This window comes from Rhinatrema bivittatum, chromosome 3 (assembly GCF_901001135.1).
Source record: "Rhinatrema bivittatum chromosome 3, aRhiBiv1.1, whole genome shotgun sequence".
NCBI lineage: Eukaryota > Metazoa > Chordata > Amphibia > Gymnophiona > Rhinatrematidae > Rhinatrema > Rhinatrema bivittatum.
The window spans coordinates 532,545,612-532,684,715 of NC_042617.1; the positions used below are offsets into that span (position 1 = coordinate 532,545,612).

Here is a 139,104-nt window from a genome sequence, read left to right on the forward strand (position 1 = left end):
CCAGCTCCCAATCTCTCACACTCATAAACACTCCTTCACAATATCCTCATATAGGCTCCCTCTCTCTGGCACCCACATTCAAGCACCGCCTTTGCTCTTTCTCACACACCCCTGCTTACCCTCCCTGGTCTCTCTCATATACTCCTGCTCTCTCTCACACCCTCCTGCTCTCTCTCACACCCTCCTGCTCTCACCCCCCTCCCCCTGCTCTCTGTCTCACACCCCTCCCCCTGCTCTCTCTCACATTCCCTCCCCCTCTCTCTCTCATAACCCCTCCCCCTCCTCTCACACACATGCACACTTCTCTACACACATTCACTCTCACCAGGGCCTTCATCTTCGCTGCAAGCAGAGCACGTCCCGCGGCAGCAATTTGCTCAATAGTGGGGATGCTCAAGCAACCATGGCATGCACAGAACTGGCACCTAGGAAGGTACTAGCTGTTGCAGACCTTTGCAGACAATCCAAATTTTCTGCATTTCACAGGAGAAGAAAATATCTGCAAATTGCCTGAGACCTCCATACTGTGTGGTGAAGATGGGCATACTGAAAAGAGAAGTGTATGTGCTAGCTCAGATGCAGCAGTCAGCTAGATCAGAGAGGAGGATAGGCAATTTGTGCTGGCCACAACAAAATCATTCTAGGGCAAACAGCACTATGAAGAGAGGACTGACAGAATAACAGCAAACAGGTAGACAGTCCTTTTGGGAAAAGGGCACAGAGAAGGGAGGTAGGGCAACTTGGACAAATTAGACTGGAACATAACAATATGAAATCTCCCTTAATCCCCTTTGTCCCCATTCACAGAATCACACAATCTGTCACAACAACCCATACATACCCCTCCCCTTGCATATGTACTAAAACAATCCTCCTTCACAAGCCCCTTTCTCCCATACGTATTCTTCCCCCATGCTACCCTGGGTCCATTTCTCTCATCCACGTAACACGCCAGCATCTGAAGAATACTGATGAAATAAAACACCACGACACATGGAATATTTGAGAAGTCAGGTCGGTCTTGACTCTGGATCACTTGACAAAAGTCTAAACATGAAAATGGTTTTAGCATGGCCTTTTGCTAGTGATTCTTCTAGCTAGCCTCAATGTGCCTGGCCACAGTATCAAATAAGTCCGAAACACAGGTATTACTTGATGGATCCTGCCAAGGCTGGGGGTGCGGGGAAAGAGGTGTGTTGAAATATTGTCCACTGTGAACCATTCTTTCTACTCTTCATTAAAAGAAGTCTCTCAGTTTCTGTCATGGGACATTCTTTCATCTCTTTCAAAACAGAATTAAAATAAAGGTTTTATATGGAAATCTACAGGAGCTGTTCTGCTGTATTGTAATCTTTCTGGTTAATTCTTTTCTGGTACAATAGTTATTTTTCTGTTTTGTTTCTTTCTTTTTTTTTTTTTTATCTTGTACTGTTATGACCTGTTTTTCACATTCTTCTTAATCTGTCCAGAAGTGGTATATTACTGTAAGGCTCTGAGCTCCTAAGGATGGCATGGTCATACTGCAGTACCTCTATCGGAGTGACCCTGAGCTGTTTGTATTTTTCTACCTAAGAATTCAAGTCCACATTATATCTCAATATCTACCACCATTATTTATTCTTCTTCATGAATATTAAAAGCTATTTCAATATTTTCAATTTGTTCAAGTATAGGCTCGTCATCCCCCTTCACTGAAGGATTCTGGGGTATACCTTCTGGCTTATTTGCATTTTCTTCAAGGTTCTCTGGGATATCTGATCCCTGCTGATCTAAAAGTGCACCTGCTGCAACCTGTGATGCCTCATGACCTTGGAGACCTTCATTGATTGTAGTAGTTTCCGTCAATAGATCTTTGCCCTCTTCTTCATTTACCAGGGCAACATGTGGTGGCTCAATGACAACTGGAGGGCCTTGATGCTGAGTCTCACCAGCTGCCTCTGGAAGGTGTATGCCTACAGGGGGAGCCAAGAGCTCTGAAGGGTTCAGTAACCCATCCCTGTTCAGGTCTTGCTTGTCCAGGAGTTCATCCACAAGTGGAATTACCTGTAAAAGAAAAACAGCAGCTGTACTGAAGGAGACATGGTAAAGTGCTAGGGAAGGGGGAGCCTATGCCAATGGGATGGGGCTCCACCTTAACCAGAGTGGAACCAGGCTGCTGGCACTAATCTTTAAAAAGGAGAGAGAGCAGCTTTTAAACTTTTTAAGCCAATAGTCGCTCAGAAACTATTGGATCAGAATGTTGTATCTTTGACGATTACTAGCAAAACAGGGAAGTTAGGGCATCCAGACAGAAAGATTGCAATAAATGCTAAAGTAGCCTAGGAGTTCTTAAGTAAAGAACTGACAGAGTAGAAAGATTCCAAATTACCTCTCTCAACTGAGAAGCAAGTTGTTAATAGAAATGCTAGAAGTCTAAAAAATAAGATGAGAGAGTTAGAATGTGTAGTACTGAATGAAGAGGTAGATATAATTGGCATTTCAAAGACCTGATGGAAGAAGGATAATCAATGGGGCACTGTAATTCCAGGGTACAAATTATATTCCATTGATAGGATGGATCAAATTGGTGGAGGGATGGAGCTATATGTTAAAGAGGGCACAGAGTCAAACGGGATAAAAGCTGTGTATGAATCAAAATGCATTTTAGAATCTTTATGGATAGAAATTCCATGTGAGTGTAACCTACCATTGACCACGTACTCCTGCCTCACAATCCAGGTCTTGCAGCTGAATCCTGTGGCCTGTTGACATCCTCTAGCATGGCTCCCAGCATCGGGCTTCTTCTCTAAATTCCACTATATCCGAGACACTCAACTACTTCTGAGTTTTATAGGCCTGACTTCCTGCACTTCCTGTAGCACTGGCATATGATGTCAGCACTACTCTGGTATACACAGAAGCAACAGGTCTTGCTTCCTGCTCCTGAATCTCTTTGCTGTTCCTGCTTCTGACTACTCCTTATGTTCCTCAGTTGTGCTGCTCGCTGCCTGCCCTGATCTCGGATAGATTCTCCCCTGTGTATGAACACTGACTGCCCTGACCTTGGCTCGACCCTTGCCTAAGTATGAAAGCTGCCTGTCCCGAACTTAGCTTACCTGTCCATACCTCCACCTCCTGCTTCTACATAGTATTTCAAGTCCCATCCATCATCTACTATCTGTGAGGGCCTACCCAACTCCATCAGAGGTCATTTTGAGACCAGGATCTTTACTGCAGCCTTAGGCCCCCTCCAAACTGTGACAGTGAGAAGGGGAATAGAATAGCTGTGAGGATGTACTTCAGTCCACTCAGCCAGAATGAACTGACAGACAATAAAATGGTAACAGAAATTAAGAAATCTAACAAAATTAGCAACACAGTAATAATGGGTGATTTCAATTTAGGACACGCTAAGGAGGTAAAGTTTCTATATGAAAATGATTAGGAAAAAATGGAAAGGATCAACTGCAAAGATTAATGGGTAGATATTCAAAAGCTATTTAGATGGATAACTGAAAATTCGGAGGCATTCCAGGGAGGAGTGGAGTTAGCCAGATAGGTTGTTAGCCAGTGGCACTGCCATTGAATAACCTAGTTAAGTTAGCAGCATAAGTGGCTAGGTAAGTTAGCTGGATACAATCTGGCTGAATATGCAGCCCTAAGAGTTTACACCAGGCATGGATGTAGTTTAAAAATATCATCTTGGAAGCCCAGATCAGATGTATTCCATGCATTAAAAAAGGTGGAAAGCCAAATGACTGCCAAAATGGTTAAAAGGGAGATGAGAGAGGCTATTCTAGCCAAACAAAATCTTTAAAAAAAATGGAAAAGGGATCCAAATGAAGAAAAGAGGAAACAGCATAAGCACTGGTAGCTTATATGCAAAGCTTTGATAAGGAAGGCAATGAGAGATTTTGAAAATAAACTTGCTGTGGAAGCAAAAAACTAGGCACTCCCGGTAAACAATACCTTCATTTGCCTTATATATAATCATCAGTCCATAAGACTTCACTCTTTTTTTTTTTTTTTTTTTTACTTTTTATCTGCAAATAAAACGTATCTGATTCCCAAGTAGAACAAAACTCCCTGACATGGGTCCATGTTTCGTTCACTGCACCAGGGGGAATTTTCTCAAGCAACAGCCATTTTATTATTGATTTAGGGGTGGATTTTAAAACCCCTGCGTGCCGGCGCGCCTATTTTGCATAGGCCACCGGCGCGCGTAAAGCCCCGGGATGCGCGTAAGTCCCGGGGCTTTCGAAATGGGGAGGGAGGGGGCGTGTCCGGGGGCGTTCCCGAAACGACGTGGCGTTTCGGGGGCATGCCGTGGCATTTCGGGGGCGGACCCGGGGGTGTGGCGCCGGCCTGGGGGCGTGGTCGAGGCCTCTGGACCACGCCCCCGGGACCGGAGGATGGAGTGGGGCTGCCGGCGACGCGCGCAAAGTTACGCCTGCTTTCAGCAGGAGTAACTTTGCCAACAAAGGTAAGGGGGGGTTTAGATAGGGCCGGGGGGGTGGGTTAGGTAGGGGAAGTTGGGGGGAGGGCGAAGAAAAGTTCCCTCCGAGGCCGCTCCGAAATCGGAGCGGCCTCGGAGGGAACAGGCAGGCTGCGCTGGGCTCGGCACGCGCAGGTTGCACAAATGTGCACCCCCTTGCGCGCGCCGACCCCGGATTTTATAAGATACGCGCGTATCTTATAAAATCTGGTGTACTTTTGTTCGTGCCGATGGTGCGAACAAAAGTACCTGCGCGCGTAGTGTTTGAAAATCCGCCCCTTAGATTTCAGATTGTGGCTATAACAGAAACAAAATATTAGGTCTTGAATTATACAGGCATACAGTAACCATCACTAAATTAATGCCGAGAACACAACACAAAAATAATAATACAAACACCAGTCACTTGTTAAGCAATTTCAGAGTGAATGAAAGATTATGTAGCAATTTTAATAGCTTGTATAGCACAGGTAATGGCGTTACTTAGCGTCACCATAGTGTGTTTCTTGGCACCAAATTAAACAGACCAGAAGCTACAACCCAAAGGGTCCCAGTCAAGATATTTATATAGGTATTCAGTTAACGGAATACCACTCCACCTCCATATTTAAACCGCGGGGAGTTACAGTATCAAAATGGTAAATCCAAAACTGCTCCTTTAAAGTTAACCGGTTGAGCCGACCGCTTTTTCTGAATGTATCAGTTACTTGTTCGAGGATGTCCCATTGAAAATCCTCAAAGCAATGTGTCTATTCCAGGCACTAAGAAACGATCAGAGCCTGGATCTTGTATTCACATAACTTTTATGTTCTTTCAGTCGTACTCTTATGCTTCATTAAGTATGACCAATATACACTTTTTTACAAGGGCATTGTAAAAAATACATGACGTACATAGACGAGCAATTCGTATTACTGCAAAAATTGATAGTTTTACCAGAGGTCGGATTAGTCCAGTAAGAGCCCGAAACCAACTGTTTACAAAAAGTGCACTTGCTGCACGGATTATGCTGATTACTGCTGGCAGTAGGGACAGAAATTTCTGTAGGGCTAAAAGAATGTACAATTAAATCCATAATGTTCCTTCCCCTTTTATATGCAAAAATAGAAGGTGATCTAAAAACAGAGTGCAATGTTAAAATTACCCAGTGTTTACGGATAATCTGAGAAATAGTTCTTGCCAAATTTGATACTGTAATACACAGACCAACAGTGATTCAGTAGGGCTCTCTCTTTCAATTAAGAGCCAAGAGCGCCCTGCTTATTTGGCTCTTTTGAAGGCTCTCTTGACTATATAGTAGGGGTAGCCTTGATTCAACAGGCATATGCTGAGTTCCCATGCTGGTCTCAAAAAATCTGCCTCACTGGAACAAACGCGTCGAATTCTCAGAAACTGACCTACCAGCAAGTTGTCTTTTAATTTACCTGGATGAAAACTAGAGTAGTGTAACAAGTTATTTCTCTCAGCAGGTTTACGATATAGAGAAGTTTCTCATCTAGTTCTGTATTTATAAATCCAGATGTACAAAAAGGATATTTTTTCAGAATCACATGTCAACGTGAACTGCAGGTTCAAATCTTGTGAATTAAGCCACAGGATAAACTGTTGGAGGTGATCTTCTGATGATGTCCAGAAAAAAGGAAAAATAATGGAGAAAAAAGTCTACAATACCCAATTTAACATCTTATAGAACTCTATTGGCTCAATATAAAAAAATAATCAATAACCTCAAAAAAGAATTCTTCACCAAAAGAATTCAGAACTTTTTACATAACCCGAGGACCTTCTTTTCAACAGTCCAGAAACTTATTAAGGATCCAACTGAGACCAGTAGTGTTTCGACAGAATTAGATTGTTCCGACCGAGCAAACCTTTTCAATATCAAGATAAAAAACTTACTAACCGGTATAGAATCTGAAAACATTCAAACTATTAAGCTAAGCATGAAAGAATTCCCCCATTGGGAAACATTTGAAGAGATATTGGCTGTTGAAGTTGAAAAATTGATAAAAAACCTGAATCCTGCATCACACCCATTAGATAAAATACCTATCACTGCTCTGAAAGCCACTGCCCATCTAATTTCAAATACCATAGCATCGATAATTAATTTATCATTAACACATGGTCACTTCCCTCAAACCCTTAAAACCGCTACCATAAAACCTTTATTAAAGAAACCGTCACTTAACCCAAATATACTTATTAATTTTCGTTCTATTTCCAACTTATCCTTCCTAGCCAAAATGATTGAAAAAGTGTTGCGCGCCCCGTCTGCGCCTGGCCCACGCACGGGCCTGCTCACCTCGCTAGCTCCTCTGCAGGTCACAGGTCGGCCTCCCCAGCGGCAACCGTGAGCACATCCAGCCTCGGCGTCCTGCGGCAGCGGTCGCCGGGCCTTCCACTGCACACCAGGCCTTACTCTGGAGTTTGGTGTCCTCAGTGGCGTTGGCCACACCCCTACGCGCGCGTGTGTGGACCGCCCAGCCTCTTGTAAGGCCAGGGGCGGATCCTAGCTCGACGGCGCACCATGATTGAACATACGATATAAGGAAGTCCCTGCCTGCACTTCCTTGCCTTGGCAATCGGGTCGGCATTGTAAATGTACTAGTTTGCCTCCACTTTCACAGTCTTGTTCCAGTCTTGTCCAACCTTGTTCCAGCGTTCTACTGTTCCAACCTTGTCCAGCATCCTTCTGTTCCAGCATGTCTCCTGTCTCCCCAGGTAGTATTTATTTTTATTTATTTATTTATTTATTTAGAGATTTTTATATACCGCGGCACGTACAGGACATCACCTCGGTTTACAGCAAACAATAATTCAGCAACAGGCTTTACAATAAGATATTAAATGGAGCAGTACATGCAGCAAGTTTAACAATCAACTTAGCAACTGGAACCTTTTTTTTTTTTTTTTAACTCAGATAGTACCCTTGTACTGTCTCTCTGGTACTGACCTCGGCCTGTTCCTTGACCATTCTGCTTGTTGCCTGGATCCCGACCTCTGCCTACCTTGTGACCTCATCTGACCTCTGGAACCTGACCCTTGTTTCGTTGACTACTCCTCGGACTGACCCTCAGATTCTGACCCCGGCTGCCACTGACCATGTCTCCTGATTCTGGCTTTGTTCCTTGCCTTGTCATCGCCTACGCTGTACTGGCCTTCCTTGGTTCTCCAGACCTACAGCCTAGTGACCGACCACACTCCCTTACTGCTCATGGGCACGCCTCTCTACTACTTCTCCAGGAGACCCTACGAGGCCCACCTAAGTCCAAGCGGCCCGGGTCCCTACGGGCTCTACCGGGGGGACCGCAGGCTTCCAGTGATGAGGCTCATCCTAGCCTCTGTCTCCTCCAGTGCTCTGCCCCCTGGGGGCAGGAACTTCCTGGTCCCTAGCAAGGTGCCGTTCTCCACTGCTCCAGGACAAGGGTCCACCTCCAAGTGCAACAAAAAGTTGTCCAAATTCAACTAACTAATCATTTAGAATCAAAAAATATATTGTTCCCCTCGCAACATGGCTTTAGAAAACATCATAGTACGGAAACTCTGCTAATAGCATTAACCAATACCATCATGAAAGGCTTTAACAATGGCCAAAGTTTCTTATTAGTCCTGTTAGACCTATCAGCGGTGTTTGACACTGTCGACCACCCAATTCTATTAGATCGATTAATGGAAATAGGGCTATCAAATAACACATTAAAATGGTTCTCCTCCTACTTAAAAAATAGACATTTCCAAGTCAAAATCAAAAATAAGATTTCAGATAAAATTGAATTAAACACTGGAGTCCCACAAGGATCCTTGTTATCGGCTATATTATTTAATATATATATATATGATACCAATTTGACATTTTTAAGTGGTCTTGGTTTAATCCATTTTATATATGCCAATGACATTCAAATTCTCATTCCAATTATGTCATCTATTGAATCCACCATTAAACTCACAGCAATGTATCTATCCCTCATTAAAAAACTTGTTACAAACATGAAATTAATACTAAACGTGGAAAAAACAGAAATTATATTACTGGACAGGAGACATGGATACACTGAACCTGCATTCATAACGCTGGATGACAACACTACTAAGCTTCAAATTTCCAATAACACCAGAGATTTAGGAGTAATCATAGACTCCTAGTTATCTTTAAAGAATCATATCAAATAAACTTAAAGATGGATATAATAAATTGCATACTTTAAAACGACTGAAACCTTTACTCGATGAAAATAGCTTCAGGACAGTACTGCAACACCCTACTTCTTGGTCTTCCTCAAACCACAATACGTCCCCCTCCAGGTCTTTCAGAATGCGGCAGCCCGGATTCTTACAAACACTAGAAAGTATGACCATATCACACCACTTTTAATTAAACTATACTGGCTACCTATTGAACAACGCAGAGGGGTAGATTTTATAAATTTACGCGCGCGCGTACTTTTGTTCGTGCACCAGGCGCGAACAAAAGTACGCTGGATTTTATAAGATACGCGCATAGCCGTGCGTATCTTATAAAATCTGGGGTCGGCGCGCACAAGGGGGTGCACATTTGTGCAACCTGCGCGCCGAGCCGGGCGCGCGCTGCCTATTCCCTCCGAGGCCGCTCCGAAATCGGAGCGGCCTCGGAGGGAACTTTCCTTCCACCTCCCCTCACCTTCCCCTCCCTTCCCCTACCTAACCGACCCCCCCCGGCCCTATCTAATGATAGAAACATGCTCAACAAGTTAAAATTATGCCTAAACATGAATAAAACTGAATGTATCCTCATTGGAAGAAACGTCTCAGACCAAACCATTGCCCACAACTCTCTTCTAATCAACAACATATCCATACCTCTAAAAAGCTCAACAAAGGACCTCGGCGTATGGATCGATAAAGATCTCAACCTAAAAACACACATAGCAGCCAAAACCAAGGAAGGTTTCTATAAACTTCATGTACTAAAACACCTAAAGCCGCTCCTCCACCATCAGGAATTCCGAACAGTTCTACAATCCCTGATCTTCAGCAGCTTAGACCACTGCAACTCAATGTTATTAGGTCTCCCCAAATCCACCTTAAAACCGCTGCAGTTACTGCAGAATGCCGCTGCAAGAGTACTGACCGGAAATAAAAAATCGGATCACATCACCCCAATACTAAAAAGCCTACACTGGCTACCAATCATTCAGAGAATTGAATACAAAACCCTGACGATCATCCATGACGCTTTACACAATTCAGTTAACTCCGCAGTCAGTAAAATGTTCCACCCCCACAAACCTCAACGGAACACCAGAACTTCTGAAAAACGTCTACTCGAAATACCCACATATCCCATGGCTAAGCTTACTAACACCAGAAATAGAGCTCTCTCCATAGCGGGGCCTAAACTCTGGAACGCCCTACCATGCTACCTCACCACTATCATCGAAAATAAATCATTCAAAAAAGAACTGAAAACCTGGATCTTCAGCCAGACTTTCAATGATGATTTAAGCAATCCACAATTGTGATGCCTTAAGCTTCCCATCCTTCTCCCCTCTTCTCTTCTCCGCATACCTACCCCTTCCTCCTTCCATTACCTACCCCATCCCCCCCTCATTTCCTTCTTTTCCCATTCAGACTTTCTTGTATTCAGAGCACGAGTTTGTATATACCTTCCTCGTTTTTCGTTTCTATTTTCTTTTTCGTTATTTGAATTAAATTATTTTTTAGTTATTTCCTGTTACTTCCTTCTCCATATGCTAGTTGCATATACTTTTGTTTCTCAAATTGTTCTATGTATCATTGTTTCGTTCCAATGTAAACCGGGGTGAAGGCATGTGCTAAACCTCGGTATATAAAAGCTTCAAATAAATAAATAAATAAATAATGCTCCCCCTTACCTTTGTTGGCAGATTTACGCCTGCCGAAAGCAGGCGTAAATCTGCGCGTGCCAGCAGGCTGCTGGTGTGCCATCACCCGACCCGGGGGCTGGTCCGGAGGCTTCGACCATGCCCCCAGGCCGGCGTCACGCCCCCGACACGCCTCCCGCCCCACGCCGAAATTTGTGCCGCCCACCCAACACGCCCCCGACCGCCTCCTTTGCAAAGCCCCGGGACTTACACACGTCCCGGGGCTTGCGTGTGCCGCCGAGCCTATGCAAAATAGGCTCGGCGTGCGCAGGGGGGGTTTGGGGTAGGTTTTCGGGGGGTACGCACGTATCCCTCTGAAAATCTACCCCATAGAGTACAAAATTCTATGCATTATTCATAAAATTCTATATGGAGAAGCCACTGAATGGCTGAATGCCTCAATTAGACTCCATACTCCTCTAAGAAACCTGTGTTCTAGCAATAAAACCCTGCTTACTGTTCCAACCATACAATCGGCACATCTAACACAAGTGAGAAATAGAGCAATCTCCATAGCTGGTCCTAAAATATGGAACGAATTACCTGAAAACCTAAGACTTCGGCATAATATCCGAGATTTATAAAAGAGTTTAAAACATGGCTCTTTCACAAAGCATATAGTGATTATATTACACAACAGTGAGCAAGAAATACCATAACAATAAAGGAAAAGCAGAGACACTTTACCCCCTTATTCTTATTCAGGCTCTTAGTTTATTTATTTTAATTATTATTTTAGATTTAATTAATGTATGTGATCATTTTATATTTCTTCCTCTCTTATACTTTAACTTTTACATTTGTAATATTTTATGAAGTAATATTGTTATTATAATGTATTTATAATTTTATTTACTGTATTTTATTTTTTATTTATTTTATTTTTTGAATATTGTGTAAACTGTTGTGATGGATTATTTATTTTATTTATTTATTTATTTATTTATTTGATTTTATATACAGACAACCGTTTGCACATCGTGCCGGTTTACAGATAACTTATAACAAATAATATATAGGCAAAGCCTTTACAAGGAACAGTTTGTAACATAAATGCAGTAACATGGCAATTAACTAGATAAATAAGTAGGGGAGGGAAGGGTAGGGATATACGAGACAAAAGGAGGGGGGAGGGGGAGGGGTGAAAATGGAAAACATAAAGAAAAGATATGTACAGGGGTTCGAGGAACAATTAATATGTACATAGGTTATATACAAAGTTTTTGTTTAGGTTTGAAGCTCCTTGGAGGGGGTGGGTGTCGGGTGTAGGTCCTGAGGGGGAGTGTTGGTGAGAGGTGGTGGTCGGGTTAGGGTGTTAGTAAGAGATGAAGATGATTGGGGGTATGCTTGGAGGAAGAGCCAGGTTTTGAGTTTCTTTTTGAAAGTGGGTGTGGAGGTTTCGGTACGTAGGTCAGGAGGCATGGAGTTCCAGAGGGAAGGGCCTGCGAGAGAGAGGGCCCTATTGGTGGTGGAGATGAGTCTTGTGGATTTTATGGAAGGGGGGATAAGGGTTCCACGGAGAGAGGAGCGGGTGGGTCTTGTGGAGATACGAGGGAGGAAAGGTGGGTTTAGCCAATTGTAATGTTCGTTAGCAATACTTTTGTGGATGAGGGTAAGGGTCTTGTAAATAATTCGTGAGTGAATGGGAAGCCAATGGAGATTAATGAGGGTGGGAGTAATATGGTCTTTCTTATTGGCATTGGTTAGGATGCGTGCAGTAGCGTTTTGAAGGAGTTGTAGAGGTTTGATGTGGGTAGCAGGGAGACCAAGTAGGAGTGCATTACAGTAATCAATTTTTGAGAAGATTATAGATTGAAGTACTGTGCGGAAATCAGAGAAGTAGAGAAGGGGTTTGAGTTTTTTGAGGGTTTGTAGTTTGAAGTAACAGCTGCTAAGGATAGATTTGATGTATGGTTTGAAGGTTAGTTGGTTATCAAGAATAACCCCCAGGTTTCTTGTGTCAGAGAGAAAATTGGGGGGGGTGGGGGGTGGAGGGTGGAGGGAAAGGGTATGGATGCATGTTTTGAGGAGATGAGGAGGAGTTCTGTTTTTTGCGGATTAAGGGCTAGGTGCATGTCAGTGAGGAGTTGGTTTATGGAGGTGAGGATGGTGTTCCATTTTTGGAGAGCAGTGAGTACAGAATTTGTGAAGGGTATGAGGATTTGCACATCATTGGCATAGATGAAGTGTGTAATACCAAGGTTGGAGAGGAGGTTTGTGAGGGGGAGCATGTAGATGTTAAATAGGGTGGAAGAAAGGGAGGATCCTTGGGGGACGCCACAGTCGAGATTAACAGGGGGGGATGTAAAATTGTCGGTGAGGACTGTGTAAGTTCGGTTTTGGAGGAAGGACTTTATCCATGAAAGAGCGGTACCTGTGATTCCTATGCTGATGAGAGTGTTAATGAGGATGCTATGATTTACGGTATCGAAGGCGGCGGAAATATCTAGCATGGCGATAAGGTAGGAGTTACCGGCATCCATACCTTTGATGATAGTGTCTGTGAGGGAGAGGAGAAGGGATTCTGTACTGAGGTGTTTTCGGAAACCATATTGTGTTGGAAGGAGTATGTTGGCTTGTTCTAGGTGGTCAGAGAGACGGGAGTTAACTAGTTTCTCCATGATTTTGGACAGGAAGGGGAGGTTGGAAATGGGACGGAGGTTAGATAGGTTGGAGGGATCGAGGGAGGGTTTTTTTAGAATGGGTTTGACCACGGCTTGTTTCAGGGGGATAGGGACAAGGCCGTGTTCCAGGGAAGAGTTCACGATTTTGGAGAGTGAAGAGGCTATTGTTTTAGGAATAGCGAGTAGTAATTTAGTAGGGATAGTTTCTGAGGGGTGGGAAGAGGGTCTCATCTTTTTTAAAATGTTTTCTATTTCTAGGGTAGAGGAGGGTTCAAATGAGGAAAGAGAGGTGAGAGTGTGTGGGGTGGGCGGGGTTATACTGTTGGTGTTAGAAGAATTTTTGGTGTTAGGGTTAAACTTGGCGGTGATATTTGATATTTTGTTCTTAAAGAAGAGGGCAATTTCATTGCATCGTGTCTGTGAGGAGGTGACTTGGGGTGTAGACACGATGGGTTTAGTAAGATTGGAGACTAGGGTAAATAGAGCCTTTGGGTTGAATTGGAGGTGGTGAATTTTTTTGGCATAGTATTCTTTTTTTGTTGTTTGAATGGCATTTCTGTATGCATGCATGAGTTGGTAATAGATGGTTTTTGAGGCAGGAGTGGGATGTTTGCGCCAAAATCTTTCTGCTGCTCTAAGCTTGGTTTTTTGGGTTTTGAGTGTCTGGGTGTACCAGGGTTTTTTGGATGATTTGGGTTGTGTGATTGTTTTTCGGATGACTGGGCATAGTTTGTTAGCGATTTCTTGGGTAGTTTCAGTCCAGGAGGATATGGCACTATCTGCTGTCTCCAGGTCAATGTAATTTGGGATGTTGGAGCAAGCCGTGGCAAGGGTTTCTAGGGGACAGGTTTTACGAAATTGAAAGGATTTAGGCTGAGAGGGAGAGGGTGTAGATGGGGTTTGTAGAGAGAGAGTTGTGTTGATGATGGAGTGGTCGGACCAGGGGACGGGGAGGCATGTGGGGGAGTGGATGACGTTGATGAGTGAGTTGGTGAAGATAAGGTCGAGGGTGTGACCGGCTTTATGGGTTGGGGAGTGGATAAGTTGGGTGAGGCCCATTGCGTCTAAGGAAGAGATGAAGGCTTCGCATGGTGGGGATTGTGGAACGGAATCAACATGGAGGTTAAAGTCGCCGAGGAGTATCGTGGGGATGTCGGGAGAGAGGGAAATGGTGAGGAATTCAATGAGGGGGGAGGGGTCTTTTTCTAGAAGGCCAGGAGGGGTATAGATAAGGCAGATTTGTAGAGATTGCGATTTGAAAAGGCCTACTTCGTATTGATTGGGAATATTGCAGGTTTGTGAGGTAAGCTTGAATTCTTTTTTAGCTATGAGGAGTAGGCCCCCTCCTCTTTTCTTTTTGCGGGGGATGGAAAAAATGTCATAGGTTTCAGAAGGAAGTTGGTTAATAAGGGGGGTGTCACAGGGTTTGAACCAGGTTTCGGTAACAGCAAGAATTTCTGGTTTGGAGTCAGTTAAAATATCATGGAGAAGATGTGTTTTTTGTCTTAGGGATTGGGCATTAATGAGTAGAAGGGAAATGAGGGAGATGGTGAGGGCTTGCGGGGTGAGAGAAATGGGGATGGAGGTCAGACGCCTTTTTAGAGTGTTGTGGCGGGAGAAAGGGGGGAGGGAAAGTTTTGAGGGGTGTCCGATTAGATAGTTGGGGGGACAGGGGTGAGCGTGTGGGGGCATTATTGGGTAGAGGGCTAGCAGGGGAGTATTGTGGAGAAGGACAATTGTGAGCTGCAGGCACAGTAAAACAATTGAACAGAATAATGCAATTGTAGCAGATTGATACAGATGTAGGCTCTATGGTGCAAATGAATAGGTTAATGCAGTTTAACAACATTAGAGTACTTGAGCGGAATAATGCAATTGAAACGGAAGATGTACAATTTAACAGAGTACAGGGTACAGCAATTTACCAGAGGAATGCAGTAGAAAAGATTAATGCAGTTTATTATATCTTAATGACGGTATATAAAACCTGGAAATAAATAAAATAAAATAAATAAATGTCCGCGCAAAACATACATCATCTATATACCTGTTTCATGACTGGATATGATTAAAATATTCAGATGGATATAGATAATGTTGTTCAAATTGCGCTACATATAAATTAGCAACTCTTGGGGCCATGGTTGTACCCATTAAAGACCCATGCTGCTGGATATAAAACATGCCCAAGGCAAAAAAATAGTTTTGGCAGAGGGCTAACTCTCCTTAAACTTAGAGAGCAACAATGGATTTTTAATTTGAATAGCATGCAACCGAATGTTTTAAATGTATCAGTGGAGTGGTACTCTATCATTTAAAGGGCTTTCTTTGACAGTAGCAACTGCTGACGTCACCTTCCACCTACGTGTCATTGTTTCATTGGTTTTCCTTTCTTTAAAAATTGGCGCAAGTGCGGCCCCTCTGGCTGAGGAAACGCACTACTGGCAGGTCGGCAAGAAAAGCCACTTACAACAAGTCAGTACTACATCGTTGAGAATCGTTCACAAGTATTGAAAAGAATGCATTTCTGTTTCATAAACTATTGTTATCATTTGCAGTGAATTTCGGCCCCTTGATGAAGGCATCGCCGAAACACGGTCCATGTCTACAACAATGAATTTCGGCCCCTTGATAAAGGCATCGCCGAAACACGATCCACATAAAAGGGCTTCTATATTCTGAGCCTCCCCTACAATGGAAACATGGCGTTTCTTCGCTAAACACAAGTTAAGTACATACCTGTAATTACAGAAGAATATACATGCAACGGCACGTTATGAACTTGATTTTGACCATTGAGCTTCACTACTGATTTTCACCATTTGATCTTATTTCCAAAATTGGATTGTTTTCACGTAGCAAAGAAAATTCATTTAAGACCTATGATTAAATTGATTGGTGCATACATGCTCATGCTATCTAGCATTATTATTTATGCCCATGTATGATGTCTACTAAATGAGAAAAAAATCTCTTTCACCTAAGGTGTGCAGATTTGGGTTATAAAATTGTGGTTTATTAGCCTTTATTGTTGTGGTCATTTTGAGACAGCTGATACCACAGCCTGAATATCTTGAGACGTTTTGTTGCTGAGAGGGCTAACTCTGCCATCCTTATTATAAATCATGAGGGTATCCAATCAGGACGCATTTCTATGATGTTTTTGTTGGATAAGTTCTTGGAGGAGAAGTCCATTACCTGCTATTAAGTTCACTTGGAGAATGGCCACTGCCATTGGCAATGGTTGCATGGAGTGGACTTGGTTTTTGGGTGCTTGCCGGGTTCTTGTGGCCTGGATTGGCCACTGTTGGGGGCGGGATGCTGGGCTTGATGGACCCTTGGTCTGACCCAGTGTGGCATTTTCTTATGGCATTTTCTTATGTTAATAGCTAAGGCAGTGGACTGTGGAATGTTGGTATAGAGCGACTTGATATCCAGGGTCACCAAGAAAGATGATGCAACATCCAGTGTCATTTTCATGATATTTAACATATGTTTTGTATCTCTCACGTAAAATTGCATTTTCGGGAGTTCTTCTTTTAAGAACATATCTATGAACTGTGATAGTGGCTCTAAAATAGAGTCAATAGATGCGCAATTGGTCATCCCGGTGGATTCTGTAATTGTTTATGGACTTTCAGCAATGTGTAAAACACAGGAATCGTAGGATCTTGCAGAGTTAAAAATTTAATTTCGCGCTTTGTCAAAAAACAACTACTAGTAGACAAATCTAGTTCAAGACATATGAGATTTTTTTAGTGCCAGGCCAGGATCTTCATCTACTAGTCTGTAATACATTGCGTTATCGATCACGTACGGCTGACAGAACATAAAAGTTGTGTGAATACATGTAAGATCCAGGCTCCGGTTGTTTCTGAAACAAAGACATTGCTTTGAGGATTTTCAATGGGGCATCCTCGAACAACTGATACATTCAAAAAAAGCAATTGGCTCAACTGATTAGCTTTAAGGGAGTAGTTTTGGATTTACGATCTTGATATTGTAACTCCCTGTGGCTTAAATATGGAGGTGGAGGGGTACTCCGTTATCTGAATACCTATATAAATATCTTGACGGAACCCTTCATGTTGTAGCTTCTGGTCTGTTTAATTTGATGCCAAGAGAGATGCTAATGCGACACTAATTAACGCCATTACTTGTGCTATACAAGTTATTAAAATTGCTACATAAGTAATTTCAGAATGAATGAAAGCTTAACAAGTGACTGGTGTTTGTATTATTTTTATTTTTGTGTTGCATTCTCGGTGTTAATTTAGTGATGGTTACTGTATGCCTGTACAATTCAAGATCTAATAATATTTTGTTTCTGTTACAGCCACAATCTGAAAAATAAATGAATAATAAAATGGCTATTGCTAGAGAAAATTCCTCCTGTTGCAGTGTACGAAACATGGACCTGTATCGGGGAGTTTAGTTCTATTTGGGAATCAGATAAGTTTTATTTGCATATAAAAAGTAAAAAAAAAAAAAAGAGTGAAGTCTTATGGGCTGATGATTATATATAAGGTAAATGAAAGTATTTTATACCGGGAGTGCCTAGTATGATGGCCACATAGATGGTATACATTTCTTTTGGGGAAGTTTGTTGTATGTTTGTGAACATTTTTATTGTGCCATCTGCAATTATTTTATCAGTAAAGAATTTAATTTCACACACTAACCCAGTGGGTCCAGGTCTTTATTTGTGCATGCAGCACTCACAAAGAAGAGAGATTACCTCTCTTCCAGGGATAACCAGAATGATGTCAGCCACCCCTGCACTGGGACCCGAAAGGAAGCCTTCCGCCCCCCCCCCCCCCCCCCCCGAGCCAAAAGATCCACACCCTGGAAAAATGGGCACAGAATCCGGTGTGCCATGTGACAGGGTATCCGTGCCATTGGCCAGGCCCTGTCACATGGTAGGAGTAATGGACGGCCGGCGCCATCTTTAAAAATGGCATGGGCCATCCAGTGCTCCTACCATGTGACAGGGGCCAGCCAATGACACGGACACCCTGTCACATGGTAAGGGCAAAGAGCCATCGTCGCCATTTTGATTAGTGGTAGCCGACGGCCCGAGAGCGGGAGATGGCTCCCCGGGACCCCCACTGGACCACCAGGTACTTGTAAAAAGTTTTGGGGGGGTTCGGGAGGGTGGGGGAAGTTAAGGGAACAGTTTTAAAGGGTCGGGGTGGGTTTAGGGATTGTTTTAGTGTGCCGTTTTTCCCGCCCTCCCCCAAAACGATAAGAGAACCCCAGGAACAAAATTGTGGGTTTCTCTTATCGGGAGCCCCCGATTTCTGATGATTTTGAAAATATCGTCCAATATTTTCAATCGTCCGAAGCCCGATTCACATCCCTAGAAATTACTACTTACTTGATAATTTTGTTTTCCTTAGTGTAGACAGATGGACTCAATACCAGTAGGCTGTGCACCTGTTGCGATCCCCCCTGTTGCTGCGCTACAGGAGGTATCTTACCTTCCTCCAGAGGCCGCTCTGAAGCCAGGGCCTCGCCTACGCACCGTCCGGGACTTGCTCCAGGGCCTGAGAGGCCTAGCTGTTCCTGTGGCTTCGTGCCTGTGTTTGGACTTCCTGTTTCCAGCCACGCCCGTTTCTCTAGGGGCTGGCCCGCAGCTCTCTTCCCCAGTTATAGGGCCAGCAAGGGGCGGTCCTGTCTAACTCCTCCCAGGGAGTTGCCTACAACCTCCAGTATATAAGGACTTGCTTGTTAGTTCCTGTTTGCCTTCGGATTGGGTTACACAGTTGTCTGTGGCCTCTCCTGATCCTCCGTGGTCTGCCGTGTCTAGATGGTACCTTGTCTTGATGTCTGTTTCTGACCGTGCCTAGATGTCTGTTCCTGTTCCTGCCAGCCGTAAGGGCTTCGGATGTCAGTATCCCAGCATCGGAGTTCCTGTTCGCCTGGAGTTTCCCTGCACCCTCCTTTCCTCAGCGTGGTCCGCGACCAGCCTTCCTGGGCTGTGTAGGGCGCGTCTGGGACGGGGTGGTCCGTGACCAGTCTAGCTGTGCTGGCTGAGTAGGGCGCCCTGTTGGACAGTGCCATGTTTCCGTCCTGCCTTCTCTACAATGTCTTGCTTCAGCCCTTGCCCTGATGTCTTCGTGTCTCTGCCTTGACCTACGTCCTCGTCTGGTTCCTGAGCCTTCTGTCCTGTTGGGCCCTGGAGTGGCCAACAGGAGGGATTCGTCCCACGGGCTCTTGAGCTTCTGTTCCTGCCAGCCGAGGGGCTTCGGATGTCAGTATCCCAGCATCGGAGTTCCTGCTCGCCTGGATCTTTCCTATGTCTCGCTTCAGCCCTTGCCCTGATGTCTCCAACGTCTTGCTTCAGCCTCTCTTGGATGTCTGCTTCAGCCCTCGTCTCACGTCCTCAGTGTAAGGACTCTGTCTGCCCTCGCCTCTGTCCGGCCTGCTGCCCATTGCCGTTCCCAGCGGCAGGTCCGAAAGGGCTGGGAACAGTCGGAGGACCGTTCATTAGTCAACTTCCCCGTGTTGGCTACCATGGGCATGCAGATCCGGCTGAGGGTCGGACTCCCTGCTTCTGTTCCTGCCTGTCTGGCTCACCATGCCTGCTCAGCTCACCTCCCACGGTGTGGCTTGGGGCTCCTCCTTGAGTCCTGCCATGGCCCAAGGGCTCACCACCCGCTTACGACGACCGCGCCCGCGCGCGCTCGTAACAGCACCACTGCCATCAGATGGAGAGGGAGCAAACTGGCATCACAGTATATTTACTCCTGCAGTGACATCAGCCTGCCTGCATTCTCTTCAAAAGCAACTGTGGACAGACTAGCAAAATACTTGATTAAAAACGGTCAACCATTACTGTACTCAACCATCAAGAAACACAACTCAGGCAATGAATGTATGTACTAGAGATGTGAACGGGAACCGGAATCGGTTGCGGTTTTGGATTCGTGGACTATCAGGAAATTATTTTTCACGTGGTCCAATCGTTGTTTTTTTGTTTTGTTTTTTTATCGGCTGTGCCGAACGGATAACCCCAAAACACAGCCCGACCCTTTAAAATTAGTTCTTTAGTATCCCCCACCCTCTGGACCCCTCCACCCCAAATTTTTAAGTACCTGGTGGTCCAGTGGGGGTCCCGGGAGCATTCTCCCGCTCTCGGGGATTACTGGTAAGTGTTCATCCAGTCTCTAGATTGGGGTACATACTAGGGATGTGAATCGTTTATCTGACTATTGAAAATATAGGATCCACACATGCGAAGGAAATGCTAGAGGTGCCAAAGGGGTCAAAGCGCGAGCCTTGCGGAGTTGTTTCGGACCCGGTATTTAAAGAGCGAAATCAAGCGGCAATCGACCGTTTAGAGCAGTGAACAATTTATGTACAGGCTGGGTCACCCGTTGAAATAGTGCCCTGCTTGAAATTTCCCTGATGCCGCTGTATCCTTGGTGCTCGGGGCGGTATCTGCAGTGTCGATTCAGGCACCCACCCCACTACGCAGCCTGTACGCAAATTGCTCACTGCTCTAGATGGCAGATTGCCACTTGATTTTGCTGTTTAAATACCAGGTCCGAAACAACTCTGCAAGGCCCGCGGTATGAACCCTTTGGCACCTCTAGCATTTCCTTCGCGCATGTGTGGATCCTATTGCTCTGTAATTGTTGGGACATGATACACAATTAGTTGAGACTTTGGGCTTCTGTCCCTCCGGATCCAGCCCATGTGACGAAACACGGTCCATGTCGGGGGACTGAATCTTTTTCCTGCACCCTGAGAATAAAAGTAGGAAATGCTCTGGAAATATTTTCATGGATTGCTTCATTGAATTAGCTTTATAAGGATCCCAGAACTTCTAGTGCTATACTACTTCTATTTGGCCTGCCTGTCACATTATAAGCCATAAAATTATACTGCTTGTCACTTTCTCATCATCCATCAAAATCCCCTACTCACCCCTTCCCTTCCCTGCCATTCTCTATTCCTTGAATGCCTTTTATTATATTCTTATGGCAGTGACTCTATATTTCCTAGTAATGTCATCTTTTGCTCATTTGAATTCTGACCTGAAGAACAGACTATAAGCTCTGAAAAACTAGTCAAGAAATGTATTAAATTAGCCCCAAAAAGGTATCTCATTATATATATTATACATATTGTTTATTTTATTTGTTAACTTTTATTTTCATGCATTCAAATAAACTAACCAGACAGCCAAACTACTTACTCTTTCCAGTTATTAAGTCAAATTTTGATCGCATTATAATCACTATTGTCAAGTGGGCCCCACTACCGCTACCTTATAGCACTAAATCCTGCATTCCACTAAGGATTAGGTCTAAAATAACTTCCCTTTTCTTCGGTTCCTAGACCAGCTGCTCCATGAAACAGTTATTTATTTCATCTAGAAACTTTTCCTCCCTGGGTTTCCTGACATGACATTTACCCAGTCAATACTGATGTAATTGGTATCTCCTGTTATTACTGTGCTGCCAAATTTGTTAGCTTCTCTAATTTCTGACACCATTTGAATGTTCATTTTGGTCAGGCGGATGGTAGTATACACCCCTTGCTATACTCTTCCCCATAACACATGGAATTCCTATCCATAAAGATTCCACAGTGCATTTAATGTACTGCAGGATCTTCCTGTTTCACTTTATGCCATCCCTGGCATATAACACCATGCCCCTCCCTCCACCAATTTGATCCATCTTATCTTTGCGATACAATTTGTAGCCTGGTATCGCACTGTCTCATTGGTGAACTGTTCAAAGACATATATTATGATCACCTGTACTATGTCTGAATAGGCATTCTACTTACCTGCTTATGAGAAGGTTGATCATTTTGCTGATGTAACCAAATATCAGCCAATAGCTTCATGATCTCCAGTCCATCCAGTTGACTACTCTTGTCATAGTCATAAAATGCAAATAGGTGAAAGAGAACTGGAAGCACAGAAAAAAAAAAAAGAAAGAATAAGAGCATAACCCAAGCTCAATCACAAACAGAAGCCTTGACGCAGAGGACTTAGGAAAGAGAATTAACCTTTGGGTAAGCATAGTACTGAAAATCAAACAGATTCTTACTTCCAACTCTACCAACATCACTATTGAGGGAATGCTTTGACAATGTAACAGTGTAGCAATATTTCAAAGCGTTTTCTGCCAAATCCGCAGCATAAAGCAACCAACAAAATGTGAATCAATCTCAGTATAATGATGTGTAATCACATATTAAACCCATGAACATGGAACATGGATATTTCCTGACTAGCTTCCCCCTATGTTATTTTATTTAAAAAGTCTTCTATACCGTCGTTAAGTTAGACAGCCATCACAACGATTTATAGCAAGGCACGATAATAAAAGGAGTGGTATAGATTACAACTTAATCATGTGCCATCATAGTACGGTAACATTTTAATACAATAAACTATGTGTGTAAGTTAAGCTTGTATATTGGGACTAAATTAGGCGGTTTGTATTTAACCTTAATATGCATTTGTATGTTACAAGTGACAACTTCAATATTGGTGCGTCCTTGTTAATCAGCTGTTTTTCTCCTTCTCTTTATCTTTATAAAAAGCTTGTTTAAAGAGCCAGGTTTTCAGATTTGTTTTGAATATTTTTAAATTTCTCTGCAGCCTAATTTCGAGTGGCATGGTGTTCCATAGCACAGGGCCAGCCAGAGATAGTGCTCTTTCCCTTACTTGCGTGAGGCGTGCTGTTTTGACAGAGGGGACAGTTAGTAGAGCCTTATTAGTCAATCTCAGGTTTCTTTGCGGGACATGTACGCGTAGTGCAGTGTTAAGCCAGTCAGCTTTTTCCTCGTGGATTAGTTTATTAGTAATACATAAAGCCTTGTATTGTATTCTTTGTTCGACTGGGAGCCAATGTAATTCAGCGAGTGTTCCTGTAATATGGTCATTCTTTTTTTTGCCAGTCAAATTTCTAGCAGCTGAGTTTTGTAAAATTTGCAGTGGCCACAATGTAGATTGTAGTAGTCCTAACAGTAGGGAGTTACAGTAATCTGTGCTAGCGAATATCATTGCTTTCAGGATTGTGCGAAAATTGTTTAGTGTTAGTAAAGTTTTTAGTCTCCTCAGGATCATTAGTTTTGCATATCCTTCTTTTATTTTCAATGAGATGTGTTGTTTCATGTTTAGCTCAGGGTCAATTATTACTCCTAGATTCCGTACTTTTGTTGCTAGCACAGTAGCTTGAGCATTTTTGAGTGTGGGTGTTGGTTGTATGTGATGTATGTTTTTACGTTCTAGGTGTAAGAATTCCATTTTATCGATGTTTATTACTAGTTCCATCTGATTTAGGAGCTGTTTGATTATTTCAAGATACATATTGGCAAGTTTCATTGTTTCTTCAATGGTATTTACAATGGGTAGCAGTAGCTGTATATCATTTGCGTATATGTAATGTATTATTCCAAGTCCCGCTAGTAGGTGACATATCGGGAGGAGATAAATGTTGAAAAGTGTAGCCAATAGGGCTGATCCCTGTGGTACACCGGTAAGCAGTGTGACTTTGTCTGACAGTGTATTTTTGATTTGTACTTGAAAACATCTATTGTTTAAGTAATCCTCAAACCATTTTATTGTTTTATTAGTGAGCCCTATTTCTTTAAGTCTGTTGAGTAATATTTTGTGGTTTACTGTGTCAAATGCTGCTGAGTAAAATAGTACATAGTAAAATAATACATAGTAAAATAGCAGATGTCAGCAGATAAAGCCTATTTGACCACTCAGTCTGCATTTCTACCCTATAGATATACCCCATTCACACCTATACATATGATATACTCAAAATTGGTTAAAAGGTTTAACAGAAGTTAGCAGAAATCCCTGTGAAGTATGGTGACTAAGCTGGCTGTTACTTAAAAGATGGTGTCCAAATCAGTTTGCATTTCTGCCATTCTAATCTTGATTTTTCATGTCTCTGGCAAAGTAAAACAAACTTTTTCTTTCAAGGAGTTTTGCAGTAGCATCAGAGACTCTCATGACAAGAAAGACTATACCCTACCTACATGTAAAATTCAGGTCATAGCTAAAGGAGTGAGTATGTAACAAAGATGATGTCTGTCAGTAGCTGCAGCTTCCTCTTACCAGCTTTGCTCTATTTTGGTGTGATGGAGTGACTTAATTGTGAAAGCTATTGCTTTGATATTGAAGCATTTTATGTTAAATGCATAGATATCCACGGAGATTTTACAGATTTCCTAGTTTTTTTTAATAAAATATATATTGTTAATAACTAACAATCATTCAGATTTCTATAACACCTGTTACCCAAAGAGGATTCTAAGGTGCTTTAGAAATATGCACAAATTCACCTCTGGAATGGATGTCCACACATACAGGCAAATGTATTACATGACAACACTGAAAGACAAATGGGAAAAGAATATATTTTTCTATTATTATCATTAATTAATTACCATTGGGTAAACAGAGACTCCGAATGCTAAAGTGACTTGCTCAGTTTCACACAGGGAGCCTGTAGGAGAGCTGGAATTAGAATCAGAGTTTCAAGGAGCAATCTTCACCAGGTCCAAGCTCCAACCTTTAGGATCACAACTTTACTCTGATGTTCATGATAGGCTTACCTTTTTCTTTTGGCATATTTCCTGGGTCACCTTGTACCTGTTCGAAGCTCTTAAGGTAGTTTTGCCACAGCCTGAAACAAAAATTCCATTATAAACATTTGTAATACTTTAAACTGCAGTTCTAGTGACTGCAAATATTAGTTCTGCAGAATACTGAAGTCTTAGCAGCCCATAATACTGCCCACATAGATGCTTTTGACTAAGTTACATGTTTTTAAGCTGTAATGTCTTTTAATATTATGTGCATGTTTATTGTACATCACTTAGAATGTTTGCTCATATAGAGGGTATAAAAATTGTAAATAAAAAAAATATATAGCATGGTTGAACTAGTGAAAGATATGGTAAGACTGGGAGGGGTATGTGGCATGGGTAAACATGGTGGGGGCTGGTGGAGGACTGTGCAATAGGAGTGGTAACACAGAAATAATAAATTAGCAAATGACTGGCAGCTGAAATATTTGTAAAGCGGGACTTATGAGATATGTTGTCAGAGCAGAAAGATTGCAACAATGGCTTGACGTAATAAGACTTGTTACATAGCCCAAGCAAGTTTGTGACAGATTATGGTATGGCTTGGTATTTGTCAATACTCCACGTAAAGAATCCACATATACAGGATATAACTAGTAAACACTACGTAAATAAGAATCCTGGAATGATATATGAGTGGATAAGCTCAAAGAGACCTCATATTTAAATGCCGGAAGGCTAAGCTAATGTAAGCTTTTGATAGCATTCAATCAATTTTTAATCATTGGTCTCAATGGGCTGAAATTTCGAGGGCGCGGGGAGCTGCCCGTTTATGCACATTGAAAACTGAAAGTACTTGTAACTCGGAATGCTAACGCTTAAATCCGACAATGTACTTTTTTTCATTTGGCATGGGTCTGAACAACAACTTTTTGAATTCCACACGTGGTTAAATTCTGCTAACCCCCATCTTAAATTTTCCATGACATTTGATAAGGAACAATTATCCTTTTTGGATATTTTGATCATCAAGCATTTAGGCACTATTCAAACATCTCTATTCAGGAAACCTACGGATAGAAACAATTTTTTAAAATTTGAGAGTCATCATCCCCGCAGATTTAAAGAGGGTCTACCTGTGGGTCAGTTCTTTCGTATCCGCAGGATATGCTCGGATCATCAAGATTTCCTGAAACAAAGTGCCACCTTGAGTGACAGGTTCCGTGAAAGAGGATACCCTATCCCAGTCATTAGAAAAGCTTTTAAGAGGGCTAAATTCTCTCCACGTGACTCACTCTTACAATATAGGAGCAACAAACTAGCTCCGGCACTGACTTGTGTATTGGAACACACGGATTTCACTCAATGTATCAGACAATCCATCCAACGTAACTGGCATGTTCTCAGTCCACATCAAATTTTCAATGCATTACCGATGTTCGCATACAGTAGGGGTACTAATATCAAACAACAGGTGGTTCGTGCCACACAAGATGGTGATTCTATTCTTGGCCCCAGTGGACAAACTCAATGTGGTCACTGTAGTTTTTGCGCTCAAGCTATTATAGGGATCACGTGGCAAGATCCCAATACCCAGATGCGTATCACACGCAGACATTCAGTTGATTGTAATTCTGACTTTGTTATTTATGGCATTATATGCCCATGTCATAAGGTATACGTGGGCAGGACCAAACGCAAAATCAGGACCCGCCTGACGGAACATCGGAGTCGCATGAAAAATCTGGACATTAAAGCACCGATTGTACAACATTGCATCACATATCAACACACTTTTGAGCATCTCCAGTGGCTCATTATAGAACATGTCGCTCCATCATGGAGAGGCGGGGACAGAGTTTCCTCGCTGAATTTTAAGGAACAGCAATGGATTCATCGTCTTAAATCGGTGGAACCATATGGGTTAAATGAGAAAATTGAGTGGTACACTCTCATCTAACTACTGTTCCTTTGAATATGATGTTTTCTTGCTGTAGTCAGTGACGTAGATGTCCGTTTTTTTAGCTCCTTCCGGGTAACCCGTCAATGAGAGAGTAATCCAACATGGCGTCTGACAAACGTCATTTCCCTTATAAGGTGTTCCCCATGACGTAGATATCCATTTATGGACATATACCTTGGCTTGGCGCCTTTTCTGCCTCCTTTAAAGGTCAGCGTTCTTCCATTGTCTGCCGCCGCCGATAGAAGGATCACGGCCGAGCGCATTACCTCCAGTCCAGCATTGTACAAGTCAGTATTATAAGAGGAACAGGTATTGATCTTTAATATAAGTTCATACTTTGAACTACATCGCTTATAGACGGCATTATGTTATGTTCGCAGAGTGAAATAGAAACGCTATCGATGCTACTGCACCAATAATCAATCTTGTAACAGTAAGTGTTCTCCTACATTCCGGCGCCATTTCTCTAAATTTGAGTGGTATTATTTATGCACATTGTTTCTTGTACTTACTTTACCCACAGTCTGTCAAAGTCCTCCGAACATCTACAGAGCCTGTTCTAGTGGTACCCGGCCCCCTGAAGAAGGAGGTCCTCTCCGAAACACTCAGTGTCGGGGCAACGTCGGAGTCCACCAAGCTTATCATCACTAGGCTCATTTACGGACACGGCAAGATAAGTACATTGTCGGATTTAAGCGTTAGCATTCCGAGTTACAAGTACTTTCAGTTTTCAATGTGCATAAACGGGCAGCTCCCCGCGCCCTCGAAATTTCAGCCCATTGAGACCAATGATTAAAAATTGATTGAATGCTATCAAAAGCTTACATTAGCTTAGCCTTCCGGCATTTAAATATGAGGTCTCTTTGGTATTTGTCAATGCACATGTAGGAGGTCATTTTTAAGAGAGTTACACATGTGAATGCAACATACTATTGTAGCAATTTAAAAAAAACCATTTACAAGCCTAAAGTGCACTTACACATGAATATCCTATGGACAATTCAATGGCATACATTGTAACAATTTTCAAAAGCCCCTTACATGGGTAAAGTTCATTTATACGTTTAAAGCCCAATTTTAAGCATGTAATTGCTTTTGAAAATCAGACCCATAGGAAGCCTGGTGAGGACTAGTAGCAGTTATTGTTGTAATGGTGACAAAATTGTGAAAACTAGAAAGGACAGGTGGTAAGGGTATGGATAGTCACACTGATGACAAAGGCATATGAGGATTAGCCTAAATTATGGTGGGAGTGACATTCGTGTTGTGTCTGGATTTATGACAGATATTGTAAGACTGGAATGTTTTGTTGTTTTTGAAAACAAAATAAGCATAATGAGATAGGAGACATACAAGAAATACTATATAAGGATCTTAACTTACCTCACTTCATCCTCTCCAAATCTGAATAAGCTACTAATGGAATCCACTGGAACGCCATTAAGCATGTCTAACCTGAGAATGGAACAAAAATACCTTGAGATATAACCAAACTGCAGTGATATTTAGAATTATTTATACGTAACCCTACCTCTGGGAGTGGGCTGCGCTCTGGTGGGACCATAAAAGAATTTTTCCTTGCTCTTCGGAGCTGGAACCTCACCGGGCTAGCTTGAACATGGTCTCTTACTTTTCCAGGGTCTGGATTCTTGGTTGGATGGGGGGCAAGGTTTCCCTTTCAAGGCTCAGAGAGCTAAGGGTGCTTTTTCCTCTGATCTTTGTCCCTGGAAGAGGGATATTATTTTCCTTTTGCTTACTGTGGTATGTTGAGACAAATATCAGATAACGCTGCTTAGTTTGTGTCCAAATTAAAAGGTCTTTTCTTAAGTGAATTTGAATTGGTAAATGGCACAATTAACAGAGTCCTCATTCCATAGGGGCTTTACTTTTCAATTTCCTCACTCATTCAGAGTTAGATTTTAAAAACTTGCGCGTGCGCGCTGCCCGTCGTGTACACTTGGACACGCGATTTTAGAACATGTGTGCGCCAGAGGGCGCATGTATTAAAATTGGGGGTCGGCGCACGCAAAGGGGTGCACATTTGTGCAACCTGCGCACGCCGACGCCCGCGGCCTTCTGCAGTTCCCTCCCAGTCCGCTCCAATTTAGGAGCGGCTTGGGAGGGAACTTCCCTACCCCCTATACCAGGGCTTCCCAAACTGTGGGTTGGTACCCCAAATGGGGTCATACATCCTTCAGTTGGGGTCACAAGTGCCTCAAGTGACAGAATTCTTTAGGTGCCAGCAGCAGCAGTATTAGTAGTGGAAGTCAGCATGGGGCCTGTAAATAAGCACACACTCATAGGCTGTGCAGAGGCACAGCCCTTGCATGAGTTTCTGTAGTTACAGGAAGCTCTGTGCAAGGAGGGATCAGGGCAGCTGCAGGGCCTGATGTGATCTACATGCGGCAGCTGCTTGGGACCAGCCATGAAAGAAGGGGAGGCTTGTATGTATGACTAGTAAACATTTTCACTGCTGCCCTCCCCTCACCAACCACTGAACCTATCCAAGAGAAAAATGTTGCCCCTGTCATCAGCCTTCTCTCTCTTCCCACTGTTATCATCCACCTGTTGTGGAAATGCTGGAGGCGGTTCCATTTCTGAGGGATTGTGTGCCCCTGGGCCACGACGCAGCCGCAGAGGAGCTCCAGCAAGCGCCGAGGCAGGTGAAGAGTGTCCAAGTATAGGCTGGCGTTGCTAGAAGTAGCGCCCTAGCCTCTGCCGAACCTGTACGCAGCAAGAGAGACCCAACAACGCAATGTTGGTCTCTGGAGTAGTCCTCCGACCACACGTTAGCCCTTTCGGACCTGCTGCACGGGAGCAGCAACTGTGACAGGACGGATGAAGACACAGGATATTTGAGGGCTTCATGGAGATGGTGACGAAATGCAGGCTGATTGAAAAGAATGAATCAATACACAGAGTTGATGAAGAAGAACTGAGACTAACTCAGAGTTGCTAGAAGAGAAGGACTCCGATAGAGTCACAAACCACCATACTGAATAGGTACTGCCACATCACGCACCCTACTCAGCCGATGAGGACTGGTTGCGGACCACGCTTGTAAGGCACGCTCTACACAGCCAGTTAGGGCTGGTCGCAGACCACGCAGTGGTTCCCCACACAGGTTGATAGAAGAATCCAATGAAGACTCAGACGAGGCCTGCACCGAGGTGAGCCATGCACAGCCAATCAAGGCCAGGCATGGGAGACGTCAACGTAACAAGGATTAATGAGAGTCTAACCGCATGGTAGCAGGCAAAAGGGACTCCGAAGGTCTGGTAGGAGAAGAAGTTCAGGATCCAAGGACTCGGAGGATCTAACTCTGCGCAGAGCTGAAGTGGACTCGGAGTAAGGACCTGAGGCTAAAAGCTTGATGAGGGACTCAGAGCAGGTACAATAAAAGCTGGAACCCTCTGGAGGCTTAAGCTGTTGTAGTGGAGAGAATTCACAGTTGAGAAGAACAGGATGAAGATATCTGGAGACGAGGACATTGAAAGATGACGAGAAGTCCAGGAGATCTGAAGAACAACACATCAGCAGATCCAATGAGATGAATGAAGGAGACATCAGGACAACTGGAACTGATGAGACGAGAGACCATGATGAAGACAAGGACCATGGATGAAGAACATCTGGACGAAGACACGGGATCCCACGAAGAGCAGAGTGCCAACGAGAAGCTAGAAATGAAGAGAAGTCCTAAGGAGGAATGGCTCCTTGCGAAGGCAAGGTGGAAGTGAAGCTAGGCCCTTTTTATAGGGCTGAAGAAGAGACTCCCTTGATGACATCAGAGGTGCACCACTCCCTGGCTGCACCTTTAAGAGAGGAGAGGAGGCGCGGCTTCGCCCCTTAGGAAGAAGGGGCAGGACCTTGGAGAGCAGCGTCCCTGCCACTGAAGACTGCAGGAGAAGGAGCAAGCCCTGAAGCAGGCCTGACGCCGAAGACAGCCTCCCAAGGCCACAGGAGATGAACCGAGGGCAGCTCCTGCCACCAGGAAAGACCGGGGATGATGGCCCTCTCCCCATGAGGAAACAAGGTGAGCATTGGCGGCCTCCGGGCCGCATAGAAATTGCTGTCAGCAGTCTCCTGACTGTAAGGGCAGCACCCGGGCGGCTCCCTGCCGCCGGGACAGGTGGAAACGCCGGCGATCAGACCGCATGGGGAGCAATACAGGACGGCCTCCGGGCCATGTAGTGAAAGAAATGTCGGTGGCTCCAGAGCGGCCCCCAGGCCATGACGCAGTACCAGAGCGGCTCCAGCCATGCCAAAGGTCGCCGGCAGCCTCCTGGCTGCTGAAGAAAGAGAAAAGAAGCAAAAAAGAGGTGAGACTGCCAAAATGGAGCAGAATCGCAACATCTTTTGCCCAGAGCCCAAAGGAAAATTTTATCATTGACTCTGGCCAGTGAGATGTTTGGAAGAGGGGCTATTTGAAGAAAGGGTTGAGAGGCAAGAGGGGTTTATTTGTGTTGGATAAGGTGTGGAGGGACTAACTGGAGAGAGACAGAGAACGAATAGATGATCAACTGAGGGTTGGAAAAAGAATGGAGATCTGAAAAAAGGGTTGGAGGGAGGAGATGAAGCTGGAAGGTTTGAGAGAGAGGATGAGAGGGAGAAGGCAATGGAAGGTGTGTGAGAGGGAGTGGATAACAGAGAATCAACTGGGAGATATGAAAAGTCCTGGAAGAGGTGAGACAGATGGGTTGGGCTGGGGAGTGAGAGATACAGAGATTGAGAGAGGGCAGGCTGTTAAGAGAGGGCATTAGATGGAATACAGGAAGGGTGAGAAGGCGTGATTGATGGAAGGGAACTGCATCACTGCTAATTTGTTTGGTCACCTTCTGGGCATACTTGGGAACTCTCTGGATTTGGCCTGGAGACTCTGGAATTCTGAACGCATTGCTGGGTCTCCGGGCCAACACCCGATAATTCCGGTTGCTCTGCTGCAGAAAGCCAGAAAAAAAAGGGTCTGGAACAGCGCAGGCTCAAGGAAGGAGGAGCGTCAGCACCTTTGCCTCAGGAAAATGATGTGAAAAGTGAGATGAGCAGGAGCATTGCCCTCTCCTACAGGAAACAAGAAACTGCAGATGCAGGAGGAGGAGCAACAATGTTGGGCCGTGTGCTGAAAATAAAACAAGGCCAGAGCAGCCCGAGACTGCAGGAGGAGGATGAAGTGGAACACATGTCCTGTGGCCTGGGGAAAAAGGAGGCTCTTGTGGCTAATAAGAATCAAGGTGAGAAGAGAGAATGAGAGTGCATATGCATGTGGAAGAGGGAGAAAAGTAAATTAGTGTGTATGCGTGTGTGAGTGTATTCATTTATGGGTTTTTGTGGAAAAGGGAGAGGAGGGAGTGTTCATGTATATGTATGGAAGAGGAAGAGAAGTGAGTTTGTGTGTGTAAAGCAGGAGTGAATGCATGTATGTGTGTTGAAGAAGAGAAGTGAGTGTGAAAATAGGCCCGGCATGCACAGGTCTTTTAAAATCTACCCCTCTGTACACAGATCCCGGAAACCAGATAAAGGGACTTCCACCCTCCAGGTTTTGGATGAGTGGGATCCCAATGTGGGCAGGGCGTCCCTGGTGAAAAAGGAAAAATCCCTTCCAAAACTGGTAAAAATGGAAAGTCACTGTCTCTGCACCGAGAGCCCAAACCTCTCTGTCTCCCAAGGGGGTGAAGACTCCAGATAGGGGTACTCAAGATCTCAAATTTGTTCTTACTCGCTGTTCTTACTCGTTTTTCTTTCTTGTGGCTCTTTCTCATCTCCAGATCCCAGATGGAAGGGATCCCTGTGGGAGCAGACAGCTCCAGCTGTATCAGGTCCCAGGCAGGAAAGGGGCAAAAATCTTCCTCTTCGGCAACAAACAAAATCTTTCTTCCCAAACTTAGGAAAAGCTCCAGAGGATGCTGCAGCGGGTCACCACCATACCTCAGTTTCCTGGACAGGTCACCGCGGGGCAGATCTTCCCTAACCAGGGCCCCCCCCAGAGAGAGGCTTCCCCAAGATCTCTCCCTGAGCAACACCCTGGGGTCTCACAGTCCTCTTACAAAAATAACTCTGGACAACCACCTTGCACTTATGTAGTGGGTTGAAGAAGTGGAGTCTCCGACCTGATCAAAAGTCCCAAGCAAGGTGGAGCCCAGGCCTCTAGGTAGGCCAAAAATCCTACACAGATCCAAAAAGCTCCAACCTTCTCCAAAACTCTCAACTAATATTCTGTAGAGAGCTGCTTATACACCCACAGAGGGGGGCATCCATCCCAGTACCCTCAAAGGGAGAGGTTGTACCAAATGGATCCTCCCCTCATCATTCATCTATCTACACAATCTCTATAAAAATTTCCCAATGCTTACTGGTAATGCATCTGTACAGTCTGTTATATATATAATAGTCTTTAACATAGTACCATAGTAAATGATGGCAGATAAAGACCAAAACGGCTCATATAGTGTGCCCAGCAGCTATTTAGGGTTATAACTGCCACTCAGTGCAGGTTACCTCCATGCCTTCTGTTTAGGGTTGAAACTGCCACACTGTGTAGGTCACCCCATACCATCTGTTTAGGTTTAGAATTGCTCCATGCAGGGTACTTCTATGCCTTCTTGGAAGTACAATGCAGCTTTTTCACTGCGGTTTTGAGCTGAACCAGTACTCCAGGCAAGTTCCTCAGTGCTTCATTACCATCCTCTTGCCTGTAGGGATGTGCAATCGTTTTTCCTGAATTAGGCAATGTCAATGAAATTTCCTAATTCGGAAAGGTTCGGGAGAACCGAAAAACGATTGAATTTTTTCAGACATTTTGGAAAAAATTCATTTTTGAGTTAGTGCGCGCTAACTCCTGATAGTGCGCACTAACTCTGTCAGGGAAAACCACGGGGGGGGGGGGGGAACCCGAAACGAAACCTGACACAAAATTGGTACCCGAAGCACATCTCTACTTGCCAGTAGGGATTCTCTGTGTTTATCTGCGCCTTTTTGAATTTTGCTACTTTTTGTCACTTCTATTTCTTCCAGAAGGGCTTTTCAGACATCTACCACCCTTTCCATGATTCTTTGAAGATTCATGCATGCTATCATGCACGACTGGGTTTTGTCTCTTCCATGTTTCAGGTAGGCTGGAAAGTGATGCCATCAGTTCTAGGAGGTGGGTGGGATGCTGCATTAAACAGAGACACCCTCACTGGTTTTAAAATTGGTATTGTAGAGACTAGAAGCTTTGGAATAAATGACTCTTTAATGTCTATGCCAGTAATATTGTCCTGAGATCCTGAAGGAAGTGCCTTGCTGAGAGAAATTGTGACTGTAGGAATTTTTAAAAAATTGCACAATATTCCTACACATTCTGAAAGTGCATCCTGATGAGTAAGCTTATGAGCAGCCTTTCAGAGCTAGCATTCCTGCACCATTCTTGCTATAAGAAAATAGAACAAGGGGAGTGGGACCCTCCCCAACCACCAGCTCTCTTATGCCTATGCCATTCCCTATACTGATTCTTACTAAGGTGGCAGGTGGAACTGTAGGAGCTGCAGGTATTCTCATTGATAGTAATGCTACATCATGCACCTTCTGTGATTCATACAAGGAGAGGTTGAAAGTAGGATAACTTGGGGCTGTATCCTAGTCATCAATCCCTGGCAGAAGCTCTAGCTCCAGTCTCTCTGAGTTAAGACCCCCTTTTTGATGTGGTCATTGATTTTCTGAATTTGTCTTGATAAGTAAAATCAACACTATTTCAGTACCTTTCCTCTGGTGAAGCCTTGGGTGCTGCCTGTATTTGGCTGACAAATAGTAACAGGAATCCACAGACTGACCCTCTCATTCTGGAAAACGGTGGATAAAATCACCAATTCAGTCTGTTCGAAGACAAGAAACAGTAATTAAACAATCTGAAAATGTTATGTATTATAAATTCATGTCGGTGGTCATGACCTTATTATATTAAATGAATCACTCAAAGCAGGATCATACAATCACCTAAAGAAATCATCCACCTATGTTAAATGACCCTTATAATTTAAAAAAATGATAATTTTGGGGACCTTCATGCACAGCTACCACACACTATGCAATTTGATATGAGTGCCTTCATATACTCATTGGTCACCCTAAGTCTCTTCTTGTCCCTATCACACTGTATGGTGTATGTAGCCCTGGATTTGTTAATAGGCACCCATTATGTTTGTGCCAGGGCAGCATATATTTAGGGGCAGCAGGCTGGCTAAGATTTGCCACCTTCCAGTTCTGTTGAAGCTCATTTAGAAGAGAACAGCCCTCTGCTACCCTGTAACAGACCTTTACAGAAGATGGGGGAGTGAAAACATCAAAAGTGCCTAGAAGCAGCAAAATCCTAAATCCATCCCTGGATGTAGAAACAATTTTTTTCAAATATCAGGGTCATTTAACATAGCTGGATAATTTCTTTAGGTGGTCATGACCCAACAGGATTTGGCAAATTCAAATCAGTTATGCTCACTCATTGGATTATTCTCTCTTTACATCTTCTCCCTTAATGGACTTTTTCCTTACCCATTTCCATTTCATATTAATCAGGGATTCCTTATACAAGCCATTTCTTCTTATACCTTTCAATTCATCACTTATGATGGTCATTGTGTGAACAGCCTCTTTACATAATCATTCATTATTACAAAATTACCCTCAGAGATCCTGCCCTGCAAAGCCCTTCTCCTGTCTCCTGCACATCCTCTCTATCTTTTCCCTAGAACATCCGGGATCCTCACCTTTCTTGCATGCTATAAGCTGGGCCAGTCCAGGGGCTCCACAGAAATGATCTGCATTAGCACACAAAGGAACCTGGGGTCAATTCTCAGCTCAAATTTTCCACTCCCCAGGTTGGCTGGGGCTGGTAAGGCCACAAAGGCAGCATTCAGGGACTCTGAGAATGAGGTAGCCAAATTTACAGGGTCATTCATCAAGCCATGTTAGGGCCGTATCGTGCGCTATAAGGGCTCTAATGCACAATCTTTATTGCATTATGCGTTCCTATGCAAATATTGTTCTGTACATATTTCCTCTGCTATTCAGTTCCTATTATCTTATGAATTTGCTTTGTAAAGCCTGTTGCTATTTTATATCTATTATGTGTTTCTTGTAAAGCCTGTTGCTGCATTATGTTTCTTGTAAACCGAGGTGATGTTCCAAACGTGCCGCGGTATATAAAAAAACATAAATAGAGAATTACGCAAATGAGGGACTCCTACAGCTTTTAGTGGTAAAATAAGGCCAATAATGCGGGATTTAATATGGGAAATAATAATAACACCTTTTTTGAATAGAGGGGAAACATGTTTTTATCGCGCAACAGCAGCTGTTATTGCAGATCGCAGCTATTATTGTGCATGATAAAATGAGGCCTTCTCTCAAACACACTTACATAGTCCTGCTGGGCCAATAAAAACCCCTTTTATTACCTGTCTTGTCTTTCTAAAGCTACTATGTTAGGGGGAAGTCTACTAGTAGTGGGATACTGACTGCTTCCGGCTGCTCAACAAGAACAAGAACAAGAAGAACTATAACCGGCAAGGAATCCTAGGGAATTACCCACACCCCAGAGTTGCTAGCCCCTGCCGGTGGAGTGCACTGGCCCACAGCAGGACTTGCCATGCAGGAGGGCATGCTGGCAGTACAGGGAGTGCATCTTTCATCCCTGCACCACATTACTGGGGATGCCAGAGGAGCACGTGGTTACGAGGTATCAGCTCAGCTCTCAGGCTACCATGGAATTATATCAAGAACTCAAAGGGAACCTGGATAAGGTCACAAAAAGGTCCGGTGCTATATCAGGCCTCACCAAACTATTGTGCACCCTGCATTTTATGGCATCTGGCTCCTTCCAAACAAAAGTTGGGGCTCAACGAGGGAATATCACAAACTTCTTTTTCCCCACTGTCAGGGCCAGGTTATAACAGCTGTACATGCCCGCCTTAATCGGTACATACTTCAGGGAGCCTCGTCTTCCGGTTTCTTGACTTGGCAATGAGTCTGCTTCGCTTTGGTGAAGTCCTTCTGCTTTGGTGGTGCCCTGTATCCTGAGTCCTGTTCCTGATTCCTGAGTACATTCCTGCCTCCAGAGTCCTGTTACTGCCTTCCGTGCCCTCTTCCTGCTCCAGCTCCCATCCTTGGTCTCCTTCGGATGGATTTCCTGGATTGGCCTTGGACTGGCTTTCGGTGACCCTCTGGCCTCTGACTCTGGACTGGATATCGGCGACTCTCTGGCTTCTGACTCTGGACTGGCTATCGGCAACTCTTTGGCTTCTGTCTCTGGACTGGCTATCAGCGAATCTCTGGCTTCTGACTTCGGATTGATCTTGGACGACACTGCTGATGCTTACTACTCTCTTCACAGGGGCCCACCTAAGACAAGCTGGCCCCCGAACCCAAGGGTTCAACCTGCGGGGAATGGGGTTGGTATTGATGAAACTTCAGCCGGCCCTCTGCACCAGCCTGGCCTCACCTTCCGACGGTGGGGACCTGCGGGGGTTCACCTTCTCAGGTTGTGCCAACCTCACCTCGAGCAAGGGGTCCACACTCTCATCCGTCAGCATAACATACGGTTAGAACATAGAAAGCTGAAGTGTTATTAATCTTTCATTAGCCAAGGGAGTCCTACCTGAAGTGCTAAAGCAGGTCTCCGTGTATCCTCTTCTTAACAAACCTTCACTGGACCCATCCTGTTTTACCAGCTACCAACCTACCATATTTTCTATTGTATAAGTTGTGTTTTTTTCAGCGATTTCAGTGACTGTGACTTCTACACCAGTGTGATTTATATACTGTTATAATCTCTCTCTCTCATCATCCTTCAGCCTATGTTGTTAACCTCACTATACAAACAGGTGGGTCTTATACAAAGGCATGACTTATCTACCAACTTTTTCATCAAAATGGCAGTTTATAGAGGGATGCAACTTATACACCGGTGTAACTTATACACCAGAAAATATTGCATTTCTTCCTTGCCTTTTTTGACAAAATTGATTGAAGTTGTTGTTTTAGAACAACTTGAGTTTATAGATGAGTACTCAATTCTTGACCCATACTAATTTGGGTTTCATAAATCCTTGAGTACTGAAATCCTTTTAATCTTTAGCCCTTATACCATTATCCGAGGATTTGATATTGGTCAGTATTATGTCCTTGTCTTATTAGACATCTCTTCCATTTTTTATATACTCAAATCACACTATACTATTCATTATTTAAAAGAATGCAGGATTACCGGGAACGGGCTAGCATGGTTTATATCATATCAGTTGAATCAACACCAGCAGACTTGCACTGAATTATATACATCTACCTGGTATGCTAATGACATTGAAGTTCCACAAAGATCTGCCATATCAACCACTTCTTTAATATCTATTTGACTCCAATCTGTAGGCTATCTGGTCTCAGTGCAAGTTATAGCCTACTTTGATGACATAGTTTTTTGTCTGTGATGACTCCTTGGTCCATCACATTCTAGTTGGTATCTGTCCCTTTCAACAGTAAAAAATGGGTTATTTCATAACAAGTTTGTTTTAAACATGGATAAAACAGATGATATGATTTTGGAAAGGACTCCTGCTAGAGACAAACCCTCTTTGAAGGTTCCCACTGTGTCCCAAGTAAAAAGCCTTTAGAGTCATTTTAGTCTAAAAACTGTCTATATGTCCACTGATAAATGGTAATTGTCAAAGCAACTTTTTTAAATTTGAGAATCTTGTGTCAATTATAGAAACATAGAAACATAGAAATGACGGCAGAAGGAGACCAAATGGCCCATCTAGTCTGCCCCGCAAATTTTCTCTCTCATACTTATCTGTTTCTCTTAGCTCTTGGTTCTATTTCCCTTCCACCCCCACCTTTAATGTAGAGAGCAGTGATGGAGCTGCATCCAAGTGAAATATCTAGCTTGATTAGTTAGGGGTAGAAGCCGCCGCAATAAGCAATCTGCACCCATGTTTATTTGTTTTACCCAGACTGTTATACAGCCCTTATTGGTTGATTTTCTTCTCCCATGCCGTTGAAGCAGAGAGCTATGCTGGATATGCATCGAAAGTGAAGTATCAGGCACATTTGGTTTGGGGTAGTAACCGCCGTAACAAGCCAGCTACTCCCTGCTTTGCGAGTGCGAGCCCTCTTTTCTGGATGTGTGAAGTATCAGTTTTTCTTCTCCCCTGCCGTTGAATCAGAGAACTATGCTGTATATGCATTGAAAGTGAAGTATCAGGCTTATTTGATTTGGGGTAGTAACCGCCGTAACAAGCCAGCTACTCCCCTCTTTGTGAGTGTGAATCCTTTTTTCCACATTTCCTCTTGCTGTTGAAGCTTAGAGCGATTTTGGAGTCACAGTAAGCCTGTGTATGTTTATTTAATAAGGGTATTGACTCCAGGCAGTAGCCGTCATTCTGGCGAGTCACCCACTCTTCATTGGCAGCCTCTTGACTTTATGGATCCACAGTGTTTATCCCATGCCCCTTTGAAGTCCTTCACAGTTCTGGTCTTCACCACATCCTCCGGAAGGGCATTCCAGGCATCCACCACCCTCTCCGTGAAGAAATACTTCCTGACATTGGTTCTGAATCTTCCTCCCTGGAGCTTCAAATCGTGACCCCTGGTTCTGCTGATTTTTTTCCTTCGGAAAAGGTTTGTCGTTGTCTTTTGATCATTAACACCTTTCAAGTATCTGAAAGTCTGTATCATATCACCTCTGCTCCTCCTTTCCTCCAGGGTGTACATATTTAGATTCTTCAATCTCTCCTCATACGTCATCCGATGAAGATCCTCCACCTTCCTGGTCGCCCTTCTCTGTACCGCCTCCATCTTGTCTTTGTCTTTTTGAAGGTACGGTCTCCAGAACTGAACACAGTACTCCAGGTGAGGCCTCACCAAGGACCTGTACAAGGGAATAATCACTTCCCTTTTCTTACTCGATATTCCTCTCTCTATGCAGCCCAGCATTCTTCTGGCTTTAGCTATCGCCTTGTCGCATTGTTTCGCCGACTTCAGATCATTAGACACCATCACCCCAAGGTCCCTCTCCTGCTCCGTGCACATCAGCCTTTCCCCCCCCATCGAATACAGTTCATTCGGATTTCCACTCCCCATATGCATGACTTTGCACTTCTTGGCATTGAATCTCAGCTGCCATATCTTTGACCACTCTTCCAGTTTCCTTAGATCCCGTCTCATTCTCTCCACTCCTTCCGGCGTGTCCACTCTGTTGCAGATCTTAGTGTCATCCGCAAAAAGACAAACCTTACCTTCTATCCCGTCCGCAATGTCGCTCACAAAGATATTGAACAGGACCGGTCCCAAAACCGATCCTTGTGGTACACCGCTTAAAACCGCTCTCTCTTCAGAGAGAGTTCCATTTACCATCACACATTGTCTTCTGTCCGTCAACCAATTTGCAATCCAGGTCACCACCTCGGCACTCACTCCCAAGCTTCTCGTTTTATTCACCAGTCTCCTGTGCGGAACCGTATCAAAAGCTTTGCGGAAATCCAAGTAGATGACATCGAGCGCTCTTCCTTGATCCAATTCCTTGGTTACCCAGTCAAAAAAGTCAATCAGATTTGTCTGACAGGATCTTCCCCTGGTGAATCCATGTTGCCTCTGGTCCATTAATTCTCCTGACTGTAGATAGTTCACTATTCTCTCTTTCAACAGTGACTCCATTACTTTTCCCACCACCGAAGTGAGGCTGACCGGTCTGTAGTTGCCAGCCTCCTCCCTGTTCCCACTCTTGTGAAGCGGGACCACCACCGCTCTTCTCCAATCTCTTGGTACCACTCCTGTTTCTAGGGATCTATTGAACAGGTCACACAGCGGACCCGCCAGAACATCTCTGAGCTCCCTCAGTATCCTTGGATGAATCCCATCAGGCCCCATGGCTTTGTCCACTTTCAGGTTCTTTAGCTGTTCCCATACATTCTCTTCTGTAAAAGGATTTTCATCTATTCCTCTTCCCTCCAGTTTCTTGTTGTGTAAAGATGGTCCTTCTCCAGGGTCTTCTTTAGTGAACACAGAGCTGAAGTATTCGTTTAATATTTCTGCCATTTCTTCATCTCTCTCCATACATTGATCATTACCACCTTTCAATTTCACTATACCACTTTGGACCTTCTCTTTTCGCTGATGTATCTGAAAAATGTTTTGTCACCATTTTTTATCTCCTTGGCAATCCTCTCTTCCGCTTGACTTTTTGCCAACTTGATTAATTTCTTTGTCTCCCTCAGTTGATACAAATATTCTTCTTTGTGTTCCTCCCTTTGGGAACTTTTATATTTCTTGTATGCTGTTCTTTTAGCTTTAATTTTGTCAGCCACCTCCTTTGAGAACCAGATAGGTTTCAATTTTCTTTTGCTTTTCTTTACATTTCTAACATATAGAGCAGTTGCCTTGGTGATTGCTCCTTTTAGATTGGTCCACTGCTGATCCACATCTCTTTCATTCTCCCATCCTTTTAGTTCTTCCTCCAGGTACTTCCCCATTTCCTCAAAGTCTGTGTTTTTGAACTGTAAAACTCGGGTCTTTGTGGTTCTTTTCCCTATTCTTTTAGTGATATTAAACCATATCGTTTGATGATCACTGGTGCTGAGGTGGGTGCCCACCTGGACATCGGAGACATTATCTCCATTAGTGAGCACTAAGTCTAGAATAGCTCCTTCTCTCGTGGGTTCCAACTCCATTTGTTTGAACAAAGATACTTGCATGGCATCCACTATCGCTCTGCTATTTTTAGATTCTGCAGATGGGATTTTCCAGTCTACATCTGGCATATTAAAGTCACCCACGATCACCACTTCTCCCTTCTTACCTATCTTATGGATGTCTTCAACCAGATCTCTGTCCAGCTCTTCCTTTTGGTTTGGAGGCCTGTAAACCACTCCAATATAAATGGATGGTCCGTCATCTTTTTTTAGGTCAACCCATAGTGCTTCTTCCTTGCCCCAACTTCCTTGCAGCTCAGATGCTTGGATGTTGTTTCTGACATAAAGAGCCACACCTCCCCCTTTTCTATCCACTCTGTCCTTCCTTAACAAGTTATAGCCTGGTATTGTTGTATCCCATTCATGAGATTCTGTGAACCATGTCTCTGTGATAGCAACAATGTCCAATTCTGCCTCTGTCATTAGGGCCTGTAGATCTGGGATTTTATTTCCCAAACTATGAGCATTTGTGGTCATAGCCTTCCAGGTACTCTCTTTAAGGTTATTGCTTTTCCTGGACTCCTTATGAGACTTTGGTTGAGATTTGTTATTCACTTCACTCATTCCTTTTGCGGTTGTGCCACTGTTGACAGAGTTATCTATCTGAATTAGATTTTTCTTTTGGTTATGGAACTTGAAATTCTGCATGCATTGTGTTTTTTTTCTCATTTCTGGTAACACGTCAATGTTTTTCTCAAGAACTTCATTAGTTTTTAATATAGAGAAGGCTTTTTGTTCTTTTTGCATCTGGTACATTGTGTGTCTCCTTATCACAGGTCTAATTCTACCAGAGCCCACTGTAATCCTGGATTTTAAAGAATTTCTTAATGACCTGTTTGAGTGGGGGGGTGTACCTGTTGGCTGCCCATCTGTCAAGAATGGGTGACTGTGGGGCCTACCTGAGCCTAATGAATCTCCTTTTCTTGACTCTTGGTTTTTCTGTGATATTGGGGAATTAATTTCTGAGTAATGCAATGTGGGTTTAATACTTGTAATTGAAGCCAATTGAGCTTTAACCTCAGTCAGCTCCTTTTTCAATGTAGAGAGTTGTGCACAAATTGGGCAAGCTCTAAGTTTCCAGATGCTTTCCCTGAGAATACAGGCTCCACAGCAGTTACATTGGATAGTCCTCATTTTGGTAATATTTGATTTGTATTTCCTTGACCTATCAATGTACTAATTTATCTTGCTGCTAATGTTAAGTTAGGCAGTCTTTATTAGAAATTAAAACTGCTTCTGCAAAGGAAAGAATTTTGTACCATGCAGCAAGCTTTGTTGTTTATTGGCTTTGATTACTGCAACTCCTTGTATCCTGGAGTTCTGACATCCACACTAAAGCCCCTGCAAATTGCTCAAAATACTGCCACTTGTGTGTTAAGAGGCTGATGTATTAGACAATATTACTCCGATTCTGTATAATCTCCATTGGCTTCTCATTCCATGGTGATTCAAATATAAAACAGCCATGTTAATACACAAATTGCTCAAAATATCAATTTACCCTGGATTAGCACCTTGCTTTAAATGTATAATCCTAATGAATTGCACGCATCACAATCCAGGTTACTTACAGTTCCCCCTTTTAAAGGGGCACATTCCAATGAAACCAGTGAATAAAATGTTTCCATTATAGGCCTAATATTTTTGAAACACCTTACCCAAACAATTTAGATTAACAGCATGTACCAAATGTTTCAGGAAACTACTTAAAAATGACTTATTTAAGTGTTGATCGCTTAAGGCGTCGCTGTATCTGGAAGGGTAAGCGTCCTCGGCTATCGTGGTCGGTCTTACAATGGTCGAAAGACTGTGGTGGACTAGAACTCGCAGACTTGAAGTTATATAATCTAGCATATAGTTTGCGCCATGTCGCGGACTGGATGCTGGAAGCGTCATTTTTCACACCTACGGTTTTTGAACAGTCTCACCCCAGTCTCACCCTTCGCTGTTTTTTACATGTGACTCCACGGCTGGCCCCAACTGTTTTAAAAAAAGAGCCTGCTACATCTTCCTCTCCTCCACGTGTGGCAATATTTGTGCAAGGCCCTCAGGTTAGATTGCACAGAATCCTAATTTCTTCCTGTGTGTGGTAACCCCAACTTCACCCCTGGGCTCGCTAGGAGCAACTTTTCTCATTGGACCTCATGTGGGCTCAAATGGGTGGGACAATTCTTCTCTGAGGAAGGGAGCTTTAAGACCTTTTCTGCCCTCCTTGAGGAATTTGACATACCTGAAATGCATATGTTTGCTTACTTAAAAATCCAGAGCTATATCCGAGCCCCCCAGGTCCAAGACTGGAACAGTGTTCAGCGAGAATCTCTCTCTGACATACTAGATATGGAAGACCCCTCCCAACCCTCTATTTCTTACAACTATAAGCTTCTGCTACAGCTGAAGCCTACCCTAAATTTTATGGGGTTTTTACTGCAGTGGCAGGGTGAGTTCCCCCTAGATATGACAGTAGTGCAATTTGCTCTTTGTTTTAAGCGTATTCCAATTATTGTGAGAGGTCAGGACCTTCGTGAAACCCAATATAAATTTCTCATGCGCTACTACTACTCCCAGATTCGAGCGCACCACCTCAATCTCACCCCTTCACCTATATGCGAGAAATGTACTCTCTCACCAGGCCCACTGGGTCACAAGTTTTGGGGTTGCCCTAAAGTCCAGAGCTTTTGGCACGCAGCTATCGCCTATATTTTCCGAGTGACCAAGATACAGTTACCTGTTCAAACTCATGCCCTTCTTTTTGACCACCTGAGTGAGGTAGCATTGGGACAGAAATACAAACAACTGTGGATTTGGAAAGTTTTACTTTTAGCTAAGAAATCCATATTCCATACCTGGGTGGTGCCAGATCTACCTAATTTGATATACTGGAAAATGATATAAGAGATACCTGGAATCCCAGCACTGTGTTGGATAACCAGGATTTGGTGACCTAATGGCATTAGACATCATCAGGCAAGGAGCTGCAAAATTAAAAAAAAAAAAAGATGCCACCTCGGGCCAGTATATAAGCAGTCAGGAAGGAGGATTAGACATGCTCCCACAGGACAGGGATTGGAGCAGAGAAGGGTGATGCCCTAATAAGGACGATATAAGGTTAACCATCACAGAGGAAACTTTGCTGGCTCCATAGACTTTGGGGACAGTTTCTGGCTCCTGATGATAAGAAAGCCTCTTGTTTCATGGCTTCTGACTTCAGAACCTCTCTGACTTCTTCTTGCTACGGGTGGGTACAGGGATGACTGGTCGAGAGTAGGTACAGGGATATACTCTCGACCAGTCATCCCTGTACCCAACTGTCAGGTCAATACAGTAAAGTGCGGCCGCGGTTACCCTGCTCCTAATCCGCTTTCTACCCACTTTTCGGCCACGTTAGCCCTTCCTGCGATACACAATCCCCTTTAACCTACTCTTACCGCGTCCTTAAATCACTGGGTAACCCCTTCCGCCCGCGGCATGTATATTACATGTAAACGATCGAATTAGCTATTCCCTCCCATACAGTAACACGCGCCCCGACTATCGCTTTTTTACCCTGCTGTTTTGCCGCGCGTTTAACCTGTTAGCTTACCACCTACCCTTACCCCTGTGTTAGAGGCAGGGGTAAGGGTAGGCGGCAAACTTTCCCCCAGCCCCCGCTCACCTGCCCTGGCCGCGTCCATGGGTGCTGGTCTCTGGGGCAGCCCCAGTCCTCTCCCCTCCTCCCGAAGCAACGAAAGCGGAAAAAAGCGGAAAAAAAAAAAAAGCGGAAAAAAAAGTAGCAATCCTATGCTTGGGATTGCCAGTCCTCTCTTCCCTCCTCCCGAAGCAAGGCGCAAAAAGCAGCCTTGCTTTTCGGGAGGAGGGGAGAGAGGACTGGAAGTGAAAAGCAACGAAGCGACTTACTTTTTTTGCAGCCCCCCTCTTATTGGGGGGCTGCAAAATTGGGATTGTCAGTCCTCTCTCCCCTCCTCCCGAAGCAAGGCGCGAAAAGCAGCCTTGCTTTTCGGGAGGAGGGAAGAGAGGACTGGCAGTGAAAAGCAACGAAGCGACTTACTTTTTTTGCAGCCTCCCTCCGGAGACAGACATCGGCGACGAGGGACCACGGCTCCCCTCCCCTGCCTCCAGCTGCCCGCGAAGATAGACGCATCGCACGGGCGAAAGCGGCCCCTGTGCGTGCAATTGGGCCGCTCAAGGCGTGACGTCACAACGTTTGGCGTCATGGCATGTGATGTCACGTCTTGAGTGGCCAATTGCACGCACAGGGGCCGCTTTCGCCCATGCAATGCGTCTATCTTCGCGGGCAGCTGGAGGCAGGGAAGGGGAGCCGTGGTCCCTCGTCGCCGATGTCTGTCTCCGGAGGGAGGCTGCAAAAAAAGTAAGTCGCTTTGTTGCTTTTCACTGCCAGTCCTCTCTTCCCTCCTCCCGAAAAGCAAGGCTGCTTTTCGCGCCTTGCTTCGGGAGGAGGGGAGAGAGGACTGACAATCCCAAGCGTAGGATTGCCCGTCCTCTCTCCCCTCTCTCTCTTGCTACTTTTTTTTTCGCTTTTTTGTTTTTTCGTTTTTTATCGTTTTTTCCACTTTCGTTGCTTGCTTCGGGAGGAGAGGAGAGAGGACTGGCAATCCCGAGCATAGGAGAACCGTCCACTTCCTGGTACCTGTCATTTCAAATGTCATTTGAAAAGACATTTGAAATGACAGATACCAGCGTGTCCGTGAAGCGTTAGGCCAGCGCACCCAGGATACTGTATAGCGCTCTATACAGTAAAATGGGGTGCGCGGGCCTAATGCTTCACGGACGCTTCTTAGACGCAGCTTGCATTTGCAAGCTATTTACATACAGTATGGAGCGGTAGGTGAGCCGGACGGTGCGTGCGGCAACCGCGAGTGCACCCGGCACTAACTCAGCTCTCCCTACCGCTCCTTACTGTATCGGCCCGTGTATTAGAAATGTGCTTCGGGTAAAAATTTTGTGTCGGGCTTCATTTCGGGGCCCCTCTGCAGGAACTTCATTTTTCCCGCTGTTCGGGGTTTTTTTTTCAGGGGCCCCGATTTTCGGGTTAGTGCGCACTATCGGGAGTTAGTGCGTACTAACCCCCAATAATGCATACTAACCTGGCAGAGTTAGCGCACACTAATGGGAGTTAGCGCGCACTAACTCCCATTAGTGTGCACTAACTCAAAAATAAATTTTTTCCGAAATTTCGGAAAAAATTCAATCTTTTTTTTGTTCTCCCAAACCATTCTGAATTAGGCAATTTCGTTGACATTGCCTAATTCAGGAAAAACAATTGCACATCCCTAACCTGTGTGCCCAGAATTCCGGAAGACAGAGACCTCTTAGCATAGGACTCACTGCTGCCCCATGCTGACAGTCATAGGACTCTAAACTCAGGATGACCCAGCCCTTGGTGATGTCCACATCGATACCAGGCATATGCACTTGAGTCCTTGACTGCCTACAATCCTGAAGCCTTGTTCCCCAGTGCGAGAGAGTAAGAAAGGAGGTAGAGAAAGAGCGAGTTGATAGAAAGGAAAAATAAAACCAAAGGGAAAGATCATAGGAATAGAGGGGAATGACAGACATGGAGAGAAGAAACCTAGAAAGACACCATAAAAATAGAGAAACAGAGAAGAGAATAACAAGAAGCAAATCAAAGACAGCACAAGAGAGAGATGGGGGTGAATGAAAGAGCATTTCTCTGCAAGCACAAAAGGGAGATATAGCAGAGGCAAAATATGGAGAAAGATAAAGAGAGGCAAATATTTAAAAAGAAGGAAAAAATAGAGGTGAAAGTATGTTTGTTATTGCTGTTCCTTGCCTAGAATGACATTGAGTTACTATATGCGGCTTACAAAAACTGTGAAATAAATAAATACAATAAGATAGAGAAATGTAGGAGGAAACCTGAACTAGCAGAAGCAACAAAATATGGAGAGGCAAACATTGTAAACAAAATAAAGCAATATAAATTTAAAAGAGAACAAAATAAAACATGTGAAGGAAAAATAATGAGATCAAAAGATAAGCTAAAAAAATATATAAAAGCAACATACCATCAGTGATCAGGAAAACAGAAAAAAAGATCAAGAAGCACAATGAAATGAAATGCCTATTTTATTAAGAATAAGAGTATGTGTGTGTGTTATTACAGAATAAAACGAAAGAATATATAAATATGGATTATAGGAAATCACATGGAATTACTTTAACTTAGAGAAAAAAAATGAGATGACTTTTAAATTCAAACCCAAAGAGTAGATTTTTTTTTTTTTTACTTTCTAAACACAAAAAAACAGGCAGAAGTCTTTAACCCATTCAAGTGCTGCAGGGTTATTGTCATGTAAAGAGTTTACAACTGAGTCTGATACAAACAATATTTCAAAACTTTACAGGATGGAAGACTCCTGAGTCTAAAACATTTTGGGATCTTAAAATATGAGGTGCTATGAATGTACATTATTTTTAAGTAGCTTTTTTTTATTTTATTATGAAGGGTTTTGAATATGTAGAATAGTTTGACAGACAACCACAGTGCATGTACATAACAACATTAGAATTTGCCACACTGGGTCAGACCGAGGGTCCATCAAACCCAGAATCCTGTTTCCAGCAGTGGCCAGTCCTGGGCACAGGTACTTGGCAGGATCCTAAACAGTAAACAGATCCCATGCTGCTATCAGGCAGTGATAAGTAGTGGCTATTTGTTAAGTCTACTTGGTTAATAACAGTTTATTGACTTTTCCTCCAGGAACTTGTCCAAACCTTTTTTAAATTCAGCTATGCTAACTGCCCTAACCACATAGTTCAGCAATTAATTCCAGAGCTGAATTGTGTGTTGAGTGAGAGAGAATTTTCTCCAATTTGCTTTCAATCGGCCGGATTTTAAATGCCTTGCGTGCGTAAATCCATCCGGATTTACGCGCGCAGGGCCCTCGCACGCCGGCGCACCTATTTTGCATAGGCCGCCGGTGCGCGCAGAGCCCTGGGACGTGCGTAAGTCCCGGGGCTTCGTAAAAGGGGCGTGTCGGGGGCGTTCCGTAAATGACGCGGCGTTTCGGGGGCATGACGCGGCGTTTCGGGGGCGGGCCCGGGGGTGTGGTACCGGCCCGGGAGCGTGGTCAAGGCGTCCGGACCAGCCCCCGGGTCGGGTGATGGCGCGCCAGCAGCCCGCTGGTGCACGCAGATTTACGTCTGCTTTCAGCAGGTGTAAATCTGCCAAAAAATGTAAGGGGGGGGGAGGGTTTAGATAGGGCCAGGGGGGGGTTAGGTAGGGGAAGGGAGGGGAAGGTGGGGGGAGGGCGAAGGAAAGTTCCCGAAATTGGAGCGGCCTCGGAGGGAACAGGCAGCGTGCGCTGGGCTCGGCGCGCGCAGGTTGCACAAATGTGCACCCCCTTGTGCGCGCCGACCCTGGATTTTATAAGATACGCGCGAACCTTATAAAATCCAGCGTACTTTTGTTCGCGCAAAATTCTAAAATCCACCCCAATGTGTTATTAGGGTCCTTCATTTTAGATTATTTTTTTTTTTAATTTTCCTGGGAATTTATCAGGGTTTATTTTTACATGAACAAAATGGGAGAAAATCGATGGAAAAAATTTACTTATCATTTCTCCGGGTGAATATCAGAGCTTAGTTTCATGGACAGATGTGAGGACTGGGGGGAGAAAAGAGAGGATGGTGGCTGAAGGGAGAAAAGTGGAGATGGGGGAGGGACATGAGAGGCTGAAATGGAGGATGAGGGAGAGATGTAGGGTGCTGAGGAGGGAGATGGGGAGAGAGCAAGAAGAAGTGGGGATAGGGAGAGAGATGGGATGCTTAAAGAGAAAGAGGATGGGGATAGAGGTGGGAAGCTGAAGAGAAAGAGGAGGGTTCTGAAGGGGAGGCAGGAAACAAAGAGGAGAGGTCTAGGGGCCAGGAAGAGAGTTCTGTTCCCAAGAAAAGCAATGAAAGTTTTGTGGCCCCAACATAATTTATGGTGCTATGTTGGGCCTACCGAGCCTTTGTTGTTTTTCTTGTGGAGGTTAAAGAGTGGTGGCAGGAGGGCAAGGAGAGCAAGGGGAGGGGGTGGGAGAAGGGGAAAGGAGAAGAAGGGGGCAGAAGGGAAAGGAGGAGGTGGAGAAGGGATGACCAGGCTTCTTTTCTCAGCCCCCTCCTCCTCTTTATTCCTACTCCCAGGCCCTTCCAGGATCCAACTTCTCTCCCCACCTCCTTCAGCCCCTCCACTCTCCCAACCCCACACCCGCTTGCTCTCGTCCTCTGTTCCATCCATCCTCTCACCAACCTTGCTCTCTCCCCTTGCCCCACCTCCCTTCCTCCCTTCTCCCCAATACTCTCACCCACTCCTATTCACACCCCCACATTCCTTCACTCTACCCCCCCCCCCCAATCCTTCTCTCCCAATCTCCACCCCCTGGCACTGCCGCGATGCCATGAATGGTCCATCATCAACTCCCAGCCATCAGTGTCACTTCCCACCTGAGCCCTCCTAAACAATCGCGGCCTTGCAAGGCCTCGGTCCCTCTTTGTGCTCTGCGGCTTTTGACTCCTGGAGCCATCATTTAGGCGCCGGCAGCCACAGAGCAGAAAGAAAGACCGAGGCACTGGGTGAGTGACCGGGTTAGCAGCAGAAGCAGCAGCAGCTGCCACCAAGGGACATGTGCACCAGGCCAAAGGCTTCAACAGGCACAGAACCTACATGGCCCCTGCAGACCCCTTCCCCCACTTCCGACAACTATAAAATTAGGGTGAAAATTGGTTTAAAGTAACTAACCGATTCACATTTACCTGTTCTATTCCACTCATGAATTTATAGATCTCTATCATATCCCCCCTCAGCCGTCTCTTCTCCAGGCTGAAAAGTCCTAACCTCTTCAGCCTATCCTCATAGGGGAGCTGTTCTATCCCCTTTATCATTTTGGTCGCCCTTCTCTGTACCTTCTCCATCGCAACTATATCTTTTTTGAGATGTTTGGACCAGAACTGCACATAGAACTCTATGTGTGGCCTCACAATGGAGCAACACAGAGGCATTATGACATTTGACATATCACCAACTCCTGTTCTTATGGGCCCGGCAGGACATCAACTTTATCTTCCCCTGCCTGGCCTGGCAGTGAGGCTGCTGATGCTCTCTTTATCTCATGAGGCCTGGATGTGAAAGCAGGAGCATGAGGGAGAGGGTACAAATCTCCTCAGCTTCTTCCTCTCCTCAATGCTTCCTGCCCTCATCTACTGCAAGTAAAGAGGGAGGGAGACTCTGGATTGGAATAAAGGCTTATCTGCTGGCTGGGAGCCAGGGGAAGGGGAAATGTGCTGGGCAGGAAGGCATGGGGAGGAAGGAAGGGGTAAGGGAAAGGAGGTTGGGGTTCCAAAGTAGGGAGATGTGGAGGCAGGAGGGAATGGGGAGCTGCTAGGCAGGGGGGGAGAGATAGAAGTGGAGGCAGAGATGGAGGTTTGGGGCTGCTGGGTTGAGAGAGAGGGGGGAGAGAGGGGGATGCTGAGGAGGAAGGGGTGGGAAAGAGGTGGTCAGATGTATGCTGGGTAGGGAAGGGCAGGGAGATGAACAGAGGAGAGAGGGAATACAGGGAAGAGGATGTGGGGGTGGGGGTGTCGGGAATGTTGCACAGGGATATGAGCATGTGAAGGGATGATTGAATAGTTGGGAGAAGTGAGGGTTGATGGACAGGAGTGATGGGGTTCAAGAGTCATACTATGTCAGTTTTGAGAATATGCATTTCTTCTCTCTTTGAAGTTTGCTTAGTGAAGGATGAAATATATTTGTTTCTAGTTCTTCAGTTTTGCACTGCATGCAGAAGGTCTTCTTGGGGTTTCCATTTTGGTTTTTGTTTCCACTTTTGTAATTTGTGGACTTTTATTCTATATTTGGTGTGTGTGACTGAGATGATGTACTTTACTATCATGTAGGGATTTGTATCAGCCTCATTTTTTTGTACTTTCTCAATATTATATTGCACTGGTAGTGAACTGCTGCCTTTTCATGGGTAGGGCTATTGCGGTTTCATTTCTTGGAGTTACTGATGCTGCAGTATGGCAGGTTTGATAGACATGTACAGAGTGTTTTCTTTTTTCCAGGTTTTGTATTATCTAATAATGCACCTGGTAGTAGAGGGAGTTTGTGATGCTGTTATTGAGATGATGAGACCAGAATCAGAATATCTTTTTTTGTATGGTGAGTTGTACAGGGAAATGTCTTAGTTCTGCTCTGCACCCTTTGTAAGAAAGTGGGGGGACTCCTGTGGATCCAGAGATATGCTTATGTTTACTTCCATGATGGACATGTGTTCAGTGTGTCACGCATCTGAGCATCATCTCTCAGGTGTGTCTTGATAGAAAAAAGGTTGAAAACCACTGACTTACAGCATTATTCGAATTCAGGTACAATAATGCCCTGTTACAAAGAGCTTACAGTCTAAGTAGATACCGGAGGCAACCGAAGATAAAGTGACTTGTCAATGGCCACAAGGAGTGAGAAGTGGGATATGAACCCTAGTATCTCTGCTCTAAGCACTGGACTGCTACTCCCTGAGACCTCAGACAGCTCCATCACACTGCAGTCTCAATTCCAAACTGCTGAGTGAATGGCCGGTGACGCACAATGCTGTGAACCTCAGATCACAGAAAACAAGAGCATACAGAAGCCAAGGGCCAAGTTACGCACATATGGCCTGATTCACCAAGCCTTTTCACCTATTCTATGTCTATGGCTAAAGACCTTGATGAATCATGTCCTAAAAGGTTTTCTAGGTCTTTTTTTTTTTTTGTCTTTAGATGTATGAGCCTAAATGTTCAAGAGCAGCGGGCTGCTTTCTTTTGAACTTCAGAAACAGCACAATAATGAAAAATTGAACTTTTCATTTCTGTGAAGATACTGAAGACATATATAGCAAAAACACATATAGTACACACACATGTAAAAATGCACCTATACACAGGCATGCTTGCATTCAGAAAATATCCAACATGCCTATACCTTATGCATTTTTGTTATATAGCACAACAGGGTGACAGTGATATCATATTACATTTTATACACACACACACACACAGTGCATGTCTACGTTAGCAACAAGACAGATTAATTACAAAGGTGCAATGCTGTTTTTGTTACATAGTTGCTGCGATACAATGTAATTTAACATTGCCGGAAGTCATGCTCTTTGTGATATTGCTATTTCAGTGATCTATGATATATCGCTGAATACCATGCAATTGAGCTGCTAAGCTGTCAATTAGTCCAGGCTGCCACTAACAAGAAGTATGAATTTTGTATGCTGCTTCCTGCAATAGCTGCTCCTGCCGTTCTTTTACTTTGCCAGGAGAGTTTCTACCTTCGGATCTGACCAGTATGATATGTTAATCATCATTCCTTGCAATGCTAGCAAAACTTACCCTTCCCCTATACACTGCGAAGATCTGAAGAGAACAGGGTGAGTCGGTGCCTTTCTGTCGCCCTTTGTCCTGTCAGCAGTGCAGGGATGCTGGTGGAGAAACAGCCAGACTGAATGCTGCAGATATAATTCAAGTATACTGCTCTGCCAGGCCGGAATCCCTCAGGGGCAATTTATCAAAAGCCTTTTCCCTTCGTCAGACTGCAGAATACATCACCTTTCCAAAAGCAAGCTCCCGCACAGCATTTCCCTTCTCTCCTTCTGCCTCCCTCCTCCGCCTGTTCTTGCACCCGACTGCAGTACATGATCCTAGACTAGAGCCTTCCCCCCCCTCTCTCTTTGGGCACCTCCCGCGCCTGCCTCCAGCTCTCGCGCCAACCGTGTGGCCTCTCTGCACAGAGCCAGCCCTCGGTTCACGTTAGTGTATCGGATTGCGGGCGGGCAGACATACACGTGTACAGTTACGTCAAAGACCGGGAGACTTCGCGGCCTTGTCAACACCCGCGGCCACGTGGCTCGCCGACACGTCTCCCACACATTGCCGGCCAGCGGGGGAAGCTTCTGTCTTGGCTGCCACTTTCGGGCTTTTTTTTTTTTTTTTTTTTAAGATTCAAAGCAACTTTATTGCTTGACAGTGTGTGCACGTATTGCCAAAGTGATACATTCGGGGCCTCCGATACACTAAAGCTTTTTCTGCAGTCTGTGTCTGTCGGACAAGACCTTGATGACTCAGGCTCTAGAAGGTAAAAGGGAAAATGTGCAATATACAGAAGAGACCTACCAAGGGCAATTACAGGGTTCTGATGACGTTCGGTATATTGTCTTTGGCTACAGAATGTTTCTGGCCTGGTGGTGGAATTTAACATATTCTGGTGCCCTTTCTCCAATAGGGTGGGCGGCAGGGCCGGTGCTAGCTTTGCTGCTGCCTTGTGCAATTATATGCTACCTCGCCTCCCCCACCCCCACGCAATTCATTCAGTCTCTGTCCCAGGCCTGTCCAATAAACCCCAGCTCCTTCCAGCAATCTATATTTTTTAAAAACTGACACCCATCCATTCCTCCACAGATCCCATGGACAAGGGAAACCTTACAGCCTTGCACCCCCTCCCCCCCCCCACACACACTCCCCCACACCTTAGATAGCCACACAAAATTTAATTATGCACTTGTTTCAAATTTTACATGAAAAAGAACATTCACAAGTACAGTGTCTGAGGCAAAATATCACTTACAACATATATATTATATTTACATGCACTGCTGTGGTACCAACCAGAAAACTGCAAAAAACAAAACAAAACAAAAAACACTTGGAACTTGTATGGAATTTATAATGGCACCTCAGAAAGCCATGAATAAACGTAATTACCATTACATAAGAACATAAGAAATTGCCATGCTGGGTCAGACCAAGGGTCCATCAAGCCCAGCTTCGTGTTTCCAACAGAGGCCAAACCAGGCCACAAGAACCTGGCAATTACCCAAACACTAAGAAGATCCCATGCTACTGATGCAATTAATAGCAGTGGCTATTCCCTAAGTAAACTTGATTAATAGCCGATAATGGACTTCTCCTCCAAGAACTTATCCAAACCTTTTTTGAACCCAGCTACACTAACTGCACTAACCACATCCTCTGACAACAAATTCCGAATTTTCTCCGATTAGTCTCAAATGTGCTACTTGCTAACTTCATGGAATGCCTCCTATTCCTTCTATTATTCGAAAGTGTAAATAACTGAGTCACATCTACTCGTTCAAGACCTCTCATGATCTTAAAGACCTCTATCATATCCCCCTCAGCCGTCTTCTCCAAGCTGAACAGCCCTAACCTCTTCAGCCTTTCCTCATGGGGGAGCTGTTCCATCCCCTTTATCATCTTGGTTGCCCTTCTCTGTACCTTCTCCATCGCAACTATATCTTTTTTGAGATGCGGCCAGGGCCGCCATCAGGGCAGTATTCTTGGGCCTGCAGTATGGGGCCCCAGGATCTACTGCCACATATGGGGGCCCGCCGCAGCCGCCAGGCGGCAGGTGCGCTTGGGGGATGTATTAGTTCATGGCAAAGAGGCCCACTGAGGCTCTCTCCGACAGTCTGTCGCCCAGGGGCCTACTGAAACCTGGAGCCGGCCCTGGGTGCGGGCCCCAGAGAAGGGAGAGAATCAATGCTATGCGTGTCTTTTAGACACGCATAGCATTGATTTACAGAGCACCGCAGACAGAGACTCGTCCGCGCGCTCTGTCCTGCCAGCGTTCACTGTCTGACGCGGCTGTGACGTCACCGCCGCGTCAGACAGTATGCGCCGGCAAAGCGCGCGGGCCGTCGCTGTCTGCTTGCTAGCTGGAGGCCGAGGAGCCGCGGAGTCCCCGGAGCGCAAAGGGTAAGCTTGTGGCCCAGACATTTTGGCTGTATGGGGCCTCAAAATTCCTGATGGCGGCCCTGGATGCGGCTACCAGAATTGTACACAGTATTCAAGGTTCAGTCTCACCATGGAGCGATACAGAAGCATTATGACATTTTCCATTTTATTAACCATTCCCTGCCTAATAATTCCTAACATTCTGTTTGCTTTTTTGACTGCTGCAGCACACTGAGCCGACGATTTTAAAGTATTATCCACTAGCTGGAGCTTTGCCAATAGCAACTAGAGATGTGCATTCATTTTTGCCGAATTGGAAAATTGCAATGAAATTGTCCAATTTGCATGTTTCAGGGAGCCCGAAAAAAATCAGGATTTTCCAATTTTTTCGCAAAAATTCGTTTTTCCGATTAGTGCGCACTAACGTGAGTCAGTGCGCGCTAACTCCCGTTAGTGCGCGCTAACAAAAACTAACAAAAAGTAACAAAATCTAACGGTTTTTGTTAATGTGCACTAACAGGAGTTAGCGCACACTAATGGGGAGTTAGCGCGCACTAACTAAAAATCGATTTTTTGCGAAAAAAAAGACCCAAACCGAAAAAAACCGACATTTTCCATGGTGGCAGAAAAACGAAGAACGACACAAACACAAAAAACGATGCACATCTCTAATAGCAACCCGGGATTCCCTCAGGTTGAACCCTTAGTTACCCAGGCCGCTTGGTTTTAGATGGGCCTCGCAGGGTCTCCTAGAGAGGAAGTGCAGGGGAGTGCCCACCACGAACAAGGGTGCACGTCAATGTTCAAGCAGGAATGTCCAGAGGTCGCAGGAGGCCAGAAGAGAGTGTCCAAGTGGATAGCGAGGATCAAGGCCAAAGTATCAGTCCAGAAGGGTCAGTTCCTGTAGTCAATCCGGGAGTAGTCAGGTCCGGCAGAGGTCAAGTTCCAGGCAACGATCAAGAGTAGTAAGTGGACAGGCAAAGGTCGGTTCCAGGCAGCGATCAGTAGTCGTCAGTGGACAGGCAGAGGTCAGGTCTGGGCAGCAATTAGGAATAGTCAGAAGCAAGCAAAGATCAGTACCGTGAGAACTGTCTGTATGGTACTACTAGGGATGGAGAAACGAAGGAACAGAAGACGCTGGAACAGGAGATTCTGGAACAGGAGACGCTGGAACAGGCAAACTAGAGACACTGGAGTGTACGACCCGATTACCAAGGCAAGGAAGTGGTGTCTGACCACTTCCTTAAGTCCTGCCGTCAATCGGTGTGTCGCGGAGCTGAGATCCACCCTGGCCCTTTAAGAGGCTGGGCGGTCTGCACACGCGCACCCAGGGCCAGGGCCAACGCCATGGAGGATGCTGAGCCCCACCATGAAGCCTGGGCGGGAGAGTGAGAGCGGGGAAGCCGGGGACGCAGTGAACTGGCTGCGGAGGAGGAGGAGGAGAGCTCGTGGACGGGAGAGAAAGCTGCGCAGGCCCGGTCGCGGAGAGGATGCAGCCGGGAAGCGCAACAATAGCCACTGCTATGAATTGCATCAGTAGCATGGGATCATCTTGGTGTTTGGGTATTTGCCAGGTTCTTGTGGCCTGGTTTGGCCTCTGTTGGAAACAGGATGCTGGGCTTGATGGACCCTTGATCTGACCCTGCATGGCAATTTCTTATGTTCTTTTGTTCTTATGGGTTCGGTTTTGGGACTGGTTCTGGTCAATATCTTTGTGAGGTAAAGCTTGTCTGTTTGCGATAGAGTGGACACGCCTGAAGGAGTAGAGAGAATGAAAAGTGATTTAAGAAAGCTTAAAGAGTGGTTGAAGATTTGGCAGCTGGGATTCAATGCCAAGAAGTGCAGACTCATGCATCTGGGGTCTGGCAATCCAAAAGAGCTTTATGGGATGGGTGGTGATGTAATTATATTTTAATTTTTATCTTGAACGTAATTGTTCTTTATTTTTATTACGCTTTCTTTTATTTGTACTTGAATTTGTTAAACTGTTGTGATGGCTACACCGAATGATGGTATACAAAAACTGACAAAACAGACTGGGAGAGGAACCTTGGGGTGATAGCATTGGAAGACTTATGAGGAGAGGCTGAAGGATCTGAATATGTATGCTCTGGAAGAGAGGAGGTGCAGGGAAGATATGATACAGACCTTCAGATACCTGAAAGGTTTTAATGATGCAAAATCGACAAACCTTTTCCATTGGAAAGAAATCAATAGAACTAGGGGTCATGAAATGAAATGCCAGGGAGGACGACTCAGAACCAACGTCAGGAAATATTTCTTCATGGAGAGGGTGGTGAATGCCTGGAATGCCTTTTCAACAGGGCCGGTGCAAGGGGATTAGGCACCCTAGGCACTATCTGCCGCCTCCCCCTGGTCGTGCCGACACCACCCGCCCTGCCCCCAATCGCAGCCCTGACTCCTACCCCTAGGGGCGGAGACCACATGCCGATGCCGCCCCCCACCCCCTGCGTCTCCCCCCCAAATTTCAATAAAATAACGTAACAAAAACCGCTTATAGAATAAGGGATTAGCGCGTCCAAACCAGCACATAGCTAATAGCGCTCTTCACATGTAAATTCATGTTGATGAGGCTATTAGCTATTACCCACTTATGCAAAAAAAAAAAAGTGCACCTAATGTGCACATTTTTACTCTCAAAAATTAAAGCCTGCCCCGGAGTAGGCATTATTTCTTGAGGAGCCATTAAAGTTAACAGAAAAGCATAAAATACTAGGGATGTGAATCGGGTGCCCGATCGTTCCCGCTTTTGGGATCATCTGGCCACGGGAAAATCTCGTTTTCCTGCAGATCCCCAGTTTTTTTTAGTGAAAAATCGTTTTTCGGGTTAGCGTGCGCTAACTCATGTTAGTGCGCTGTTATTGATCTGATGCCTGATGGGAGGAGCAATCAGATAGTTGAGGGTGGATCCTTGGACCAGTGGCAGATGACCATGCCCCCCCCGGTGAATGACCCCGAGAGGGACCACCGGTCAGGCTCAGAGGTAGAAGACAAACACACACTAGTTCTTTATTAGACAGTATACTGAACCACCAGAGATGGCAGTAGTGAGCTGGCAAGCCCGGCTGGGCTGTAGTCCCTCAGATACTGGAACAGTGATCCCTGGAGACTGAGCTGAAAAAAGACTGAGATATAGTGAGTAGGCAGGGTATGCAGATGTAACACTCACACAATGTCCCAATGAAGCCCAGGAGCTGGAAAGTATAGGGCCTCGACCAGGGAAAGCTCAGAGAGAACGATGGTAACTCACTGATGTAGCTGAGATAGTTGGTGGTGAAGACTTCCAGGCAGAAGAGTATATGAGTAAGTCTGGGATGAGGGCCCTCGAGGAGCGAGTACCGGTTCCAGACTGCCACCTGAAAAAACAAGGAGAAAGCGAGGCCCCCGAGGAGTGGGTACCTCTGGTAAGTCTGAGGAGGCAGAGTAGCTTAGGTAGCAAAACCCAACCCTTGCTAATTCGATGTGTGAGACCTTAAATATCCATCGCGGGTGATGTCATCTTCGGGGGACGCCCCCGAGGTTCGCGCCAATGCCGGTACTTCAATCGGGGCCGCGAGCACGCCCCTAGGCCTCCAGGAAACATGGCGGTTGCAGTGTTGAGCCGGTCCGGGAACGCCCGAGGACAAGTGGCAGGAGAATGCTGCGGTAGCCAGTCTTCCCGCGGACGGAGAGGGAGGCGCCAGAGAGGTAAGGAGGGCGGAGAGAGGGCGTCGGGCACCGACGGACACAACATGCGCATTAACAAAAATAGCAAAAAGTAACAAAAAATAACAAAAATAAGCGTTTTTTTGTTAGCGTGCACTAACCCAAAAAACGACTTTTCCGAAAATTCGGGGGGAAAACTGATCGTTTCTTTTTTTTACCTGATATATTAATGAATTTAGAAATATCATATGATGTTTCAATTCATTAGAAAAACGATCCACATCCCTAGAAAATACTGCTTTTCTGTAGTTTCTCCAACTTAATATCGTGGCGATATTAAGTCAGAGGAACCGAATAAAGGAGTAAGGCGCTGACAGCCTCTGCTCCTGGGCGCCCAAAGCCGAGGAGGCACTAGGGACGCACAGTTTTCCCTAGCGCCTCCTTTTCATCATGGCAGCTCATTTAAATATTAAATTGGGTAGCCGGGAGAGATGTATGTATGTTAGGAGAGCACCCGTTTTACATGCGCCAATATCGCATCAGCCTGAAAGACTGGCAAAGAATCCTGTTTTCTCTCTCTGTCCTTCCATCAGGTTCAATAGACAGAGCTGCTTTGCTTTTGGTTGGTCTTTCTCTGTTAATCACAAAGATTGATTCGATTAAGGATAGTTTTCTCCCTATCATTCACAGACAGTAACTAATTAACTCTGTAAGTGCCAGCAGCTAGTCAGCTGGAGTGACTGACTGTACTATAGTAACTAATTATGGCTCTTTTACGCGCCTTCCCAAATAATGTACAAGATGGCTTTCAGCATTTTAGTATTAATGTACAATAAATCCCTGCCCCAGTGAGCTTACAATCTAAATGGGTACCTAAGGCAATGAGACTTGCTCAAGGTCACAAGGAGTGACAGTGGGGAAAGTGAGATTTGGAGCCTGGATTCCTTAGTTCACAGCCTACTGCTCTAACCACTAGGTCACTCCTTCTCCCTCTGCTTACCTCTTTCAGTGTTAAGCAATTAGTGAGACATGCAATTATCTTACACCAGTTTTACAACAAGTTATCCTTCAAACTAGTTACTAGTGTTTCTCTGGGCTACGTTCACCCCATCAGAATATTTATTTAGGGGTATTGCATTTCTTCCTACTTGCCTTTTTTAGGTTCAATTGAAAACATGCTTTTTACGTAGGTGGCTTTCAGGATTGTTCCTTATTTTTAAAAAGTGTCTTTATGAGTAATAATGCTTGATGGCAATCATTTTCTGGTTTGGATATTTTGTTATAGTCAAGGGAGGATAATTTGAAATGGGCAATACACTAAGTACAGGGGGTGATGCATTTTCATTTTGGTTTTTAGGAGGGGATTTGATGTACTTTAAAATATTTTAGTGTTTATCACATTTATGTTTTATTATTGTATTTGCTCTTTCCATTGAATATAATTCTCCTTGAAATTGCTTTTAGCCATACAAGATAGGCTACAAATCTTGGCACTATTTATTCAAAAAAATCTGTTACCCATCGATATACAAAGTTTAAAGCAGGGTACATTAAAAAATAAACACATAAAAATGACAAAGAAGGAAACACAAAAACCACATAGCTTTCACTGCTATGAAATATAAAATGGTACATACACCAGAGAGATTATAAAATCAAAAATACTATGGCTGTGTTAAACAAGAGATCACAAAAGTTACTCAAGTAAGCACTATAGAACCATACTACATACTAAGCTCGAATGCCTGCCCGAACAAAATGTCTTCAGTTGCTTTCTAAAAGTCAGCGTACAAGTCATAGTATACAGTTCTTCTGGTAAAGTGCCAGCCACTGGAAAAGTTAAATTAAAACAGCATATTCAGATCTCAGAGGATGTAAGCTGTACGGAGAAGTGATAGGTTAGCATCATTTCTAGCGGAAAAAAACAATTGTGTTCCAAATCATACCAAAGCCAGAGCAAAGGGACGCTGTGACTGAAATACTCAAGTTCAGGAAGTAAATCAAAAGACATGCAGCAGTCTCAGTTCCAGCATGGATTGCTAATATACTAACATGTTAGATGTCAGCATGTAAGGACCATTTAGCCGCCAAGTCTGCCCATTTGTTCTCAACTGCACTACTCTTGCTGAGGATCTCTCCAAACTGAAAGCTGTACAAGCATGACCGCCTGCAAAAATATCATTGCTTCTTCCTTAGCTAGGAAATGTACCCAAATTAGCCGGCTACTCGTGCAAGGAAACTTGCTATCTCTCAAAACTGGGTTTGGGAATATAGCAAAGTCTGCTATAGCATGGAACACTCCTTAAACTTCCAAAATTCTCTGTTAGGAAGTCCTGAAACTCCCAGAATCCTCTGCAAAGAGTGAGTTTCTGCATGGCTGCAAGAAAAACAAAGATTTAGAAAACTGTATTAAAGGCCTGTAACCTTGAGCAAAAAGTAAATGAAAGCATGACAGCTAGCGGCGGATTGGACAGTCTTATCAGAAGGATGTAACTGTAATGTATCTTATTTTCTTTCAGGAATACAGGTCAGAAATAATTGAGACCTTGCTAGGTCAAAAATAATGAACCACATACAACAATATAAACACAGTTGCAAGGTATCCAGCCTAGCCTAATGTATTGGCCTTCATCTTGTCCATGGGAAAAAAATAAGTGTTTATAACAAAAAAATAATACCCATAAAAAAACTTCAGGTCGTATCATATACAGCAGTAGAAAGCATGGAAGAAATCAATAATTATAATACAGACAGTTATAACAGGGTGTGAAATTGATGTCAAAATGGAACAAAACTGTGACTCCTGAAGGAGAGAAAGCTGTGAAGCATAAAATAAAGCAACATCCAGGAGTCAGGACTGGGAGAGATAAAATGTTAGACTGGCTAGCTACATGATAGCTGCTGCCATACAAATAGGACCTGGTGAGAAAGGGCTAAAAGGTTTCTTTTTTGAACTCTGGGAAGCTATTTTGATTTTTGTGTACATGATTATACAGAATAAAGGTACGCACACTTGTCTCATTTTTTTTTTTTAATTGTCTGGTGGCATTCTGCTGGTACTGGGATAAAATTCCCAGGGACTAAGATCCCTAAACTGTGCTGGTGGTAAACCGGTTCCAGTAACAGTGCCACCATTTCATGTTGGTTGATTGTGCCTCCTCTTCTTGGTAACTTGATGTACGACCTTTCTGTGCAAGTTGGCTTTGTCTTCTCCAAGAGCGTTGTGGTGGGGGTGGAAGGGAAATAGAACCAAAGATCTAAGAGAAACAGATAAGTATGAGAAAAACATGTGAAGCTTGCTGGGCAGACTGGATGGGCCATTTGGTCTTCTTCTGCCGTCATTTCTATGTTTCTATGTATACAGCACTGCAACTGCACCACCAACTTGAAAAAAAAAATGTGTACCCAGCACTCAGCTGAGCAGGCCAGATCCTGACAATTACACAATCTGAAAAGAACCTTCAGCTTTTCAAAACTGCTTCACAACAACCATGTATAAAAGAGAGAACAGCTGCACCAGGTAGTTTTTCATCATGGTTTTCTTTATTTATTTTTTTTTTTGTGTGTTTTAAGCTTATGTAATCTTTTAAAGTCATTTAACTGGCTTTGTCTGCACTACTGCCAAGACCCAGGAGCTGGGAAATTTTCTTCACAAGCTTTGCACTACTCCCAGCTTCCCAGGAGTTAAGTTCCCCTTTCTATAAGCTGAAGTCATTAGAAAGGAAAGAATATGAGAAACTGTAGCCCTTCTTTTAGGTTTCTCCTTCCTGCATGAACACTCCTCCTCACCCCCAATAAGCTTTTTCTCTCCTGGGAGTCCCCAACTGCAGCCCCCTTTCCTCCTACTGCCAGGAACTGGGCTTATTTCGCAGGGTTTTTTTGTTTTTCTCCAGCTGAAACCTTAGGGATAGGAAGCCTCAGAGACACAGACTGCTGCAGAGAGAGTGAGAGAAAACTGCAAAGTAGAACTTGGAGAGGGAAACACACAGCTAGAGACCAGGGTGGGAGAGGGAAGACAGCTAGAGAATAGAGGTCTGAGAGAGTGAAAACCATAGGATTAGAAGAGGTTGAGAGCCAACACGATATCATGTTTCGATCGTCCATATGCGGTTCGTCCCGTTTCAAGTTTGAAAGAGATGTGAGCGTTCGGAATGAGATAGCCCCTGAGGCAGATGGACGATCGAAACATGATATCGTGTCGGGATTGGATTGGACTTTTAATGACAAGATAAGTACAGTTTCTGTGTGAAGCTCACTTGAAAGAGATAAAGGGCCGGATTTTCAAAAGGTTACGCGCGCCGGGCCTATTTTCAAAAGGCCTGGCGACGCGCGTAAAGCCCCGGGACGCGCGTAAGTCCCAGGGCTTGCAAAAAGGGGCGGTCTGGGGGTGGGGCGGGGCCAGAGGCGTCAGACACAGCGGCTATTTGCCACTGTGTTGGAGGATTGCTGCCAGCAGGCTGCCGGTGCGTGCAAACTGAGCCTGCCTCCAGGCAGGCGCAAAAGGCTGGACAAGAATTTGGAGGGGGGGTTAGAGTAGGGCTAGGGGGGTGAAAGGTTAGGGGAAGGCGTGGGGTGGGATTTCGGAGCAGCCTGGGAGGGAACGGGGGAAGCCTGTGGGCTCTGGCACGCACCTGCGCAAGTTATAAAATCGGGCCAGGTAGCGAGCGCACATGTATGCCCGTGCACAGGTCTTAAAATCCACCCCCAAATTGCTTCGAAGAATTGAGACTTGGTTTTGGAATTTTAAAAAAGAGGAACTGATACATGTTTACAAAATAAGTTGTGATATAAAAAATATGAAATAAAGAAAAGTGGACTTTCAACTTAAAGGAGCTTCTAAATTTTACATGTAGTGTCAGTCCTACATAAATGTTGTTAGAAAAGGAGTTAAATTCACAAAGTGTGTTATATTGGAAACTTTCTTGAAATATATGACCAGTTGACCATTTCTTTTACTTTATGAGTAAGGTATATAACTGACACTAGATGTGAGGCAGTAGTTTAGTTATGTTTGCACAATGTTTTCCATTATTTAGCAACTGATTTTTTTTTTTTTTTGGCCTGGAGGAGAGTGTGGTGTGCGCACTAACCTTTTGACTAACCTGATGGTTAGAATAGTGGACTAAAAACCAGGGAAGCCAGTGTTCAAATCTTGCGTCTCCTACTGATACTCCTTGTGAAGTTGGAGAAGTCACTTGATATTCCATTCGTTTGGGTACAAACTTAAGAGGTATATTTGCTAACCTTCAATAAGGGAAAACAGCAATTTTTGCACAAAAAATGCTGTTTATTGTACAATATACCCCTATCACAGCAATATTAGCGATATCACGTGATATTTTGGCCAAAAAACTGCCCCGTGTTGAAAAGAGCTTCTTTGCATGCAAAAAATGTTCAAATGCATGCAAAGCAGTTCATCCATACCTAATTTCATTCAAATCAAATAACTTGGCTTGCACAAAAATAATGCATTTTTGTCAGGAGTTGTAGCTAACTTTTCAGTGGGAGCATTGGGATATTAATGCATGTTCTGATGCTCCCTGCATGAAATGTAAAGGGCCTGTTGTGGCCCTAAAGCATTTCCCCCCCTCCCCCTACATGATAGGGGCAAAGGCCAGCCAGCGCTATTTTAGTTAATGGCGGTGACCAACTCGGAGGCTAGGTGGCTCTCTAGGCCCTACTAGACATCAGGAACCTCACTAGACTACCAGGGTTCAGAGGGTCGGCTAGGATGGGGTGACTACTAGAATACCAGGGACTTATTTGAAGGAAGGGGAAGAGCTGGAGGGTGAGCTGAAGAGGAAGGGTGGGTCGGATGCCTTCTGGGGAGGTGGTTTTAAACCAGAGGTAACTTGCTTTTGAAAGGGGAAGGTTTGGGAAGGGGAGTGAAGTGGCACCAGTGACTTTAATTTATTTATTATTATTTTTGCTCCTGCGGGGCTGACTCTATAGGCATCAGTTGGGGGTTGGCAGGGGGTCTATGCTCTACCCTGGATGGAGATTTTACATGGTGGGGGTTATTTGGGGCCATTGGTGGTCCTTTAAGATGATGTGGGCCTTGTGCAAAGATTATCAAGCATTTTTCCCGTTTTCTCGCAATATTTTCTCTCGCTGAGTTTTTTCATGAAAAACATTTGTGGGGAAACTGCTGCAATATTTTTTTCATGGTAGGAAAAACATACCGAGAGAATGTCCTTTTCCTGCCATGAAATTTGTCCCCTCCTGCGATAAAATATCATAGCATAGTAAATGACCCCCTTAGATTGTATGCCCTCTGGGGAGAGACCCACATACTGTACTTGACATGGAACTCACTTTGAGCCTGAGTTTGGAAAAGCGAGCAATTAAATCCAAATTCAACACTAGCTCCCCTCTACTTCAGCCACCTATCTTTCTGAAATTCACAATCTAAACTCGGGCTGACTGCAACAAGGCCACCTGGACTCCCTCAACCTCACCAAGTTTCCTCTGTCCTTACTCTCTGGCAGGAGAAGTACTTAACCTCTTGCAGCCTTGCCCGTAGCTGTCAAAATGTTGCTGGATTAACATTTCATGCTTTAATCCATGTATGGTGAAAGTGTGAGCTGGTGCTAAACCAGCATGATTTTGGTAGTGTTGGGCAAGACAGCAGAGGGTACGCACCTCTCCTTCTGCCTGCGTAAGGGTATAGGGCAGAGGTGGCCAACTTTCAAACTTCAAGAGCCACAAAATCAGAATTCACAGTAGCAGAGAGTTGCCATACCTTTCTCGAGCAAGGGAGTGGGGGGTGGGGGGAGGTGCTGCCTCCCCCCAAAAAAGGCAAACTCTCTCTCCCTCCCAGACTCAAAGGCATGCACACGCACACTCCCTCTCTCTCTTTCTCATTCAGTCACAAAGACATGCACACACACACACAAACACACACACACACACACACTCTCCCTCTCATTCAGACTCAAAGACATGCACACACACACACTCTCCCGCTCTCTCATTCAGACAAAGACATGCACACACACACACACTCCCTCTCTCTCTCTCTCATTCAGTCACAAAGACATGCACACACACACACTCCCTCTCTCTCATTCAGACTCAAAGACATGCACACACACACATACTCCCTCTCTCTCTCTCTCATTCAGTCACAAAGACATGCACACACACACACTCCCTCTCTCTCATTCAGACTCAAAGACATGCACACACACACACACACTCCCTCTCTCGCATTCAGACTCAAAGACATGCACACACACAAACCCTTCTCTCTATCTCTCTCATTCAGACACAAAGACATGCACACACACCCTCTCTCTCTCTCATTCAGACACAAAGACATGCACACATACACTCTCTCATTCAGACACAAAGACATGCACATATACACTCTCTCTCTCTCATTCAGACACAGACACAAACTCCCTCTCTCTCATTCAGACACACACACACACACTCCGTCTTTCTCATTCAGACTCAAAGACATGCACACACATACACACTCCCTCTCTCTCATTCAGACTCAAAGACATGCACACACACACACTCCCTCTCTCTCTCTCATTCAGACACAAAGACATGCACACATACACTCTCTCATTCAGACACAAAGACATGCACATATACACTCTCTCTCTCTCATTCAGACACAGACACAAACTCCCTCTCTCTCATTCAGACACACACACACACTCCGTCTTTCTCATTCAGACTCAAAGACATGAACACACATACACACTCCCTCTCTCTCATTCAGACTCAAAGACATGCACACACACACACTCCCTCTCTCTCTCTCTCATTCAGACACAAAGACATGCACACACACACACCCTCTCTCTCTCTCTCTCATTCAGACACAAAGACATACACACATACACTCTCTCATTCAGACACAAAGACATGCACATATACACTCTCTCTCTCTCTCTAATTCAGACACAGACACACACACACACACACACACTCCCTCTCTCTCATTCAGACACAGACACAGACACACACTCCCTCTCTCTCATTCAGACACAAAGACACACACACACACACACACACACACACACTCTCCCTCTCATTCAGACACAGACACACACACATACACTCCCTCTCTCTCATTCAGACACAAAGACATGCACCCACACTCCCTCTCTCTCTCTCATTCGGACTCAAAGACATGCGCACACACACACACACTCCCTCTCTCTCATTCAGACTCAAAGACATGCACACACACACTCCCTCTCTCTATCTCTCATTCAGACACAAAGACATGCACACACTCTCTCTCTCATTCAGACACAAAGACATGCACCCACACTCCCTCTCTCTCTCATTCGGACTCAAAGACATGCACACACACACACACACTCCCTCCTCTCATTCAGACTCAAAGACATGCACACACACACTCCCTCTCTCTCATTCAGACACACACACACACTCCCTCTCTCTCATTCAGACACAGACACACACACACACACTCCCTCTCTCTCATTCAGACACAAAGACACACACACACACACATCTCTCTCTCATTCAGACACAAAGACACACACACACACATCTCTCCCTCTCATTCAGACACAGACACACACACACTCCCTCTCTCTCATTCAGACACAGACACACACACACTCTCTCTCTCATTCAGACACAAAGAGACAAACACACACACTCCCTCTCTCTCTCAAGGCTGGTGCTAGTTTTTTTGCTGCCCTATGCAACCAATTAATATGCTCCACCCCAATTTATTCAGTCTCTGTCCTGGGCCCATCAAATAAAGTCCAGTTCCCTCCTGCAATCCATCAGGCCGATGCACTACCGTGCACTCATGCTAGCGCACAGTTAAATGCGTGTCTAAACCAGCGTGTAGCTAATAGCGCTCATCACATGTAAATGCCATGTTGATGAGGCTATTATCTAGTACCCGCTTATGTAAAAAATAAATGTGTGCCAGACGTGCACATTTTTACCCTCAAAAATTAAAGCCAGCCCTGGAGCTGGTTTTAAGTCTTGAGGAGCCCCAAATGTTTACAGAAAAGCAGAAAATACTGTTTTTCTATGGTTCCTCCAACTTAATACTGTGGAAAAAAGCAGGTTAAGAAAATGGATGCTCATAAAAAGGAGTCTGTTTTCCTAACCTGCACACAGCCAATTCTCCTGGTCTCCCAATGCCATGTACACACTAGGGACCACAATTTATCCCTAGCATGTCCTTTTTAGCATGGCGGTTCATTTACCTATTGCATCGAGCACCCAGGAGAGGTGATTCTGCATGCATTAAAAAAAAGTGTGTCCATTTTGGACGCACATTTTAGCATGTTGATATTGCATCGACCTGTATATTTTTAAAAACTGTCACACATCCCCAAACCTAGGAAAACCTTACAGCCTTGCACACATGCCACCCCCCGAACACCCACATACTTCCACACCTTTTACAGACACACACATGGGCCGATACAGTAAACCACAAAGGAGAGCGGGCGAGCACCCGCTCTCCCGGCGCGCGCATAGGCCACTCTCCTGTGTGCGCGATTCAGTAACAATTTATTTAAATTAGGGCCCGCAGTAAAGAGGGGCTAGGACACTAGCGCGTCCCTAGCGCTTTTTTGATGGAAGCGGCGGCTGTCAGCGAGTTTGATAGCCGACGCTCAATTTTGCCAGTGTCAGTTCTCAAACCCACTGACAGCCACGGGTTCGGAAACTGGACACCAGCAAAATTGAGCATCCAGTTTTCAACCCGCGAGCCGCGGGCCCATTTTACATTTTTTTTTTTAAATGTTTAACTTTTGGGGCCTCCGTCTTAATATCGCCATGATATTAAGTCGGAGGCCCCAAAGTTTTTACTGCTTTTCTGTGCACTTCCCCGGCGCCGGCAGAAATTAACACCTACCTTTAGGTAGGCGCTAATTTCTTAAAGTAAAATGTGCGGCTTGGCTGCACATTTTACTTACTGTATCGTGCGGGAATGACTAATAGGGCCATCAACATGCATTTGCATATTGTGGGCGCTATTAGTCTCGGGGGGTTGGACACGCGTTTTCGACGCGCTATTACCCCTTACTGAATAAAGGGTAAAGCTAGCGTGTCGAAAACGTGCGTCGAAATGCCGGTTAACAGTACTGTATCGTCCTGACAATGAGGAGAGGCGTTGCAACGCCCACCACCCCTTCCTTGCAGGTGTCTAGTCCTGGTCTGCAGAAAAGTTGGCAACCCTAATATTCCTTGAAAAAAAGTATCACTTACACCTTTGCTGTTGATCTTTAATTCTGCAGCACAGAAGCGAACAAATACTATCTCAGCTAGCAAATACAGCACGCAATAGTCAGTTAACCTTAATTTTTCTTACTGACAAGAGGTGATAATGAAGACAGCAAAGAAGCATGCAGGTCAGGGCACATACACTGCCCTTCACAAAGATGGCGGCTACTGGAGGGGGTCCTCGATTGGAAGGCTGTCCCAGGAAACGCCTGTAAAAAAGGTTACACGCGCTTTTCAGCATCAAAAGAAACGGGTAGCTCGCGGCTGCGCTTGACTTCATGATAGAGGCGTGGCCTTCTTGCAATAGGATTCATTGGGTGCAAGCTGCGTCTCTGGCCAGGAAGTGCCGGCAAGTTAAATGCTAGCTGGGAGAGAAAGGGTGACAGCCGGCTGCATCCCTGCGAATATTAGGAACTGAACTGTCTGTGAAGGTTGCTGTCACGTACCGCCTTGTGTGAGACGGGAATGATGTTTGAATATTCCCAGCTCCTGTCTGAAACGATGATTCACAACTGGGGCAGGTCTTTCCCCTTGGTGCTGGGCTTTAGCACGGCGTATCTCTTTTATTACTGGACGTGTGTCCCGAAGGTTAGTGCATGTGTTATCAGTCTGTCTCTGCTGGAACTCTCTGGCTTTCCATGCCCGATTCTATCGCTGTATTCGTGGGTATTTCCCTATGAGAAGTTTCTTTCAGTCGCTCTTGGCGATAATTAGCTCTGCATTGGCCGCACATTAGAAAAGTTAGATAGGAGCTGTCAGTGTGTGAAACTGGGGGTTAGGCACAGATCTGTGAAATCAGAAAAAAAAAACCCAGCTTCCATTGTCGTATCTATCACTGGTTGTGTGACCTTGATAGCATTTAACTTGTATTTGCTCAGATGTATATGTTTTAAGGTCTCTCTGATGTAATCATGTAGTTTGTTTTGTACAGAACAGTTTATAACATTGACTTGTGAATATTATTAGAATGAAGTTATTTTTCGATATAAGATGGTCTTATTGCAAGTTTGAATGGCTACACAGTAGAAAGTATATTAGTCCTGTCTAGTTGGGCAGAGGAATTGTGTACTTTGGCTACCTATTTTCTTATCATTGGCTTTGTATCACATAGGTAGTCCTATGCTTCAATCCTCCGACAGTGAGGTCAGAACATGCAACACCTGACACTACACACCTCATCTTATGTACTGCACAGCCTCTTTCCTATTTTGTGTGTATATATGTACAGAACAGTTTATAACATTGTGAATATTATTAGAATGAAGGGGGGAATGGGGAGTGTGCAAGGATGAAGATTCACCTAAAGTACTTAATGGCCTTGAGGAGCTGCAATTTTCAGAATCAATTTACACACACAAATTACTTTAAAAATTGTCCTCTTTATGTCGGTCACTTTTTTATCTTATACTATTTTCTTTCTACACAGGTTAAGCCCCCAAGCCACATTGCTGAAATTTACAAATCTCTATCCCTAGTTTGATCTTTTTTAACCATTAGAACTATGTCAAGCCTCTGCCACCTGTTTACATATTTCTCTAAAGTTTGGTGCCTGTTATTATTTTGTTGGTTACTATCTCTCTCGGTGTGGTGATAATGATGATGAAGTCTCTGAGTTTCACAGAATGTGATTCAGGGTCCCATAGTATTGACTTAAAGGATTTTATGGCAACTAGCTATAATTCACCCTCCACTCCATTAAAACTAATGGTAAACCATAAGACTCCAGGCAAGGCCATATTTAGGTTTTTGGTGCTCATATGCAGAGTGGCATAGCTGTGTCTGCACCACCCTTAAGCAAGAGGCAGCAAGCTCTTCTTTAGCCAGAATATTTGGTCCCTTCAAAATGTGGTGCCCTAGGAAGTTGCCAGTGCCTAAATCTGGGCCTGATTTCAGGAAGTGGTAATATTTTTTTTGCAGCCAGCACCTCGTCAGAAAGACATATTGAAGATATTTGAATGAATACATCAGGATAAACAAATAAACTACACATAAGGTATGTTTCTTTTTCTTCCTGCCAGACAAGTGGGTTACACTCTTGCATCAGCTGGTGGAGGCAGAGAACTTCCTTTTCTGACATCATCTGAGCCTATATATATTCTGGGATAGCAGGATAACATCAGTTTTCTGCCTCCAGCTGATGGGGGCTGCTCTGGGATAGCAAACAACAAAAAAAGGGGGATTGGATGATGGCCCGTGGGTGGTTCAGTTTCCCCCATGAAAGGAAAGTGAGCTGAGGATAGCTGTTCTTCCTCTCTGAAAAGAAAATCCAGTTCCCCATTTAGGCCTGGTAGAAGGGCTGTGAGCCATAGTCTGCATAGTGCTGAACATACACGAGAAGTGAGAGAAGAGCTGAGAGAGTGACAGCGGATACAGCCACTTCCCCCTCTCCCTGCCCCAGCCCATGGAGATAGGTAGGAAGTGTCTGTAGTGCACAGGTAGGAAGCAACATTCCATTGCGGGCTCTTTCTGCATCACATGTGATGCTGCGGAAACCTCGGTGGAAAAACAGGTGCACACAGGGGCATGCAGCAAGTGGGTGGCTGAGCAAACGCCAGTGATGTGCCGGCATTGGGGATAAGAATCAACACTGGCTCAGAGGGAAGGCCGAAGGGTGGTCGCTGAAGATTAGAATGTTGGCGGGGAGGAAGCAGGCCCAACCCGGGTAGGTCATGGACAGAAAGCCTGCGGGGTCATGGAGTTTTCAATTGAATTTATATTGTTATGCATAAGGCTTATAGAGAAATGAATAGGGCCACTGGAATGGGTAATAGAGGACCCCAATCTTCCTCGTGCACCCGTAGAAGGGCGAAGCAGGGCCTAAAATACTCCGATTGGGGTCTTCTCCCAGGATATTCCCTTTCAGCGTTCAATGCTCAAACAGGAAGTACAGAGGAACTGAAAGGCCCTCAGTGCTATGGAGAAGACTCAGGCAGTGAGTCAGTCAGATGTAGTTAGGCTTTTTTGCAGAGAAAAGTTGAGCACCCTCATTGAGGATAAGGGGAGATGTCCTTGGATCATGCATCTAACGAATGTTCCTCGAAAGCTCGTGTCTCGATAAATTGGTTAGTCTTATGTTACCCAACCTTTTCAAGTTCAAGGCACACCTACTTCAACAAAAATGTTTGGCTCGCCAACCTCCATGGAGCAGGCAGTGTGGACATGTAGAGAACTTACATAGCCAAAGGAGAAGGGCTAGGCAACAACTGAAAGCTCCACCAGCCTCTAGATTTTAAAACAAAGGAGCAGAGGGGGCAGAGATACACATGAGCCTATCTCAGTGTACCAGCTCTCTCTCTCTCTCTCTCTCTCTCTCTCTCTCTCAATAAGTGCAGGAGAAGGGAGAAGTCAATGTGGTATGAGCAGCTGGCTCAGTTACCTTCAGGTCTATCCTGTAAAGTGCGGCCACGTTTACCTGCTCCTAAGCCGCGTTCTACTCACTTTCCGGCCGCGTTATCCCTTCCTGCGATCCCGAATCCCCTTTAACCTACTCCTACCGCGTCCTAAAATCCCCAGCCAACCCCTTCCGCACGCGGCATGTATATTGCATGCAAACGAGCGAATTAGCTATTCCCTAGCATCCCGTAACCCGCGCCATGACTATCGCTATCTTTCCCTGCAGTTTTGTCGCGCGTTTAACCTGCTAACTTACCGCCTACCCTTACCCCTGCGGTAGAGGCAGGGGTAAGGGTAGGCGGCAAGCTTTCCCCCAGCCCCCCGCTCACCTGCCCCGGCCGCGATCATGGGTGCCGGTCTCCGGGGCAGCCCCAGTCCTCTCCCCTCCTCCCGAAGCAAAAAAAAAAAAAAGCGAAAAAAAACGTTGCAGCCCCCTCCGATGTCCGGAGGGGGCTGCAAAAAGTAAGTCGCTTCGCCGCTTCATACTGCCAGCCCCTTCTTCCCTCCTCCCGGAGCAAGGCTGCTTTTCGCGCCCTGCTTCGGGAGGAGGGAAGAAGAGACACTGACAGTGTGAAGCGGCGAAGCAACTTACTTTTTGCAGCCCCCATCGAACCTCTCCTGCCTCCCGCTGCGCGACTTATTTTTTTTTTTGCAGCCCTCCGGCCATCAGCAAGAACGGATCGTGACTCCCCTGCCTCCCGGCGAAGATGGACGCCTGCTTGGGGGAAAGCGGCCCCTGTGCGTGCAATTGGCCGCTCAAGGGGGAGGGAAGAAGAGACACTGACAGTGTGAAGCGGCGAAGCAACTTACTTTTTGGAGCGTCCATCTTCGCGAGCAGCTGGAGGCAGGAGAGGTCATCCGATGTCCGGAGGGGGCTGCAAAAAGTAAGTCACTTCGCCGCTTCGTACTGCCAGTCCCTTCTTCCCTCCTCCCGGAGCAAGGCTGCTTTTCGCGCCCTGCTTCAGGAGGAGGGGAGGGGGGACTGGCAGTCCCGACTTCCTGGTATCTGTCATTTCAAATGACATTTGAAATGACAGATACCAGCGTGGCGTGAAGCGTTAGGCCCGCGCACCCAGGATACTGTATAGGCGCTCTATCCAGTAAAATGGGTTGCGCGGGCCTAACGCTTCACGGATCCTTCTTAGACGCGGTTTACATTTGCATGAAATTATAGTTCAGGATCGAGCGGTAGGTGAGCTGCACTGTGTGTGCGGCAACCGCGGATGCGCCGGGCACTAACGCAGCTCTTCCTACCGCTCGGTACTGGATAGACCTGCTTGATAGCTACATTTGGCAGCCAGAGCTCCTCCATTGTGCTGCCCCCAACAGTCAGAGTGAGTGATATCTGCTGTCACTCAGCCTAAGGAAAGGACATAAACTGGAAGCTCAGGGGGAGGGGGTAGATGAGAGGTACTGGATGCACTGTGTGTGCTGCACAAAGTTAGGCTCAGCTGTCCATGCTTTGCATCTTCCCATTAATTACATTCTTTAGCTAGGAAGAAGAGACGTGCATGATTACACTTTGTTCTCAGAAAGGAGTTCCCATACCTTTTAAGAGCCATTGCTGGTACCTCTTGTTGCTGAGAGCAGTGCCCAGGTGCTGGTCTGGATCTGGGCCTCGGGTAGTGAGGACACTTTTTTTTGTTTCTGTGGCACATTAGAGACTAACCCAGTGTTTCCCAACCGGAGTGCCACCGGGTCTATAATGTGCCACCGACACCCCCCCCCCCCCCCCCTGTCATTCTTACACAGCTACCCCTCTGGAAGTTTACATTCAAAGTGGTTTCCTCTGACATTATTCCACCCCATTTGTGTGATTTACAAACCCTAACTGTTTTTCCTTTACAAATCTGTTGGGCAGTTTTGAATAGCTGGTGTGGTTTGCAAGTATAGGGGTGTAACTTGCAACTAAGTTTCAAAGGGAAACTAACCAGGAATGTTGTTGGCTTCATTTCAAAGTAGAAGGACTTTTGCCCAAAAGTGCTACATTTTGAGAATTGAGCAAAAGTCCCACAGTGCTTCGTGTAGAAGCCTTGGCTTGCGCAATTTTATTCTGTGAAACTTTTTTCCAGAAGTGGAAGGAAATAAAGTTCTTTGGGGAAAAAAAAAGCATATTTCAGAACTGTGCAAGTGAATTAACTTTGCAGGTTTTTAACACTTTTTATTTTGCCCTGATTTGGTTTAAAAATTAAATCTGGCCCTTAGTGCCATTGCTCATATTTTCAAGCATGCCCGCTGTTATGTGAGTTTTTTTTAATATGGAAAAGTTTCTTCATTTTTTCATTGTGTGCCTCAGTGTTCTGATCCGTTTTGACATTTCCTGGCATTATGAAATTTGTTTGCTCAAAATGTGTTTTGGATAAAATTTTGTAATGTAATGTAATAGTGTGAAAAGGTGTTCAGTTACAGATACAAGGATGGCCATAACTCTGAATTTTCAGACTTTTCTGCTTTTAGAGGAGCTCAATAGATTTCAAAGCATTTATTTCAATGAAATTCCAGTGTGTATGTGTGTATACTTATATTTGTTTTCACTTTTTATTTATGTGATGAATACTAGCGCCTGCATATGACAGCTCGACAAGCATTTATGTATTGTACAGCAATAATTTACACCTACATAGGTGGAGAAGCCCAAGTGAACAAGAATTCAATCTAAAGATTTGCTGTGACCCAGCCAATACATAGTGGGAGCCCATGTATCGCCACAAAGCATCTAAGTCATGCACATGACACATTCACTGTCCATGGGTATTCACTAGACAAAAGCAGGTGGACTACAGTCTGGGTCCACTATCACTTTTGATCTGATCCATATAGTCTAAAAGGGGCATCCAGAAAGCAATATGTGGAGGTTTTTTTCTGTCTCTGTCTTTTCCATAGCTAAGGTTGACCTGATTTTATCTAACCATTTATTTTTATTTGGGGTCTGTGTCTCCTCTGAGTGCTTAGCTGCAGTAATCCATGCGGCTGAGATCAAATGTGAATTTAATGTTTAAAAATGTGATGTCTAATTCCGGGAGGGTTGGAGGAGAGGGGTCATCATAATTATTGAGTTTAATTATCAAAATCTAGGGGAGGAAGGTGGGGATGCAAAGCTAAAGATTCACCTGCACATGTGAAAATGATGATCTGCGGTTCAAGAATGTTGAGAAATTTATATATCTATATAAATAGATATCTATCTATAGATATCCTGTAGATTTAAATATACTCCCTACAGCAGGGGTCGGGAACCCATGGCTCGCGAGCCAGATATGGCTCTTTTGAGGGCTGCATCTGGCTCGCAGACAGTCGCCACACTTTCCCGCTGACCCAGCTGCTCCCCGGTCCTCCTCCGCCCGGGCTTAAAATGCTGTCAGCCCGGGCGGAACGCGGCAGGACAGCTGGAGTCAGCGGCACCGGCGTGCTCTCTTCTTCCCCCCCCCCCCCCCCCCCCCGCGGCCCGGAAGAGGAAGTGGAGTGTATCGGGTGCCTGCGCGGCAAGAAGAGGCCACGCTAGTGCGCGCGGCATCGGCCCGAAGAAAAGAAGACTGCAGCGCGGCTCGGAGGAAAATGAAGAGCTTCATCCGCGGCCGATGGGACTCCGCCTCCGCGAGGGCTGAAAATGAAGAGGTTAGCGTTGGGAGGAGGCTGCTGCTGCCGCGAGTTCCCGGGGTGGGGGGGGGGGAGAGAGAGTGAATGAGCGAGCTGTGTTTGCTCGCTTATTCACTCTCTCTCTCCCCCACCCCGGGAACTCGCGGCAGCAGCAGCCTCCTCCCAACGCTAACCTCTTCATTTTCAGCCCTCGCGGAGGCGGAGTCCCATCGGCCACGGTTGAAGCTCTTCATTTTCCTCCGAGCCGCGCTGCAGTCTTCTTTTCTTCGGGCCGATGCCCAGCGCACTAGCGTGGCCTCTTCTTGCCGCGCAGGCACCCGATACACTCCACTTCCTCTTCCGGGCCGCGGGGGGGGGGGGGGCTCTGTGTGTGTGTGTGTATGAGAGATTGCATGTATGTGAATGATTGAGAGCCTGTACATGTGAAAGAGAGTATGTCTGTGATTGAGAGCCTGCCTGTGAGAGAGAGAGAGCATGAATGTAAGTTTACCATTGGGAACCTGTATGTGTAAGTTTGTGATTGAAAACCTGTTTGTGTGAATGAGTATGTGTGTATGATTGAGATCCTTTGTGTGTGAGAGAAATCATGTGTATGTATGATTAAGAGCCTGTGTGTATAAGTAAGAGAGAGATCATGTGTGCCTGTGTGTGACTGAGAGCTGGTTTAGGTGATGGAGCATGTGAGTATGTGATTGAGAGCCTGTGTTTAAATGAGAGAGAGAGACCATGTGTGTCTGTGTGTGATTGAGAGCTGATTTAGGTGAGGGAGCATGTGAGTATGTGATTGAGAGCCTGTGTGTAAATGAGAGAAAGAGAGGTCATGTTTGTAAGCATGTGAATGAGAGTCTGTGTGTGAGAGAAAAAGACAGCATGTATTTATGTGATTGAAAGCCTGTGTGTGTGTGTAAGCGTGAAAAGATAGACAGCATGTGTGTAAATGTGTAATTAAGAGCCTATATAAGTGAGAGAGAAAAAACATGTGTATATGTGAGTACTGAGAGCATGTGTGTATAGGTGTGTCATTGAGAGCCAGTGTGAGAGAGAGCGCTGGTATGTGACTGAGAGAGGAGAAAGTTCCAAGCAAACCACCCCACCTCCTGCTAATTCAGAACAATCTCAGGACACCTGGATATCAAACATTCCCAGGTATGCAGAGCAAAAAAAATTTTGTATCCTTATTATTTTTCATTACTGGGTCTTTGTGTCTGCTATTTTGAAATATTTTATTGGTATCTGGAAATGTTTTATATGAGTTTTTAATTATTGGATATTCCACTCATCAGCTGTTTGTTAGTACAGTTATTCCACTCATCAGCTGTTTGTTAGTACAGATATTCCACTCATCAGCTTTTTGTTAGTACAGTTTTACTGCTGATGATTTTATATTTGATTTGTTATATAAGGATGGGTGATGTTTCTTTTTTCCTTTGTTACACTGCATACAGAGACTCTGGCTTGTTGCAGTTTCCAATTCATTTTTTTCTGCATGCTTCTTGTTATGCGTTTTGGTCTCTTTATTCTATGTTAGGTGAGGGCAGCACGTGATTCAGGTGAGGGTTTCTGCTGGCGTGTAGTTTCTGTGTAGGACTCTATAGCAGCCTGACTTGGTCCGTTTTCCTAATAGGAGATGTATTGGTGTCTTAAGGCCTGGTGTAATATTTTCAGAGACTTATTGTACTTTAAAAGTGTGATCTTACATAAAATGCACACATTTACTTGTATTTAGTTTTAAACATATTGTATGGCTCTCATGGAATTACATTTTAAAATATGTGGCGTTTATGGCTCTCTCAGCCAAAAAGGTTCCTGACCCCTGCCCTACAGGAATCCTATAAGGACTTATTATCTCTAAAAACACAGGTTCATTTGGTTTTTTTCATTATGTGCTGCTACTTAGCTTTTTTATTTTTTTTTTAATGTTTTTCTATGTCATTTAAATTTTGTGTAAGCTTCTATAAATATTTATAATTCCATATTTTTGTGATCTAGCACTGAGTTTCCTCGTTTCCTATTTATGTGTGTGTGTATGTAAAATCTATCTATCTAAATAACAATTTGCAATTTGTATTGGCCCGGAATCCTAACACATACCTATTAAATCGCTAGCCCGAGTGTTTAAAATTTTCGTTTTCATTACAACTTGTATTGTGTTTCATATTTACATATAATACAAATATGTGTCAGAAATCATGTGGTATAAAAACTTGGCAGTGAACCTCCAAATGGAAGTGCTCGCAAATAAAGGAAATTAGCACGTGCAATAATAGGAGAGAGCCTCCCCTCTTACTACTTAATAGATCCAAAATCACTTTAAAATCTCTAAAAATAGGAGGGAAAATGGCTAATGCATAGTCCTATGAGCCCTCTCCTCTGTAATCATGAAGGAGTAGCCTAGTGAGTCCGTCAAGCTAGGTTGAGAGAACATTGTACAAATCTCATCGTTATGTGAGTTTCCACACTCGGAAAGACATCAAATCTTCACAAGAGTGCACTGTTCTCTTCATACGTCTCACTCTGCATGTCAAAGTGGCCCCCTAACCCCTACCCTACTACGTAAACCTCGCCTCATGTTACTAGGTGGGCCTCTTATAGTTGCATAAATAGCTAACCTCTACAAGATAGACTCTGTCTCCCTCTCTCCCTCCTCTAGTGGTGAAATGAGCACTTTGCAAGTAGGAAAATGGAATTATGCAGGTATTACCGCAAAGTGCGAAAAAGTGAACACGCTTTGCAGTAATACCTATGCGAAGTGCTAAGATAATGCAGATTGCAATAAATAGGCTATTGCTATAAAACACGCCCCTCTTCCTATCGCATGCGATATTTTGATAAATCTAGTCCTTAGATTGTGAGCCCTCTGGGGACAGGGAAATACCTACAGTTCCTGAATGTAATCTGCTTTGAATTGCCGAAAAGTGTAATATAAATGAAGTGGAACTAGTCAGAAAACAAAACACTCAAAACGTTGTTTTCTCTAAAAGCTTTTTTGTGTATTGGAACCCTAAATGTAATATCCAACAAAGAGCCCACATTAAAGCAAAACTGAAATTTAAAAGAAAAATTGTCTCTTCTACTAAATATAAATAGAAAATAAAATAATAAACTCCTTGGCAAAGAATGTTGTTTTTTTTTTGTTTCACCGCTATCTGGGTTTCTCAAAGGAACACATTGCAAACAGTTGTAATTGCAAGTGAAAGAACAACACTTCTGTTAACTCAGTGGCACAAACTGTTTCCATTACCTGGCATTTTGTGAAGAAACACAAGAATCTGCAAAAAAAAAAAAAAAAGTCACTCAGAACTGATATAGCAAACATGCCATACCAAAACAGCACTGACTCCCAGAATTCAAACAGCAACAATCTTATCTATAAAAAGGCAACACTTCTGATATTAAATCAAGCCCTAGAACACCAACACATTTCCTTTTTCTTCCTGCTAAACCAGTCCGAACTAGTGAGATTTCCTGTTCCGCAGCTGTTGGAGACAGAGGACATATCACCTTGATTTTCCCTATGACCCCACTTATAGGTATAGGGGAGTTCCCAATAGTCTCTGTCTTCAGAAGTTGTGGGCAAGAAAGGATTTGGCCAGGCTGAACAACTTTGGCTCCTGGGCAACAGTCTTATGGGGCTGATTTTTCCCCAGTTGAGAGGGCATCTCGGGGAACACCTGGTGGTGTGCATGCTTGTGGAATGATCCCAGTTTTGCTTTGATCTCCCTGAGAGCAAAGGGTTTCACAGGCTGAGTGCCTTAGGGAGCTGGACAGTTTGGGCTAGCATTCTGCCTTGGGGGGATATTTTAATACCTCTCTCCTCCCTCATCCTGTCCTTCACCTCCTTTTTTTGTGTCTACCTCTGCTGTCCAACATAAAGTTTAAAACAAAATAAGAGAGGAAGTCGGCAGCTGAACGGCAGAATTAAGCAGCTCTTCATCAGCCCCTGCAGAGGTGGTGAGTAACAGAGGACTGGGTGGGAAAAGGAGTGAGGCCACAGGGGACCTCCATAGTAGAGTGGTGACGCAGAAAGAAGCCCTGTGATAAGGGGCTGCAGGCGTGTGGCTTATGGCGCTAAACAACTCCCTAGTGTTGCAGGCTCGTTCTGTCCCATGTGTGACCAGGATCCTGAGGCAGGAATCCCCAGGCAGTACAGGCATCTCCCCCCTCACCGAGCATTCAGAACAGACGGGAGGACCATCTGCCCCTCCTTGGATAGAGGGGAAATAGTGCTGATTCAATTCCACCTTTGCCTTAATCTCAAAGCCTCCTCATGTTATGTCAAGTCATGTCAATATATACTGTATATCTCTCATTTGTTCTTATTTATTGCCTCTTCCCCACTAACCCCCCCCCCCCCCCCCCCAAAAAAAAAAAAAAAAAGATGACTCGAAATGGTTTACATCTTAAAATGCAGTATGGCCATTTACCATTTTGGTGGCCCTCTTAAATTTCCTCTGCCTGATCAATGGCAGACATGGCCACTAGAACTGAACACAGTACTAAGGGTGCGGTCTTGCCAGAAATCTGTAGAAAGTTAATATTGCTTCCTCTTTCTAATGCTTTATGTACAAGTTTACTATTGGCTTTCTCAAACTTCTTTGTCACCCTGCCAGGCTCCTTTACAGTCGTCAGAGATGATGCACCCCAGATCTCTTTTCTTGTTTGCTGATCGCTAGTCCTTTATCTACAGAAAGGTGTTTGGTCATTGGATTCCTGTATCCCAAATGCATGATATTACATTTTTTTTTTATTTTTTTTTTATTAAAGTGTAGCTGCTTTATCTTTGAACATTTTTTTTTTCATGTTTTCTAAGGTCATCTTCCAACTTATCTGCCCTCTTTGGCAAATTTTCATATCATCTGCAAATAGGCGCACTTTCCCTTGTAAGCCTCGCCAATGTTATTTATAAAGATATTAAAGAGGACTGAACCTAGCACTCATCCTGGTCACTTTCTCTTTCCTAATGTGAACCCCCCTTTGAGCAACAGGCCTCAGAGAGTGACAGTCAATCAGCTTCTTGCCTGGTTTATATTTTTTGCCACCTCCCGGTTTTGCTAGCTTGCTCACCAGTCTTCTATGTGGTACAGTGTGAGCGGCCTTACTGAAATGTAGATAGCCACATTCACTGCACTCCCCCCCGCTCTGTTACTCGGGTAACTTCATCAAAGAAATCGGTCAAGTTTGTTTGGCAGTAGTTTCCACTTGTGAACTTTTGTTGCTTATCACTATATAACTCACTGTCCTCAAGGTACTGCACTATGCCCATCACTGATATTAAACTTCCAGATCTGTAATTTTCCACTTTGTTCTTGTTTCCACCCTTGCAGAGTAGTACTACTTCTACTCTTCAGTCTCTTTGAACTTCTCCTGTTTCAGGTGATAAATTCAATACAGCTGTAAGGGTTACAGTCAGCACCACAACCTCTACTTCCTGCAGTGATCTGCGATGTAACCCATCACGTCCCATTGCTTGTTTTACTTCCAGTTGTGCCGGTACACTGAATACTGTCTGCACAGTAAATGATAGTGTGTTCCCTCCACAGTTCCTTATGTCTTTGCCTTTTATTCCTTCACCCTCTCCTTGTAGCGTGAATATTCAGCAAAACTACTTTTATAAGCTGTTTTCTTCTGATCCCCCTCGTTACTAATCCCATCCTCCCCTTTAATTCTTACTGTTCCCTAGGGTTGTGCATTTGTTTGAAATGAATGGGGAATCCGAACCGAAAGCTCACTTTCAGTTTGATTCATTTCAAACAAACCAAATGACTTGGCAGCTCTGAAAACCTACAAAATTTGGGATTTTTCATTTTAGCAAATAGGGAGTGCTATTAGCAGATATTGTTCATTGTTTGCTAAAACAAAATCCCTTTTGCAGGCTTTTTGAAGATGAAAGTGGCAAGAGCGATCTCTAGTTGCTCCTGCCTCTTTGGTTTCAGTTTAAAAATAGGAAAACTTTCAGGGCCGGCCAGTGCCAAATTGTTCTATGGCTATAAAGCAGTAGAGCCATGAAACAACTTGGTGCTGGATGTCCTTGGTACTGCTGCCAGTTTTTTAACCAGAACCAGTGGAGCAGGAGTGACTGGGGGTCGCTCCTGCCCCTCTCATCCTTGGAGAGCCCACGGATGAGGTAAGGGGCCTGGGGGAGGGAAGCATTTTCGTTTTTAAATTTTGAGTCTTTAAAATTGTTATTAATGTGTTACAGTTCAGCAAACAAACTGAAATAAGCATTTAACCAACTGGTTCTTGAACACTCCCCTCCCGAAACGAAAAATATGAAATTAAGATTTTTCTCTTGCACATTCCTACAATTCCTCTTTTGGTCTTCTTCTTTTCACGTATATATCTAAAGAGGGTTTATCCTCTGTCTTATTGATTGGGCAATATATTCCTTCATCTCTCTAATTGCCCTTCTTGCTTGCCTTTTGTTTCTCTTGTAATATTTTCTGTCCTCCTCCTGTTTCTGTTCTATTTCTTGAATGCTGTTTGTTGCTCGTTTTCTTCTACTATTTTATTAAATCATAGGGGTCTCTATGTCATTCTCTTCCCCTTACTAACCTATCTGATGCAATGATTTGTTGTATTTCAGTGTTCCTTTCTGTTGCTGTCTATAGTTCCTTTCTACCTTCTTGGAATCGCTATTCCTAAAGAAGCTTTCTTAACCTCATCATTAATTTTCTTAAAGTCAGCCACTGGAAGTCTAGGACCTATTATGTCCTTTGAAAATTAACAATTAATACTTGCTGTTGAGAGAACCTATCGCTTGTAATGTTAATTTACTTGTTGGTTGAGATCATGGAATATCAATAGAGCTGTTATGTGAAAGTATTCATTATGGTTCCCTAAATACAATAATAACCAGTGTATGTCATTTAGCACTTTTTTTACGCACAGATTTCTCATGTTATTTATAAACCAATTACTTCAGAAATCTCTGAAAGGAATGGAAACTGAAACAAATTGGCCATTTTTTGTGTACTGCTAATGTCTACTACAAAAAAAAACCAGCCAATAAAATAAAAATCTGATTCAAAATATGCAGGAGTATCAGAGATTTATTCATACAAAGAGCCAAATTAGCCTTTTCCAATGAATAAACTTTTAATATGGGGTTACATACAAATTACGTAAAGGATTTTTTGTTGTACATTTTATTTAGCTTTCTTGTACCAAAACAATTGTGTGATTCAAGAAATAGATCAACTATTGGGGATCTGATGGATACTTGCGACCCAAACTGACCACTGTTGGAGACAGAATGCTGGGCTCAATGGACCTTGATCTGACCCAGCAGGGTCAACTTCAAGGGAGATAAAAGTGAATTGTCCAAGCTCATAGAGATCGTAGTAGAGGGGAATCTTGAACTCACTCATGTCCTCTGACTGCTTCTAACTTGTTCTGTACCATAACCATGAGGCCAGATTGGAACTGGATCCATAAACAAAGAAATACAGAAACAGGAAAATGCAAGGATTCTGCATGGAGACCTGACTGAATCTGAGGAGAATGAAGAATGTTATGATAGTAGAACCCTGGTAGAGCTTTTTCTGATGCAGTGGACATTTTCTGAAGTCTTCTTTTTTTGTGCTTTGTACAATGCATCTACGAACAAAGACAGTACTGTGAAGATTAGATTTTGGCCAAAATAGATTCCAACTCACACATTCCACTGTATTTTATGTAGCAAAAAATCAGAGAGCACTGAATAAAGACTAACAATATGTGAGCTTTGTTTACACATCTCATTACGTGCATGGCTGCATAGTGATGTCAGCGAGCATTGTTGAAGGGGCCTTGCCATTGGCTAATGACTCCGTATCATACATGGGCCAAATGTCGCAAATACTAATTGTTTTTCTTGTAGAAGTGAGAGAAACTCAGCAACAAAAAATGTGTGATGCTTTGAGAGGAATTTTTCAAAGGACATTTTTCTGTAGGTAAATACTTATGTTCAAAAGGCTTTTTTCTATAAGAAAATATCTCTGCACCCCCCCCCCCCTCCAAAGCAGGGAAAAAGGGATAGGGCTGGGCTGTTGCTGTGGTCTTCCAGGCAAAGTATGCATGAGATGTTTATTATTCCCGGCGGGAAGTTTGCAACTACAAACTCTTCAAGCACTTAAGTACCCATGGGTCCTGCCGAGGAAAATAATTTTTAAAGCGATACTCCCCGTTGCTGGGGTCTATAACATAATTCCATTGCACGAAACAAAACTGTGGCTGGTCTGATTGCTCAGTGGCAGTGCTGCGCACCAGGATAGAGAGGGACCGAGATTTGATTCCCAGCTCAGGGCATGCTGTGGAGGCAGGATTCGCAGCCTTTGAGATGGAGAGAGAATCGTAGTCCTTGTGCAATGATGACACCCAGTATCCGGATTTACAGGCCCATGACTGTGGGATTCCAGAAGGAGCCATGGTGCATGGCCCTCGGCTGACTGGAAAATGGGATAAAATTCCCAGGTAGTTAACGAACAAAGGCATCAGCTACCAATTTCCAGTTCAGCTGGAAGCCCAAAGGAGCAGGAGGCAATTGTTTGGATGAAAGACAAAAAACAGAAATGGTGCTTATTCTCTGTGACCGAGAGCTTCTGTGCCGAGTTGAAATAAATGCTATTGTGAATTGCATGCATTGCTTTAAGGAAGAAGACGTGAGGGTAGATGAGATTTTGCATACCGAACACACGGTGTACACTTGCAGCTATGTAATGTTAGTCTCTTTATGTGTTGATTTATCTATTTGGTGGTTTCCTCACCGTCTCTTCAATTTATGTTTTCCCCAGAGGCCCCGGCTGGTGACGGGGACAACGTTCCACTCTTTCTTGGAGAAGTATTGCCCCATTGTGACAGAGAAGTTCTATCCTACACCTTGGTGTTTTGGGGGACGGCTCCAGACTGTCTTTAGGGTTATCCTGAAATCCAAGCCTCAGGTTTCATACAGAAAGTAAGTACTATGAGCGTATGCCTCAGAAGTCACTGGAAGAGTGGGGAGAATGAGAGGATGAAGAGGATATTGTGCCTAGTGTCATGGTTTATCTGTTCTTGGAGTGGAGAAAAATGGAACCAATTTTAGCAACTCCAGATGTGAAAATAATCATTGTACACCATACGTGTCATTCTGACTCTCCGAACTTGATTTATTGGATCTTTACTTCAATGTTTCCTAAAAAAAAAAGCTGCGTAGCTCTTCTTGATCATTGAATTTTGATTTTCATCTTCAGTATGGAGAAGGCAACCCTGCTGTTATCATGTGCTTGTGCATACGCACTAATAGTGCCCACATCTGGATTTTCCACTAGGCCTGTGCCTAAGGTGTCACAGTTTTGAGTGCGACAAAGTTCCTGCCCCATGCACCTCTAATCTTGCTACTCCTCCTCCTCCCACCATTCCCAATCCAATTCCTGCCTGGGACTGCAATCCTTTCCTATCTGCTGCTCCTCTGCAGACCTCAGGGCTCTGGCTGCACTGTTATAAAAAGGAAGTGAGCACAGGAACACAGTCAGGCTGGGCCTCTAGGCTTTGAGCAGGGACGTGAGGGCACAGCCCGACCTGACTCTGTCCCTGTAACAGCAGAACTGGAGCTGGAGCTAGAACCTTGAGGTCTGCAGAGGGGTAGGGATGGGAATTCTAGTCCTCGAGCAGAGGAATCGGCCTTTCACTTGGAGAGGGGTTGGGAGAGGCAATCAGATTGGACGTCTGGGACATCAGAAGTCCATCTGTGTATGGGTTGGAAATCGGAAGTCGATTAAGGGGCTGGAAGGGAGTTGGAAGTTGGGGGGGGGGGAGTTGCTTAGGGGCAGCAAAGGCTAAAATCCATCCCTGGAGCTTTCTGCTACCCCACATTATATGATATATACATGGCACCAATTTGAGCACTGAAACTAGAGGGTCTGATTGCAATTAAATAAGCTTTAAAGCAAGCTCAGGCCCACTAATACAAAGGTCAGATTTGAAGAGATTCACCGATGCCATTTATTTCCAGAGTGCCACTGTATTCTGAGAATATCCTCCGCTTCCTGCCCCATTAAATGCAGATAAAACCATTTTATTTGTTGAGTTCCCCAGAGCACTGTTTTACATAGAATATACAGGTACACTTTTATTCTAAAGAAGCAGGTAAAGCATCGATACCTAGAAGCGATACCTGGAGAAGCTTCTGTTGGGTGCTGTCACTGAATGGGTTATGACTGAGCTCTTAAATGAAGTCCCTTCTTCACTCAGTCTACTATTCCTCCTCTTTTTTTTTCCCCTGTCTGTATTACCATCTATTATAGTAGATGTAAATCATTTAGGGAAACAGTCCAAAAGATGTTACAATAAACAACATTTTGTTAATGCTTGTTTATTTAAAAAGAACACCATGAAGTCAGTATTCAAAGGGACAAAGAGTTTGTCTTGCTAGCTTTTGGAGTTAGCTGGACAAAATCCAGGATTTGAGTATTTCTCCTCACTTCCTGGATAAATTTTGTGGGGGCAACTTTTTTTCCCCCCCACACAGAATTTATCCAGATAAAGACATGGCACTGGAAACATTTCTGGGGTGCAGGATACTGGGCTTGATGGACCCTTGGTCTGATCCAGTACGATAAAACTAACTGACCAGGCTAGAGACCTTGGAATAGTGAGGTTATCAAATTTGCGGATGATACAAAATTATTCAGAGTAGTTACATCACAAGCGGATTGTGATACATTACAGGAGGACCTTGCAAGACTGGAAGATCGGGCATCCAAATGGCAGATGAAATTTAATGTGGACAAGTGCAAGGTGTTGCATATAGGGAAAAATACCCCTTGCTGTAGTTACACGATGTTAGGTTCCATATTAGGAGCTACCACCCAGGAAAAAGATCTAGGAATCATAGTGGATAATACTTTAAAATCATTGGCTCAGTGTGCTACAGCAGTCAAAAAAGCAAACAGAATGTTAGGAATTATTAGGAAGGGAATGATTAATAAAATGGAAAATGTCAAAATGCCTCTATATCTCTCCATGGTGAGACTGCACTTGGAATACTGTGTACAATTCTGGTCACCGCATCTCAAAAAAGATATAGTTGCGTTGGAGAAGGTACAGAGAAGGGCAACCAAAATGATAAAGGGGATGAACAGTTCCCCTATGAGGAAAGGCTGAAGAGCTGTTCAGCTTGGAGAAGAGACGGCTAAGGGGGGATATGATAGAGGTCTTGAACGAGTAAATGTGAATCGGTTATTTACACTTTCGAATAATAGAAGGACTAGGGGGCATTCCATGAAGTTAGCAAGTAGCACATTTAAGACTAATCATAGAAAATTCTTTTTCACTCAACGCACAATAAAGCTCTGGAATTTCTTGCCAGAGGATGTGGTTGGTGCAGTTAGTGTAGCTGGGTTCAAAAAAGGTTTGGATAAGTTCTTGGAGAAGAAGTCCATTAACGGCTATTAATCAAGTTTACTTAGGGAATAGCCACTGCTATTAATTGCATCAGTAGCATGGGATCTTCTTAGTGTTTGGGTAATTGCCAGGTTCTTGTGGCCTGGTTTGGCATCTGTTGGAAACAGGATGCTGGGCTTGATGGACCCTTGGTCTGACCCAGCATGGCAATTTCTTGTGTTCTTATTGATACAGAACGCCACCTCAAAAAAAATATCACAGCAAAAATTAGAGAAGGTTATGGTAAACTAATGATATTCAGATGGCTTAAAATGGCTTACTTTTAACAGAAGAAGATTTTAGAACAGTTTTTTACAACTTTTAATTTTCTCAAGCATCGACTATTGTAACTCACTGCTTTTAGGCTTACTTGATTCAACTATACGTCCTTTACAAATTTTACAAAATACTGTGGCTAGGATTTTAACAGGGACAAAAAGGAGCAATCACATTACACCCGTGCTACAAAATCTTCATTGGTTACCTGTTAGATATCAAATTCAGTATAAAGTATTATGCATCTTACTTAAAATAATTTATGGAGAACAAACAGAGTGGCTAAACATGGCGATCAGACTACACCAACCCCAGAGAAACTTGAGATCAGCCAATACAGGAATACTTACAATACCCTCTGTTAAATCAGCACACCTATTTATTTATTTTTATTTATTTAAAAGCTTTCATATACCAGTATTCATAGATACATCATATCGGTTTACAAGGAACTTAACGCAATACATGGAACAGGGTGCATGGTAATTTGGAGGAAGAGATGTCAACGGAACATGATAATTATAGATTTTATACTATGAAAGTACACTAATACAATGAAACAATAGAGGTCATAGGGAAAAAAACAGAATAAGGTAAATGTAATAATTAACATAAGACAATAGAAAAAGTATTATATGGTACAAAGATCAAATATATTAGAGCACGTTTCAAGGAGAAGGTTGTGGCATGACATAAGTTAATTGGGAGAAGGGTGGGGCTATAGAGTCTTTTCAGAGGGGGATTTTGAGGGGTTTTCATACCGGAGGTAGGTTTCGAATAAGAGCTAATGCCAAGTAAGAGAAAGAAGTATCTCCCTCGCTGGCCCAAAACTTTGGAATGTTATGCCTGTTGAGTTAAGAACCCAAGCTGAATGAAAATCATTTAAAAAGAACCTGAAAACATGGCTTTTTGGCATTGCATTTGGGGGAAATGAGTAACTGTTGTTATCTTAAACTATTCTTTTTATAGCATTTTATCCTATTTTCTATCTCTATTTTATTTTATACATTGTACGTAACATGAGGCAGTTAATGTTTTAACATCTGAGAGAGAGAAATGATAACATTTATGGCACGGTACGAACATGAGGCACTTTATTTTAACTTTATCTTTTAACATCTGAGGGAGCGAAAACCTTTTTAACATATTTATGAATTATTTTAAATATGTATGTATTTTCTTTTTATCTATCTTATCTAGTGTATTTTTTGTTATTTTGTGATATTTTATGAATGATTGCTCTTTTATTATGATTGTTTATTTTTTATATATGGAAACCATTGTGTTGGCCAGTCTGAATGATGGTATATAAGAGCTTAATAAATAAATAAATGTTCTTATGTTGACTTTGTCTGTGCAGTGCTAATATCAGCACTGCTGGGACATATTTAGCAGGTAAGTCTTGCCTGAAGCATACCAGTCCTAAAGTTACCCAGATAAAGTTATCCAGGTATATTCAGTGGAACACATATCCAGGTGAGTTCCACTGAATATCTGGTTAAAGCTATCTAGATAACTATATCCAGATAACTTACCCACTCACCGGCATACTCGGGTAGGACCGTCATACTACCAAATAAAATTGAAACATATTTCTGGTCTCGTCATTCTACTGTGTGGAACACGCCTTGGTAGATTCTTCCCGAACTGCGTGGAGGTTTCTCTTTTCCAGTTTGATTGCTCTGTGTTTGTGCTTCCAGTGAGCTGCTTAAGACTGCAGACGGGGGACAGATTTCCCTGGACTGGGTAGACAATATGGAAAGCACAAGGTATCCTGAGCCAGCCTCTCGCCCCACGGTGCTGTTATTACCGGGACTGACTGGGAACAGCCAGCAGACGTACATCCTGCACATGGTACGGCAGGCAACCCAGGAGGGCTACAGGTGAGGGGAGCTGGGTTCTGAACATGGTGCTACAGCCATAACAGGAGCCATGTCTGCGTAGAATGACATTTCAGGAAACGTGCTTTCTAGAAGTCTTTCATCTGGGTAACTGAAATCCCATTAGTTTTCATCTTTAATGGAAGATTTAAAACACTTAAGCCAGATTTACTAAGTTTTTCCCACCCCACTCCATAAAGCCAGAATGGGAGAAAAGCCTCAGTAAATCCAAATTTCCAGACAACGTTCAACTTTGTCCCGATGTGGCTCAGAACAAACCCAGGTTAGCAGGCAGTTTACAAATCGAATTATTACTTGATGTTTAGCTGCTGTAAAGTTGCTGCCATCAGTCAGAGCTAGAGCCCCTGAATTTGTGCAGCAGCTCTGGATCAGGTTCTCTGGCAAGACTTAGAAAATTCTGCAGCACGGCTTTTGTGATTCTGTGGTTCATTTGCATATGCCTTTTTTTTTTATGTGCAAGAAAAAAGCTAATTCTTATAAAAAGCCCATCATTTTATAACTTTTCTTATTATAAAATAATTCTCTAAACTCTGTCATTCATTTCTTTCTTTTTCCAGTTCAGCTTTCTCACTTTTTTTTTTGTCATCTTTATTTTGTTCTCAAATTTCCCTGCCTCTTCTTTCTCTCTTCTTACCTTTGTCACCACAATCTTGTTCAGTGTCTCTGTATCTTTTTAGCTCTCTTCTGCCTCTGCTTTCTTATTTTCTCCTTTTCACCTATTTTGAAGATATCTTTTTATTAATATTTCAACAAGAAAACAATAAACAAGAAGCAAAAGAAAAAACACCCCTGAATCGAGTCTTAATAATCCCCCTACCCCGCTATTATAAAGGGCTTCACATAGTCAGAGGCATCCAGAGGCATACGTCTGATTGTAAGTCATTAAAGATCAGGCTATGCACCATATGAAGCAAGGGGTGGATATACATTGACCAAATTTTCACAAACTATTTCTTCGACCAGAAGTTGTCAAACTTGCATATGTATTTTTCAGTAACCATCAGTTGATGTACAGCATTTCTTGGATTGGCCACTGTTGGAAACAGGATGCTGGGCTTGATGGACCCTTGGTCTGACCCAGTATGGCATTTTCTTATGTTCTTATGTTCTTCATTTCATCAAAGGCTATCCGCTAACTTCAGTGTTGTAGAATCAATCTTTGCAATGAGCCAGGCTTTTCGAAGCCCCATTCACTGGTATCTATTCCCCACTCCTAAATGGGACAAGTCATCAAAAAGAATAGCTTCTGGCTGAAATGGTAAGAAGTCCAAAAGAGAACCCAGAAAGCTTTAACGTTGGCACAGGACCAAAACGTATGGCCCAGGGTATCAACATCTTGACCACACTTGACCCATTGATCTGAGGAACATAATTTTGACCAAAATGCCCCCCATTGTGAAAAGTTTAATCTCATTAAGAATTTATAATATATTTCCCTCAGGTTTGCATTTACAGGCAGCTGTTTAATCCTATTAAAACAAAATTGATATTGCTCTAGGATGAAATGTTCCAATTCAAGCAACCTTTTATCAATAAAATGTGCAATTTGACAAGATTTCTCTAATAAGGCCTTATAAAAATAAGAAACATGAATATTTATCAACTTCCCAATAGCCCCAGATTCATGTTATAAGGCAGCAGAATCCAATGAATAAAAATGAGGTACCAGAAGATATGCGTAAAAATGCTTAGTGTTAATATCAAATTTATCTTTGTACGCAGGAAAATTGTAGATATGCTTATTTCATTAAACTAATGAAAAATTGAATACATTCCCTTCTATTCCTAGCTATTAAATATTCCACCATACATGCCAGATAAGAAATCCGAATTGCTTCGCAAAGGAAGCCAGGTAGAAACCCCAGTATACAAACCTAATTTACCACAAAGCCACTTCCACGTTTTCAAAATAGGTTTAAACAAGCCAGAAATTCCATATGGATAAGAAAGTCGGGACAAATATGTATGTAAAAGATAATTCAGAATGTATGGAGCGACTAACCATTCTTCCATTGCCCTTGGGGTATAATATGAAGTAAACAATAACCAATCCCCAAGATGACACATATTAGATGCTATGTTATATAATTTAAAATCTTGAAAAGCCAAGCAGTGATTTAACTAAAATCTTAAGAGCCAAGCAAGCTTTCTTTCCAGATCATAGAAAATCTTTGAGAATAGTTTCCATCATATTCAGTTCCCTACGTAAAAGAAATATAGGTAACATCTGAAACGCAAATAGCCACTTAGGAAATACCATCATATGAAATAAATAAACTCAGCCTGTGAAGAAAATAGAGAATTTAATCTAAGTCTAAAGAAGCTTCTTGGTAGAAGCCAGGAAATTATGTACATTCTATTTCTGCAAAGTGGTTAATTCAACTGGCAAAAGAATACCCATATATTTGAGGGATTCGTCAGCCTATTTTAAAGGAAAATCAGTGCCCTACAAAGTTCTCACTGATTGAAATAAAGGCAGAGCTCATATTTATCCATATTTATTTTTAAACCTGCAACCCTGCCATAAGTGGAAAATTCCTATAACAACACTTGAAGAGAGTGGACTGGATTGGTGATTATGGACCAAAATTATCATCTGCAAAAGTAGATGACTTAAATTCCACCCCACCGAAAAAGACCCCTGAAATCGGAACATTTTGTTGAATATAGTGCAAGAAGGGTTCCAATGTTAACATAACAGAATCAGTGAGAAAGGGCATCCCTGTCTGGTTCCCCCATTGTAACAAAAAAGTATCGAAAAAGCTCCATTAACTAAAACTGATGCTAAGGGATGATGATAAAGGGATTTAAACACTTTGTACAATAAACCTAGAAAATCCAAAATCTTGAAGAGTTTCAAAAAGGAAAACCCAACCCACCAAATCAAATGCCTTTTCAGCATCGAAACTAATAAGGGACGGTATCTTATGAGAGAGACAAAACTCCATAGTTGCCAGAACCTTTCGCACATTGACCACTGCATTCCTTCATTGAACAAACCCCACCTGATCAGAAGTTATCAAATCAGGCAAAACCACTGGCAACCTATCCACCATTATTTTAGCTACCAACATAATATCAAAAATCAATAAAGAAATTGGTCTATAACACTCTGGGATCATGGAGTCTCTACCTGACTTCAGAAGGACCAAAATAATAGCTTTATTCTCATGAGCTTGAAGGTTTGGGGATTGTATAAGACTCAAACATTTTATCCAGAGAAAGATAAATCTTATTTCCTAAATGCTTAAAAAACTTCACAGACAGCCCATCAGGCCCCTGAGCTTTAGATAACTTATAGGGTCATTTATCAAAATGCTAAAAGGTGTTTTCGAATGCATTAAGCACCTTTAACGCATGCCCCAACACGAGATAGGTATTTATATCTCTATGGGAGGCCCACCTAGTAACTCGAGGTGAGGTTTAGGTATTAGTGTAGGGGTTAGGAGCCACTTTGACATTCAAAGTGAGACGTACGACCAGAACAGTGCTCTCTTGTGAAGATTTGATGACCTTCGGAGAGAGGAAACTGACTCAAAGATGAGATTTGTGCAATGTTCTCTCAACCTAGCTTGATGTTACCCAGGTAGAGAGTCCATCAAGCTAGGTTGAGAGAATATTGCACAAATCTCATCTTTGAGTGAGTTTCCTCTCTCCGAAGGTCATCAATAAAATCTGCATAATCAATAAAATCTGCATAATCTTCCCATTTCTTCAGGAGATGCGTCTTAAAGTTAGGATCGTGGTGTAAATTTATTTATTTATTTATTTATTTTTCTATACCGATGTTCATTGTACATATCACACCGGTTTACAGAGTAGCAGAGGGGTCTATCGATGTAGACTTCCTATTTTGCATTGGAACTTCACGAGCTTATTGAGCTTTGTAATATTATGTATCATTATACATTGTAAAATGAACTTAGTAGCTTTTTACAATGAGATTAGTAACTTTTTACAGTAACTTTTATGTCTTTAGCATAGCATCTTTGTGGCTGTCTAGTTATTGGTCTGTGGAGAGTCATTCTATGAAATAGTGGGGGTGGATAGAGAGCGTTGGAACTCTGTATGCGGTATAATAAGAAAGCTTGTATTGTTGGGGTTGACCGCAATAAGTGATTACGCGGTTCTGTGGGGGGTGTTATGGGAAGGGGTGGGAAGAGGGGGGGTGGGGGATGGTTGTTGGATATGCTTTTTTGAAGAGCCATGTTTTCAGGTTCTTTTTGAATGATTGGAAAGTGGGGTTGAGTCTGAGTTGGGGTGGTAGGCTGTTCCAGAGAGTTGGACCTGCCAAAGTTAGGGTTCGGTTCCTTGTTGAGGTTAGGTGGGCTATTTTTGGTGATGGCGTTGAGATGAGTCCGGTGTTGGTAGAGCGGAGTGCTCTCTGGGTGGTTTGAAAGTGTAGGGCCGGGCTTGGCCAGTCGAATTTTTCGGTGTATGGTGCTTTGTGTATGAGGGTTAGTACTTTGTATTGAATCCTGTGTGGGATGGGCAGTCAATGCAGGTTTTTGAGGATTGGTGTGATGTGTTCAGATCTTTTGGTGTCTGAGAGTGATCTTGCCACTGCATTTTGGAGGAGTTGTAGTGGCCTGAGAGAACTGGATGGGAAGCCCAGAAGTAGTGCGTTACAATAGTCTAGTTTGGAGAATAGTAGTGCTTGGAGAACTGTTCGTAGTCTGGGACGTGGAGAAGTGGTTTGATTTTTTTGAGTATCTGTAGTTTGAAGAATCCATCTTTTATTATTGAGTTGATATGTTTCTTCATGTTGAGTTCGTTGTCTATGATTATGCCGAGATCACTGGCTGAGGAGGTTATTCTGTCATCAGAGGCAGGTGCTGAGTTGTTGTCTTTGAGAGTTGAGATGGTCTTGTTATTAATGTGAAGTATTTTGGTTTTGTTGTGGTTTAGGTTGAGGGACAGTTGAGATAGTGTTTTGTGTTATCTTCGGAAGGAATTTGTCCCAAGTTTTTAGTGTGTTTGTGATAGTTTCTTTTATGAGGAGTAGAATCTGAACATCGTTGGCATATAGGAAGAATGTCAGATTTAATCCGGTTAGGAGTGTGCATAGGGGAAGGATATAGATGTTGAAAAGGGGTGGAGGAGAGGGATGATCCCTGAGGTACACCATGTGTGAGGGGGATTTGTTTGGATTCAGTAGTGTTGTCTGACTTTGTATGATCGGTTTTTGTCAGATATGATTTGAACCATTTAAGTGTGGTGTTGGTTAGGCCAATGTCACTTAGTCTGCTCAGTAGGGTTTCATGATTGACGGTGTCAAAGGCGGCAGAGATGTGTAAATGTGGTGGAAATTGCCAACTAGCACCTTGAGAAACAAGAGCAAAGCCTCTTTCTCCATAGCTTGATTAGAAATCTTGATAGAGCCAGTTTCAACAGAATTAATCTTTGAAAAATGTTTACAGTTGACAAACACATATCCAAACAAAATTGACAGTCATATGCTCTAGAAATATGAGAAAATGTCTTCTTCATCAGGTGTAAAGATCTCCACATGTCAACCAGATCCAAAATCCAACAAAGAAAAAGGATACCTTTTGGTTAGCCATCGCTGCCCATAATGCCTGAGCAGGTGTCCTAGCAAGCTCAGCGTCATGGAGTAAATTTAAATTCCTGCCTACAAACAAAAATCTCTGATAGTAATCAAACAGTAGAGTTTCCAACTTAGTAAAAAAAAAGGAATGAGAGTACACATTGGGTGCATAAACATTACAAAGTATAATTGGTTTCCCCAAAACAATACATTGTGCTAAGACAAACTACCCTTGAGGGTTTTGCACAGTTCTAGAAGCTAAAAAAAGGAAGAGATTTACCTATTAAAATAACCACTCCTGCAGTCTGGGTACCAGAAAAAGCAGAAAATACCTAACCAATCCACTGACATTTGTTTCTCATGTTCCACTGAAGTTAATTTAGTTTCCTGTATCATAGCAATTTAAGCTTTGTGCCTTTGTAACCCTTGCAAAATCTTATACCTTTTGATGATGGATCAGATCCCTGCTACATTCCAGGTAATGCATCGTAATGACTTAGACATCAATTACATCAAAATTAGAAATATTACATTCCAAGAAAATTGTCAGATTTTAGCACTATGGCCTCCCAACGTGGACTATAGCACTGACAGATATATAGTGAGAATAGTAGGATAACCTCTTGTTTACCATATATGATTAACTCAAACCAAATAGCACATAGATATGGACCTCCCTCCCACAAAATAAAACAGCCCTTGGAAAACATAGTAAACAAACCACCCAACAACAGGTATACTTCAACACAAGATGGAGGGCTCTTCTCCCTCCCAGCCACAGAATATTAATAGCTTATGGAGAAGACAAAGAAGATACAAAAATATATGCTGATAACATATGGCACCACCACATGTAAATTGTCAGAGAACCAGCAGCCTGGGCTGGTCTCTGGGGGTAGCCCTCCAGCCAGTTTGAAAGACCTTTTTGGACCACGGGTTTGCATGAACCCCTGTACCATACATGACCAACACAATCCTGGGGCTGACTGTGATCCACAGCCAGGCACGGGCTAGGCGATGACAAGAATCCACTAAAGACCAGAACCAAGACTGCAGCCACTCAAAGCTAAACTGAAGACTGAAGTGGAGCAGAGCTCGAGAAGTGGGACCAAGATCAAGGCTGAAGATTATAGCAGGCTGAAAACAGAGGTCGAAGATGAGGAACCAGGCAAAGACTGAAGACAGGGATCCAGACAAGGACGAGGAGCCAGGCGAAGATCGAAGAAAGGTCCAGGTGGACACTGAAGACCCGGATGGACCGCAGGCTGGAAAAAGTTCTCCAAAGACCAGGAATTGGACTCAGAAACAAGGAACTCTGGAATGTGGAACAAAACTCTGAAATCAAGAGGACTCCAAAGATTGAATCCAGCAAAGACAGACCCAGGACAGACAAGACCACAGGAGATCTGGAATAGATCAAGGACCACAGGATACCAGGAACTGATGATCACAGAAGACCAGACCAAGAGAGCTTGCGAAGGCCCTGATGCAGAGACTGCCCTTTTATATGGCATCAGGAGATGACATCATCAAAGGACACGGCAGGCCCTTTAAGAGAGGCAGAGACTGCGCGGACAACTAGAGGACAACATGAGTGAAGAATGTCGGTAGAGTACAACTGCATGGACGACCTACAGCAACTTCTCATGCTGCAAGAGGTGGCAGCACAGATATAGCGGTGGGGTGAGTAAGGCCTCTCGCAGAACCGTCCTGTGAGTGGCGCAGCTGACATAAATTCTGCACATAGCAGATAGGAAGACCAAAATTATTGAGGTCCTTGACAAAATCACATCCAGAAGGCCAGTGGTCCAAAATCAAATGAAAAAGAAGAAAGACCATTTCCTTTTCACCTGTTCTTTTCTCCTCTCATGTTTCCATCATTTCTCCCTTCCTTCCATCCTTCCCCAATATATCCCTCCTATCCAGTCTTTCCACCTTTGCTCCGCTCATACCTCTATTCCCCACTATCCTCACTCACACACATTCCTTCCCTCCATCTCCCCTACTTGGTCATTGCATACCCTCCTTCTTTTGTCTATCCCTATTCAACCTCTTCCTCCTGCATCCCTTTCCCCATTGTCACACTCCTTTCCCAGATGCTGCCTGTTCTCTGAGGCTCTTGCAAGGCTTGGTTTTGAGTGAGTCTTGTAGTGCTGACACAAACGGGTACTGTCGGCAGCACCTCATAGATTTAAATATGGAGGAAACAAAGAAATGGCTGAGCTTGTGGGAGGAGAGGATGGAATAAAAGAAATGTGATGGCCAGACCTGGGGAAAAGAGTAGAAGAAAAGTGAAAGCCCAGCTTGAAGATGGAGGGAGGGAGAGTACAAGAAAGTGCCAGAGACAAGGAGAGATGAGTAAAAGAAAAGGAATGGCCTAGTGTGGGGAAAGCAGGCAGTGAGTACACAAAACAAAATGGCAGCCCTGTTGTGTAGGTGAGTAAAAAAAGCAGCAGGCAGCCTTGGGGAGGGGGGAGGAACTGTAAGAAAATGAAAACCAAAAAAATGGCCCTCCTTCCAAGAGTTGGTTCTCATGATTCTATGGGAAAGGGCAAACTATATGGAAATTGCCATGGAATTATTAGAAACAAGGGGCTGTGGTCATAGCATAGGTAAGCTTGACATGTGAACCCAAATTCACTTGCTTAAAAAATCTGTGGTGTGAGGCTCCACACTAATCCCAGCTAATTAACTCAGAAAATATGGATTTTGATTTGAATTGCATGACAACCAGCACAGCAAATAAAACTTCCCATTTTAACATGCCTAATGTCACAGTAGATTTGCTCTTTTCTAATGTGAATGATTGTCAACATTTTGCAAGAGCCCTGTATTCCAAAAGAAATACTACCCACATAGTTTGGGTTTCAATCTGTCACTGGAAATAAATGGACATTATGAAGGTAATTTTAAAAGTAGTGACACATGTAAATGTACAAATTGTCGTAGCAATTTTCAAAACTCATTTACCACATTAAGTGCACTTACAAGTGTATAACCTATGGACAATTCAATGGCTTATATTGTAGTACTTTTCAAAAGCCCACTTACACAGGTAAAGTGCATATTCACATGTAAAAACCCAATTTTACGCATGCAGATCCTTTAGAAAATTACTCAAGAGGTGGATTTTAAAAACCGCATGTTGTTCCCGACGCGCGCAAATGGACGTGGCTATTTTATAACATGCGCGCATTGGCACACAGGTTATAAAATAGGATTCCTGCGTGCACATGCGCGCCAGATTTTAATATCCGCATGTGCCGAGCAGGTGGCCTCCTGCATGCGCAGGGAGGGTTGATTTTTTTAAATGACATGCAGTGATGCGAGTATGGATTCCCCTGTTCCCTACCCCTAACCCTATCCTTCCTCCCCTCCCCGATCCCTAAACTAACCCTGCCTATCCCCAATTTTTTTTTATTTTTGTACTCACTGCTCCTCTGGAGCAAAAGTAAATGGCGTGCGCCAGGCGGCTGCCGGCGCGCACTTCCCCAGGACAGCATCTAATGGTGCTGTCCAGGCCCCCCCCCCCCCCCCCCAGCCTGCCGCTTTTCAATCGCCCAGAACCTCTGCATGTACCAGGGGTTACGCACGTGGCTAGGCCCTTTCGAAAATGTGTGCAGGACTCTGCCACGCATGTAACCCTTGGTCTTACCGCTCACAAAGCTTTTAAAATTCAGCTGCAAATTATATTTTAGTTTAATGTGTACTTGTATCCTTGTTGTTATAGGTCCATAGTGTTTAATAACAGAGGGTTTGGAGGAGAAGAGTTATTGGTGAGTACTTAAGTCTGTGCTTGTTGGTACAATAACACTACGCTTGTGCTTGGGAGTTAATTCACAATGAAATGGCTATCCCAGACTAAAATCAGATAAAGAACTCTGCTAAACAGAAAAGAAAAATGGTGTATAGATAAGTGGCACACTGAATTTCGCTATATCTAACAATGAATAACTACCTGCCTCTAAAATAAAATAGTTCGTTTTGAAAATTTGTGCGAAAGTGCTCAGTGACGCACACAAACCAGGGCTGGCCTTGGGGTAGAGAGAGCTGGGCAGTTGTTTGGGTCACCTTAGGCCCCACCAGCATTTCCCACTGGGCTAGGCCAGGTCTCCCTCCATGCCACCCCCACCACAGGCACAGCTGGCAGAAGAGGGAAAAGCCGCTTACTAGTGCATCTTCCTTTGCGGCACTAAACCTGTCCTCACAAAGTTACACCTGCAGTGTGTCAAGGGTGGAACTTGTGCAGGGGAGCAAAGAGAAAAAGTATGCGCATAAGTCTGAACTCCGCAATGCCGGAATGCCTCTGTCAGTGTGTGTAGAAGAACGGGCACAACCGGCTTATGCGCGTCCCTGTAAACAAACTGAGCCCCAGGCTACCTTGATACAGCCATTTCTACGCATGCAGCCAGGTTTTATGTTGCATAAATATCTTATAGTACTTTCTGAACAGCGTGTTCTAACACTCATCCCGATTTATTTGTGCCCATAATTTTGATGCTAAACCATCTCTTTTTAACATATGTAATACATAAAAGGATCATTTGCAAACATTTATTTCAGGTAAACTTTTAAAGGTTTACCTGAACTAAATTAGTTTAGTTTTAAAGATCCTCTTCATTTGGTAATTCCTGGAGGCTTTAACAGTGCCCATCTCTGCCTGTGAGTCAATTCTGTCCTTATTTAACCAAGTTAGGGTGACCTAAGCTGGCTTTTCCACTACACTGGATTTTTTTTTTTCTGGGGCCATCAATTACAATAATAAGCAGATAATTGTTAAACAAGTACACAAGGGCAGGCCTGTAGTGCAGAAAACTGCAAGTTAACTAACTAGCATATTACACTTGCAAGGAAGACTTCACTAATCAAATGAAATTGAAAATTGTGATTACACTGCAAAGAGGGCTCAAATACAGATGGGACTGTAAAACGGTCTGGCAGTATTTACAAATATGTACAAGTTTTATTAGACTATATACATTTCTGCAATGTAACAAACAGCATATTTATCTGCTTGTGGGTATTGGTCTCATACTGTACAACCATGTGTACATGGTTGTACAAACTATAAACCAGCACATTTAGCTTCTTAGGAGTGTTGGCCCCCACAAAATACCATCACATAGAAAAGGAAGAACCTCTGGGGTTTCCTTTGATCCCTCCCTTCTTTTCCCTTCTCACTGTACGCCATGTGAAGAAATGCAACTGGGCTGATGGGTACTGCTGGGAGGAGGAAGAGAGGGTCCGTTGTGTCCAAATTGTTGCTGCTGTATCCTGTACTCTTCTACTGCTCTCCTGACAGATCCACACCCTTCTGGGGGACCAAACTCTGCCTTTCGTCCTGCTGCTGGGGTCTGTGCTCTCCTGGGGAACATGACTCTACCTTTGGATCCACTGCTGGAGTCCGTGCCCTCCTGGTGGACCAGACTCTGCCTCCCGATCAGCTGCTGGGGGTCTATCCTCTCCTAGGAGATCCAGTGCTGCCTCCTGATCAGCTGGTGATTTCCACGCCCTCCTGATGAGTCCCTGGGGTTTGCGTCCTCCTGGGGACTCAGCTTTGCCCCTGCACAGCCAGTGTCTGGAGGCTTTCTTCCTCAATGGGAGGGTTTTCCTTTGCTTGAGAATATAGTAGCTCAACTAGGCTCATGGCTTGCTTATTGTGATTCTGGCTCAGCTAAGCCTATGATCAGTTATTTACTTTTATCCAGTCTGGAGGGACTAAGTCCTCTCAGCCACAAGGCAAGACCCAGGCAGAATTGTGAAACGAGAATAAGTGTAAGTTCTCCTATCCTGCCTGGCCTTTCTCTGCTCTGAAAACCCAGTACCCATGGGTTCTGACCCACTTCCCCCTTGTTGTTCAGGGTGAGGATCTGTTTATTTGAAAAGACTGTTTCCCAGTACATTTCCAGATCAAATCCCTTTCTTAGTAGAGGGGTAGCCTGGTGGTTAGAGCAGTGATCTTGGGCAAGTCACTTTACCCTCCATTACCTCAGGTACAAACTTCGGGCCTGATTCATCAAGGCATTTTCCCATAGACACAGAATGGGAGAAATATCTTAGTGAATCAGGCCCTTAGATTGTTAGCTCTCAGGAGGTAGGGAAATACCTACAGTACCTGAATGTAATCTGCCTAGATGTGCTAAAAAGCGGAATATAAATAAAGAAATAACAACTAAAACTTTAGGATTTTTTCCATTATTTGTGAAGTGATATTTTGCAGTAATGAGGGGGTTGTCATATGTAAATCCTCTGAAACTCCGGCTCATCTCCTCAGTAGGGACTTAAATCAGATTCAGATAATTCTTTGGTATGACCATTTTAATAAACTAATTAATAAAGGAATCACCTTCACAGTAGGGGCCTTTCCCGTCTTGCTCTGACTTTCCTAGGCAGGCGGCTAACATGCATTTTTTTTTTCCTGCTGCGGCTCATTTCAATGGCATTAGGCACTTCCCTCTTCCCGCGAGAGGACTTTTACTTCAGAGCTTAACGGTGGGGGCAGAGCGGTCGGGAGGTTGCAACACGGCACGACATTGACTTCACAGTTGGACCCAGAGGGAGGCGATGGTTTCTTCGTTTCTGGAGGATACGATGGAGAGGTTTTATAAAGAGAGGACATTTTTTTTACCATTGAATTCAAGTCCCCACAGCTGTGATCTTCTGGGGCAGGTGTGCTGCTGAATGCTGGACAGTGGGACTGGTGTCTTGAATAGCAGGTGTGCTAAATGTGAGGCAGTGGATTCCCCAACCAGGAAACTGGCAAAAAGAACCCGGAACGTATGAAAATGAATGCTGCACATTCCTTCATCTGGAAACCTGACTAAACAGATGAAAGGTTCTGCATTGCCCCTGTAAACTCCTCTTATGCAATCTATGGGTATAATTACCAGCAATAATCCCTATGTAAAATCCTCTTATGCAATCCATGGATATAATTACCAGTGATAATTCCAGGGTTAAGAAAACACTAGTACTGGGGTATTGGCAAATCTTATTTAAATCAGTGTTTTCAAAATGAAGACATTTAGTGAAATTTTGCTGGTTGCTCATTGTATATGGGAGAATGCTATCTTAATTTTTATTGGTTAATTTGATTTAAATAAAGGTTTTGTAATTTTATTTTTGGAATGATTTTTGGAATAAGTTTTAACTGTCCAGTCATGATTAATTTTTGAATCCCTGTTCTTATGACTTAGAGGATGAGTGCTTGTCTGAACTGGCTGCTTTTTACTCTAATTTTAACTTTGATTTGTTAATAAAGATCTTCATTTGAAGTTCTTTTTTATTATATTTTTTTCCTAATGAATATTCGGTAACTCTTATTTTTATTTTTTGCCTTTGTTTATTGGATACCTTTTTTCGGTGGTTGTGCTTTTTGTTTATAAGAAAACACTAGTATTAGAATATAGTTTCCAGATTTTGAAATGTGATAAAATGGAAGGACTTTGGCATCTGAATTCAAGATAATGGAGGAACAGTAAACCTACTGTATCTATATAACAAAAGTGTTTCTGTCACAATAACGCACAGAGAGATGTGCGTTATTGTCTTGCAGATGTTCCCTGCACAGGGGACATCTTATTTGGTGACTGAGCCCAAGAGATGGTGACTGTGATTAAGGATCACAGTTGGGGGACCAGTCTCTGCCTACAAGTGTCCATTCTTCCACTCTTTTCAGTGTCATTGAGCTCCTCCCTTCTTAAACAGCGACAGCAGCTGCCTACTCAAGGTCAACAGAGAGAAAGGCTCAGCTGAAGATGCAGCCTAAACCCGGGATCAGTTTTTGATGACTTTGAGACCTCACCACTCTGCCCAGTGGTAGGAAGGGTTCAGTCCTTTCTCCTGAAGTTGTATCTATGGGGAGTGGTGGGTCCTGAAAACTGTGGAGTTTTGGCTACTGTTTACGTGTCTGCCGCCCTCTGATGACCCAACGAATTTCAGTCTTCAGCTCAGGCTCTTCTCAGTTTGCCCAATTGCAGCAGGAGGCTGAGTTGCTCCTTCAGCAGAAGACCGATGACTCTGTCCTTTTTTAGGAGTGTGGCCATGGTTTCTATTCCCAGCATTTCCTAATCCCTAAGAAGTCTGAGAGATTGAGGCCTAATCTAGACTTGCTGAGACTCTGCAGTTCTTGGTTTGGGAGAGGTTCAAAATGAAATAACTCCAGGTGATTCTCTCTTTCATTCAGCCAAAGGATGGGATATGTGCCAGTTCTGCAGTGCATTTCCTGTGGAAATGCTGTTGAAAATTACCCCGCATGTAGACGTTACATGTAGACGTTACCCCTACTCACAGTCAAAAAATTATCCTTCTTTAGGATAATTTTCAAAGGCATTTTAGCGAGTGAAAAAGGCGCTTTTCCTGCAGAAATAGCCTGTTATAAAATTGCCTGCTTGGCATGCAGATAATCTCACACACATATAGCTTGCATGTAGGTAAGTTTACCCACAGAGAGTAGAGGCATTCTCATAGCTTTTACACACAGGGGGTTAATTTTCAAAGGAGTTATGCGCATAAATGTAACTACTATTGTAGCAATTTTCAAAAGCCATTTACTCACGTAAAGTGCATTTACATGCGTAAAACCCAGATTTACGCATGTAAATGCTTTTTAAAATCAGACCCACAGTCTTTACCTCACATTTTCAAAGCGAACATATGCGCAAACGTTTGCTCTGAAAATGTTTGGATAGGAGCCCTACACACACACACACTAACACCCACACACAGTTATACCTGCTGTTTGTAGGGTGTAATTTGTAATGAGTTAATTTATGTGCTCATTTCTGACAATTAAAAAAAAAAAGTCTGTACGCAAGTCCCAACTCAGGCCCCTAGAATACCGGTCTCCAGTGCATGTAAAAGAGAGCCTGAAATCATTTTTTATGGCCACTGAGCCCCAGGCCTTTTGATAACTGCCATTTGTGTCAGTTTATGCCATTTGTATGCTGTGAAAATCAGGCCCACAATGGTCAGACCATTAACACAAGCTTTATGTTCCATGTTACCGCTGTGCAGCAACTGAGCCTATAAAAGGCCTTCTAACCAATAAACCAGTCCAGCAAGGGGTACAGTAGGATGCTTTTCAGGTGCTATTTTCCCAAAGTAACTTTTGCCATTTGGTGTGGGGGGGGGCTCTTTAAACCAGCAATTTGTTGTGATCAGAACTACTGGACAGGAATATTCCTAGAATGTGAGTTTCTAATCCTGACTCCGCTGTTGTGTGTGACTATGACAGGGATGGCCACCTCCGGTCTTCGAGAACCACAAACAGGCTAGGTTTTCAGGATATTCACAATGAATTTGCATGAGTGGAGGCAGTGCATGCAAATCTCTCTCGTGGCCTGTTCGTGGCTCTCGAGGAACACAGTTGGCCACTCTTGGACTGAGGACATCACTTTGACCCTGTGTCTCAGTTTTAGCCACCTTTATCTGAATAATAGCAATAATATCCCCTCTTCTCTTTGGAAGCTTTCCTGGAAATTTTCCGTAAGATTTTATTCAGATGTCAGCGAGATGGGACCATCAGTCACAGAAGTAAGCTGGTATTCCCTGCAGCAGTGGTTTTCAACCCAGTCCTCTGGACACACCAGGCCAGCAGGGGTTTTCAGGGTATCCATAATGAATATGCATGAGAGAGTTTTGCATGCCCTGCCTCTTCTATTGTATGCAAATCTGCTTCATGCAGATTCAGTGTGGGTATGCTGAAAACCAGATTAGCTGGGCGGGTTCCAAAGGCCTGGTTGAGAACCACTGCCATATAGAGTTGCCCAGCAGGTATTACCGTTAAACGGTTGCCAAGAACCCTTCCTTCTCGGGAAGAGATGAGTCTATGATACTTCTGGCATGGTCCCAAAAAACAAACTGGAAGCCGATCCAATATAGCTATGAGGCGACCAAAACAGATGAGATCGGTGTATAGGCAAAAAGCTTTATTCACACAGCATATGGGCCCGACTCTGGCCGAGTGTCGCTCTACAAATAGAGCTGCCTCAGGGGCTACTGTAATTAAAACATCCATATAATTTAATTTAAAAACATTCATAAACAAATAAATATGTAAAGACATCACACGTGACATAAATAAAAGTAAAAATAAATGTAAATCCATGTAATACACACATAGACAAGTAAATAATGACTAATAATGTACTCAAAAATACTTGTGAATATAAAGTACGTTTTACAGTTTAACAGCGCAGCAGTGAGTCACTTTAACTTTGTAACTGTTGGCACTTTTGCACTGAAGTTTAAATGAATCAACAAACCACCGAGCATGTACCAGGATGATAGTGCCTTCATGACCAGTAGCTATTTTAAACAAATGTTCTTTAGATCTGATGATCCTCATAATCATAACAGCAAAGAAGAAAAGAAAAAATAAAAATGGAATTAGATCAGCAATTAGAATACTTAAAGAAAAATGATTTGTGCTTTGACATTATATATGAGGATTATAAAAATAACTTAGGGAAGTTCACAAAGGAACTTAAAAGTAACAAATTTGAGAAATTTAAGAGAGACAAAAATGACTATAGAAATAATAGTGTCTATTCATGGCAACGACAGGATAAATTCAGTACTGGATATAATAGAAGGTATAGAAAGAGCCATCACAGCAAGATTATAATAAAGGAAATAAGTTTGACATTAATGTAGAAGTAGCACATTATACCAGGCCAAACATAGACCGTGGTGCCAAGCATATCCGCAGCGATAATGAGGAAGGTATAGATCCGTCAGCATCCCTTTTTAAAACATTTTGTAACCCCTCGATACAAAACAAAACCACTAGCCAGGTTTTTCAGTTGGGAAAAATCTGGAAGAAGGATTCTGTGAAAAAAGAAACCCAAGAGAAAAAAATGGGACACCCCAATAATAAGGGGAAGAGGGAGGGAAAAGGGCAGAGGATATTACAATCCTCAACAACAAGTGGTATTTTAAACAATGAAAATAGTGATCAATGTATCTAATAGAACATTAAACTAAGATGAAATTTCAGTCCTCAACAAAGGCTTATCCTTTGTTCCCACATCCACATACAGGGGTAGATTTTATAAAAGTACGCGCACCAGGCGCAAACAAAAGTACGCCGGATTTCAATAGATACGCGCGTAGCCGTTTAAAATCCGGGGTCAGCACGCGCAAGGCTGCCCAAAATCGGCAGCTGGCGCACCCATGTCTCCTAATGGGTTAAATTGTGATGTCGATTTTGGTGTTTATCTCTGAACTATATGGGACAGTATGTGGTTTCCTCCCTCCAGCTCTACTATATTTTTTTGAGTGCCACACATATCATATCCCATGTTATAAAATTGCTTTTATATTTTTATTAACATATTATTTATATTTTTAATATTATATTCATGCGTTATATTCATAATTTTTTAATGTAATTATATTCATAGTTTTTTAACTTAATTTTATTATTTTTTTCTCTATATTTCCCACTTCTTACAGATAGCCTACCATAGCCCTAATTTTTCAGTATGTTTTTTGGGACATTAATCATCTTTATGCGCAATTATTTTCCCCATTTCTTAATTCACGTTTATTCAATATTGATGTCACTCATTGGTTTCCCTTTTTCTTTATTTCCCTTGTTTTGTTGTAACTTCACCCCCATTTTTAACATGGCTGCATACTCCAATACATATCCTCTTCCTTTTTTTGGTTATCAGTTATCTTCCCTGCAAGATCCCTTTTTTTGAGGTTTTAGTCCATTGCTCGGTTCAACCAGTTTTTTGACTTTGGCGCGCTTTTTTCCTTCTTACCGCGAGACTAGAAACTCTGTGGATGTACTGTAAATAGAATCACTATTGGACGCTCTTCTCTGTAGGAGCCCCTGCACACCAGCGAGCAGCACGCTGAAGATAAATAACATCAGCTTTAGGTCTGTCTATTTAAAAGTGACCGCAGAACTAAGGTTAGCCTTGAGCGCTACAAGAGCATTTAGAGCCATCATTTTTGCTTTGTATACCGCTAATTTTGCGTTGTTTCGATATGGATAGATCATTAATAGGCAAGTAAGTTTTTCAGTTTAACAGCGCGGCGCAGCAGTGAGTCACTTTAACTTTGTAACTGTCGGCACTTTTGCACTGAAGTTTAAATGAGAAATGTTGCGAGTGTGGGTCGCTTGTGCATAATGACTCTTAAGATAATGTAATAAAGCAATATATTTATTTATTCTTTCACACTGTGCTCGGTGTACCTAGTTGTTTTACTAACTGATGGTCAAATTCAGTAAGTAATATTTATTATTTTTAAGGTCAATCAGTCTCATATACGTGACCAAAAATTTTTTTTTAAACTACGCACGAGTTTGCATAGACTATTAAGTTCCCAAGCAGACATGATATAGTGACTTTTTTATCGGGCACAAGCATATAGATAAGTGGTACTACAAGGCATAGAGTTTTCCTTTTATACCTCCCAATGCTTGTATTGTTTTCAGTGCGGCAGACCTATGTATCCTTATTGAATTGACATCAGCAGGAGCGGATTTGAAAGCTATATCTTGATTATTCAGCATTAAACAAGAGCAGCAGGTTGTGGTGCACTTATTTACTTTTTTTGTTGCAATCATTTGATTAGTTTACTGAGTATTTTATTATATTTAGTGAGGGGTGCATGACACAACACAATCTCCCTATTTTCGGAATCCACTCCTTTATTTAATTTTAATATATGTTATTGGTTTAATTCATATTCTCCCTATATATGCTCTTTATTTTTATTTTTTATTTCTTTATTATTTTTTTGTATTTATTTATTATATAGGCCAGGCAACCTTTAAGATTTCACTTATTCACACATAGTACGGATTTTTCATTCCATTCCATTTACTTTCTTTTATTGTCTATTCTACGTTCGGCACTTCCTATTACTAGCGTCTATTTTAAAATGTTTTATTACATTTAATATTTTAAAGATGGAGAAGAGTACTGACACCATGTTCCATAATGTTTTTCACAGAGGGGTAGATTTTTAAAGAAGTGCGCGTGGGGTACTTTGTGCGTGCTACCTGGCGCGCACAAATGTACACCCGATTTTATAACATGCGCGCGCTGCTGCGCGCATGTTATAAAATTCGGGGTCGGCGCATGCAAGGGGGTGCACGCCGAGCCCTAGGGGAACCCCGATGCCTTTCCCCATTCCCTCCAAGGCCGCTCCGAAATCAGGTGTGCCGGCTCACCATCCCCCGGCACAGCCACTGTGCCGGAGGCCTCTGTCCCACCCCCGGACCGGCGCCACGTCCCCGTCCCCTTCCCGCCCCTTTTTCACAGCCCTGGGACATACGCACATCCTGGGGCTTGTGCACGCTGCCGAGCCTATGCAAAATAGGCTCAGTGCGTGCAGGAGCAGGTTTTCGGGGTTACGGGCGTATCCCTTTGAAAATCTGCTCCAATATGAATAGGTACACCTTACTTAATGTAAGCAACAAGATTCTGATGTGACCCATGTTATTCATTCTAAGAAAATATAATACTACATACAGATATTTCAGACATAAAAACAATCTAACACACAATTGCTTTATGTTAAAACACATTCTATGTTTTTTTGTGGTTCTTATATATATTTTATGTATTTTATAAGTTAAATGTCTATCTTTTTGTATTTTAAGTTTATATTCACAAGTATTTTTGAGTACATTATTAGTCATTGTTTACTGGTGTCTATGCGTGTATTACATGGATTTAAATTTATTTTTACTTTTATTTATGACACTTGTGATGTCTTTACATATTTATTTGTTTATGAATGTTTTTAAATTATATGGATGTTTTAATTACAGTAGCCCCTGAGGCAGCTCTATTTGTAGAGCGAAACTCGGCCAGAGTTGGGCCTATATACTGTGTGAATAAAGCTTTTTGCCTACACACCGAGCTCATCTGTTTTGGTCGCTACATATGATACTTCTGGCTCCAGGGAGAGCCCAATGACTGGGAGCCTGACACTTAAATGTTCTGATGTGCCAGAGAAACAAGTCTCACATGTGTTGTATGGATAATTTTTGGTGATTTAATTGTACTATAATTCTGCAGTATTGTGTGAATACTGCATATAATACAACCTAATTCCCAAACCTAATCTGTCTCTCAGACCCACAGGACGTTCTGTGCAGCCAATACGGAGGACCTTGAGGCAGTCATCTCCCACTTCAAGAAGAAGTACCCACAGGCTCCACTCGTTGCGGTTGGAGTGTCTTTGGGAGGGTAAGAACGTACACCCATACTAAAAAAAATAATGGGGTAGATTTTAAAACACTGCGCCCGCGCGTATTTTATTCGTACGACCAGCGCAAATGAAAGTACGCCGGATTTTAATAGATACGCGCGTATCTTTTAAAATCCGGGGTCGGCGCACGCAAGGCTGCGCCAAATCGGCAACCTGCGCGCGCTGAGCTGCGCAGCCTGCCTCCGTTCCCTCCGAGGCCGCTCCAAAATCGGTGCGGCCTCGGAGGGAACTTTCCTTCCACCCCTCCCCCCCCTCCCCCGCCTTTGTTGGTAAAGTTACGCCTGCCCGAGAGAGAATTTGTAGCTCGAGGTATGAACCCAAGTAACTGCTTCGTTACCTGGGCAAACTCCTTTGAAAATGATTCCCCCCATGTACGCTGTTTCTGAGCATTGGAGCAGTACAGTAACACAGGCACGTTTATTGTGATACCAGTCTTTACAGGGTAGGTCCTCTTCTGATATTTAATGGAAAAGGCAGGGGTCACACTCAGTTAGAGGCTAAGCCCCTGTTTACTCAACCTCCCCGAGGCTTGGATTCTCTGAAAGGGGGGTGGGAGGGGGATAGATCTCCAGGATCTAGGACAAGGGGATCTCTTCTCTGGGTTAACTTACAAATCTCTTGGGAGTTCTGCACACCAGACGTGAATAAACAGGCAGGACACTCAAATAGGGGGTTCCAAAGTAAAGTTCACTACAGTAAGTCTTCAATGGTTATCAACTGGCATCAAACACATTTTCTCTCTGTTATATCCACGAACAGCCCAAATTCTCATTTCTGCTTTTCCTGCATAAGTGTCCCTCAGGATGGCAACCAGCTAGGATAGTCTTTCCTTGGAAATAAGGGGCTCACCTAGCTGGCAGTGGTTCTCCCTTCCAAAAAAAAGTTGATAAAACAGAGAATGTGAGATCACAGATCTAAAAAAAAACCCAAAAAAGACTCCAGTTCTCCCAGTCTTTTTTGTTCCAGAGGTAAAGACTCATGTGCGGGTCTCCAGATGTAATCTTTTATACTTCTCCACTCCTCAGATGTTAATTGGATCTTTGAGGTAGAAAATAGCAACAATCAGCACAGCAGGGAAAACTTCTGTCTTGCCACTCCTGGGCAGGAAGGGTGAATAAAAACTTCCTCCCAACCAGAAAGGCAAAACACTCAAAAATATTCAAGCAGCCTCTCCAGCACGGAGTCACCACAGTGCATCCCCTGAGGTGGGAGGCGGGATCAGCATTTCCTATCCTTCCCCTGAGTGTGGGATTTCCCACTTTTGAACCAGGACTAGGAGTCCCAGAAAACTTTAGAACTAAAATCCAAACATTCTTAAACGATACTAAAGCATTCTTGAGACCCCTTGCTGGCCAGGTTTTGGACTAAAGATTTCTATATCACCTGGGGGTATAAGGCCTAGCCACACTTAAAAAGGGAAACGACACAAGATCCCTTTCAAATACTGAACTAAAACTCCATACCGACCTCTATCCTCAGCTGCTCTTGAGCAGGCAGGAGCCCACCAGTGCCACAACCACGCAGGGGCTGCTGCAACAAAGTGGTGTGCTCCAACTTCCACATACCCCACCCATGCCTTAAACTAGGGTAGCCGCTGGTGGAGATCCCCAAGAGGTTTCCATACAGCTTAGGAGCGGCAAGGCAATAAGAAGACTTTAACCTGTTAACAATATCGCGTGTAAACTTCTACAAGTTTATTTCATGAGGCCACCCATACATTAGTTCCAATTCATTTCTAATAACATGGAACTGCTCCCCTATGAGGAAAGGCTGAAGAGGTTAGGGCTGTTCAGCTTGGAGAAGAGACAGCTGAGAGGAGCCCCTATGTCTCTCTTTGTATCTCACCATGCTTAGTCAGGGGAAACTTACCATCTATCATGTCCGTCCCATCCCCATTGCATGGCAGTCACGACTTCATTTACTGCATACAGAGTTGTAGTAACTGACATTATTACTTGATTTATAAATCTTCAGTGTACCAATGCCATAAGTAAGGATGTAAGGCTTAAAGACAGACTTGATGGCAAAGGGAAGAAAGGGAAAATAAAATCAGTGAGAGAGTATTCTTCAGGAGAAATGGACACCACAGCTTAGCAATAAGTTAGACATGTATAACAGAAGCCGTTTTTTCTTCCTAGAATTTATGCTGTCTGATGTATCACTTGGGAATAGCCCTGTGCTGGATTTTTTTTAAATCTCCTCAGTATTCTTTTGTTATGAACACCATAGGGGCCCTGATGTAAGAAAAGTGGAAAGTAATTTTTAGTGCGCATAAATCCTATTTCATCTACAAACACAATGGTTTATGTGCACAAATCATGTTTTCTCTCCATGAAATAAGATTTATGCACATACATTTTTTTTTTAAACTTGATGCAATGCCAATGCATCAGGAGTGAAATATTGCACACAAACCAGAAAATGCACGCAAAGAAAAGGCTTAGCAAAACGTGATTTAGAATGTATGTGTTGAATTTCGGCATATAATTTTAACACTTGGCTAATTACATCTGCCTGTGGGTGAGGTCTGCCCAGGACCTTGTGGAAGGGAGAACTGACTCCTGTTGACCAGTTGGCAGCTGTCCTGGGGCAGGACAAGATGAGACTGGGATAGTGAGGCCTGGAACCATGCTCTTAAGTGTTGTAACAGCTGTTATCTTTGCTGAGTGATGAAATGTCTGTTGCTGCAAGCCTTCTAAGCCTGTGGCAGTCCTACCAATTGTCTCTTATTGACGGTGACCCTGGTTTATTTTTAATGAAGTCTCCATTTTTCCACATCATTGGTATCACTTGTGTAGTATTTCTCATAGCTATTGTAACTTAAGGCAATATAATTTCATATTTTGATCTGAAAACTCCAAAAGGTATTTAGTTTCATCCTTGGCAGTGGCAGTATGATTTGCTCCGGCTCATCCTCCTCTCTCTCTCTTTAACCTAGAATGATGCTGTTGAATTACACGGCTCAGAAGGGAAAAGATTCAGGCCTCACTGCGGGACTTACCTTCTCAGTCATCTGGAATACATTTGAATCCAGCTCCTCGCTGGAAAAGCCCCTCAACTTCATGTTATTTAACCAGCGGCTGGCATCTGGCTTGTGCAAAACCATTTGCAGGTACAGCATTTCCTCTCCATTTGCCTCTTGTGGTTTTTCTAGCTATCCTGGTTTAAGCAGATATTCAGGGCCTTTATGAAACGTATGTGTATAAGTGTGTTGTATAATTTTGTGCCCGTCTGTTTTCTCTCATATTCCAAACTGGTAGATTCTCTGTCTTTTTTTTCCTCTTGATTTGGTATTAGTATTACCACCTGTTTAACCCTCTTTTTCCCTAAGAAGATAAGATATTCAGATCGAAGTCCAGCATCCTGTCTCAGACAGTGGCCAGTCCAAGTCACAAGTACCCAGCAGATCTCATAAAGTAGATCTACTTCCTATAGTTCCCAGGGACACCAATAGTTTCTTTAATCTACCTGGCTAATAATGTGTTGTAGACTTTCCTACAGGAACTTGTCCAAACCTTTTTTAAACTCTGCTGTGCAGGTCACCTTGCCCTGCCTTATGATTAATAAACTAGTGTATCTTTCTATACTCTGCTTGGGGTCTAAAAGTAATGAGTGAATGAATGAGTGAATACATGTGTTTCCTTTCAGACACAGGAAGGTAATGGAAAACAAGGTAGATGTGGACCATATTTTGAAGGTAGGATGTCGGGTCACCCTGCACCTTACATTTTTTTTGTTTCTGGTGTAGTTCTTGTTGCCATGATGACCCTAGCTCAGGGAGAGGGATTGTATCCTTTTTTTTTTCCCCCCCCCCCCCCCCTATTTTCCAGGCTCGGTCAATTCGCGAGTTTGATGAGAGGTATACTTCTGTGGTCTTTGGCTATGAAAACTGTGATGACTATTATTACCAGGCAAGTCCCTGCTACAAGTTGCAAGACGTCTCGATTCCTCTGCTGTGTTTGAACGCCTACGATGACCCCTTCTCACCCTGCCATAGTGAGTATCCAGAAGAGGACAGGTGGGGGTAAAGCAACGTCCCTTTGGGTCATGGGATTATTGCATTTCAGGGGCGTTTTAAGTGTTGGCTAGTGGAGCTCCTGCCCACCACCTGCTGAAGGGGGCAGGATTGAGCTCCCTTACAGGATGCTCCTTCTGGGCCCACAGTTTTTGAGCATTGTCGCTTCAGCTCTTCTATCCCAGCTTACCCGAGAGTTTGCATTGGGAACTGATCATTGAGTGCACGCAGACTAACAAACAGTGGAACTGCTGGGCCACTGGGTCAGTTCCACTTATTTCCATGTTTAGCACAGGAGTGGATGATAAGCTACATGCTGGCTGTCCCTCGCCCATCATTCACATATGTGAGCTATGACATGAGGAGGAATGGGAAAGCTCAAAAAGGCGTAGGTCCTTTCCAGTAGATGTTTAAATAAACTGCCTAGTCTTAACTTATGGGGGGTAATATTTATGTGACTTGATGGTTTCTCACAAGTACAGATATTCTGTGAAGTATTTTGATTATTATTATTGAAGATACAGTGGGCATTTTATCCTGAAATAACTACTTCCTTTGACTGCATCTTGCCTAATCCAGTCACACTATGACAGCACTAATTTGTCAAGTGGGTTATCGGTGTAAGCCGTTGTCATTATGAGTCGTTGATCTAGTCCTGGTTTTCTCTCAAACTGATACATGAATGAGCTTTGAAAGAATAAATAAAAACTGAAAAATGGGCAAATAGTATTGCCAGGTCCAGTAATAACAGCCATAAATATAAGCAATGTCATAGACACTACAAATATGTACAATAAATATGAAGAATCACATATAAGATGCAACCCTGCAAATGGGAGTGCTAGAAAGAGAATCCTCCAGTGGTAACCAAGGCTTTTGTGTATAAGGCTAATAAGTCTAAGACACCATAAAGAAGGAGAATTAGACATACGTTTAACCAGAATGTCAGGGCATAAATAACAATGTTATAGAATATCAGTAAATGTCAAAGGAGAATAGAGAGATTGACTTGGAGGCAAGAGTATTGTCTGAAAATTTAATAAGAGACCCAGTTATTCAAAGAGGTAAATATGTCCTAATTTAGGTAGGTTCTTCATTAATGTGATTTACCAAACTATCCTCTACTTGGTGATGATGTAAACTACTAGGGGAAGAATGTCCTAATTATCCCTGAATTTCTTCCCAGTTTAGTATGAGGCTGACCCTAGTGTCCCCGTTCACTCCCAGGTGCTCCATACCTTTTATTACACCAAATACTAATAAATAAAACCCATGCTAACAGGCCCAAATAGGTAAGAATGTACCCAGGATTATTAGCAAAAGCTTCCTAACAATAAACAGAATATATTTCCTAATAGAAGACAAGCAGCTCGCCTTCAAAGATATGATGGAAAGCTGCATGTTTTTCATGCTTGTTATTTTAAGTACTTTATACATTTTATGAGTGTGTTTTGTACCCTGCCCTGCACTATGGAAGGGTGGGTAACACATTTTTTAAACAAATCCAGTGTGTTTCAAAAAGATGGACCCATTGTGAAACATATTGCTTTGAAATTGGGTCTATCATTTTGAAACACCCTGTATATCACACATTATTCATTAATGTAATCTGAGTGATCCCAGTCAAGCTTAGACTGATTAATGTACTATAAGATTAGTTTTTGCTAACTTATTATTGCCCTTTTAGTGTGTGGTCCACTCTGTTTTACAAATGCCACTCCTCATGGAAGTCTCTCACCCACAAGCTAGGATTTGTCACCAGTGCTGTGAAGCTGTATTTGCAGCCTGTACTGCACTGGTACAAAGCTTTTATTACAGTAACTTATTTCAGTTATGCAAAGCTGTGTGTGTGTGTATTATTCAGTATCTGTTAGTTGCTTGTAATTTTCCCAGCTCAATAAGAAGACGTCTTCCCATGACATCATAACCAGCACTGTTCATGCTTGGTACTGGAACTTTTCCAATTCTGCAAAGTTTTCTTGCTATCAGTTAACTGCTGCTTCTGATGTTCAGGACTTGAAACAGTTCACGCACTAAAATCACAAATTTAGCACTTTGAAAGACCAAGTTTTTTTGGTTTTTTTTGCAGTCCTTGTAGTTTTCTTGTGTCCATCTTTAGCTGATAACGCCACTGACACATCTCTGGCATTTCCACAACCTCTGGCTAATTATCCAGTTCAGCTTGTGATTATCTGACCTACCATGTGCTTTAGGGAAACTTTCCTTCCTTTATCGCACAGAGCAAGAGGTACTACTGGAAACTAAGGATGAAGAGAAATAGAGAAATACAGCTTCAGAAGAAACAAGAGTTTTGTGCTTAAAGTCAGAAGAATTCAAAAAAAGGAATGGAGAAATGAAATTAGATAATCTACCTTTTAAAAATTGAATTACTAACTTCTATTAAATAAAGAAATATATATAAAATTAGGCCAAAGATATTCTGGTTTTTAACTATATTAATTTACAATGTCAGGAGGACTGAGGTTTTAGGTTTTTTTTAATGGAAGTCTGGTACTAATTTTGTTTTACTTAGATCAGGGGCTTAGGCATCAGACAAAATTTATAGCAAAACCTCTGTATTAGTTCATCAGAAGGCAACCGCCCAGCATCTATAACTTTGAAAATGTCTGAGATAAGAAGCAATCCAACCACATGTTTAAAATTATTCTTCATAATTTATCTTTGCTAGGCATGGTAGCTAGAATGCCTGGCCACACTCCTCGGAAGGTACAAGCTCAGTTGCCTTCTGCATGAGGAGTGACTCCACTTCCACCTGTAGTTGGGTAGATTGAGATGGGTCTAAATATGACAGAAATCCACTGGGTCGGAGAAGGGCGAGAGAAGCACAGCTGGTAGCCATATTTCACAATCTTTAGGACCCACCAGTCCTTGGCAATCCAGTGCCACTCCAGTAGGATTAGATCCCTCCCTCACTGGTGGAGGTGGCCCTCAAGTCATCAAAAGCTGGCACCTGGCTTAAGCTACTCCTGCTGCAGAGTCTTAGGCTGCTGCTTTTCCCTCTGTTGCCCCTGAATAGCAAGCTGTTGTTGCTGCTCTGCTGACAATAATTGTAACATGGACTGATGCTTCTTAATCAGAGTCACTGTCTCCTTTAAGTTTATCACTGAACCGGTTGTTCCCCTTGCAGAGCACGTATACAGTACAAATCATGGCTTCTCAGAGGCTGCTAGCTTGCACCCATACAAATCTCTGGGCCCCTGTAACCACTACTGAAATTCTGGTTACGGTGTTGAAAGCTTTATCGATGGAACAGATAAGATGCTTCTCACATTTCTCCGTGTCGTCTACTGCCCAGCGAATGTCTGCCTGCTCTGGCCTCCATAGATATTTCAAGGCGTCAACTACACATCTGTTTGGACAAGAAATAGGAGGATTAGAATACGGAGTGAGCTATCAGAGTCCAACTCTTCAGGGCAGGGTGTGTAGGGATAGCCAATTGTTAGCATTGCCCTTTGAAAAGACATGCTTTGAAGATAGTCCTGGATTTGGCAAAGCTTTTCTGGGAGAGAGTTCCAGAAAGTGGGGGCAGCACTCAAGAAGGCTGATGGATGGATATTGGACCGTTTTTTGATTTCTTTCAATACTGGTGTGCTTAAGGAAGCTCCTTGTAAAGGCCTAGTTGGAGCATAGAAAGATAACCTCTCTTTAAATAATCTGGGCCATTTCCTCTTCGGGCTTTGAAAGTTATAGCTAGGTTTTTAACTTTAGCCCTGTAAAGCACTGGTAACCAGTGTAGTTTATGCAGAATGGGTATGATGCAATCTTGGTTTCTTACAACCTTCTAGCTTTTGAGCTGTGGCATTCTGAATAAGCTGGAACAGCTGTAAACCCAATCAGTACCAGTCCATTATATAGCACGTTACAGTAATCCAACGATGAGGTTAAAACGACGTGGAACGCTTTGATGAAACTTGTGCTTTCAATAAAAGGACAGCATTTCTGTGGTTGGCGCAGGTGAAAGAGTCAGCTTTTAAATACTGCTTGGATGTGAAGAAGCATTAGTTAAATTTGAGTCCAGCAGGATCCTGAGGCTCCTGACCTGTAGTTTTCTTGAAGGACTTCACAGTTCGTGAATGGGATTTTAATATTGAGGATCTGTCTGCTGGCATTTAGAACTCATAGAATCTCTGTTTTGTTAGGGTTCAGATGCAGTTTTTCAATAGTTGTGAGGTATGCGGTTAACTTTCCCATAGTTATTGTAGCAAGGTCGCCATCTATAATTATGCTTAGAATTTTGTAACGAGGACATCGGACGTCTTAAAAAAACAAAAAAAATTAAGGGAGCATGTCTTTTATGCAAGAGCATTCTGTATTTGCAAGTTTGAAGTAAATGTGAAGGATATGGAATTGTACCTGCTGATCACAGTCTTGTAGGATAAATTATCATCTGAGAAGGGACCTATATGCAGCATTGCTTGTGAACGTATTGTCTGTCTCGTGCATTGTGTTGGGAAGTTGGAAAAGCAGGACTGGACAAACATTTCATTTTCACATTGAGTTACGGTGTGGCATAGGACTGCTTGCAGCTGAATGCTTTCTCTTTAGGAGAAAGATCCCCTTTTATTTGGCCAAAGTTTGTTTTTTCTGTGTTCTTGCTCCAGTGCATGATTGTGGGAGACTGACATCTCCATGCTCTGCCCCACTGCGAAAGTTCTCTCTCTCTCAAAGCTCTGTCAGATGTGGGTATAAATGACTGCTCAGATAGGACTGAATTCAGGACTGTGCGCAGTACTGTACAGGACAACATATGAAATCTCTTAAAGTAGGAGAGAGAAGACAGGAACAGTTCTCCCATCACAATGGATTGGTGTAAAAGAATTTTTGGAAGGAAGGTGAAAAATATCATTCTTTGTTTTGTGTGTGTTGGGGTGTTTGGCCAAGTGAAAGCTAGTCCTAATCACAGCGTGCCAATAGGATTGCGCCTCTTAACCAGGGGAGGTCATTGTAATGCTTAAACTAGAGGGGCGGAGATATGCAAAAAATCAGGGACTACTGGAGACCACAAATGGCTGCTGTTATGTGTTTTAATAATATATTTAACAAGCAAAAAAGCTGAAACAAAGTTTCTGTTCTTCTCAGCTGCTTCTGTTTTTCTTCTTTCTAGCAATCCCCCTGGAACTGGCAAGGAGAATCTCTAATGTGGCTTTGCTGGTGACCATGCATGGAGGGCACATCGGCTTCTTGGAGGGCCTTTACCCGCGGCATGAAAACTACATGGACCGTGTATTTCGGCAGTTTGTCCGTGCGGTATTTGAACACCGGGAGGAGCTGAGTCTGATCACCAACGATGGAGACTTGGGTAGCAGAGGGAAAGATAGATAAGGAAGAAGTGGGTTGTCTTTCTCTCTCTCAAGGCCAGGCTGCTAGTCCATGTTCATAAAGATTTATAATCCCAAGGTTAATCTCCATCTAAAATTGAGTATAGAATCAGTCTCTTTTAAAAGGGAAATCTGACACTTAAAATAAAATATAAATTGACTTGCGGTCCAGTCCATTGTGAGAAGTGGAGGGCATGCGGATACCTCCAGTGGCAGCAGACTCCTTTCCAAGATAACCCAGGGCACGGTCTGCTTGCTGTAAACTTGATATTGAGCCAGGTATAGGCTTTCATGAGAGTTCTTTATTGTTAGAACAATATTTAAATAGCAAGTTCAACTGGAAATTGCACTGAAAAAAAAACAACTTATTTTGGGGAGAGAACAAAGAGGAATCTCCCTGGAGCTCAGTGAGAATCTCTCTTAGGCTTGGTATCTCTAAGCTAGGATTTTGTGCCCTGCATGAGTCTGTGCTAAGTGTGGCGCCCACGGCTCCAGGCGTGAAGTCGTGCCCAGCACAGCCCAAGGAGAGCTCACACAGCATGCCACTTGCTAGGAGAATTCTGCATTTCCCCATAATCAAATTTGGGAGAGAGAGAGAAAACCCCCCAAAAGTCTTAATGGCCTTGTCACCTACTTATAGATATTTGCCGTCTAAAACCCGTCCACTAGGTTTAAACATGGCACTGTAGCATGTTTAGACTGTAGAGATTTTAAGGCGATCTGGGACTAAGGAGACTTGAGTGTTTACATTATATGCTCTTGAGATCCAGCTGGGGAGGACATTTTGTTTTTAATTAACTACCGCACTTGTCGCCGCATTGAAATTGCCATGTTGAAACCTTCTGTTAATGTATCCTTCAAAGCTTAAAATGTTATCACACTCAGCTACTGGCTCACAGGTGAGCATATCGCCATTTCAGCCCAGGGGGGCTTCATATCATTTTCACCAGGGAACACTGTTACAAATTGTTCTAAACCATTATTTTTCTAGGTATAAAAGTATAATTAGCTAGGGATCATTAGAAAGATAAACTGAAAAAGAACAAAAATTACTACAAACATCATTCTCCCTGCTTCCCCTAATCTTTCCACTTCATCACTCCCTCTGACCCACTTATGTACACTTTCAAGAGTGGGTGAACTCTGAAATTTCCAGAAAAGATGATGCACATAATCATATTTCCATGGTGTTTTTTTAAATTATTATTATTATTGTTAAAGCCTCCACTTATAGAGTTAATTGGTACCTTCCAGGTATGAAGAGCAAGCAAAAAATGTTTTGTGACCTGAAAAACAGCATTTCATTCAGCTTTTTAATCTTTTTGGGCACTGAAGTTAAAACAGGTTTGTCTTCTGTCTGGTAACATTAGCTACGGGTCTGGGTACCTGGATGTTTCAGGGAACACATTCCCTGGAGGCATTAAAAGGTGCATGCTGGCTAATGATAGCTTTGGGAATACTATGGCAATTCTTTATTACTATGAAACAGACATTAAATGCACTTTGGACATGTGGTTCACGCTAGTCCACGTTCTGATAAAACAGGACCAAATCCTTTCACTTCATTTTTATTTATTTCGATTGTAACCAACCAGTGCATGTGCCTAGCTGGCTACTCACTTGGTCTGCCCTTTACCACCCTACAGTAATTCTGGCATTTCTCGGGTTTCTGGGTAGTGCTGTTGCTCATCGTTTACCACCATGGGGCCTATTTCACTAAGGTTTTCCTCTATATGAAAAGAGGTTAATGAAGCAGACCCATAGTAGCCCCTATCCCAGAAAGGAAACACTCAGGCTCAATTGCTGTTGTCTACCATTTTTCTCCTCTACCAGCTTGTAGAGCTCCTAAGGGACAAGCTTATGTCATCAATGTTAACAAAATGAAAACAGATCACATTACAAGTACCAAGCCTGCCGCAACACAGATGGCTCTGGTGCAGTGCAAACATTCTTTTCAAGGGCAGACCCGCTTATTCAAAGCACGAGTCTCCAAAAAGTGCTCCTTTGCCCTTCTGGTTTGAAATCTTATCAGTCTCCACTGGAGCTATTCCAGCTCCCTCCTTCCCTGCAAGTTTCTCTTGCAGTAGAGAAGATGTTGAAATTTGCATGCTATATTTTGAGGAGCTGCCTGATGGCAAACTGCTGTGTAGTCATATTGCCAAGAAAGTCTGTGTCCTTATGCATTAATCAGGAAGTTTACACAGGTAGGGCCTTACTGGAATCAAAATGTGCTTTCTATGATTGATCTCAGCTGTGGCTTATTTCTTGTCCATCTGAGATATGTTATAATGTTTCAGAATTCTTCATGGGACAAGCACAGGGGATCAATGAGGGTGTGGTATGGATTGTAGCACTGAGCAATTACATGGAGAGGCAGACTAGATAGGCCATATAGTTTTTTTTTTGTTTTTTTTTCTGCCATCATGTTTCTATGTTAGATGAGGTGGCTATGAAGGAAGAGTTGGCACTGAACGAAACATGATGTGGTATTTCTAGAAATATGATTGAAAACACTAAACGCCATTTTCAAAATAAGCAGTTTTAACAACTGTAGACCAATAGTTAAAGGAAGACTATATTCATGAAAAAGGGTGTGGAGCAGTAACACATGACTATATCTTCTAATCTATAAATTGGCATTAGAGACTTGGTGCATTACAGAAGAGAACCATATTATGGGTAATATGGCATTACAGTCTATTAAGAACAGTGATGCATAATTAGTATCACTACTTATTCAGAAAGGATTTTTTCCCCATTTTATGCCTGTGGATAAATATTTGAATAATGCACCCTGTGTAAAGTTAGTTCTTCTAGTGAATGAACAAAATTTTGTTTAAATGTGTGAGGCAAGTGGTATAGGGTTAGTGTGAACCAAAAATGTAAAGCGTGTACTTATTTGAAGTGTGCAAAAGCATGTGTTAATACATGCAGAACATTTTTTGCCTTGTTTTGAGAATTGTATTTTGGCAGAGTTGTGGCATCTGTGTACAGCATGGGGCACGCTTCAAATTCTCCACTGTGAGACAATACCACAGGTGCTTTTTATCTGTGGATTTTGCACCACTTTTCAAAGAGAAAGTAGATGCATACTTTCACATGCTATCTGGATAAGATTTTAGAAAGTTCCGAGGAGGTACATGTGGTTACCAAAGACATAAGAAAGTGCAGGAGATTGTTCCAAAAGATTACATTTAGGATCTTAGGTAGAAAATTGAAATCCAGAACCTCCAGGGTTGCATTCTCAGATATGCTTCCCATTCCACACACAGAACCCCAGAGGCAGGCAGAGGCTCAGTGGATGAGATGATGGTGCAGGGAAGAGGGTTTTAGATTTTAGAAACTGGGAACATTCTTAGGAAAGGGAGCCTATAATCAACAGGATGGGATCCACCTTAACCAGAGTGGAACCAGGCTGCTGGCGCTTACTTTTAAAACATAGATAGACCAGCATTTAAACTAAACCATGGGGAAAAGTTGACATTCGTTCAGCAGTGCATGGTTCAGAGGGAGGTATCTTCAACTGATACTGGCAAACCAAGTAAGTTAGAATGTCCCAATAGAGAGGTGATTGTAAAAGCTGAAAAAGCCCAGATATAAATACAGGGCACACAGATAAAACTGACTTCAAACTGCCTGTATCATCTGATAATTATCAGGCTATGGGTACTAGGGATGTGAATCGTTTTTCTGATTGAAAATATCATAAGATATTTTCAAACATCAGAATTTGGGGGGCCCTCGAACCAGATAGAAAACCCCACAACATTTTTCGTGGGGTTCTCTTATCTTTTGGGAGGGGGAGGGGGAGCGGAAAGAAAGGGCACTTAAAAATAAACCCCAAACCCACCCCAACCCTTTAAATTTAATTCTTTTGCATCCCTCACCCTCCCGACCCCCCCCCCCCCCAAAAAATTTTTAAAGTACCTGGTGGTCCAGCAGGGGTCCCGGGAGCGATCCATCCAGTGCTCCTACCATGTGACAGGAGCTGGCCAATGGCACGGATACCCTGTCACATGCTAAGGGCAAAAGGCCATTGGCGCCATTTTGATTAGTGGCAGCCGACGGCCCAAGAGCGGGAGATCGCTCCCGGGATCCCTGCTGGACCACAAGGTACTTTAAAAATTTGGGGGGGTGGGGATGTGAAAGAATTCAATTTAAAGGGTCGGGGTGTTTTTGGGTTGTTTTGTTTTGGGGTTTTTTCAGCACGACACAGCCGATTTAGAACAGGTAAGAATCGCGGGAACAAAGATTTCCCGTGGTTTTTACCCAGACTCGATACCGGAAACGAGTCTGGTACCGATTCACATCCCTAATGGGTACATATAAAAATAGGTATACAAATAAACCTACTTTAAAATGTCTATATAAGAATTCCAGAAATCTGAAAAATAAGATTGGAGAGTTAAACTATATGGCACTAAAGAAAGATATAAATAGACATCCTGGAAACCTGGTAGCAGGAGCATAATCAGTCGGACCCAGGTACAAATTAAATTGACATGACAGGGCAGATAATGGTGGAAAGGTGGCACAATTTAAAGACGGCACAGAGGCAAGCAGAATAAAAGTTTTGCAGGAAACTAACCGCATGCTGGTATCCTTATGGGTAGAAATTCCAAGTGTAAGAGTACAGTAGTGGGGATGTGTTGCCACCCCCCCCCCTTGCCAGGAAGAGGAAACAGACTGCAAAATGTTAACAGAGATTTGACTGGCTAGTAAAATAGGTAATACTAATAATGAGAAACTTCAAATATCTGAGCACAGATCAGGTAAATGTTCCACACATCAGGACATGCAAGGGAGGTAAGGTTGACATCAGTGACTACTTTTATGTAGCAGTTGGTCATGGAACCAACAAGAGGGAGAACTATATTACATCTACTCCTCAGTGAAATGCATGACCTGGTGCAAGAGATAAAGGTGGTGGAGCCACTTGGCAACAGAGATCGTAATGTAATTAAATTTGATAATCACTGGAGGGTGAATATTAAGGAAAACTACTGCAGTAACATTTAACTTTAAAAAGGGGAGACTGAGAAAATGAGAGCATTTGTTAGAAAAGAACTAAAAGAAACAAGTCACAAGGTTAAAAACTTGTAGGAGGCCTGGACGTTTAAAATTACTATCCTTGAGGTTTAGACAAAATATATTTCATGCATTATAAAAAGTCAAAGGAAAACTAAATGACTACTAGCATAAGTTAATAGTGAGGTGAAAAGGCAATTAAAGCTAAAAGAGCATTTGAAGCAAAAAAAAAACATGTGAAGGAGTCAGCTGGGCCACTAGATGGCCCAAATGTAAAAGGAGTTCTTAGGGAGGACAAGGAAATAGCAGAAAAAATTAATTCTTTGCTCTGTCTTTATTGAAGAGGATATGTGTCATACCCACACTGGAAACATTTTTTGATGGTGAGGTCTCTGAGCAACTGTGAAACTGGAGGATGTAAAAAATCAGAATGACAGACTAAAGAATAACAAATCACTGGGACCAGATTGTTTTCACCTAAGAAGAGTTCTGAAGAAAGTCAAACATGAAATTGTAGACCTGTTTCAGGTGATTTTCATCCTACCATTTAAAACCGCTCTAGTATCAGAAGACTGGAGGATGGCCAGTCTGATGCTAATTTTTATAAAGAGCTCCAGGGTTGATTTGGGAAAGTATAGACTGGTGAGCCTAATGTATGTGTTGGGCAAAATAGTAGAAGATAAGAACATAAGATATGCCATACTGGGTCAGACCAAGGATCCATCAAGCTGCCTCAGGTTCAAACTTACAGGGTCATTTATCAAATTGCTTAAGGCGTTTTCATATGCAAATCAGAAAAAAGGGAGGAGTTTGGGGCGTGATTTGTGACCAAGTGGGCTGGGTTAACAATTTTGCAGAGCCAGCCTATTTGTGATGACCTTTCTACGAGAGAGAGATAGACAGACTAGCCACAATGCCCTCATCCTAGGTAGGTATTTATATCTCTATAGGAGGCCCACCTAGTAACTCAAAGTGAGGTTTAGGTATTAGTGTAAGGGTTAGGGGCCACTTTGACATTCAAAATGAGATGTACGAACAGAACAGAGCTCCCTTGTGAAGATTTAATGACTTTCAGAGTGAGGAAACTCACCCAAAGATGAGATTTGTGCAATGTTCTCTCAACCTAGCTTGATGTTACCCAGGTAGAGAGTCCATCAAGCTAGGTTGAGAGAACATTGCACAAATGTCATCTTCCGAAGGTCATCAAATCTTCACAAGAGAGCACTGTTCTGTTCGTATGTTTCATTTTGAATGTCAGTGGCCCCTAACCCCTACACTAATACCTAAACCTCACTTTGAGTTACTAGGTGGGCCTCCTATAGAGATATAAATACCTACCTAGGATGAGGGCATTATGGCTAGGCACGCTCTCTCTCTCTTCCCCCCCATGGTTGTAGAAGGGCTCTGACAGCTAACTCTCCGGGAGCTTAGACCTCTTAAACATGGTCCCTGCCAGTGGTTGTATGTAGGAATACAATTCTAAAAGTTATCGCAATTTGCGGTAACTTAGCGCTTCGCATAGGTATTAGCGCAGATTGCGAAAAACTGCCTATTACCATAAAACACTTCCCTTTTCCTATTGCATGCGATATTTAGTGCATTTTGATAAATCCAGGCCTTAGATTGTAAGCCCTCTGGGGATAGGGAAATACCTATAGTATCTGAATGTAATCTGCTTTGAAGTGCTATATAAAGTGTGAAAAGTGGAATATAAACATCAAAATAAATAAATATCCTGTTTCCCAACAGCGGCCAATCCAAGTCACAAGTATTTGGCAAGTACCCAAACATTAGATAAATCACAAACTACTATTGCTTATTAATTACCATAATAGCAGTTTATGGATTTTTCCTCTAGGAACTTATCCAAACCTTTTTTAAACCCAGTTACACTAACTGCTGTAACCACATCCTCTGGTAATGAATTCCAGAACTTAACTATGCGCTGAGTGAAAAAGAATTTTCTTCCATTGTTTGCAAATCTATCTCATCCATAGTCATTGTGGATATCCTGTAAACCAGACCTGTTTGTGGCTCTTGAGGACTGGAGTTGGCCACCCCTGACATAGACAGACATGGTTTAAGGGGGGAGAGTCAACATAAAGGGAAGTCTTGCCTTACCAATTTACTGGAGTTTTTTGAAAGTATAAATAAACATGTGGAGAACGGTGAGCTGGTTAATTTTGATTTTCAGAAGGCATTTGAAAATCATCAGACTCCTCAGGCAATTACACAGTCATGGGATAGGAGGCAGTGTCTTATTGTAGACTGGTAACTGGATGAAAGACTGGAAACAAAGTGCAGGACTAAATATTCAGTTTTCCAAATGGAGAAAGATAGTTAGTGGTGTGCCCTAGGGATCTGTACTGAGACTTGTTCTGTTTAGCAGATTCATAAATGATCTGGAGAAAGAAACAAAAAGTGAGATTACTGAATTTGCAGATGAGACAAAGTTGTTTCGAGGAGTTAAAACAGCAGTGGATTGTGAGGGATCTTGAGACTGGCAGACTGGGCATCTAAATAGCAGATACAATTTAATGTGGACAAGTGCAAAGTAATAACATAGGGAAAAATAATTCCAATTAAGGTTCATGATGCTGGGTTCTATGATAAGGAATCACCATCCAGGAAAAGGACCTGACAGTCCTTGTGGACAATACCTTGAAATTTTCAGCTCAAATGTGCGGCAGGAGTCAAAAGGCAAATAGAATATTAGGAATTATTTGGAAGGGAATAGAGGATAAAATTGAGAATATAATGCTTTTGAATAGATCCATGGGTGACCACACTTTGAGTAGTGTGTGCAGTTACAGTCACCCCATCTCAAAAAAAGATATAGCAGAAATAGAAAAGGTACAGAGAATGGTGACAAATAAGGGGATGGAAAAAAATCTCTTATGGAGAAAAGCTAAACCAAATAGGGCTCTTTAGTTTGGAAAAGAGTCAACTGAGAGGGGATATAATTGAGGGGGTTCATTGTCAGCCACTGTGCGGCTCAGCTAGTTGGCTAGATAAACAATCAGGGTATACTTGGTGGTACAATCGCACTGCTGAATATACCTGGCTATCTTAGTTATTGGTGAGCCGATACAGTAAAGTGCGCTCCTGTGGAGCGCACTGTTAGCCTGGGTTTGGACGCTCATTTTCGACATGCTAGCTTTACCCCTTATACAGTAAGGGGTAATAGTGCGTCAAAAACGCGCAGCCAACCCCCCCAAAACTAATAGCGCCTGCAACATGCAAATGCATGTTGATGGGCCTATTAGACATTCCTGCGTGAAACAGAAAGCAAAACTTAAATCATAGCGATATTAAATCGGAGGCCCCCAAAAAAAAAAAAATTTAAAATAAAAAATGTGCCCACGGGTCGGAAGACAGACGCTCAATTATGCCAGCGTTCGTTTTCCGAACCCGTGGCTGTCAGCGGGCTCAAGAACGGACGCCAGAAAAATTGAGTGGGCTGTCAAACCTGCTGACAGCCGCCGCATCTGTCAAAAAGGAGGCACTAGGGACGCGCTAGTGTCCCTAGCACCTCCTTTTCTTTAGCACCTCATTTAAATACTTGATCATGCGCCCAGGAGAGTGGCCTGGGCACGAGTTGGGAGAGCGGGCGCTCGCCTCGAGCGCAGGCTCTCCCGCGAGTTTTACTGTATCGGCCCGAGAGTTATTTAACCTGTGTAGTAAGAAACTGAGTTTCAGCACACAGCTTTAACACACACGTTATCGCATCAGCCTGATAGTGGGATTTAAAAAAGGGATGGATACATTCGTGAAGGAAAAGTCCATAAACAGTTATTAGGCAGGTAGACTTGGGAAAACCAGTACTTATACCAATGGGAGTGAGATACAAGAAATAGATCCACTATTGGGGTCTGCTGGGTACTGGTGACCTGGACTGGCCACTCTTGAAATAGGATGCTGGGTTTGATGGACCTTGGTCAGACCCAGCATGGCACTTCTTGATATTCTTAACTTGTAGCAGATACAGTCACGTGTAGCTGCTTTTTCTGTGGTTAGCTTTTCCATGGGAAAATAGCACACAGAGTTCAAAGTAGAATCTCTGAGTGTGAGATTTTTGCAATCTTGCCCCCCCCAGCGATGCCTCCCCTAAATGCAGCTAAAAGTATGCGCACTGTGGTAGCTTGAGCAGACGTCTAGTTTTCGGACCACCAATTTACTCACATAAGTAGTGCTGAAAATTGTCCTCTAAATGTCTTCCACTTGCACTTTTGGTATTTGAGGGAACTGGAACCAAGCAGATAGCGTGCATTGTAGCTTTTTTCAAGATCAATTTGAGCATCATGGCATGCCTGATGAGTGAATGGGAAGAGGCTTTCTTGCCACTGAGAATCTTCTTGTACTCGCCTTTCTTTCCTAGAGCTGGCATATTGACAGCCAGTTGCACCCGAGAGACGGCTGCATGGTCGATGGTTGAAAAGTGAGTTTTTTATTCTGTTTGGATAAAAGGTAGTCTGTGGTTTGTGTAACAATAATTGTTAGGGTAAACTGAATCAGCAGCAATAGACTTTAAAAATATATCGCTTATTGTCTTGGCTGCTAAGAGAAACTAGCTATTAACTCCTTTAATGAGTGGGGGTTTTTTTTTATTTTAAAATAGTTGCCATAGGCAACATTGAGACATCCTGCCATTAGAGGAGTCAGTTCACCAGACTATGTACGTCAATAGTACATTCATAGCCAAAATCTCAGCCACAGGGTTTTTAGTCCCTTCACACAAGCCATTTAGCCATCTTTCTATCCCAGGTTTTCCCCCAAATCGGCCCTGACCACACCCACAGTCCATCAAGTTCTCAGGATCTTCACATGAATATGTGAGATATTTGTATACACTGGACATCTAGCACATGCATATTTCTCATGCTTTTGTTATAAATCATTTTGAGTTGTCTCAGAGGCGATTTACAAGTGTTAAAAATGAAATGTATGTTCACTTAGGATATCCTCAAAATCCTACTGGCTGTGGAATCACCAGAATGGCTTCTGTATCCTATCCTATAGTTAAGGGGAGGGCAATCTGTGGCTCATGTCTGCCTGTCCCCCACCTGTAGAAGACAGGAGGGCGGGAGCAGGCAGCGCACACAGCAGTAGAAAAGAGCTATTCTGCTTCTTGCTCCAGCCCATCCCCTGCTGTTCTCACAGTGCTGCTGATTGCAGCAGGAACAGGAAGGAGGGGCTGGAGCTTTTCTCTGCTCAACCTCTTCCCTCCTGTCTAGGCCTAGAAGATCATTGTGCTCACCAGACTTGGGATTCAGTTAACACAAATGCCCGAATGATTTATGGTGAGGGAAAGGGGATGAATGCTTGGAGGAGGTGAGCGATGGGAATGCTTAGGGAAAGTGTGGTGGCACGGGGGAACACATGACCTAAAAAGGAGTGAATGTTGTAAAAGTTGAGGAGGGATATGAATGTTGGGAGGGGTGAATATTATCTTCTTCCTCGTCTCCCTGAAGGCAGCAGTGCACAAATTGGACTGTCTGGCACCTTAATCCTTTTCAAAGCACCTAGTGCCGTGTGTTCTGCTCCAGGTTTGTGGAGACCGACCAGGCCAAAGGTGGAAGAGAGGGAGGGACATAGGGAGAGAGAAAGCTGGGTTGCATGAGAGAGGGAGGGGGTAGGGTCAGGATATACCAGTGATTGACATAGGATAGGGAAAGAGAAAGGGGTGGGGGGCAGGGAGGAGAGAGAAGGATGTAGGGCAAGAGGAAAAAGGTGTCGGGGGGAGCAAAGTAGCACAAGGGGGTCAGGCAGGTGTTATGTTGGAGAAACTGAGTACCTTGTGGGGGTGGGGAATGTTTTGCTGGTTCTGCTGAGAGACTGAAGGGGACAGAAAGGAATCGAAAGACTGCTGAGAAGAGGCAATTGAGAAACTGGTGGGGACAGAGGGAGAGACTTGAGTCAGACACTGGTGGGGAGAGGGTGAGAGGATTTAGAAATTAGGAGAGAAAGGGACTGGTGGGGACAGGCTGTGCAGGGTAAGAGATACTAGTGGGAGAATTGAGAGGGGTGGGGGTAGGATTGGAGGACAGAGCGACTGGTGGGGACAGGGCAGAAGGATTGAGAGGGAGAATGGCGAGGATAGGGTAGAAGGGTTCAGAGAGTGAGACTGGTGGGGGGATGGAGAGGCTGGTGAGAAGTGGGTTCAGGGATGAAGCGAGAGAGAGTGGAGGGATTGAGAGAGAGCTGGCTGAGGACAGGATGGGATTAAGAGCAAGAGAGACTGGTAGTATTTAAGCGAGAGATGCTGAAAACGTGAGGTGCTCTTTTGTATCGTACAGTTTTATTTTCTTGGTTCTTGATGTGTGAAAGGTTGGCCACCCCTAATATTGGTGCTCTGTAGTTGCCAGGTGCAGCTCACTAAATATGTTTTATGTTTGCACTAATTGCATTTTATTCTATCTACTACCATAGCAACAGGTATCAAAATATTCTTTTTTTTTCTAAGAATTTGATAATAAACATACTTGTCAAACATTTTTAAAACTATAATAAAAATTAACTTTGGATAAATGCATTGGTGTTATCATTTAGTAGAACGGATGTGTCAATCTGGGGGCAATATATGCATGCAGATGCCCAAAACTTGGCACCCCAGGAGCTTGTGTGAAGTACCTTTGACACATATGTACAGGGCTTAATTTGTGTGTGTGTGTGGGGAGGCCTGGAACTCAGTTCCAACACATCTTCTCAGATTTAAGAAACAAATCAGCAGGGGCGTTCTGTGCCAGACCCTTCCCTTCAGGCAGCCTGCAGGAAGGAGGAGGAGAGTGAGTGAGCCTGGAGCCACTCTACTCCCTAATCCAGCCCTTCTCCTCTTCTACAGTGAATGGAGGAGAAGGGGGTAATACTAAAGCAGATCCTGCAGAGCAAACTACAACACAAAAAGGGGTTGAATTAATGTTTGACCCTTCTGAGCAAGTGTAACAGTCACTAAGGCCTTGGAGAAGTACTGCAGCTCACAAGTTTCAAAGCTGTGACCTGTAATGCTCAAAGTTCAAAACCCCTTTATGTATTTGTTACCTAGTACTTAATGTCTGGCAGAACAATCCAGAATGTTCTCCTGCCAGCTTTTCTCTAGAAGCCAGAGTAGAGCCAGTGGTAAATCAGTTCTGGCTCCCCCACAGAAATGGAGCAGAGCTGGTGCTGTAAATCAGTTTCAGCTCCCTGCAGAAATAACGAGTAGAGTCAGGGGTGGCAGGGAAGCCCAGATCAGATGTATTCCACCCATTAAAAAAGGTGGAAAGCCAAATGACTACCGGCATGGTTAAAAGGTAAGGTGAGAGAGGCTATTCTAGCCAAAGGAACATCTTTAAAAAAAAATAGAAAGGATCTGAAGAAAACAGGAAACAGCAAAAGCACTGGAAAGTTAGATGCCAAACATGGATAAGGAAGGCAAACAGAATTTGAAAAGAAGCTTGCTATGGAAGCAAAAGCTCATAATAAACTCTTTTTCAGGTGTATTTGAAGCAAAAAGCTTGCAAAGGAGTCAACTGGACCATTAGATGATTGAGGGGTATAAGGGACACTAAGAAAGGACATGGCCATAGCAGAGAAACTAAATGAATTGTTTGCTTCTGTCTTTACTGAAGAAGCTGTAAGAGAGACCCATGCCAGAAGTGGTATTTAAAAGGTGATGATTCAAAGGAACTGAAACAAATCTCAGTGAACCTAGAAGATGTAACAGGGCAAATTACAAACTAAAAAGTAGCAAATGACCTGGACCAAAGTGCTGAAAGAACTGAAAAAAAAAAAAAAAGTTTCAGACCTATTATTACAAATTTTAAAACTATCATTAAAATCAGCTCACATATAGGTGAATAGCAAACTACAGGCTGACTCATATTGAAGCAGGCCAAGTAGCGCACAACAATTGGGTTGCTGCTGGCAACGATGAAGCAGTCTGAAATTCACAGCGGGTCAAGATAGGATGAATTGGGTTCCTACACTGGGAATAGGTTCCTTAGGACAGACTGACCAAAGACAGAGTCTTGTCGACCAGCCTTGTCCAGGCAGTAGTGGGCTGCGAAAGTGTGGAGAGAACTCCACGTTGCAGCCTTGCAGATGTCTGCAATCGGTACTGAATGGTAGTGTGCTACTGAAGTTGCCATAGCCCTGACTGAGTGTGCCTTCACTCGAGCCTCGAGTGGAAGGCCTGCTTGCTGGTAGCAGAATTCAATGCAGTTTGTTAACTAGTTGGAGAGGGTCTGCTTGCCCACCGCAACTCCAAGCTTGTGTTTGTCAAAAGAAACAGAGTTGGGTGGACTTCCTGTGGACTGTGGTGCAGTCTAAATAGAATGCAAGTGCACGCTTACAGTCCAGGGTGTGCAGAGCTTGCTCACCCAGGTGAGTGTGAGGCCTTGGAAAGAAGGTGAGCAAGTCGATGGACTTGCTTAAGTGGAAATCAGTTACCACCTTAGGAAGGAATTTAGGGTGAGTGCGGAGAACCACCCGGTCATGTAGGAACCTTGTGTAGGGCGAGAAGATCACAAGAGCCTGTAACTCACTCACCCTGCGAGCAGACGTGATGGCTACTAGGAAAAATACTTTCCATGTAAGGTATTTGAATTTGCAGGAGTGCAAGGGCTCAAAAGGATTGTGCATGAGCCGTGCAAGGACAACATTGAGGTCCCATGCCACAACCAGTGGCCGTAGATGAGGCTTAAGCTGTAATAAGCCTCTCATGAAGCGACTCACCAGGGGTTGAGCTGTTATCGGGGCATCCCCTACTCCTTGATGGTAAGCAGAGATGGCACTAAGGTGTGCTCGGATAGATGATGTCTGGAGACCAGATTCTGAGAGTTGCCAGAGATAGTCTAACAGATTCAATGTGGGGCAAGAAAAGAATTCGAAGGCCTTCTGTGTACACCACAAGGTAAACCTCTTCCACTTAGAGAGGCAAGACTTCAGCGTGGAAGGCTTCCGTGAAGCTACAAGGACTTGTAGTATCAACCTTTCAACATCCAGGCTGTCGGAGTCAAGGTCTGGAGGTTTGGGTGGCGTAACTTGCCGTGATTCTGTGTGATTCAGTGGAAGGGAGTGGACAGTGGAGTGCCTCAGGGATCTGTATTGGGACCCCCTTACTTTTCAATATATTTATAAATGATCTGGAAAGAAATACGACGCGTGAGATAATCAAATTTGCAGATGACACAAAATTGTTCAGAGTAGTTAAATCACAAGCAGATTGTGATAAATTGCAGGAAGACCTTGTGAGACTGGAAAATTGGGCATCCAAATGGCAGATGAAATTTAATGTGGATAAGTGCAAGGTGATGCATATAGGGAAAAATAACCCATGCTATAATTACACAATGTTGGGTTCTATACTAGGTGCAATAGTAGATAACACATTGAAATCGTCGGTACAGTGTGCTGCGGCAGTCAAAAAAGCAAACAGAATGTTGGGAATCATTAGAAAGGGAATAGTGAATAAAACGGAAAATGTCATAATGCCTCTATCGCTCCATGGTGAGACCGCACCTTGAATACTGTGTACAATTCTGGTCGCCGCATCTCAAAAAAGATATAATTGCGATGGAGAAGGTACAGAGAAGGGCTACCAAAATGATAAGGGGAATGGAACAACTCCCCTATGAGGAAAGACTAAAGAGGTTAGGACTTTTCAGCTTCGAGAAGAGACGACTGAGGGGGGATATGATAAAGGTGTTTAAAATCATGAGAGGTCTAGAACGGGTAGATGTGAATCGGTTATTTACTCTTTCGGATAGTAGAAAGACTAGGGGGCACTCCATGAAGTTAGCATGGGGCACATTTAAAACTAATCGGAGAAAGTTCTTTTTTACTCAGCACACAATTAACTCTGGAATTTGTTGCCAGAGGATGTGGTTAGTGCAGTTAGTATAGCTGTGTTTAAAAAAGGATTGGATAAGTTCTTGGAGGAGAAGTCCATTACCTGCTATTAAGTTCACTTAGAGAATAGCCACTGCCATTAGCAATGGTAACATGGAATAGACTTAGTTTTTGTGTTCTTGCCAGGTTTTTATGGCCTGGATTGGCCACTGTTGGAAACAGGATGCTGGGCTTGATGGACCCTTGGTCTGACCCAGTATGGCATTTTCTTATATTCTTATGTTCTTATGATGAGGTTGGGCGATGTGCCCAGGTGAACGGGTTCCTGCCCAGAGAGGTCGAGAAGTATGGGAAACCAAACTTGCCGTGGCCAATATGGGGCTATGAGTATCATTAAGCCTCAGTCCTGTTGTAGCTTCATGAGAGTTTGCTGATTAGTGGAATCGGAGAATATGCATATAGCAAGCCTGTGTTCCAGGGACGGGCGAAGGCATCCATGGTTGGTGCTTGTTGGTCCCTGTGCAGGGAGCAGAAGTGTTCCACTTTGTGGTTCTGACTGGACACAAAAAGGTCGATGGTCAGCTGACCCCACCAGTGGAAGATTCTGCTCACGACCAAGGGATCAAGAGACCACTCGTGGGGCTGGAAATGGTGGCTGAGGCGGTCCACCAATGCATTCTGTGTGCCTGCTAGATAAGTGGCTCACAGTAGTATGGAATGTGACAGGGCCCAGGCCCAAATCTGCGCCATTTCCTGACAGAGAAGCGAAGAGCCCGTGCCCTCCTGTTTGTTCAGATACCACATTGCAACTTGGTTGTCTGTTTGAACCAAGACAACTTTGTTGGAGAGGCAGTCCTGGAATGCATAAAAGGCGCACCACATTGCCCAAAGCTCCAGAAAGTTGATCTGAGAGGTTGCTTCGGCTGTTGTCTAAGTCCCTTGAGTTTGAAGGCCTTGGACATGGGCTCCCCAACCTAGGTTGGAGGCATCCATGGTTAAGGTCACCTAAGGAGCTGGTTGCTGGAAAGGAAGACCCACTTGTAAGTTAGCTTTGTGTGTCCACCAGGCAAGGGACAGACGAAGCTGGCTGGTGATGTGTACCAGGGACGAAAGAGGTTAAGTAGCTTTTTGCCACTGAGATTTTAGAGTCCAATTTGTCACTCTCATGGTGAGATGTGCCATTGGGGTGACGGACTGTTGATGCCATATGGCTGAGCAACTTGAGTAGGTGGCCAGCCAAGGCACATTTTCGACGGCAGATAGAGCTGGCAAGGTTGGACAGTGTGATCGCGCAGTCGTTGGGTAAGAATGCCTATGAAGGAGAGATGGTGAGATGGTGTTAAATGGGATTTCGAGTAGTTGATTAGAAATCCCAATGAGTTTAGAAGTCTTATGGTGAGACTGAGGGAGTCGAGAGCTCCTGGCTTTTTATGAGCCAGTCGTCCAGGTATGGAAAAACGTATACGCCCTTGCGGCATAACTGTGCAGCCACGATGGCCAGGCACTTTTTGAACACTCGTGGTGCCGAGGCTAGGCTGAATTGATAGTGCCCGTGACCCACCACGAATCGCAGATACTTGCAATGAGGAGGGAAGATTGCAATAGGGGCGTATGTGTCTTGAAGGTCCAGCGAACAGAGCCAATCCCCTTATTGTAGCAGAGTAAGCATGGTGCCCATGGACACCATTCTGAACCGTTCCTTGTGAAGAAATGTGTTTAAGGAACAGAGATCCAGAATAGGCCAGAGGCCACCGATCTTTTTTGGGATTAGGAAATATCTGGAGTAGAACCCTCTCCCCTGCTGAGTTGGTGGAACTGGTTCTACGGCTCTGGCCGACAGAAGGGTCGAGAGCTCTGACTCGAGCAGTCCTGTGTGATCGTCCCAGCTCCAGAATGGAATGGATGGGAAGTCCGGGGGTATTTTTGAAAAATTTAGACGGTAACCGTGGGTTATGATGGACAATACCCACTGATCCATGGTAATTGGGTGCCAATTGGTTGCAAAGTGGCAAAGATGGCCTCCCACTGGGGAATTGGGTTGTGGGATGAAGGGAGGATGGCTGCTGCTCTCTGGAAAGGAGTCAAAATCCAGCCGAAGGACCAGCTTGTGGAGCTGGCTGTGGTCTAGGTGTCCTCGCTTGGCATGCATGTCCCCTCTGAGGGGCCCGAGCTGGTCGTGCCTGGGATGCAGGAGGGCAAAATCTACATGGCCTGTAGAATTGTTTCCTGATGTCCCTTCGTGTGCCCCTGCGGGCTACGGAGGGAACATCTGGGGAGACAGTCAACAACTGATGCAGGGTCTCATGATGGTCTTTTAACTGGGCCACAGCGTCCTGGATCTTGTCCTCGAACAGGTTGTCTCCTGTACAGGGTAGATCTGCATGTTTGTCCTGCACCTCCGGGTGTAGATTTGAGGTCTTGAGCCAGGCCCAGCGCCTAGCACTGATGCCCGCTGCCGAGACTCTGGATGCTGTTTCAAAAAAATCGTAGGCAGCTCTGACCTCATGTTTGCCTGCTTCCAATCCTTTTTGAAGGATGGAGGACAAGGTCTCTTTTAATGTTTCTGAAAATTCCTGGACTTGTTTCCAGAAATTTCTATTGTATTGGGTCATGTTTAACTGATACGCTGCTATTCGCACTATCAACATGGACCCTTGAAAAACTCTGCGTTCCAATGCATCTAATCCCTTCTGTTCCTTACCAGGAGGAGCAGAGGAGTGTGGACGTGATTGTTTAGCTTTTTTCTGAGCTGATTCTACCACTACAGAATGGTGGGGCAGCTGACTTTTTTGAAAACCTGGGGCTTGTTGGACCAGGTACGTAGCATCTGTCTTTCTGTTGACTGGAGGTACAGTACCTGGATGGTTCCACAGGCAGTGCAAGAGGTCAAGAAGAACTTTGTGCACTGGTGTTGCCATTATCTCTTTTGGAGCATCTACAAATTGCAAGACCTCCAACATCTTGTGGTGAGCATCTTCCTCCGTAACCAGTCTCAGACATCTCCTTGACAAAACTGGCAAAGGAGAGGTCTTCCGGAGGTGAAAGCTGTGAGAGCAATTCCTTGGAAGCTTGTGAAGAATCATCTGAGGATGCATCTTCCCATGGATTATAGGGACTTTCCCTTCTCTCGTTGGGCTTCCTGAGAGAGGAAGTATGCCAAAGGCGGGAAGGCATCGATGGATCCGGCACCAGTATTGAAGGAATTGGTACTGGCATCCAGGGCACCGGAGCAGATGAGGTGCGCTTGGGCACAGATAGACCCGATGATCCTGGCATGGGTTCCAGCATCGGTGGTTCCTATGAAGGGATCTGGCCGGGAATCGATTCTTCCTCCTCCGACGAACCCTGTATTGGAATCAGGACCTGCAGAGGCCTCGATGGATGACTCTGTGCCAGCGTGTTCGATGGCACAGGCTGGGTTGGCAAGGCACTGATGAGCGTGTCCAGGCGCTCAAGGAGTGGTGCGAACATCGAGGGAGCCGGTTCTGGTATGGGGGCTGGTGCTGGCGGTGACTGAAAGCCTCATAGGGCATTCAGTACTGCCTCTTGGACCATGCAGTCCAATTCCTCCCAAAATGCCAGCATGGATGGTACGGCCGCTGGGGTAGGAGGCAGGCTAGGCGTCACAGGAGCTTCCACAGGGGCCCGTAGAGGCTCGGTGCCCAGCACCGGTAGGGAACGACTAGGGGTCCCAGGTCCAGAGGAGGATGGGGGCTCCTCTCCCCGGGCCCTCTTCACAGGCGGCTCGGTGGAAATGGATGCTGCTGCAGTAACTGTGCCGGCACCGGGCAGGGATGCCCGGTGCCGGTGACGATGTTTCCCTTAGTGCTCGGTCCAGTCCTTCTCCGGCACCGAGGACAATGATGATGATGCCTTCGATGGTGTCTGTGACGGACGGTCACCTGCTCCACGATGTTCCTGGCGGGGTGTCTCAGAGGTCGATGGACCCTCTCCGGTCGGTGGCACTTGTACTGGCGTCGATGGAGCAGAACGTTTTGAAGCAAACAAATGCTCCATCTTGTCCAGACGAGCACGCCGGCCTTTGGGGGTCATTTGTGCACAACTAGGGCATCGACGGACATCGTGCAAGGGACCTAAGCACAAAACACAAACACTGTGCGGGTCTGTGATGGACATGGTCCTCGCCCACTCGGGGCATTTTCTAAACCCGGTCGCCATCGAAAAAGAGGCAGGAGCGCAGTCGGTAACCATTGGGCACCGAGAGGTATGCTTTGGGGAACCGACCGCAAATCACGGGAAAAACACTTACCGAGCGGAGGAGGGAACGGAGTGCGATGGGGGACCGTGGTGAGGGATTTTTTAAGAAGTTAATCTTCAAATATTTCCATGAGGAAAGTTGTGAGAAATTTCTCAGAGCTCGTAACCGCGAGGAAACTTGCTGCGTGGAAAAAAAAAAAAAAAAAAGAGACCGAAGCCACAAGGTTAGTGGCATGCTGGGCATGCTCAGTGTGCCAGTCAAAGTTCTAGAAACTTTGACAAAAGTATTCCATGACAGGGCTCCATCTGATGATGTCACCCATATGTGAGGACTACCATCCTGCTTGTCCTGGGAGAAAATGATTTTTTTTTCTATACTAAAAAAAAAGAAAAATCAGTGTCTCTGGGTGAGCCTCACAGTGCATACACACTCATACAGCAATGTTCACCCAGAGATAGGAGAGGGGCAGCTGCTGACATAGGTCTCAGGCATTGAGGCAAAGGGCTGTGGGATCAGCACCCTGACAGCAGCAGAAAAATGCTAGTGGGGTTTTCCAAGCCCCACCAGCAGGAGAAAAAAGATATGCAACAGTGACAGTAGAAAGGCCAGTGCAGTCTCCTAGATCCCATTAGCAGCAGAACAAGGCCCAAGGTCTGGTGGGAGAGGGACCAAATGCAGAGTGTGAACCACAAGGATAAGTGAGAACAGTGTGTATGTGGGCAGGGGGCGGGTCGTTAGTGAAGCAGAAGGGGACAAGTGGGAGAGGAGGGAGGGACAAAGTGAAGAGTGTGAGGAGGAAATAATGCATGCACACACGAACACCCCTGCACCCATCCCACCTCCCCCACAAGGTTAAGGAGAGGAAAAGTACACTTCCCATTTCCACCCCCCAAATACACCACTACTTCCTCCCCTCACACACATAAGAAGGGAAGGCTTACAGTGGGAAGAGGAGGCTTACATTGCAAAAGGGAAATTCCCCCATCCATACATACATCCCAACACTTCCCTCACTTACCCCCTCCATGCACATCCAACATGTCTCTGAAATCATATCTTCCACACGCAATCATTTCTCACACCACTATTCTCCCTCCCTATTCCATCACTCCTGTCACAGACACACAGTGGAGAGCGTGTATGTGGGAGTGAGAGTGTCACAAAAAGGGAACATAGGGGGAAAGAGTGCCCCCACCCACATATACTCCACCCACACAGGGTGAGAGAACTACAAATTGCAGATTGTGAGGGGAAAGATATAAAATGTATAAGGGGGAAGAATGCACACACATGCCCTCCCCACCAACTTACACATGGAGGGGGGGGGGACATGTGCCCCCCCCCCTCCATACACGGGGACTGGGGAGGGGGACAGAGCAGAGTGCAAGGGATGAAACTTGCCTCTCCTATCTCAGACATGCATATCCC

The 139,104-nt window shown here is 43.7% G+C and overlaps 2 protein-coding genes across 3 annotated transcripts; one reads left to right on the forward strand and one right to left on the reverse strand.

Annotated features, from left to right (window-relative positions):
* Nucleotides 1–999: 999 nt before the first annotated feature.
* Nucleotides 1,000–53,013, reverse strand: CGREF1 (cell growth regulator with EF-hand domain 1). 2 transcript variants are annotated; one of them, XM_029596316.1, is made up of 6 exons: nucleotides 52,848–53,013; nucleotides 34,254–34,367; nucleotides 27,901–27,972; nucleotides 24,582–24,652; nucleotides 21,786–21,910; nucleotides 1,000–2,043 (listed from the first exon to the last, which is right to left on the reverse strand). In XM_029596316.1, the coding sequence occupies exons 2-6, from the start codon at nucleotides 34,331–34,333 to the stop codon at nucleotides 1,615–1,617; spliced, it is 777 nt and encodes a 258-aa protein (XP_029452176.1). In that variant the 5' UTR covers nucleotides 34,334–34,367; nucleotides 52,848–53,013; the 3' UTR covers nucleotides 1,000–1,614. The 2 variants fall into 2 exon arrangements, with proteins under 2 accessions (XP_029452176.1, XP_029452175.1); XM_029596315.1 differs by having other exon boundaries at nucleotides 52,632–53,012.
* Nucleotides 53,014–69,161: 16,148 nt separating this feature from the next.
* Nucleotides 69,162–118,733, forward strand: ABHD1 (abhydrolase domain containing 1). Its single transcript, XM_029596317.1, has 9 exons — nucleotides 69,162–69,482; nucleotides 84,656–84,816; nucleotides 89,261–89,443; nucleotides 98,740–98,785; nucleotides 109,113–109,225; nucleotides 112,186–112,359; nucleotides 112,896–112,944; nucleotides 113,078–113,243; nucleotides 118,388–118,733. Exons 1-9 carry the CDS (start codon nucleotides 69,360–69,362, stop codon nucleotides 118,603–118,605), a joined length of 1,233 nt encoding a protein of 410 aa, XP_029452177.1. The 5' UTR covers nucleotides 69,162–69,359; the 3' UTR covers nucleotides 118,606–118,733.
* Nucleotides 118,734–139,104: the final 20,371 nt, after the last annotated feature.

Coding starts and splice junctions, on each gene's coding strand:
- CGREF1 (XM_029596316.1), bottom strand. CDS start 34,333: ATGAGAGGGTCAGTCTGTGGATTCCTGTTACTATTTGTCAGCCAAATA. Junction 21,911..24,581: donor AAATATGCCAAAAGAAAAAG/GTAAGCCTATCA, acceptor CTGTGCTTCCAG/TTCTCTTTCACCTATTTGCA. Junction 2,044..21,785: donor ATCAACCTTCTCATAAGCAG/GTAAGTAGAATG, acceptor TTTCTTTTACAG/GTAATTCCACTTGTGGATGA.
- ABHD1 (XM_029596317.1), top strand. CDS start 69,360: ATGATGTTTGAATATTCCCAGCTCCTGTCTGAAACGATGATTCACAAC. Junction 89,444..98,739: donor GCAACCCAGGAGGGCTACAG/GTGAGGGGAGCT, acceptor TTGTTGTTATAG/GTCCATAGTGTTTAATAACA. Junction 112,945..113,077: donor ATGTGGACCATATTTTGAAG/GTAGGATGTCGG, acceptor CCTATTTTCCAG/GCTCGGTCAATTCGCGAGTT.